Raw genomic sequence first — 144,179 nt, forward strand, 5'->3', positions numbered from 1 at the left:
TTTCAAGAAATAATTATTAGTTTTGGTACAAAGAGAGGAAATTCGTATATTTATAGAGACAGAGTTTACAAAATATTGAGTTTGATATAAAAAAAAATATTAAAGTAAAGATTAAAGGATCAAATATATAAGTAAATAGACAATAGGTTATAATGTAGGATAACATTAATATAATCTAGTATTGAAGATTAGGATAGATTAAAGCATATAAGTTAAGTATATAGAAAAGCAATATTAATATGCATTGATTAAATATTGTTTAGAATACATTATTATAGTTATAATACAAGTAGATACACTAAAAAATATTTTTATTCCTAAATATTGTATAAACATTGTTAGTAGCTAAATGAGTTCCAAATATGAATTATCGTTATAGCGTAAAAATAATTGACTATATAAATTGTTAAATACTAGGGTTATAAATAATTATCAGTTGTAAGAAGTGAAACAATAATAAACATAAGGCAATAGAAAAATAATCATATACATAAATTGTATATACACACATACACGCATATATATACATACACATAGATATACATATACATACATACACACATACTTACACACACATATATATATATATATGTGTGTGTTTGTATGTGTGTACATACGTATTTATGTATAAAGGTCTTATTGTTACAAGACGTAGATTTCAGGGGAAGGATAATTGTTGGACAGAAGAGGACTCTAAGTTATTTTTAGAGCTTTACCATTGACAGATTTTACTATTATTAATCATCAACCTCATATTCATCGTCGTCGTCATGATCATCATCATCATCTTTTTCATCATTATCATCATCTATTTCATTATTATTTTAGTTATCGTCAGACGCGAAGGGGCGAAAGCCGTTCTATGGGCCCAAGTAGCAGAGGCACGGCTTGGCAATAAATCCACGATCCGACCATTGCCGAATCACGACGGGCAAATGATAACTGATCCGAGAGAGATGTGTGAGGCTGTTCAGAGGCGCTTCGCTCAACTGTTCGGGAACTGCGGTGAGCCGGATCGCAGGATGGATTTAACGTCCTACCTCGAGGGACTGCTGTAGCTCTCGGCGACGGAGGCGGAGCGCTGTGAAGGGCCGATAACAGCTTTTGAAATACAGGATTGCAAAGGCTAGCTGCACGAGGGGTAAATCGTCTGTTTTGGATTATCTGTCCTGCGAGCTTTACACTTACATGCCAGACTTATTTGGCGACCTCTTAGCAAACGCTTACTGCAACTGCCGCTATGTTCTGAGTTCAAATTTCGCCGGGGTCGACTTTGCCTTTCATCCTTTCGAGGTCGATAAATTAAATACCAGTGAAACACTGAGGTCGATGTAATCGACTAGTCCCCTCCCCCAAAGCATTCGGGCCTTGTGTAGAAAGGATTATTATTATTAATAAGGCGGCGAACTGGCAGAATCGTTAGCACGCTGGACGGAATGCTTAGCGGTATTTCGCTCGTCACTACGTTCTGAGTTCAAATTCTGCCGGGGTCGACTTCGCTTTTCATCCTTTTGGGCTCGATAAATTAAGTAGCAGTGAAAAACTGGGGTCGATGTAAATGACTTAATCCCCTCCCCCAAGCTGCCCTTGTGACAAAAATTATTATTATTATTATTATTATTATTATTATTATTATTACCAGAGGGTGGTGGAATGCTTACATTCCTCTTCCAAAAATGTGTGACTATGCTTAGAATTCCTCATCAACTTCAAAGAACCGTGGGTGGGAAATATCTTTGGAGCGTCGAAAAATGCTTTGTGGTATTTTTTCCGGATCTTTACATTTTGGGTTCAAATAGCACCAAGGTCAACTTCGACTTTTATCTTTTTGAGATCAATAAAATACAGTACCAGACGAGTTTGGGGTTCAACGGAATCGACTGACCATTATCCTCTTCGAAAATTTATGGTCTTCTGCCAAAATTTAAAACAACTAGCCGAGTAAAACGCTCAGTGGCATTTCTTTCGGCTCTTTACGTTGAGTCCCAATACCGCCGAGGCCAACATCACCTTTCGTTCTTGGGGGATCGATAGATCAATAAGGTAAGTACCATTCAAGTGCTGGGTCGATATAATCGACTAACCCTTCCCTAAAATTGCTGGCTTTGTGCTAAAATTTGAAACAATTATTTCTGCTGTTGGCATAAGACCACAAATTGTTGAGAATAAAATGTCAATCTGGGAGCGAGGGGTAAAGGCGCTGATCGAATTTCATTAAACCAAAATTAATCGATGACTTAATCAGAATAATTTAGCGAACCAAAATTTCACGTCGCTTCAGTGAATGATGTTCTAATTCTCTGATCATTATCGATTTTTCTAAGGGACGTTGGCTAAATAATTATGCCATTATTATTGATGGTGTAGGTTCCAATTATGTCGGAATTTGACGTGAAAAATATTTTTTCAGGGCAGTGGGGAGAGGAGCTTCAGAAAATTTTCACGTAACCGCTTTGTTTCCTCATAACTTTCGGAAAAATGGGTATTTTTAAATGAGAATTTTAAAAAATACCTTCCATAGTGTGTGAATTACGATTATATCCAAATTTCATGTGAAAAGAAAAATAGCGAGCACACACAGATACATCACAAATTTTTTCGAACTTTCAAGTTTCATTTTGTAGACATATGTAATGTGTTAGACTGTATGTCTACTATCCCACCATTTTTTCCATATTAAGTTCCGATATAATATTAATAAGCACTGTGAAAGGTAATTGTGGAAAATTTCAGGAAAAAATAACCCATTTTCTAAAAGTTATGAGGAAACAAAAGTAACTCGTGTGAATTTTCCGAAATTCCTCTCACTAACCTTACAAAAATATTTATTTCTTTATTGCCCACAGGGGGCTAAACATAGAGAGGACAAACAAGGACAGACAAAGAGATTAAGTCGATTACATCGACCTCAATGCGTAACTGGTACTTATTTAATCGACCCCGAGAGGATGAAAGGCAAAGTTGACCTCGGTGGAAATTAAACTCAGAACGTAATGGCAGACGAAATACCGCTAGGCATTTCGCCCGTCGTACTAACGATTCTGCAAGTTCGCCGCCCTACCCTTACAAAAATATTTTCACAACAAATTCTTATATTATTAGAATATACACATTGCGCAACAGCTGTAATCCGGTTATGAACACTTCGCTCCAGCCGGTTATTGTATATCTTTGAGGATGCGTTAATGGAGGTCCATAATAAACATGTATTTTTTTATTATAATTGAAGCAAATGGTAATACATACACAAATGTTCCCCATATAATATTCATATTAAATACAGTGTATATTTAAACAAATTAAGAGGTTTCTATCATAGGAATCCCTTACGCTAGAAAGAACAGATAAAGTCCAAAACCATCAATTAGGGATAAATTCTCGAAGGAATGAAAAATAAAAACATTTACCACCTATTTCCTGGACCATGGTTTCTGACTTATTTTATCAAATAAAATAATTTGCTAGGCGAAGTCTTCTTCAACAGGTACGCCTAGATTAAACATATAAACACGAGGCCAATCCAGCATGTGCCTCTTGCTTATACATTTTTATTAATCTTATTTGAATTAAATTATGGCTTGCACAGTAAGGTCCGGTGAATCTATTTACGCATACACATACTTTATCTGTTAAAATTAAAATATAGTATTTGGTATCGAACCATGATAAATTTATTTAGAGGCCTGATGATTGGGGTTACATTTTAAATGTTCCTGTAAAACACTGCGTGCTTAAGGAACCGTAAAAGAACATCAAGAAACACGTGTTTTAGTAAAGAGTAGAAAGTATTAAATTAAAATTCTTTTATATGGTGTGATGATGGGATTGCTATCTCTAAATAACATATATATTTACTCATTGAGAATAATTTGAACCACTGTGATGCCGAAATATTTATTCCCTAATAAATAAAATGTAATATATATATATATATTATATATATATATATATAATATATATATATATATATACTAGCAGTATCGCCCGGCGTTGCTCAGGTTTGTAAGGGAAATAACTATAAAGCATTTTTAGAGAGTTATAGCCAAAAAATAGCAAAAAAATGGAAAAAAATTATGGTAAATTTTTTTTTGATAGTTAAAAAAGGTGGAGTTGCGTCCCCTACACAGTTTGTGGTTTGAGTTCCTGATTCTCGGCCCCATGTCGAATTTATCGATTTTTTTCAGAACTGGGGGAACTTTTCAAAATTTTTGCTGCGTTAGTTTTGAATTATGACATTGGGCTATGTGTGTGTCAAGTTTCATCAGAATCGGTTGAAAGCCGTGGTCAGGGTGAGGGTACAAGCAAACAGACACACAGAAACACGCACAGACAAACTGCCGTTTATATAGAGAGAGATATATTAGGGAGTATGGCTCCAAACTTACAGGAAAAAATTAGATTTAGGATTAAATCAAATTTCACAGTATAAATATATAAAATATGAATTATTAGAGATAAAACTACTATTAGGCAACTCAGTGATAGACTTATTTATGTATTGGCTTATGTCTATCATTGTTTGAGTTGCCTAATAGTGGTTTTATCTCTAATTCATATTTTATATATATATATTATATATATATGTATATACTACATAACTACGAATGTATCTATCTCTATTAATTTCTACACACTTTCTTTCCTTTTCTCTCTCTCTCCCTCTCTTTGTCTGTAAAACTTTGAGTTTGTGTGTGTGTGTATGTGTACGCGTGCGTTATCTCTCTCGCATTGCTGTTATTTGGTTTAAAACTTCTAATGTTTACTTCCGTTTTATCACAGCAATTACGCACAAATCCTGTTTTCTAACTGGGTAAAAATGATCAAACCTTAAAGTTTTGAAAATTTTTCTAAAATTTTTGTAGTATAGATGAATGACGAACTCGGACTTAGCGTCATGAAGTATATCATCAATAAACCAAATTTGAAAATTTTCTCTTAACTTTGAAATCTCAAAATTTGTGACAACAGCCGAAAAATCTGTCTGTTTGTCTATCTCTTCCGTTTTTTTTTCATGATACACGTTTCCTCTCTCTATATATATTTACCTATTTCTTTACTACCCACAAGGGGCTAAACATAGAGAGGAGACAAACAAGGACAGACAAACGGATTAAGTCGATTATATCGACTCCAGTGCGTAACTGGTACTTATTTAATCGACCCCGAAAGGATGAAAGGCAAAGTCGACCTCGGCGGAATTTGAACTCAGAACGCAGCGGCGGACGAAATACCCCTAAGCAGTTCGCCCGGCGTGCTAACATTTCTGCCAGCTCTCTGCCTTTATATTTACCGCGCTCTCTCACCCACTGTATAAAAGTATATAATAGCTCACGCCGAGTGTTTGTGTTTGTCAGTGTGTATGTATGTGAACTGGAGCGACGTGAAATGAAGTCTTTTTAACAAGAACACTGATTTGAAACCACGATCATGCAATGTTCTAACTACAAGGCACGCGCCTTAAGTCTTTTGAAAGATGAATATAATTAGATAATTATATTGTACATTCTACACTACAGCCTTTTAAATCTTTGAACAGAGTCCATTTTCTGCACCCCAGGAACTGCGGGTCTAGTTTTACGTGGGTTTTGTTTATTTGTTGTTTATTTTTACTTTGTTTGTTTATTATTTAGCTGTTCTATCTTTGACTGCAATACCAGGATGGGTAATATATTGATAATGAACAAAAATAGAACTTTGGGAACGTGTGTGTGTGTGTGTGTGTGTGTGTGTGTGTGTGTGTGTGTGTGTGTGTGTGTGTGTGTGTGTGTGTGTGTCTTTGTGTGAGTTTGTGTGTGTATGTGTGTGTATGTGTGTGTAAATAAATACAGATTGGTTCATAGCAGGGAGCAGAGTGGTGGGCAATGAAAGGGGTGCATTGTGGAAAGAGTGGTGCTGGAGGGCGTAGAGAGGAATCTTGGGATTGACGGGGAGTTGTGGGTTGGACGAAAGGGACAAATGAGTACAAAATACATGAAACACATACACACATACATGTATGCATATCAACACATAAACAACACATCTTTTATATACATACATACATACATATACACGGTGTGGTAAGTAGCTTGCTTACCAACCACATGGTTCCGGGTTCAGTCCACTACGTGGCGCCTTGGGCAAGTGTCTTCTACTATAGCCTCGAGCCAACCAAAGCCTTGTGAGTGGATTTCGTAGATGGAAACTGAAAGAAGCCCGTCGTATATATGTATATATATATATGTATGTATGTGTGTGTGTATATGTTTGTGTGTCTGTATTTGTCCCCCCAACATCATTTGACAATTGATGCTGGTGTGGTTACGTCCCCGTAACTTAGCGGTTCGGCAAAAGAGACCGATAGAATAAGTACTAGGCTTACAAAGAATAAGTCCTGAGGTCGATTTGCTCGACTAAAGGTGGTGCTCCAGCATGGCCGCAGTCAAATGACTGAAACAAGTAAAAGAGTAAAGAGTATACATACATACATACATACATACATACATACACATACAAACACGGACGCGCACAGACACACATGCATATGCATGTGTGATTGAATGTGTTTTTAAATAGAAGTGATAAACATATCCATGTTTATTATACAAACATGCGCTTGACAATAAACGTAAACATTCTATATGCATGCATACATATATACATAAATATATGTATATATGTATGAATGTATGCATGTGTGGCTGTATATGTGTGTATGTGTGTGTTTATGTATAGATATATGTATAAATGTGTATATCAGCATCATATCATCATTGGTTCTAGTACAAACAAGTGTTAAAAGTGCACATAAACCGTTGAGATTTTTTTGATCTTTTTAAGTGAAAAACGTCGACCTAACATATATACACACACACACACCACGCACACATCAGTATACACATCGGCACATGTAGACATACGCACATATGTATACATAGATTCATATTAATGTTCATTTACACATACATACATAGGCAAATCAAAAAACAAAAACAACAAAAGTCTGGATTGCGGCCATGCTGAGGCATCCCCTTAAAGTCGAGCGAATCGAGCCTAGAATTTTTTAAAGCTTTTTAAGTACTTATTCTACGCTCTTCAACAGAAAGGAGAAAAATAAGCAGAGAGAGAATGAAAAAACTTGTAGAATGCAGCGGTCCAACATGGCGAATATATATATATATATATATATATAATAGTGGAGCAGGCAGACAATTAATCAAGACACGACTATGGGATTCATTTAATTCAATCTAAAAATAGTAAAATAATACAAAACTGGTAAAGATAGTAGAGATAGTCACTGACAGCTGTTTCTGGGATATCCCTGTTCTTGGATCACGTATCGATTGAAGACTCTATAAACCGGGTTTGCAGAATCACTCAAAAGAGTAGTTAAGTAGTATATCAATGTGAGAATGGGGAAGAAACTGCTCACAGTTGAAAAGTCGTGTGAATGAGAAGATGAATAAGTATATATATATATATATATATATATATATTATATATATATATATATATATACATGGTCTGATCAGTAAGTCTCCGGACTGTTGCCATAGTAACGAAACTACAACACGCAAAGTGAAGCCGCTTGGTACAGATTGACCTTGAATTCGGCTATACGTGTGTACAAAGTTTTAGCGTTCTAATTCTCTTCTGCTGTTTACAGCAGTGCTTGGAAGGAAGGTGTGTAGCGTGTTTATTAGTTTATTATTTATTTATTTATTATTTTCCCAAAAGCTTGGCGTTACTTGCTCGGAGGTATCCGCAAAGTTTTCAAAAACTGTAACAAAAACATGAGTTATGATGCATCAAGTGGTTGTTACATCCGACTGCTTCAATCTGGAATTTAGAAAAAAAGTTGGCGCGTCAGCTTATTAAATGTGTGGTAATGATATACTAAAATTACAATTATCTAGGGCAGTTATGATTGCCTCTCCTAAAATAGCCTCAAACCTTCTAGAATGCGCCTTGTATATATATATATATGTGTGTGTGTGTGTGTTTGTGTTTATCCCCCACCACCGCTAGACAACCGGTGTTGGTTTCTTTGCCTCCCAGTAAATTAGCTGTTCGACAAAGAAGACTACAGACTTTAAAAATAACTAGCAGACTTTAAAAACAAAATAAGTTCTTGGATCGATTTGTTCAATTAAACCCTTCAAAGCGTTGCCCCAGCATGGCCGCAGTCCAGTTACTGAAACGAGTAAAAGATAAACGTTTGTTTACGTTGACAAGATGATAAAAGTTTTTTAAAGATTCATCCATTTTTTTTTACAACCTCATAGGTACGCCCCTTCACTGTGAGAGATATGGCGGTAAGATACTGAGGGTAAAAGAACAGTCTACAATCACCAGACTATACCCTCACCCCTTTATGGAGGGGTGAATGGCCCAGTGGTTCGAGCAGCGGACTCGCGGTCGTGGGATCGCGGTTTCGATTCCCAGACCGGGAATGTTTATTGAGCGATAATATAAATTTCATTCCGCCGGAGGTCGACTTTGCCTTTCATCCTTTCGGAGTCGATAAATAAAGTGCCAGTTTGTCCCCTTTATGTTTAGCTCCTTGTGGGCAGTAAAGAAATATATACCCTCACCCCTTTGTATAGTACCTCTGGAGCATCGTAAAAGGTTGCCAAACGGGTTGACATACAAAAGCCGTGAGAATAGGGCCAAGTTCTTTGTAATTTTGTAAAACAAAAAATACTGGAATAGTTTAGCGTTCATGTTTGTCTATTTCTCCTTCCACTCTTTCGTATACAAACACGCACACACCACATACATACGCACACATAGACACACACATACATACACACATACATACATACGTTCGTACATACATACATACGTTCGTACATATATACATATATGTATATACATATATATACACATATATATACATATCTATATATACATACATATATATTTGTATACATACATATATACTTGTATACATACATACATACATACTTGTATACATACATACATACATACATGTATATACATATATATATATACATATATATTTGTATAATTACATACATAGAAACAATAGCCAGGAGTTAACGTAAAAGGAACTTGTTTGAAACTAATCAAAACAAAAAAGCAAAGAAATTGAGGGCATAGAAAGATTTTTAAAAAACGTAAGAGAACCCTTCCCTCTCAACCCCAGCCCCCTAAAGAAAGGGGTGGGAAAAAAACCTAAATTATGTAAACAATGAACAATAGCGTGTTGAATACGAACCTGGAACTCTTGGTTTTGTATACTGAAAGAAGTCAACAATGGCAATAAAACCACAACTCAACTCTTTTGTATCATAATTAACATACTGACTTCAGTGTTGTTCACCAATTTGTATTGCACACATACATACACACATATAAGTATGTATGTGAGTATATGCTTTTTTTATGTTTAATTATTTTTATGTATGAGTTTCCACGGCGAGGCGAGGCGAGGCGGGGCGGAGCGGGGTGGTGAGGTGCAGTGGTGCGGGCTTAGTGGTTTCAATGTTGAGATCTTCAGAACATTGACAGCAAAGAAAAATAATGGAATCTCATACACCCGTGTGTGTGTGTGTGTGCGTGCGTGAATGTATACTTACGCCCACCCACTCATATACCGCACGCACATACATATATATACATACATATATATACATACATACATACATATATATACATACATATACATACATATATATACATACATATATATACATACATATATATACATATATATACATATATATATATATACATATACATATAATTAAGATTCAGTTGAATTAGCTACTTAAGTTGAGGCACCAAGTCAATCCGGAATAAAATCAAAATAACAGGACGTCAGGCATTAGTGCAATGTCGAATTGCACTAATACTACTAAGTAACAGTAATCCTGTTACTTATATTGATTATTTATTTATATATATATATATATATATATATACATACATACATACATACATACATACATACAGAGAGAAAGAGACACTATTATTAACTTTTGCTTACTTCGATTTACCATTAAAATAATTTAAATAGCGAAAGAGGCAGTATGGAAGACTAGGATAAAAGACTAGAACGCCAGCGGTGGGGGTTCCACACGGATTTTATATAGTGGGTTGCTAGAGTCTGAATGCGACGATGGTCTGGGGGCGACTCTAGGTCTCGGGTTTATTCAACTGGACAGCCTGTTTCACCGTACATTCGGGTTGAGAACATTGGACAACTTCCAAAAGTCCTTAACCTGGCAATGCTACAGAGGTGCCTTGCCCGTTTGGGATATGCTCGCAAGACATGGTAAGCGTCAGTCGCCGACCTGTCCAAGATCCGGAGATAATGTGGGCTTATGCTGAACACCTGGTGTCCGGCGAAGGAAGAGTAGATCTGTCGACTGAGTCAATTATAAAAATTGACCCACCAGGAGTTTTAACGAACGAAAGTAAGAATTGTTTTCTCACGGTTGTAGCAATAGCGAAAGAGACAGTATGTATATATATGTATGTATATATATGTATGCGAAAGAGACAGTATGGAAGACTGGGATAAAAGGAATTAAGACAGGCAACTTTATCTCTAGCCACAATTTACGATCATTCTTGCGACGCGTAAGAATCAAAAGAGACAGACGAAATACCTATTTCTTTACTACCCACAAGGGACTAAACACAGAGAGGACAAACAAGGATAGACAAACGGATTAAGTCGATTACATCGACCCCCCCAGTACGTAACTGGTACTTAATTTATCGACCCCGAAAGGATGAAAGGCAAAGTCGACCTCGGCGGAATTTGAACTCACAACGTAACGCAGACGAAATACCGCTATGCATTTCGCCCGGCGTGCTCACCACATTAACAACCACTTCTTTCTTTCAGCACCATCCAAGTGCGAACGATATTTCACACACCTCATGATTTCTTTTACATACAATTTGTACTTGTCGTGGGAAAAGTTTCGTGGAAGAACACAAAAGTGGTTTCCCATTGCATTTGTGCGGGGGTGTGGGGGTTTTGTGTTTACAAGGCGCCATTTTGTCGACTGCATACAGGTAAGTTTACCACACCTGTCTGGGCACTCAAAATGTTAGGAAGAAGATCAAATATCACAAGACACTCTATGACTCCAACTAATCAACTCATCTGTATTAGTTATATTTTATTGACCTCTCAGAACGATGAAATACAAAAATAACATCGGTGGAGTTTGAACTTAGAACATTAAAAACAGTTATCACAAGGCATTTTGTCCAAGACTGGTGACCTTGATGCCATTTATGGTCAATGCCTGCAGGAAAGACATAAACAGGAGGAAGATTCCAGAGGGGGGATATTCTGGGGAGGAAAGACTGGGCATGATGATTAGTGCAGGAGGCGAAGGGTTTGGATGCACCGTGAGTGACGAGAGATGAGTGGATTAAGATATCTAAGAGGTATCAATTCAACCATATCTGGGGAACAGAGGCCATTTCTCTAGTTATAGACAGATATACAGAGAGAAGAGTAAGTCTGTGTGTTAAAAGTTGGAATGCGTTCGTTAGTGAGTTAATGACAATCAGCTGATTGGCTCTTCTTTAAATGTGATTCTGAATATCTGACTTCATTTTTAGCAACATCATCCCAAATGTGGAAACAGTTCTCCATTGTGAACCTAACTGGGCCTTGTTGAATGCCAACAGCTGTTGGAGAATGAAATACCCTTTTGCTCTGAAGACAAGGGGCTAGTCTTCTGGACGTGGTCATAGTTTGCTAAGGATGAGCTTTCACCAGGAGAGATCCTCGGTGATAAAGAAGCATTTTATTCTTGGAAATGCACTCACTAGTACCAGACTGGATTTGAACTTGAAGTCTTTATTTCTGAATTAAGGGAAATTGTTTACCTAGAGTTATAGAAAAATAATCAACTAATACCAACATACACAGTTTCTCGTGCAATGTAACCTATACATCACACAAACACAGTCTCCCTCCTTTTCTCTCTCTCTCTCTTTGTAGTAAGAAGCTTGCTTCCAGGTTCAATATTTCATTTTTGTACTTGTTTTTGCGAAATTCTTGATGAAAACCCGTGTGTTGAAAAATATTTTGTTTTATTTCGAGAGGGCATTATACCGATAGTGGAGGCGCAATGGCCCAGTGGTTAGGGCAGCGGACTCACGGTCATAGGATCGCGGTTTCGATTGTGAGTGTTTATTGAGCGAAAACATCTAAAAGCTCCACGAGGCTCCGGCAGGGGGTGGTGGTGATCCCTGCTGTACTCTTTCACCACAACTTTCTCTCACTCTTACTTCCTGTTTCTGTTGTACCTGTATTTCAAGGGGCCGGCCTTGTCACTCTCTGTGTCACGCTGAATATCCCCGAGAACTACGTTAAGGGCGCACGTGTCTGTGGAGTGCTTAGCCACTTACACGTTAATTTCACGAGCAGGCTGTTCCGTTGATTCGGATCAACCGGAACCCTCATCGTCGTAACCGACGGAGTGCTTCCAGTATACCGATAATAAACACACGCGCTGGTTCTATTTCCCGTCTTTCCTATTTTTTGTAAAGTGGTAAACTATTTAACCAATTAACTAATCAATTATTTGCCTAAATTGTTCGAGCAATCAATCAAGCAGCTAGGTGTGACAAAAGCCTTCCGTAGTTCGCGACTTCATAAAGAAACAAACAGACTTAAAGCAGACGTGGAGTAGGGGGTGGTTTATGTCATTGATAAGGTCGGGATAATGACAAAAGGTTTGATAAACCTAGTTGATTGACTGATTGATTGAACGATTAACCAAACAATTGATTAGTTGGTTTGTTAAATGATTAACCAATTTATAAATGAAAAATGAAGAAGTGGAACAGAACCAGTGCGTATGCTTTTATTGTTGGCACAATGATCTTCACAAGATACAACCAATACGATTCATAGAAAAAATAATGTGTATTTCGTTTTCGATGAAAAGCTGCGATGCCAGGTTTTGTGGTCTTAGATGTTACGAAAAAATAAAGAATGGGTTTGAAAATGTAAAGCAGCAGCTCAGTGGAACTATTAATTTGGTGTATTCTAGAGGAGAAATACTGTCAATTAATGCAGTGGAGCAGTGGAAAGAATCAATATCGATATTGAAAATTTATTGAATTTATGGACAAAATATTGTTTTCTATTTTCCGAACAGCTGCGAAAATATTGTCAATATTTTGTTACTATAGAATATCAGGAAAATCTCTCTCTCTCTCTCTCTCTCTCTCTCTCTCTCTCTCTCCCCATCTCTCTCTTTCTTTCCTCCCCCTCTCTCTTTTTCTTTCTCTTTCTCTCACTCTCAGCCAAAAGACATAGCTGCCATTGCATATTTTGAAAAATTACAAAACAAGAACCGGCCAAAACCACCAATACTTCATTTACTACTACCACTACTACTACTACAGCAGCATTTCCTGCTGCTGCTGCTGCAGCTACGACTACAAGTACTACTACTGCTGCTACTACTACTACTACTACTACTACTACTACAACTGCTACTACTACTACTGCTGCTACTACAACTACAACTATTAATATTATTATTGTTATTATTATTATTATTATTATTAATATTATTCATATACGCTCAACAGAATAGACTGTTGGAAAAGAAAAGAATCCTAATATCGGGCTACAACAAGTTGCCTTAGATGCCAAGAACCCTTCTAAGTATCCTAGCTGTCCCTAATAACACTGTTTTCTGCAGGTGTACTAAACTGGGTTTTAACCCTATTTCGCTATCCATCTGTTCAGATCTTTAGAGATAGCTCCCAATGCACCTATAACTACTCGGATATATTTTACCTGCACTTTCCATAGTCTCTGTAAATCAATAGCTAAGTCCTTTGCTATTTTTTCTATATTTCTCATATTAATTTTTTTCATTTGGGACAGTAACGTCAATTAACTGGCGCTTTCTATTCTCTTTATCTACTTCTACTAACTCAGGCCTTCTAGCTTCTATTACTCTGTCAGTCTGAATGTTAAAGTCCCACAACATCTTGTACTTCTTACTTTCTAGTACGGATATTGGTTGTAAATACACCAACATCGGTAGTCAAACGATGAGGGGGCACGAACACAGACACACACATAAATAAATAAATATATATATATATATATAATATATATATATATATATGGGTGGGTGGGTATGTGTGCGTGTGTATGTATATATACGACGGACTTCTTTCAGTTTCCTTCCACTCACAAGACTTTGGTCAGACCGAGGCTGTAGAAGACGCTTGCCCAAGGTGCCACGCAGCGGGACTGAACCTGGAACCATGTGGTTGGGAAACAAGCTTCTTACCACACAGCTATACCTGTACCTATATATATATATATATATATATAATATATATATATATCTAATATATATATATATATATATATATATATATATATATATATATATATATAATGTACCCAATACTCCCCCGATTAGGTTCTGAAACCTGTCCCTTGTAATCCCCATCATTAGCATAACAATGTCTTCTTTAGTAATAAGTACTTGATTAACAAAACAATGGTTGGTGTAGGAACTAGCTTTATTAACAACACAATACTGACAGGAATAAAGGGTGCGTATTATTAGCAGGACAATGGTGAAACGGTGACAGTGGGTGACCGTATATAATCTGATTGATTATATGCTTGTGTGTGTGTGTGTGTGAACATTATGTATGTATATATATATATATATATATATATATATATAATATATATATATATGTATGAATTTATACATACTTACATACATACATACATACATAAGAAAATCGTCTGTCTGAGAAAGGCTACATTGTCTTATTTCTTTTCCTTGACAACAAAAGATTAGATTTTGAAAAAACTTGTTTGGAAACATTTTGTTTCTGTTTTTTTTTTTCTTTACGAAATCTTAAAGAAACTGATTCCCCTTTCAGTGCCAAGTATTTATCGACACCATTTGCTCAAAGATACATTTATACATATATCTGCATTGTATTAGTTTGGCTGTAATAAATTTGTTTTCTAATGATTTATGCTTTGCGTCAACAAAAGTTGCAATTGAATATCTGTCACACACTGTTTCAGATTACAATTGCAAATTGGTGAGGGCATGGCGGTCGTTCAGGTCAATGCATATATATATATATATATATTACATGTGTGTGTATATATGTGTGTATGAAAAAAATAATAACCGATGGCAGTCAATTTCTTTGTTGATCAAAAAACTTTTCTCCATTTTCTGCTTAATTTATATATATATATATAAAATCCTCCTTCTTCCTTTCCTTTCCTGGGAGTCCAATAACACTATACTTGTTCCACGTCCTCGTGTTTTTCATGTTTGGGTTAACTTTACATATATATATATATACTAGCAGTATCGCCCGGCGTTGCTCGGGTTGTTTCGACCATTAGAATTGGAATTTTTGAAAAGTAAAAAATTTGCATTATGTAGCTTGTTTTTATTTATTTATATATATATAATATATATATATATATATATATATATATTATATATATATATATATATATATATATATATATATAGATATATATATATATATATATATATATATATATATAGGCGCAGGAGTGGCCGTGTGGTAAGTAGCTTGCTAACCAACCACATGGTTCCGGGTTCAGTCCCACTGCGTGGCATCTTGGGCAAGTGTCTTCTGCTATAGCCCCGGGCCGACCAATGCCTTGTGAGTGGATTTGGTAGGCGGAAACTGAAAGAAGCCTGTCGTATATATGTATATATATGTGTGTGTTTGTGTTTGTCCCCCTAGCATTGCTTGACAACCAATGCTGGTGTGTTTACGTCCCCGTCACTTAACGGTTCGGCAAAAGAGACCGATAGAATAAGTACTGGGCTTACAAAGAATAAGCCCCGGGGTCGATTTACTCGACTAAAGGCGGTGCTCCAGCATGGCCGCAGTCAAATGACTGAAACAAGTAAAAGAGTAAAAAGAGTATATAATATATATGTATATATATATATATATATATATATATATATATATATATATAACCGAGTGTAATAAATGGGTGAGGCTAAAGAGATATTTTACCATTAATTTATAGAGCAATAATAAAATGGTGGGGATCAATAGGTGGTTCATCAACTTTTGAACATTATATTATGTCAATTTATTTATCTATTTACTAAAATAACAATTACAAGAATATACATACATGTATAACATATTATGCTTTACATATAAAATATATTAATATATATAAAGATACCAGTAATTATTAAAATATAACATACAGGAATATAAATTAGGAAAATATCTTACAGCTGTTTCAGTCAAGAGGCGAAAATACCTCATTCTACCACCTATTGATCCCCTCCATTTTCTTATTGCTACACACACATATATATATATATATAATAATAATAATAATATTAGGGAGTAAATCCAAACTTACAGGGAAAAATTAGATTTAGGATTAAATCTAATTTTATAGTATAAATATATATGTTTATATTAAATTAGAGATAAAACCACTATTAGGCAAATCAAACAGTGAAAAACATAAGCCAATAAATAGAAATATATTAATTAATATAATATATAAAATATACAAAATATAAAATTCAAAATTGAAATTATTTAAATTTAAAGTTAAAATTTAAAAAATATTTAAATAATTAATTTATACTTATAAATTTATATATATATATATATTATTTTTTTTAAAAATATAACTATCAAAAAGAATTAAAAGTTTAGTATAAGATAAAGAGTAAAATAAAAAATATTGCTTAAATATTTTTGATTATTAATTGAATTTAAATTATTGTTATTCGAATTAGATTATGGGCATGAAACGATCGTAGTGGTTTTACTCTTTATCTTATATTAAACTTTTTATTCTTTTTGATAGTTATATTTATTTTTAAAAAATAATAATAATATATTACGGAGATGTACTCGCATAGCAAGTAATTTGATCTGAGATCGTGTGCTGAAACGAAAACAATTGCAGCGTGGAAGGTGTTTATAAGCCATTTAAGAAACACACAAAAGCCGTTCGATTCACTTCAACATTTAAGTTTAATTTGTCAAAATATTTTCGTCGCTAAAATCCGCGACCTGTTCACTGACAAAGTCCGTGCAATATATATATGTATATATAAATTTATAAATATAAATTAATTATTTAAATATTTTTAAAATTTAAAATTTCAATTTAAATAATTTCAATTTTGAATTTTATATTTTGTATATTTTGTATATTATATTAATTAATTTAATTCTATTTATTGGTTTATGTTTTTCACTGTTTGATTTGCCTAATAGTGGTTTTATCTCTAATTTAATATAAATATATATATATATATATATATATATATATATATATATATATATATATACATATACGTACTAGATGGATGTACGTGTGTGCGAGCATATGTTTTCTGAGTATGCGTGTGAGTGCGCGCGAGAGCGTAGCGCCAACAGATTCCAGAGAATTTATTCATTTTCCTGTCTTCTAATTCCTCGCATGAAATTCCTCTCAAAACAAAGAACTTCCCTTTCCATCAGATGTTTCCATTCTACAGAATATAAAAACCTTTCTGTATTTTGGCATCTTTGATGATTGCAACATCGCCCTATTTTTTCAGAGGGTCCCTTCTATAAACAGCAACCACACCTCTGTCGCCACCTCCAACACCGCCGTCACCTTCACCGTCATCGTCGAGTACACTTCTATCTGCCCTGCAGTCTTCAACACCATCCCTACATCCTCCACCACCACCACCACTCCCTCTACGACGAGCACCGCTACCACCGCCGTCATCCTCAAACGCAACTTCACCCATACAGCTTCACCATCACTACAACCACACAACCCCATATCATCACACCCGCCCACGCCAAAGCACTACCACCATCGACATCATCAATATCATCAACATCGTTATCACCTTCATCACTATCATCATCCCATGATCATCATCACCACCACCACCATCAACATCATCATAATCTTCATCGTTAGTCTCACTTCCCCGTCCACTATTACTAACTTTAACAGCTTTGTCGTAACTTACTAAAAATAGCAACTAAATGTCTCTGCAATGACATCACTACCTTCTTTAAAACAAAAGAACCATTGAATGTTGTCTGAGGTGAACGTCAGTCAGGAATGCCACAGCTAGAATGACCTTGATCATAAGTTTGATCGATCACTTCTATCGCCACCATTACCGCCACATACATACATATGTATGTACTCTATGTGCATTTGCAGTTACTCTATCCGGATTACAAGTTGGGCAACTCAAAACCAGAAAGGAGAAAGCTACTTCGAAGACTACAGATCCAATCCATCACTGGAAATGTAAAAATCTGAAAAACTTTGCAGTTGTATGTCATTTAAATATATATAAGCGTGTCTAGATATGTAACTATATGCATGAGAATACATACATACATACATACATACATACATACATACATACATACATACATACATACATACATACATACATACAGGCTGCCCCTCGTTATCGAGTATGGCCATTGCACGAAGCTTAATCAATGTTGTTATCGTGCAATACCTGTGCAAGAAGATTTTTTTTAAAGTGAGGAAAGGCTGTGCAATGAGTCGATCCCACTCACAAAGCAACAGCAGCCATAATCCGAAAAGAAGAATAAGTCAAGATCATCGGTAACCACTGAGCCGCAGGTTTTATGTCGGAGTTATCCCAGTTACCTGAGTTACCTTCTCCTAGGAGGATGCCCTAACAAAGGCTAGGAGTCCTTCACTTCCAATGGTTTAACCGCGCGATCGGGTATTCAGTCCGATTATTTCTATGTCCCCGCGCATGATACAGCTTTAAGACATTTATTGGATGGCCGTTGACTCTCAAGAGTTCCTCCGCCCTTTGACGGGTTTTGTTTTTCATCCCGCAGGGTGTCCAATAAACATCCTCCTCACCAAGCAAGCTTGGTGGTGTTGCCGGTTTAGTCGCCGACGACCCGACCATACAACAGGTTGTACTGGGTTACATGTTACCAGTAGCACTCGAAAGTGACCTTACATAACATACATGCATGCATGCATACATACATACTACATACATACATACATACATGCATACATACATGCATGCATACATACATACAAACAATAATACCCTGTTGCTGATGTTGAAATTCCAATGAAGGAGCCTTGTATCTATGTTAGAAACCGGTTCTTTCTCTACTGGCAAGAAATCTTCAAATAAAACTGAATAATGGCATGCATGCATGCATGCATGCATGCATGCATGCATGCATGCATACATACATACATACATACATACATACATACATACATACATACATACATACATACATACATACATACATACATACATACATACATACATACATACATACATACATACATACATACATACATACATACATACATACATACATACATACATACATACATACATACATACATGGAGAGAGAGAGAGACATGTACATCGCAACCACCACCACAGTCATCAAGTACATTTCCATCACCACAAACATCAATATCAGCAGCAATATCATCATCATCATGACCACAACTATTATCGTCTTCGACGCCTTCGTCGTCGTATTCATCTTCAACTGCTACAATCGTCCATTACTCCTCTTCTTCCCCACCTTTCCACTTCCATTCCCACCATTCCTCTAAATTCTACAAACCAGTCCGGCCCAAAATTTTCTCACATTTCATTCTTCAACACCGCGTCCTTTCACAACTTTGTTGTTATAGTAGTAGTAGTAGTAGTAGTAGTAGTAGTAGCAGCAGCACCAGCAGCAGTAGTTGTTGTTGTTGTTGTTGTTGTGGTGGTGGTGGTTGTGGTGGTGATGGTGATTGAGGTAGTTCTTATTGTTGTTGTTGTTTTATACCTTGTCAGGTGGGATCGATCAGACCGCTTATCAAACGGATTTCAACTGCGACCATTACGACTTTTTTTCAGTTACAGTGTATCTGGGAGGACATCCAAAATCTTCTCCCATTTTTGAAGACATAACGTAATTTTATTGCTGTGTGTGTAGTTCGCGTCTGAATTAACGTACAACTCCACTTCACTGAATGCAAAGAAAATTAACATAAAACGTTACAAGTTAAATCTCAAAGGATATTACAGACCCTTAAAAAAACTGCATCGGTATATCTTATATCGGCGAGCTGGCAGAAACGTTAGCACGCTGGGCGAAATGCTTTGTGGTATTTCATCCGCCACTGCGTTCTGAGTTCAAATTCCGCCGAGGTCGACTTTGCCTTTCATCCTTTCGGGGTCGATAAATTAAGTACCAGTTATGCACTGGGATCGATGTAATCGACTTAATACTTATGTATGTCCTTGTTTGTCCCTTCTGTGTTTAGCCCCTTGTGGGTAATAAAGAAATAGGTATATCTTATATCCTGATGTTGGGTAAATAATTTAACGAAACAAGGGGAAAGAAAGTATTCACACAACGCCCTACTATTACTATTACACGAAGCTAAACGTTCTCTGCCAACGGATCACAGTGAACTGCTTACTCTGGCCTGCTGAGAGTTCTTTATTTTATAGTAATGTGTCAGTTCCTTTTAGTCACATGCGCGTGCTCGGAATCCTGTCACAATATCTCAAACTCTGCTCAGAGTTTTATTATCTTTTACGCTTAGGGTTCTATTCCAGTGTTTCCGTTCTTTTCCGTCAACTGGTGCTAGCATGTGTAGTTTCAAATTGTTTGGGTGTTGGCACCTCAAACGTGTCGTACAATACTTCCATGTGGATTTCATTTTTCGTGACTGTTTTTTTTTCCGTAAATCTTTTTTTAAGTTGATTAATATGTCTTTTACATTCGACATCTTTTCATTTTATCAGGAATAACATTGTTCCAGTTTGTTTAAATAACACTTGTCAACAAAATGAAACTTTTGGGGATTTAGGGAGGATTCCGTAAAAAAAAAATCAATATACAGGCGCAGGAGTGGCTGTGGGATAAGTAGCTTGTTTACCAACCACATGGTTCCGGGTTCAGTCCCACTCCGTGGCACCTTGGGCAAGTGTCTTCTACTATAGCCTTGGGCCGACCAAAGCCTTGTGAGTGGATTTGGTAGACAGAAACTGAAAGAAGCCCGTCGTATATATGTATATTTATGTATGTGTCTGTGTTTGTCCCCCTAGCATTTCTTGATAACCGATGTCGGTATGTATAAATCCCCGTCGCCTTAGCGGTCCGGCAAAAGAGACCGATAGAATAAGTACTAGGCTTACAAAGAATAAGTCCCGGAGTCGATTTGCTCAACTAGAGGCGGTGTTCCAGCATGGCCGCAGTCAAATGACTGAAACAAGTAAAAGAGTAAAAGTGATTATATATACATTTTACCTGAAGTTATGACGGGAAAATGGGATCTTGTGAATTTTCCGAAAATCCTCTCTCTACCCCACCTCCTACCCCTGGGTCGTCAGCGTGCATTTTTTTTCATATTCGTTTTCCATGCACTTGCTAACACCCCCCACCCACCAAAGGCTGTTTTTTTTTTTTTTGTCCCAGGTGAAGGTCTTTATATTGACCCAAACTGCTGAATAGTGGGTGCAGATAAACTATGATGATTGATGGTTCCAATACTTTTGATTCATATCCATGTTATAACTTATACTGATAGCTACTATATGTATGTATATATATATATATATAGATATATATTATATATATATATATATATATATATATATATATATATATATAGTAGGAATATAGAGAGGTAGAAGGTGAATATATACTAAATTGGAGTAAAAGAAATGTTCTAGAAAATAACACGTTAATAAAAGATAAAATAACGATGAATGAGTAGAGAAGGGAGGTAACTCTATCAGTGTAGATAAAGTTATCTCCCTGTATATCTTTAGAGATTGCTATAAAGTTTAATGCAATACAGTTTGGTGACTTTACAATATATGTTAAATTAACGACAAGATAAAAAGGATCTCGCAACAAATTATATTTTTAGAAACTCACTTTATAGCTTCAATAACTAAGCAAATTCACATTATAGCTTCAATGTGCATATATTAATCTATATATGTATATGTGTATGTATGCTTTTGGGTGTATATGTGAATGTATACATTAGTACATACATATATAAAGAGGTTAATGTGTGTGTGTGCGTGTGTGTGTGCATGTGTGTGTGAGTATGTGTGTGCGTGTGTGCGTGCGTGTGTGTGGTTGCACGGACGACAACCTTGTGCACGTCTCCATGTCTCGGACTGAGGTCGTATGGATGCACGGATGCACATGAATAATTGTACGTCTAATTTAAATATACACATTGATGTGTTTATGTATCTAGGTGAGTACACTTATGGGTGTGTATAGTGTATATATATGTGTGAGCGTGTGTGTGTGTGTGTGTGTGTGTGTGTGTGTGTGTGTGTGTGTGTGAGCGTATGTGTGTTTTTGTGCCTGTGTTTGTCCCCCAACACTTGGCAACTGGTGCTGGTGTTTACATCCCCGTAACTTAGCAGTTCGACAAAAGAGATTGATAGATAAACTTAATTCGACTTTAAAATTCTCAAAGTGGTGCCCCAGCATGGCCACAGTCTAATGACTGAAACAAGAAAGATTAAAAGAAAGAAAAGAATATCACCCTCAAGTGACAGTGGGATGGCAGAAGGTATCACCAAACAGGTGAGATGGTCTGAATATTTGCAACACCCATAAGCATACGTACACATATACATATATTGAATTAATATATGCACATCATCATCATCATCGTCGTCATTTAACGTCCGCTTTCCATGCTAGTATGGGTTGGATGATTTTGACTGAGGGCTGGCGAACCAGATGGCTGCACCAGGCTCTAATCTTGATCTGGCAGAGTTTCTACAGCTGGATGCCCTTCCTAACGCCAACCACTCCGAGAGTGTAGTGGGTGCCTTTTACGTGCCACCGGCACGGGGACCAGTCAGGCGGTATTTCGTCTGTCGTTACGTTGTGAGTTCAAATTCCGCCGAGGTCGACTTTGCCTTTCATCCTTTCGGGGTCGATAAAATAAGTACCAGTTACGCACTGGGGTCGATGTAATCGACTTAATACCTATGTCTGTCCTTGTTTGTCCCCTCTATGTTTAGCCCCTTGTGGGTAATAAAGAAATAGGTACTGGCAATGACCTCGCTCGAATCTTTTTACACGTGCCAATGAAGCGACGTTGATAACGATAACGCTCGAATGGTGCTCTTTTACGTGCCACGGGTACGGAAGCCAGTTGGCTGTTCTGGCAACGATCACGCTCGGATGGTACTCTTGGCACCCTACTAGCACAGGCATAAGTGCCAGTAAGGCGACGCTGGTAACGATCATACTCGAGTAGCCGCTCTGTCAACGATCACACTCATATGGTGCTTTTTGCACCCCGCTGGCACGGATGCCAGTCATCGAACTGATTTTGATATGTATTTTAATTACACAGCATGGCTGTTCGTACACATGTGTCGTACAGTTTACCTTTTACTCTGAGCGAGAGGCCCTTTGTCACCAGCAGAGGTAAGAGTTCTCTGAACTTAGCCCAAGCTATTCTTATTCTAGCAGCCACACTTTCAGTGCACCCTCCCTCGCTACTGACTTGGTCACCTAGGTAACGGAAACTATCAACTAATTCTAGTTTTTCTCCCTGGAATGTGGCGGAAGTTGTTCTCTGCACATTTTCAGTGTTATTTATAGCTCCCGAGCATCTACCACATACGAAAACTATCCTCCCAGTTAGCCTTCCTTTGATATTGCTGCACCTCTTATGTGTCCATAGCTTACACTGGGTATATCTTATAGAGTTTCTACCTACGCCTTTTCTACAGATCGAGCCATCTGCCTGAAGGGATTTGCGGTTTGCCTGCCTTCCTACTTATTAGGACTTTGGTTTTAGCTAGGTTGACTCTAAGACCCGTCGATTCTAATCCTTGTTTCCACACTTGAAACTTCTCTAGTTCTGTGAGTGACTCAGCAATTAGAGCAAGGTCGTCAGCATAGAGGAGCTCCCAGGGGCATCCTGTCTTGAATTCCTCCATTATTGCCTGGAGGACTATGATAAATAGGAGGGGGCTGAGGACTGAATCTTGGTGGACCCCTACTTCTACCCGGAATTCTTCACTGTACTCGTTGCCAACCCTCAACTTACTGACAGCGTCCCTGTATATGGTTTGCACAGCTCTCACTAACCATTCATCTATCCCTAGTTTCCTCATTGACCACCAGATAAGGGATCGGGGGACCCTGTCAAAGGCTTTCTCCATGTCAACGAAAGCCAGGTACAGGGGCTTATCTTTGGCTAGGTATTTCTCCTGCAGCTGTCTCACCAGAAATATAGCATCAGTGGTACTTTTCCCTGGCACGAAACCAAACTGCATCTCATCCAAACTGACTGTCTCCCTAATTAGTTGGGCTATGACCCTCTCCGTGATCATTACCTGATCAAAGAGCTTGATACCTCTAATTATTTGTATCTAAAGCGTCACCTTTTCCTTTGTAGCAGTTAACTACAGTGCTGCTACACCAGTCATTGGGTATGACTCCGTGTATCACCTGGTTAATTATACGGGTAACCAGGCTATAGCCGACACTGCCAGATATTTTGAGCATCTCTGCAGTAATTCCTGATGGGCCGGGGGCTTTCCCTGTCATCATACTTTTAATTGTTTTATCTACCAAGGTACTGTCAACTCGGATAGCTGGTCCCTCTGTTGGGTCGATATTCGGCAGACTCTCTTTCTCCCATTCATTTTCTTTGTTCAGCAACCTTTCATAGTGGCGTCTCCAAACCTCTTTCTTTGCAGCCTCATTTAGTGCAAGAGAACCATCATCCATGTGGACACATTTCTCTCCTACAACATCATGATTCTCTCTCACACACTGTCTCGCAATCAGTCAGTCATTCCCACAGACATACAAATATATGTAGATAAAAGCAAAAATTGCCTTTAAATTTGTAATTAAAAAAAAAATTAATAATCAAAAATTAAAAAAAGATTGTGGTAGTAAAAATTAGACTTAAATTTCGAAATAATTTTTTTAAAAATAAAGATTTTTTCGTTGTTAATAAAGAATCGTCTGCTAATTGCTTAGCATGTATCTACGCATGCGCAAGTGACGTTCTTAAAAGTTTTCAAGTTGAAAGAAGCGAGAAGACGAGGTGGGGGGGATGTTTCAGAATCGTAATGTCTGTATTTTAAAATAATATAATAATGAAATTATTGTATACAGTGCTCAGGTGCACCACAACTTGTCAGAAAGTGCATATAAAGTACATGCAGTAATGTAAAAATGTCTGGAAAGCGAACAATGTATGAGACAGATACATGCCCGTGTGTGTATGGAGGGGAGAAAATCAAGTGTAGTGTTAGCGAATCTCAGAAAGCATGGAAATTTCGTCGTTAATAAAGGATCGTCTGCTAATTGCTTAGCATGTATCTACGCATGCGCAAGTGACGTTTTTAAAAGTTTTCAAGTTGAAAGAAGCGAGAAGACGAGGGGGGGGGTTCAGAATCGTAATGTCTATATTTTAAAATATGGACCTTACGGAGTAGCTGTCCAACATAAGCCGGATTTTCGAAATAGGTGTCCCACAATTTTCTTCGTTTTAGTCGGGATTTTTTCAAGTTTTCTTTACCGCACATTTCAAAACAACAGGGAGAAGCTCTTGAAAACATTAAAATCCTTGTTTTAAAACGATTATCTCCCCCCCCCCCTCACCATTATTGTGACACTGGAACGGCAATCACCATTAAAACGATATTTTTCTCGGTATAGCATACACAAATGTACCTTCTCCCACTAGGCTTTGACTCCTCATAACTTCAAGGAAAAACTGATACACTTGAAATGAAACTCACTAGAAATACCTTACAGGTAATGTTGATTACGATCGTGTCGGAATTTAATGTTAATAAAGAATTAATTGGGAGGCGCGCACACAAAGAATGAGACATGAAATGTTGATAAAAGTTATGTAACGTGTATCTATGTATGTGTGTACAGCCAACAATTTCTTTTCACCACAGTGAATTCCGTTATAATCGTAATCTATACCTGAGAGGCATTTGCAGAAAATTTCAGTAAAAAAGATAACAATTTTTCTGAAAGTTTTGGGGAAACAAAGTTGGAGGCAGACTTGTATAATTATGACATTTTTTTTCTTCTTTTTGCAACAATTGCAATTCGTATTATTTAAAGAGAATGTTCTAAACCTTCCAATCCTTTTTCATCGTACTTTTCACAATCAAAATTTATCCATTGTTTTAGTTTGTTCTTTTTTCATTATTTTCTGCGATTTTTCATACTTTTGTCACTCTATAAAACCATTCTTCGATACAATATAAAAATTAAAAATAACAAGAATGCATTAGTACTTACCTGGTTTCAGTAGCAGGCATAATTTCAAACAAATTTAATCCTGTTTTTCATCATACAACACAACACAACACAAAGAGAAACATAAACTGTTTTACTCAGAACAAACTGTTGCTATCGTAGAGAGAGGCGAAAATGAGATATTTTTCGTCCCATTACACTTTTCTTCGATTAACAGAAATATTCTTTTCAACATTTGAAACGACTGACATTAATGTTTTACCAATACTTCTTTCAAAATTCTAAAGTTCTTTTTCACCTATCCATTCGTGGAGAATGTTTCATTTTAATCGTAAAAAGCTACGACAAAAGAGTTATTTATAATAAGTTGGTAAAGTTTTAACAAATCTTAATACGGTCATTTGAAAATATTGCGGCTTTTTTCAACAAAAACAATAACAACATGTCACAAAAACATCTTTAAATGATTATTCCGGAGCATATTCACCATGAACTTCAATTACTGCTTCCTATTTGCTTGTCAGACCGTCATTTAAAAATTGTTGAAAAAAGCCGCAATAATTATACACTAACCAAATTAAAAACCATGACAACAACTTACCTTAAACCTTCTCTTGTTTGCTAACATCGTGTTTTTGTAATCCATGTTTCATCAACAACTTTAAGCGTTGACTGAGCAGACGACAATGAATTCACTAAGGCGCATGCGTTAAGTGATGGGCAATATAAAGTAACAAAACAAACTACAAATAACGTTGTGCAACCACCACCACCACCACTTCTACCTTCTTTAATGAAAATCCCAACTGACACCATCACCACCTCCTTCAACCAATATCCCTACAACCGCCGCCACCACCACCTCCATTAACTCGTACCCATAGCACTACCACCATCATCATCATCATCAATATACCTATTTCTTTATTACCCACAAGGGGCTAAACATAGAGGGGACAGACATGGGTATTAAGTCGATTACATCGACCCCAGTGCGAAACTGGTACTTTATTTATCGACCCCGAAAGGATGAAAGGCAAAGTCGACCCCGGCGGAATTTGAACTCACAACGTAACGGCAGACGAAATACCGCTAAGCATTTCGCCCGGCGTGCTAACGTTTCTGCCAGCTCGCCTATTATACCTATCAGTAACATACTTCAATGGCGCGATATTTTTTCTCCTCACTTTGTTTTGTTTTCATTTTGTTTGTTTAACAACGAAAACCAGTGTATTTCGGGGGAATATGTGAGTGGATTTGTGTGTTTAATATCTCTTCCTCACAGCAGAGAAATGTCTCTCTCTCTCTATATATATATATATATATAGAAAATAGTAAAAAGTGAAAAAACTACAGAAGGCTTGTTTTAAATGGTTAAAAAATATATAATTGAGTCACTATGTCGGAAGAATGTTATAACATAATGACTCAAATATATATTTTTTAACCTTTTAAAACAAGCCTTCTGTAGTTTTTTCACTTTTTACTATTTTCTATATATTCAACCACGTGCTTTCACACACCAACTTTCTCACCTATATATATATATATATATATATATATATATATATATATATAAAGGCTTGTCAGACCGCCTCTTGGTTCCAGCAGACAAAATGGAAAATATGTTGCTGCAGAAGATGGCTTGGAAAATGCGCTGGGACAGTCACTCTGACACACGGGGCGTGCACTTGCTGGTAGCCTATCTGCCCCAGTGGCGGTGACCAGGGATTTGGTACAGGAGACGAGAACGCTGGAGTTCTCCATTGTCACAGGCTCAACCGTAAACCTATCAGAGAGCGAGCGGTACTTTGACAATTAGTCTTTCTCAGGCTGACGAGCAACCGGACCCTGGGCTGGTAGCTGAACACACCAAGTTGGCACGGAACGAGAAAATTGTCGTACCGTCAGGCCTCGGTCTAGCTTCATAGTGACTGTCTGCGCGTTTCGGTTTCCTTTAGGCTTGGACCCCAGATCTATGAGCCTCGCAAATGCCGCTGCGGATCCATTGTGGATTCTTTCGGCCTCCATCCATTGTCGTGCCATTATAGTGCTGGCCGCCTTCTACGCCATGCAGCCCTTAATGAGATCTTAAAGCATGACCTAGAAGTCTCAGGCTTCCCTTCCCAGCTCGAGCCTAGACTGAGGGGATAGTAAAAGGCCTAACTGTATAATAGTTTTCCTTTCCCATGGTGATAGGCCTCTCATCTGGGATGTCACATGCTATGAATCTATCCATTATCTTGTCTACTTTTCTTTCTGTCAATGTATCTTTCAAGTTTGACATGGACAGGCATTTAAGACCTAATCAAATATAAGATAGAACCTTGTAAAAGGCGGTGCCCTTGCATGATCACAACCTTTGGAATAGAGTAACATGCATAGCTATTTGCTAACTAAAGTTATTTCACCTGAATTTTACTATCTCTCTCTCTCTCAGGTAAAACAACATTTAAAAAAAAGCATAAGTACAATATTGATTTTCCAGAACCTTTGGTTCCAAAGCTATTCTGGGTTACTGATTTTTCCAAACCAGGAGTGGTCACTTTGGTCAACACATTCTAAATTAAACGAATATTGGTTTCAAATTTTGGCACAAGACCTGCAAGTTTGGTGGGGTGGGAAAAATCAATGACATTGATCCCAGTGCTTGACTGTTACTTATTTTATCAACCCTGAAATGCTGAAAGACAAAGTCGACCTTAGCAGAATTAGAACTTGGAATGTAAAGACAGACGAAATGCCACTAAGCATTTTGCCCAGCATACTCTTTACTCTCTTACTTGTTTTAGTCATTTGACTGCGGCCATGCTGGAGCACCACATTTAGTCAAGCAAATCGACCACGGGACTTATTCTTTGTAAGCCTAGTACTTATTCTATCAGTCTCTTTTGCCGAACCGCTAAGTGACGGCGACGTAAACACACCAGCATCGGTTGTCAAGCGATGTTGGGGGGACAAACACAGACACACAAACATACACACACACACACACATATATATATATACTCTCTCTTTTACTTGTTTCAGCCATTTGACTGCGGCCATGCTGGAGCACCGCATTTAGTCGAGCAAATCGACCACGGGACTTATTCTTTGTAAGCCTAGTACTTATTCTATCAGTTCTTTTGCCAAACCGCTAAGTGACGGCGACGTAAACACACCAGCATCGGTTGTCAAGCAATGCTGGGGGGACAAACATACACACACACACACATATATATATATATACATATATACGACGGGCTTCTTTCAGTTTCCGTCTACTAAATCCACTCACAAGGCATTGGTCAGCCCGAGGCTATAGTAGAAGACACTTGCCCAAGGTGCCATGCAGTGGGACTGAACCCAGAACCATGTGGTTGGTAAGCAAGCTACTTACCACACAGCCACTCCTGCGCATGTTAATAATTCTGCCAGCTCGCTACCTTAAATTAAACAAATACTAAATTTACATGAATAATTAAATGAAATACAGGTACAAATGATAGAAGTTTATTAATACTGGACTGTGTAATGTATAGTCTATGCAAGGTACAAGTAAACTAGTCCAGCAGATGCACAAATTTGAAGTTCCTGCTCACAAATTAGAATGAATTACAAAAGATTCTGAACAATCAGTGTCAGGAAAGGTCAGTGCTGTACTAATATCTATAGTAATTCCTCTTTTCTGCCTCAAATCAATTTGTATTAAAATTGTAACTGTAAATTTGTAAATTGATTTCTAAGACTATATCTTCCAGTTTCTGATATCAAACCAGTGTAGCACACCTGGTACAATAACTGACTAATTATCATGAGAACATAAAATAATATAGATGTAAACAGCCAAACAAATCATGGTAGTTAATTCAAAGGAATGGTATTTTGCAATGAAATCAAAGATCACTCATAGATATACAAGTTTTGTCTCATTAGATGGTCAGATGATTTTTTTATTGTCTCAAATTGGTGCAAATAATGTTTTATATCATTGACATTAAAAATTTTAACAGGTAATTACATGATTAAATAGATTTGATTCAAAACAGGTAAAATTAACCTGATCTGAGTAACCGGTTTCAATAAACAGTTTTTTTATATATATATATATATAATACACACACAAATATATACACGCATGTGTATGTATATATATATATATATTTACATACATATACACTTATACATACATATATGTGTGTATGCAGATATGTAGTATGTGATATGTACATATATATATGTATGTATGTGTATATATATATATATATATATATATATTAGATGAGAATGAACAGTGCCCATGGTGTGCAGGCTCTTCTGGACTTATAAACTAAAAATGGCTGACAACCAGCCATACCGTCTGCAGCTCAGCTTCTACAGATATAAAGAAAAAATGTGAGCAAGGAAGGAATTATGATTAGGTCGGGAGGGGGAGGAAATAAAAGGTTGCAAACTCCACCAAAGGCACCCAAGGACCATTATTCTACCATTAAAAATGACATGTCTCAATTGGATGTAAAATTTTCAACTGATTGAATAAATAGGCTGAAATGTTAAAATAGCGACAATGTTTTCGAAAATATAATTCACATGATATGGAAGGAATAAATGGCTGAATAATCTTTTCTTTTAGTTTTCTTCTCAAAAAAAAAAAAAACTGTAATTGGTCCCTATATCTGTGAAAATGATGTCCCTGGTAAGGAATCTGCTGACATAGAATGAGACTGTGATTGTAGAATGGAAGTTGAAGGATGAGTTAAAGAAAGAGAGTCTGAGGTTGTGTCAATATTTAAATTCTGGCCAGCTGTTGGTACCTCAGAGGACCCACTTTCGGCCCCAACATTACTAGTGACAGAGTCTTGAAGTAATGTCGTCGTACATTCGCTAGTGCTTTGATTCCAGTTCGTAAAAGTTCTCTGTTCCTCAGTAATGCGTGATAAAGCAGCTGCTGCACACCTCTGCTGCATATCAGACAATGCACTTTGACCAGTGTTGTCAACATCATCTGATTCTAACTGCGGCTCAGAAATTGAAGATGAATTGTCTTCCAAGACAGCTTCTGTCGAAACATCTCGAAACAGTTGATATAAATCTCCTATAGTTAACATTGTGTCATTGCGGTCTGAAGGAACAAGGTAATTTGTTGCGGATGCTAGCATCAATCTCATACGTTCTTCGATAGTGGCCTTAATCAGGAATCGGTGCACTTCTGTTGCCCTAAAAAAATATAAACAGACAAAAAATAAAAATACCAAACCACAGATTTCTGGTGCAGGTACAAAACCCCAAATTTAGTGGCTAGAGATATTGTCTGAGTATTTTACTTTATCTATTTTGGAAGGAGGTAAAGCATGGTTTCAATTCCCAGACTGGGCTATGCATTGTGTTCTTGAGGAAAACCCACTTCATTTCATATTGTTCCAATCCACTCAGCTGTAAATAAGTAACCTTGCAAGAGACTACCGTCCCGTTTAGGGGAAATGTTGTGATCTTGCTCACTTATATGCTATGGAAACTGGGGAACCAGCCCTATGAGTCTCATGGTGATGAAGGATGAAAGGTAAAATTGAACCCCAAGTAAAAGTCAGAAGTGTTAAGGACACTCCACCTGCTGAAGAGGATTGGTCTATGAGAATCCTGTGGCAGTGTCATGCAAAAAGCACTCATGCCAGTGCCATGTAAAAGCATACATGCTGGTGCCATATTAAAAGCACCCAGCATGCTCTGTAAAATGGTCGACATTAGGAAGGGCATCCAGTTGTAGAAACCAAGCCAAATCAAACTAGAACTTGGTGCAACTCTCCAGCTTGCCAGCTCCGGTCAAACTGTCCAACCCAAGCCAGCATGGAAAACAGGAGGAGGAGGGGAGGGGAGGAGGAGGCAAGGAGCAGGAGGGAAGAGGAAGGGGAGGATGTAGGCAGAGGAGATGGAGAGGAGGTGGAGGAGGATGTAGGAGGAGGAGGATGTAAGCAGAGGAGGAGGGGGCAGGAGGGAGGGGAGGAGGCAGAGGCAGAGGAGGTTTTAAAAGTAAAAAAATAAAGGTACATAATGAAATGTTACATATCACTTTGGCTGCTAATCTACCAATTCTACAAAACAATGCCTTCATCTTTAGAATGAAAGGATGTGATGAGGAGATTTGGCTACTATTTTTAGCATGGCAAGTAACTCCTACACTCAACACACACACACTATTGGTTTATGAAATTACTTTGTCAACTTACATTGTTTGTCCGATTCTGTGAACTCTTCCAATAGCCTGCAACTCCTGGGCTGGGTTAAGTATCGGCTCAGTTAATATAACATATTTGGCTTCAATTAAGTTTAACCCGTTACAGCCAGTGTGAACTGGCAGCAGAAGAACAGTAACTTCAGGATTATTTTTGAAAGTTGTCAGATTGTTCTGAAAGAAAGACAAAAACAGAACAAATTAACACATTTTTATTAATTGACATCTTTGAGATTTTTTCTTTTCTTTACCACAAACAAAAAAAAGATTTTTTTAAAAAAAACTAACACATGGTTGTGTGGTGAGAAGTTTGCTTTGCAACCACATGGTTTCAAGTTCGGTCCTTGGCCAAGTGTCTTCTCAGGCCAACCAAAGCCTTGTGAGTGGATTTCATAGATGGAAACTGAAAGAAGCCCATCATCGTTTAACATCTGCTTTCCATGCTGGCAAGGGTTGGACAGTTTGACATGGAGCTGGCTACCAGGGAACTGATCTGGAAGCATCCAAATTAATCTCATGGAACCGACTTCATTGTGACGTAAGAAGAGGAAAATGTTGTCACACTTACATCGACAACTTGATTGCAGACACTGACCTGGAATGTATCCAGGATTTTGAGGCATTGACGATGGACAGAGAAGTGTGGTAGGTGGACTTTGTTACTGTGGCCCAAGTTGGAATCCAGCCATAAAAAATTTTAAAAAGCAGCTATAATTCACAGCTACCATCTTCACAGCTGGACATCTAAGTAACAGAAGTTGTCAACTATTTCTAGCAAGTTTTCTGGAATGTTGAAATATTCCATTTCTGAAGTACACTTACTGCTAACTATTCTTGTACATCCTTTTTATGTGAAGTGAAGTCCAGCTTCTCTATCAGTCGGTTTAATTAGTACAGTGTTAATTACTAACTGAACAGTGAATATGAAAGAGAAGACTTATTTGAATTACTGATACAAACCTGGGACTGTTTCCCTGAAGATAAAGTGGAATATCTAATGCCATTCATGGCCAATGCTTGACCAATTATCTCTAAAACACTTGACCACTGAAATATAACAAAAAAATTAATAATTTAAAAGTTTTCAAAAACTGAAACAAAAAAACAAAAACAAAAAATGTTATAAACAAACATAAAAGGAAAAGATGCTAATAAAAGTTTCAGGAAAATGACTGAGTGAACACCTTAACCCTTTATTCGACTCATAAAGCAAAATATGTTGAATATGCTCCTTTATCACTACCATTATAGTTTTGAAACAATAACTGTTAAAATCGAACTGCACTCTTCAAAACTTGCACTAAGATAAGCACAAGGTAAAATTACTACCTGCTTTTATAGCAAGTTGATGCAGGTAGTTTATCCTGTCCCCCTCCAACTTTTAGTTCATGCAATTGAAAAAAAACTGCATTATTTAAGGTATGACCCAATACACACACACACACATACAAACACACAATATATTTTAAATATCTTACTGTAGAAAACACAAGGGATTTAGCAAATGGATCTTTCTGTCGAATCTTTAAAAGACAATGCACAATAGCAGTCACTTTGGTTGAGTAACTACCCTGAAAGAAATAGATATATAGATATAGATATATATTTACATACTTATATATACACATACATATATATATATATATGAGATAGAAAGAGAGAGATAGACAGACAATTGGATGAAAGGATCAATTATAGATTAAAAAAAGAAACTATATAATTTCATTTTTTACTATATATATATATATATATATATATATATACTACATACACATATGCATATCATATGTATATACACATACAAACACACTGACTGACTCTGTGTGTGTGTGTGTTCCCAAGTCTATGTATGTATTCCCAGTTATATTAGGTTGTCAAGAAAGTTCTTGCAGAATTTTAAATTTTGGTTTTAAATTATGCATTTTCAAATTAATTTTCGTTTTAAAGCTCATTTTTCACTTTATCTAATCATGTTACTATTTTCTTTTTGAATTGCTGAACAAGCTCACGATATCAATGATGCATTTGGCCCAGGAACCACCAATGAACGTACAGCACAATGGTGGTTCAAGAACTTTCGTAGCGGTGACAAGAATCTTGAAGATGATAAGCTTAGTGGTCAACCATCGGATGTTGACAACGATCAACTATGAGCCTTAGTGGAAGCCAATCCACACACAACTGTTTGAGAGCTTGCTTCTGAATTAGATGTAATGTATACAATTTCCAACCACTTGAAAGAGATTGGAAAAACAAAAATACTTGAGAAATGGGTGCCGCATGAATTGAATGACAACCAAAAAAAAAGGCTATTTTGAAGTGTCATCTTCCCTTCTTTTACGCAAAAAGAATGACACATTTCTCAACCAGATTGTGATTTGCGATGAAAAGTGGATTCTTTACGACAAACGGCGATACTCAGCTCAGTAGTTATTTCAGCCAAGATATGTGCATCTGAATTTAACGGATAAAAACCACAAGAACTTTCTTGACAACCTAATAGTACTGATTTCAAAATTACAAATGATCATTAAGTGATTTGCTTAAAATAAGAAATTTAAACATGTAGAATTAGAAGTACTACTGATTATTATTATTACTGCTGCTATTATTATTATTAAGGCAGCGAGCTGGCAGAATCATCCGCATACTGGGCGAAATGCTTAGTGGTATTTTGTCTGCCGCTATGGTGTGCTGGCTCACTGCAAAAGGAATCTTCACACACCATGGATTCTTAGAAATACAATTTATGGTTTAAGCAAAGAATTCAGTGTATTATTCATAACTGTGATTCAAACAAGAGTGGCTGGTTGGTTGATTGGTTGCTTGCAATCAAGTGATTTCAGATATAGTTGTACAGGATGGCATCTTGGACACATGTCTTTTACAATAGACCTGGGCTGACCAATACCTTGTGAATGATTACAGTAGATGGAAACTGTACTACTGATTATTATTATTACTGCTGCTATTATTATTATTAAGGCAGCGAGCTGGCAGAATCATTTGCATACTGGGTGAAATGATTAGTGGTATTTTGTCTGCCGCTATATTCTGAGTTCAAATTCCACTGAGATCAATTTTGTTTCATCCTTTCAGGGTTGATAAATTAAGTACCACTGCAACACTGGGTTAATGTAATCGACTAGTCCTCTACCCCCAAATTTCAGGCCTTGTGCCTTTAGTAGAAAGGATTATTTTTATTGTTATTATTATTTAGGTGGCGAGGTGGCATAACCATAAGCACACCAGGCAAAATGCTTAATGGTATTTTATCCAACTTCAATGTTTTGAGTTCAAATGCCACCTTGGTTGACTTTGCCTTTCCTCCTTTCAGGATCAATAAAAAATAAATACCAGTTGAGCACTGGGGATCAATGTAATCAACTTACTCCCTCCCACAAACTCTCTGGTAGAAAAGATTATTATTACTATAAAATGAATACCTTCATCGAGACACCATCATCATCATCCAACACTCCAGATTTCTCCATCGATACATAATTGATATCGTCAAAGTGTGTGCTTTGACGACATGTTGGACATTTCAAGTAGCCTTGAGACCGTTTAATGATGATATAGATACAGGAAATGCAGTAGAAATGGCCACAAATCAAAACAGCCCACTGGAAAAAAAAGAGAAAAAAAAATCATCACCATCATCATTTAATATCCTCTTTTCCATACCTGCATGGGTCAGACAGAATTCATTGAGGTACATTTTCTTCAGCCGCATGCTCTTTCTCTCCCCAAACCGTACCTGTTTTCAAGCAAGATGATCAATTCCCCAAGGCTGAGCATGTTTTCACAGAAGATTGGAAACAAAGGCCATTGCTTGCATGATGGCAATATTTGTTTACAACTTGTCAAGACAAAGAGAAAAACACATACAAATATATGGAGAGGGGGGGAGAGAGAGAGAATAGTCAGGTAGTTCCTCTACAGAAAGAAACCTGTTCAGACCCTGCTCTCATACTTTAATCTACCATCTCCTTTGTAAAGCTGCCCCTCTGGGTTTGATGTATTGCCAGCTACATAGCGACCTCACTGCTTTTGGTGGCATGCAAAAGGCCCCCAGTATAGACTGTGGACTGGTTGGCAAAGGGCATCAAGCTATAGGGACCATGCCAAAACAGACACTGCAGCAACATGCAGTCCTTGAATTTATCAGATCCTATCAAACTGTCCAACCCATTCTTGCATGGAACATGGACATTAAAAGATGATAATGATGGTAATAATGAATCTCATTAACAAAAATGGTTTCAAATTCGTTACAAGTTATCAAATATTGTAAAATAGTGTCAGATACAAAAATCATCATCATCATCTTTTGATGCCCATTCTCCATGCTGGCATGGGTTGGATAATTTTGACAGGAGTTGGCTGACTGGAGAACTGTCCAGGCTCCAATTGTCTGTTTTGGAATGGTTTCTATGGCTGGATGTCTTTCCTAATGCCAACCCCTATACAGAGTGTACTGAGTGTTTATAAAATTATGAATAATAGGGATCTTAAAAGACAGTATCAAATATGGGTTCAGATATCATGTTTACAACATATATCCTGATTTTAGAATAGGTAAATTATGTCCCTGCATACTGTAAGAGGTTATTGACTCATGTAGGAAGATAGGCGCCAGGAAGGAGATGTGACCATGAAAAACTGGCTCATAAAAATTATCAAACCCATATCAACATGCAAAAGCAGATATAAAATGCTGCTGTTGATGATGCCGATGATGAGATAATGAGAAATGGTAAACAGATTTACATAAATGGCAACACTCAGACAGTTTTGTTATTTGTCCTTACCTTATCTTTCAGGACCTCCAGACAAATCAAACATTGAGTTGGAGGAGAATCTTCAGATGGATTAGCATCCTGAAACAAAGAATCGTTAACAAAGAATTAATTAAACATTAATAATAAGATAAAATAATTGTTTTTATCAGAAGCACAAGACCAGAAATATGGGCAAAGAGGCTTCGTAATCATCTTCTTATTATTATTATTATTATTATTATTATTTATTATTATTATTATTTATTATTATTATATTTATTATTATTATTATTATTATTGCTATTATTATTATTATTTATTATTATTATTATTGCTATTATTATTATTTATTATTATTATTGCTATTATTATTATTATTATTATTATTATTATTATTATTATTATTATTATTATTATTATTATTATTATTTATTATTATTATTAGGGCCTAATATGGCTGGTTTTAAATGCTAAAGGGTTAACAGCATCAATTTTTCCAATCATAGAGAGTCTGAAAAGGCCAATGGCCTAGCCCTTTCTTCCAGGCCTAGTAAATAAAAGAAACAAAGAACAAAAAAAAATCTTCAAATCTCTTCACAGACCAGTTGTTCTGCTCTAGAAAACACAATACAAAAATAAACGTCCTGTCTACATGATGTAAAAATGAAGTGTAAAACACACACCTTGGCTAAATTTTGCAAGTAAAACAGTTGTCCAAGTCTCTTCTTTAAATCATTGTCGGCTGATATCTTTTCATACCTCAGCCTTGTTTCTCTTTCTTTCAACTGCGAAAAGAAGGAAAATAAATGAAATGAGTTGAAAGACATCAGACTATCTGATAGGTGGAGATTTTATATGGAGCATTTGGAATTGTTCAGTTAGCTCAGTATTAAGAAATAATGACAGAGAGAGGAAGAGAATGATACCTGAATCAATGCTGATGATGGTGGTTACAGTGGTGGTGAATGGGAAGGAGGAGGGAGAGGACAATGATGATGATTCATAAATTCATGAAACAATCATAAGAACTTTCAAAACTCAAGAAAATTTTTTATGATCACAACTGTACTTTATTTATTTACTAATACAATATTGTTTATATTTGTTTATATTATGTACTTATCTCTATTGTGCTTTTAAGATATAACTTTTCCTACCTTCACTCTCTAACATATAATCGCCCTCATTGAATCTCTAAATATCTTTTTAAGGTTTTAGACATTTCTCATGCCAAGAGCACTTATCTGAAATCCAGTATGCCTTGTTTTCAAAGGACATATGATTAACTATATATATATATATATATATATATAAGGAGAATTCACACAAAAAAACAAAAGACGAAGACAAGTAGTGTAGACAACAAACATATATAAACAAATATATATATATATACATATATACCAGAATAAGCACATAAATGTGAAACAAGGTTGGAAAAAATAGTGCTCAAATACTGGAAGTAGAGTAATATGTTGTTTTATTATTAAAGCTACAAAAATATCACAAAAAACTGCTACTCAGAGTTTCACGTTCCCATTCAGGCTTCTTTCAATTTCCATCTACCACCAAATCCACTCACAAGGTTTTGGTCAGCCTGGAGCTGCAGTAGAAGATACTTACCCAGCATGGCATGCAGTGGAACTGAACCTGAAACCATGTGGTTGGGAAGCAAGCTTCTTAATCACACAACTACATCTGCACCTAGTATTAAACAAACTAAATCTCAGAAAATGATGGTGAGTTCACAGATGGAAACCCCCTCGATGATAAGTCTACTGGATCAGGACCAACTAAGGCTTAAACAGTCGGATCAACAAAGTAATTGTATATTAAAGAAAATATTAAAACTTGTTCAATAAATTAATAACTGTTAATTATTAGTGCATATGAAACTAGGAGAGGCTCACTTCGTACTGATAAACCACATTAATGGAATAATTGGTTGCTTTCTCTCCCAGGTATGGTAGTCTCATCCTTGTGATACACATGTTTAATTCATCATATACCCGTACTTGATCTCGCAGCCAAAATACCAATTTACTCATCAACTGTAAAAAACACAAAACATTTCAGATATTAAAATAAGAAAAGAAAAGGGTTAAGGATGAAGTGACTACAACAACTGAAGTCTCTTTATTTTAGGATAGTGGAGCACCTAAGGACACTGGAGTTATCACTGAGAACCTTAGAAATTACCAGTTTTTATTATTATCATTATCTTTAATAATTATTAATTTCTAACACAGTGATCTCAAAGTTTTGACTCAGTAGCCTGCATCAGAATGTGAAGTTTATTTATGGTTTTTCTAAGCCTTGTATATATTTTTTGGTTCATCTTATGGTTGGAGTATAGTAGTTGCAATGTAGGTGCATTTTTGTAGCATATAAAGAAACATCTCTTTGGATTGTTTAATCAAGCAGAACAACTTGTAAAAATTGTAAAATTAAAATGTAATATTCCAATTAAATGTAGTGCATGATCCTTCAATTAGTTTGACTTTTAAAAACACACACACACACATTATATACTGGTATCAATAAACAACAATATGTTATGTGTATTAACTTCTGTTCCTATTGACAGATTTCTTTTTTTTTTTATACTAATTTTTTAAAATTTTAAACTTTCACCTTACAGAAAAATACTTACAGGAAATTCTTTGCGGTAAACTTCAAATAACTTCAAATGAAGACCAGCTTGTTGGTCTAGGTCTGGATTACTGTCTAATGACAAAGAAATTAAACAAAGTCAAGCTTAGAGTAAAGTAGGGATTTCTTTCAACTGGTATCAAAAATGAACCAAAGCCAAGTTAATAAACAACAATATATTATTAGTATTATTACACAAGTGAGATGGAAAAGTTGCTTGGTAAAAACAATGGAGAGAAATGGTTTGCAGAGTTTTAGTTAAGAGGTCTGACCAAAAAGTATCAAGACCGGTGTTATAAAAACAAAACTACAGCACATATCAATTCAGCACTCAATACCTTCAAAATAGTTTCCATTGATGGATGCATTCCTGGAACTCCTTTTAGGAGATAGCAAGCAGCTGCCTCATTGCATTTTCTTAGAATGCCTCAATGTCTTGAAATCTTGTTCCTTTCACATGGAATTCCTTTCAAACCTTGGTTTTGAGACCATAGCAGCCATAAACCCATGATTTTTCACCTTTAATGACTATTTTCAAAAAGTTTTCCTTTTTCTTGATACAATCAAGGAGATCCTGCACAGCTGAAACCTGATCTTTGTTTTGTTTTCTTTTTGGCTTTTTTTTTGTTTTTGTTTTTTTGTTTTTTTTTTTGGAGACAACTACACTCTACACACTTCACTTTTAAGCACTGCTACAAACAACAGAAGAGAGCAAGAACATTATAACTTAGGGTGCATGTGTAACAGACTTCAAGGTCAATTTATGTTAAGCAGCTTCACTCTACATACTTTAGCTCTGTTACCATAGCAAGAATCCTGATACTTTTTGATAAGAAATCACATGTCTCTGTAAGTCAGTGGTTTTTCAAACATGTGTGCTATGGTGTGCTGGCTCACTGCAAAAGGAATCTTCACACACCATGGATTCTTAAAAATACAATTTATGGCGTAATCAAAAATTTCAGTGTATTACTCATAACTGTGATTCAAGCAAGAGTGGTTGATTGGTTGATTGATTGGTTGCTTGCTTGCTTGCAATCAAGTGATTTCAGATACAGTTGTACAGGATGGCATCTTGGACACATGTCTTTTACAATAGACCTGGGCTGACCAATACCTTGTGAATGATTACAGTAGATGGAAACTATACTGTTCAAAGCCTGTTGTTGTTATCATCATCATCATCATCCTTTAACATCCATTTTCCAAGCTGGCATGGGTTTGATGGTTTGATGAGACCTGACAAGTTGGAGAGCTGCACCAAGTTCCATTCTGATTTGGTTTAGTTTCTATAGCTGGATGCCCTTCCTAACACCAACCACTTTATAGTGTGTGCAAGGTGCTTTTAATGTGGCACCACACAAGCGCTTTTATGAGGCACCAGCACAGGAGCTCTTTACATGGCATTAGCACACAACTCTTGCAGGCCAATCTTCTTCACCAGGAGGAGTGGCCTTAACCCTTTTGCTGTGGAGGACAGGCCTTCTTGAGTACCTTCTGCTGTAGAGGAAGGGTCAAACAAAATAATCATAGAAACATCTTTGATCATAGGTTTGCTCAGACAAGTATGACCTGGAGGCTAAACAACAACAAAACAGGAGCCAAAAAGGTGGGGGTGAGCTTCAATGCAGCTGTCCAACCTGTTAAAAATAGCAGCCAAATCCCCTGCAAATCTCACCCTACAAAAATAAAAAAACAAAAACAAAGATACATTGGATAATGTAGTTCTAGATACATTATGTCTGATAAAAAGACATGATAATCACATCTGGAACATCTTTAACCACAGGTCAGCTTGATTAGGCCTAACATGATGCTAAGCAACAAGATTAAAAGAATACAAATCTTCCACTTACGATATAAAAACGGAAGGTAGCTGTATATACATTTCAACATTATCTCCAGTTCTCCTTCCCGCCAATTACCAACACGGCGCCGCAACACAGATGCACCTTCCTCAGTGTTTAAAGAAAAGTCAAGAATGTCACTGGAAATGATTAAAAAAAAAAGATAAGAATAAAATAAAAAAACAAAGACAAAAATCATTTTTAAAAAAACTGCATCAACCATGTTTTACCGAAACAAATATCGTGCACACAACATACACAACATACTATTATAAACCCTTCCAAAACAAGGGTTTTATGCTTGGGCTTATGATAAAACCTTCCCAAGCATACAACTAGAACCCTTACTACAAATATTAAGTTCTTTTTTTTTCTTCTTTTTTTTTATAAATCTTTATTAAGGAACATTTTTCATGACCCCAACAGCAAAATGGAAAAGATGTTGTCCCAGAGCACGGCAAAGGAGATGCACTGGAACAGCACTCTGATTCACAGGGCTCACATTTGCAGACAGCCATCTCCACTCAGGTAGTGGATGTGCAGGGGTTCAAGAATGCTACAGGCTAAACCATAAACTTGTCGGAGAGTGACCAATACCATGACAATTTGCTTTTCTCAGCCTGACAAACAGCAGAGTCAGAGCTGGTAGCTAACCACACAAAGTTGCAAGGTGTCACAACATGTGGTATCCCAGATGAGGGACCTATCACCACAGAATGGGAAAATTACCATACCATCTGGCCTTATACTATCTCCTCAATCTAGCCCTGCTGGTTAAAGCTGGAAAGGGAAGGTTGCAGAGTGTAGGCCATGCTTTATGATCTTGTTCAGGGTGGTATGGCACAGAAGGTGACCAACAGGATGATGGCAGGATAGTGGATGGAGGCCAAAAGAATCCACAATGGATCCACAGTGGCATTCATGAGGTTCAAAGATCTGGAGGCCAAGCCTCAGGGAAATGCTGATGCACAGACAGCTACCAAGGTGAATGCCAGTTGCAAGAGATGGCACCACATTGAGCCAAGTTCTGCTGTGAGGCTTGGAGGCTGAACAGAAACATGCCAGACAGTGCTGGTCAAGTCAGTGCAATACATCAACACTGGTTGTCAAGTGGGGGAGGGGGAGACAAACAGACACAAAGACACAAACACATAGATATAAATATATGTACACACACACACACACACGCAAATATATATGACAGGCTTCTTTTCAGTTTCTGTCTACCAAATCCACCCACAAGGCTTTGGCCACCCAAGGCTATAGTAGAGGACACTTGCCCAAGGTGCCACACAGTGGGACTGAACCTCATTGATTCAGCAAATACAATAAAGGTTATTGAACAGAAATCTGATACAATGGTCCCAAACAACTCCAAATCTCACCTTTGGTTAATTCTGTACAAACAGGATTCATATTCCTCCAAGTCTTTTTTCAAAAGGCACATTTGGCACCTGAAAAAAAAAATTATGAAAATATCTTTTATCTTTTACTTTTTTCAGTCATTAGACTGTGGCACTGCCTTGAAGAATTCTAGTCGAACTTAGCGACCCCAGTACTTATAATTTTTTTTTTGTGAATCCCAGTACTTATTCTATGGTCTCTTTTGCCGAACTGCTAAGTGACTGCAGCATAAACACATGAACACCAGTTGTCAAGCAGTGATGTGGGGCAAAGACATGCACAAAGACAAACACACACACACAATGGGCTTCCTTCAGTTTTACTCACAAGGCTTTGGTAAGTCTGAGGCTAGAGTAGAAGACACTTGTCCAAGGTGCCACGCAGTGGGACTGAACCAGGAACCATGTGGTTGAGAAGCAAACTTCTTACCACACAGCTTGGCATTCATACCAGAAGCTCCAATACGAACATTTCAGAGTGTTTGGGTGTCAATTTGAGGACATGTACTGAGAGTGATAAAAATCAAACATCCAGTCAACATCATGGTGTTTGGAGTGGTCACTAGTGGTGGTGACATTATGTCTCCATTCATCTTCCCACAAGGCCTCAGACTCAACACGGAGGCCTACATCAAGTGCCTGGGGAAGGTAGTGCTGCCCGTGGTCAAGAAGATGGCTGCTGGAAGACCCTATGTCTGGTGACAGGACTCTGCACCATGCCATACAACAGGTGAACCCAGTCATGGCTGTCAGATAATTTCTGCAACCACATCACCCTTAACATCTGACCACCTAACTCCCCAGACTGCAACCCCTTTTATTATGTGTGGAGTGCAGTTGAGCATGAGACCAACAAAACTCCTTGTAACACCAAAGATGAACTGAAGGCAAAGGTTTTGGCAGCATTCACCATCCAGAAGAATTGCAGGGATTCTAAAGTTGTCTGGAGGCCGTGGTTGAAGCCAATGGCGATTTTATTGAATAAATTTACTCTTTAGTATTTCAAGATATTTTTATGTAATTTTGGTTAAATACATCAGTTAAAATGCGTAATTTAGACAACAGTTTATTCACCACACCCTGTATATGTGTGTATTTATATATATGGAACATTTGTACCCCAGTATCAGTAGTAGTAACTGCTGAAAAATTCTGTTCAGAACACTCACTTAAACTGTTGATGTTTCCTTTCAGCTCTGATACAACACGAAACAGTCTCATCAATTTCTCCCTGACTAGGTATTTTTCCTTGTAACTTCTTCAATTTTTTCAAGATTTTGCTTCTCTCAGATATAAATGCTGTCAGGCGTCTTGACACAATAAACTTGAGTCCCTCTATAGAATGGATCCTGAAATGCGAAAATATTTGCTTACCTAAGTTTATATATATATATATGAACACACACAAACATATTTATATACACATATACATATAAAAGTATGTGTATGTATATATATAAATATATATATATAAATATATACATACAGAGAAAATTATATCTTTATTATTGGTCTCACTTTATAAAGCTGACAATTGTCTCTATTGTATTAACATATATATATATATATATATATATATATATGAAGGCTTGAAAGAAATGAAGCCAGGATGCTTCACTGGATGTGCAATGTCAGTGTGCATGTTCAACAGAGTGTAAGCATCTTGAGAGAAAATTTAGGCTTAAGAGGCATCAGATGTAGTGTGTGTGTGTGTGTGTGTGCGCGCGTTTAAATATTTGTATATAGATTATACATGTATGTAAATGTGTGCAGTGTAACTGCATGTATATGTATTTACACAAACACACACACATATCAAAAATACATTTATTAAATTAACATAGAAATTCCATACTGATCACTTATTGAAAATCCTTTCTGATCAATCGAGGTGAGGTCATGTTGGATCTTGTTCAATAACTGAGAACTTTTGTCTTGGTCAACAACAAAATCTAGAATCTCCATCCACCATTCTTCATTAATGAACTGAAAAATTAACGAAACAAGTGCACAAGCAGTAAAGATAAAGTATAATTAAAGTCATTGGAAACTGCACAGAACATAGAAATATATACAGGGAAGGAAAACAATTACATTTGTCAAAAATGTTTAAGCTATATTAGAAATGCTAACTCCCTCTCTCTCTCTCTCTCTCTCTCTCTCTCTATCTATCTATCTATCTATCTCACTCTCTGTGCACACACATATATGTGTGTGTACATGTATAAAGGTAACTATCTGTGTAAGCACTCAGCTACTCACCACACAAATGCATCCAACCTGACCCTTGTTTTATCATCTCCGGTGACATCACTACTGTTAGTTTCACCAATGTTCATCTGATTCATTTCTTCCACAACCTGGCTGATTCTTGGCTGAGTTAAGCAGACTCCACATTGTGCCTACATTCTGACCTTGTGTACAGCTTCCTATTTCAGTTGTGGTTTCCTCTAGCTGTCTCGGAAGCCCTCCTCTTGCTGTTTTTGCTGTCCTCACTGTGTGCTGCCCTTGCTACCCTTGTTATGTGCAGCCCGTCCTCCCCTGACTAAGTCATAAATTTACAAAGTTAAATTAAATTTTTTTTAAATCCAACCAAATCAAATATCCAAAGTGTATTTACCTGTTTCTCAAGATTGTCCGCTTTTTGTTTTGAAGAAAGCCAATTGTCAAAGGCTTCTTTCACAAAATTCTGGTGTTTCTCTGTGAGACGATTTCGAATTTCAGCAGCCTGCAAGTTAGAATTAAGAAATGTACAGGCAAGGAGAGAGTGAGAGAGAGAGAGAAATAAGGATAAAGAGAGAGGGAAAGAGAAAGAGGATAAAGAGGGAGTGCAAAAGAGGGAAAGAGAAAGAGGATGGAGTGGGAGTGTGAAAGAGAGAGGGAAAGAGAAAGAGGATATAAAGAGGGAGTGCAAAAGAGGGAAAGAGAAAGAGGATGGAGAGGGAGTGTGAAAGAGAAAGAGAATAGAGAGAGAAGGAAAGACTAAGTTGTCTCTTCACAGACAGAAAATCTATCAGTTTTGTTAAGTGAACAAAGTTTAAGTATAGCCCCAGCCACCCATCCACACAAAAGAGCACTGAACCATAAAAATCCTACCTCATATAACTCTCCATATAGCACATGCTAGCATGAAAAATCAGATGTTAAACAAAAGAGTCAACAAACATCCTTCATCCTCAGACAATCTAAAAAAAACTAAGTCCAACACCTGTCTGTTAGAATCCTAATGAGCAAATTACATTAAGAGACACTCACCTTTTCTTGGAGTTTGTCATCATCGAGAGCACTGGCCACACCTTCTGGTTTTTTGGACAAAACCTCATTTAAATTGTGGTAACAATGAAGCAGCTGCAGGTCATCAGTTCGTATAGTATTCTTGTGTTCTCGTACAGACCAAAGTACTTGACGGTAATTATCTATGGCATCTTTCAACTGGAAACCAATGAAATAATGGCACAGGTTTAGGTAGATTACTTAAGAAATTGAACCTTTCAGCATTTAATCCGACTATATCTAACCCAAATAATCTACCTGTTTTGTTAAAACTAGCTACATCTAGCCTCTCCCACCTACCCTACAATGTCATTCTAAAAATGTGCACTGGCAAGTTTAGACCCAGGCCACTGGACTCATCGAGGATGGCATCAACAGAGATGTACTCAACTTCATCCACATCCCCAGCCTCGGGATCCATGTCCAGGTCCACACCCTCGACGCCCTCCACATCCACATTAGCAGCAGCCTCAGGAATGTCTGGTAAGAGATCGACTCTATACTGAATACAGAGTGATCTTTACAGAGATCACTCTGTATTCAGTATTATTTAAACACACACCTGTTCTTTGATGATATAGATTCCAGCAAGCCCATGACGTGCTGCAATGGCTTGTCTGTGAGCCTCTTCACATTCTGTAACTCCTTTTTTTATCAAAGACTGCAATAGTTCTTCCATAGTCATCATTCTACAAATAAATAAAAAGAAAAGACAAAATTCACAACTGGTATATTTTTTATGATGGCATGTTGCAAATAATCAAAGACAAGGTGGACAAAGAAGGAAGTACCACCGTTTCTTTAAGCCCAAATCTAAATTATTCTGGAGAAGTCTTGTCTATTTGTGTTGGAGGAATGCCTCACAACATACTAAAGCAACTCACTGCAGTTTGAAGGAAAGCATTTTTTTGACCATTGGTGTTGATAGAATAAGTGAGACAGTGAAAAATAAAGCTTGCCATTGAAGTTTACAACATCAAAGACTTATGCTCTAGATCAGTCACAGGAAAACCGCAGCCCACAATACTTCCTGTACAGCATGCAAACAAAAAATTACCTTGATGTCTTAGTAGTGCAGCCCACATGATGTTGAGCCATGTTTCATGCGGCCTGCTTCTCAAAAAAAGGTCGTCAATGCCTGATCTAGTACAATCATCTACAAAATGTACACAAGTCTATCACAGTCTATCACAAATTAAAACAATGTCACTGACTCAGTATGAAAGATACAGCTTTACAAGAGCTGGTATATTCATACCTGTGAATGGCCTCTTAAGAACTGAAACCAAAACCTATACTTTAACAGGAGCTTTTTGTACTTGTCATTCGTGTGAACAGTGAACCATTTATTGTCTTGTTAGAAATCTATTTTCAATGGCAATGTCTTTTATCTTTTACTTGTTTCAGTCATTAGACCGTGGCCATGATGGGGCACCGCCTTCAAGAATTTTTAGTCAAATGAAACGACTCCAGCACTTACATTTTTGCAAGCCTGGTACTTATTCTATCAGTCTCTTTTGCTAAACTGGTAAGTTATAGAGATGTAATCAAACCAATACTGGTTGTCAAACCATTCACAAATAAATCTGCCCACCTTGTTTTGTATGTAGATGACATCCCAGAGTTTCATAATCTACGTAATGAATACAAAATAGCTTCCGTCTGTTTCAACAAAAATATTTTCCAGTGATGTTCATACATTCACAGAAGTTTGTATGCCACAGGAGGCAAAGAATCTTGACACCTGAACAAATATCTTTGTTTCAAAAACAGGAAAAAAATAAATAAATACCTTCCAAACAAAATCCTTCATTGAAGAAAGGAAATGTTTATTTGTCAACAAAAGTCTTTTCAAGAAACATTTACCAATGTTGGTGCCACATAAAAAGCACCCATGTTGATCCTACATAAAAAGCACCCAGTTTTTTATGTAAAGTAATTGGCATTAGGAAGGACATCCAACCAGAGAAACCAAGCCAAATCAGACTGGAACTTAGTGCAGCTCCAAATCCTGTCAAACCACCCAACCAATACCAGCATGGAAAACAGACGTTAAATGATATTGATTAGTAATCTTGTCTCCCCAGTATATTTATCAAGATTTGCACACTTCACTAGATATAGAATCAACTGACTTACTTCTTGTTTATGGAATGGAACTCTCCCCGAACTGCCTGTGGATGGCAACATGCCTGGCGCAATTTCATTAATGGATGCAAAAGCTGGCAACATAAAGAAGAGATTAGAAATTAGGATAACACTTAAGTTCAGCTGAACAACTGCTCCAGCCTGAGGGTGGAGGTAGAGAAAGTGATTGCAGCCTAATTGTAAAAAAGCTATTGTAGACAGACAAGCAGGATCCAACGGGAATGAAAATAAAATTATCAAAAAATTATGAAAATTATAATATTATAAACAAAACTAAAAATTTATACACTTTTAACACATATTAAACATGATAAACATAATTAAAGTGAGTTTTTTAAAAAAATTGTTCAATGTCACTGATAGTTAATTCTGAGACACCCTGTATATACACACACATACATACACACACTCTTATATAAACTGTACTTGATGACATATAAGATGCACTTTTCTTGAAAAAAATATCTCAAAAAAGTCACCCCAGGTCCTATATGGCCTGAAGTTGGGTCCCCCATAAGTGTTAATGCATTATTACCTGAATATGCACTGGTGAAATTAGGGTGTGTCTGATACCCCTGTGCATGTTTTATGCCATCAAATAAGGTATGATTGTGTGTGTATACATATATACATACCTGTCTTCTACAGCAGAATTGATACTGGTGCTTGTGTCACGTAAAAAGCATCCAGTACATTCTGTGGAATGGTTAGTGTTAGGAAGGGCATCCAGCCATAGAAACTATGCCAAAACAGACAATGGAGCTTGGTAAACCCACTCACCCACCTTATTAGCTCCAAGCAAACCATCCAACCCATGCGAATATAGAAAACAGACACTAAATGATGATACATACTCACACACACACACACACACACACACACATGCACACACACACACTAGGTGCAGCATATATATCAACCCGTTATTTTATTATAAACTAAGAAGTTTTAAGTTTTGACTAATGAAAGTTTACAGGTTGATTATTATGTTTATTTCAAAATATTTTAAATATATTTACAATTCAAAATGTCCACCCTTTGCTTTCACCATAGCCCTTAATCTTTTCTCAACTGCTTTATCACATCGCAGTTCTTTATACCAGCCATTTTCAATACTACAATTTGTTTGAGCCACCATATTTAATTGAGGTTAAAAACAAAAAAAGGAAAGACTGTCAGGAAGTGTTATACAACCTTAGCAACTATTTCTACAAATAATAATGTTTTAATTTATGTTTGAATAATGGGTAAAAGTATATGCAACACCTGGTATCATCATCATTGGTACATACATACATACGTACGTACATATGTATGTATGTATCTATCTATCTATCTATCAATCTATGTACGTATGTACGCTTATACAACCTTGTTTGCACTCTCCTTTTTCAGAAAGAAACAACATTTGAAGGTCTAAGGTGAATTATACCATAGAGGAATGTTCAATTACTCATTTATACTCACACGGCTAAGTATTTTTCTATCAATACTGTTCAACTTCACAGAATAATTCTTCCATTTGGACAATTGCTGGTGAAAAGAGAAAAAAGGTAATGAGAGAAAGAGAAAAAAGGAGGAAGAGAGAGAGAGATGGAGAGAGAGAAATGAATATTACTCTTCAAACATGTTGTTAAATCAATAGAAAGCAAGCAATAAAAATAAAGTCAATCCAAGTAAATCCTATTTAATTCTAGTGACCTAGTGTTTAAGATATAAAGAAACCCAGTTCAAATCCAACCAACGGACACACCCAAGAATGAGATACCTGATAACAGTTGGAAATCAGTGACATAACTAATTATAAAGCTTTTCTAATCTTGATTTCCGATATGTGATTTTAATGAAACAGGAGTAAAACAATATATTCAGACGTAACTTCCAACAACCAGCATGTGAGACTCCAACACCTTCCTCTTGTCTCAGTATTCTTCCTCCTCCCCATCCTCCTCCACCTTTCTTACTCCTCCCCATCTCCCCTCCTTATCCTCCTTTCCTCCCCCACCTCAACTTTGCTTTTCGTTCTTTCAGTATCCATATATAAAATACCAATCCAGGGTCAGTAGATTGGAGGAATTATTAGAATGATGGATAAGAGACCTTGCAGAATCTGTTCTGACACTTTATATCGTGGGTTCAAATTCCATTTCCTAATCACCTACTTCCTTGTAGAGTGAAATCAGTTCTTTGGGATCCCCACCAAATGAAGAAAGGACTCCATTTTCTGCCGGAGGAAGATATTTGGAGCAACGCCTCAGTCGCTTCAATAACAGCAAGCACCAAAATGACCAAGTTATACACTAAAGACAAAAGGTCTTCACATTTCTAAAATGTTCAACAGAAGAAGTATTAGAAAAAGTATTGGCATGGACAACAGAGATGAAAAGAAAATAAATTTGATGGTGATGCTCTAGCATGGTCACACTTCAATAAATGAAACTAGTAAAAGAATATATACATAGGTGCAGGCATGCATGTGCAGTAAGAAGATTGCTTCCCAACCATATGGTTCCAATTTCACTCCTACTGCATGGCACCTTGGGCAAATGTCTTCTACTATAGCTTTGGGCTAACCAAAGCCTTATTAGTGGATTTGGTAGATGGAAACTGAAAGAAACCCATCTTGTATATATGTATGTGTGTGTGTATTTTTGTGTCTACAGTTGTCCTCCACCATTGCTTGACGACCAGTGTTAGTGTATTTACATCCCCATAACTTAGCAGTTTGACACAAAGAGACTGATGGAATAAGTACCAAGAATAACAAAAGAAAATTAGTCCTGGGGTCGATTAGTTCAACTAAAATTCTTCAAGGCAATGCCCAGCAGGACCACAGTCTAATGGCTGGAACAAGATAAAAGACATGCACACACACACACACACAGATAGATAAAATATAGGTGTGGAAACTGAGATTTTACCTGCATAGCATCCCTTACACACTCTCCATACTGTCGGCGATAAAAATGTTCTTCCACGGGGGAAAATGACAACCAATGCATTATTTCAGTCTGAGTAGGAATATTTATCTACAGAATAAAGAAAACAAACAAAATCTGTGAGACATTCTGAAGTAGATAGGTAACAAAGTTCTCATCACAATTAAAAAGACATCACAACCTCACATATCTGCTCACTCATCCATGAATGATCATGATGTGTGGTATATTTGATAGTGGTGGGGAAAGGCGGCAAGCTGGCAGAAACGTTAGCACGCCAGGCGAAATGCTTAGCGGTATTTCGTCTGTCGTTACGTTCTGAGTTCAAATTCCGCCGAGGTCGACTTTGCCTTTCATCCTTTCAGCACAATAAATAAAGTACCAGTTACATACTGGGGTCGATGCAATCGACTTAATCCCTTTGTCTGTCCTTGTTTGTCCCCTCTGTGTTTAGCCCCTTGTGGGCAGTAAAGAAATATATTTGATAGTGGTGGGAGTAGTCCGTATTCTGAGAGAGAGTGTGTGTGTGTGTGTGTGTAACAAGAACACCTCATCCACTGCTCTTCATCATGTTAAAACTTTCCACAATCTCATCAAATCCTAAAATTGGGATTTGATGAGAAGCAATGTCATGAAAAAAAATATAATGATAATAATAACAACAATAATAATAATAAATGAATAATAACTAATAATAGTAAAAATACTTCCACAACACTTAATATCTAGGTGCCAAGTTTTATAATTCATGGAAAGAGATCATGAGAAACCCTGTGAGACCTTTGACAACAGGTTGCTGTCTGCTCTCACATAATTAACCAGAACAAGTAAGACAGAGAGCTCTGAGAAATAAAATAAAATAACATAAACAACAACAAAATAAATGAATAAATAAACCAAAGAGCAATCCCTTACTTCATTAATAACACTTTTCTTTGCCGTCCGCCACAAAACACTTGCCACAGTTTCATACAACGGTTGCTTATTCTCATGTAAATATGGAATATAAAGCAGCTTGCACCACCACTGTTGGACCCAGTAAGGATCAAGACCAAGAAACAGCAAAAGTCCATGTAAATCTAGAAACGAGAGAAATTATACATCACACTAATCATCGCATCATTTTGAAATTCAAGAAAAGACAACGGTTTGGAATTTTGATTTTTTTTTTTTTTTTTTTTTTTTTTTGACAAAGATTGCTGTTGTTGTTGAGCAAACGGTCTTCGTCCCAGAGCTCGCAAGATGGGAGAAGTCTGAAATGTGGTCCTTTGCTATTTGTAAGACCTGCAGAAGAGAAAGCAGGTCAATGCCAATGCCCCCGACACCGAGTGCATCGACGGATGGATGAATGCGCATCCAGGCTCAGCGGTTGCGTAGGAAGTCGGGGACAAGAAACAGGAAGAAAGAGTGAGAGAAAGTCAGGGCGAAAGAGTACAACAGGGGTCGCCACCACCCCTTGCCAGAGCTTCGTGGAGCTTTAGATGTTTTCGCTCAATAAACACACACAACGCCCGGTCTGGGAATCGAAACCGCGATCCTCCAACCGCGAGTCCGCTGCCCTAACCACTGGGCCATTACGCCTCCACTGCCGTTACTGCTTAATCTTGAGTCATTCAAGACTGAGTCAACTTATTTTTTTAATTTTTTGCTGCTTTCACTGATTCTCATCACTCTCTGTTGCCAACAAAATCCATTATTATGAATTTGAATTGAATTTTTCATTAGCTGATTACATAACCATGGCCACCACCCCTATGGATGCTTTGCAGTTTCTTTCTTGACAAAGCTTAGTGATCCTGATCATTGATCTTCTGGGATTCTTCCTACTCAGCATCAATATAAGAAGCACAGTTGGCTCAGATGAGCTCTTCTGCTACCCCTTCACAATCCACCATGCTGCAGTCCCATGACTTCGTTGTATCCCTGGGAGGGTGGCTGCATGGGTGCTGTGCTTTGCCAAAGGATAGCTCATATCTATGCAAGGCACAGTTGTCATTCCCTCCATGAGGCATTTTTGAAATACCCACATACCCAAGAGTCAACTTATGATTAATGTTTTTCCTGCTGTGACTATCCTTATCACTATCGTCATCATTATCATTTAACGTCTGTTTTCCTTGCTGGCATGGGTTGGACTGTTTGACTGAAAACTGGGAAGCTGGGGAGCTGCACCAGATTTCAGTCTGATTTGGCATGGTTTCTGCAGCTGAATGCCCTTTCTAATGCCATCCACTCCAAAAGTGTAGTGGGTGCATTTTAGGTGCCACTGGCATGGGTGCCATTTATGTAAAGCTGGCATCAGCCACAACTATGATCTCACTTGACTTGATAGGTCTTCTCAAGCACTGTATATTACCGAAAGTCTCAGTCACTTGTCACCCCCACCCTGCTTCACAACTGGTGTGGGTGTGTTTACATCCCTGTGACTTAGCAGTTCAGCAAAAGAGACCGATACAATAATTACCAGATTTTAAAAAAACTAAGTATTGGGGTCAATTCATTCAATTAAAAGACCTTAGAGGCAGTACCCCAGCATGGCCACAGTCTAATGACTGAAACAAATAAAAGATAAAAGACATACATTTTTAAAGAAACGTTTCCAACTTACCATCAATATTTTTCTGTACTGGTGTTCCAGTCACACACCATTTATTGATAGCAGTGAGCCGAGAAGCCATTTCAGCTGTCTTAGAAGAAAACAAACAAAAGATAATGTGTGAAAATTAAAATGACACAAAAAGACATATTTTAGGCCTTTAGCATTTAAACTGGCCACATCATCATCATCATCGTTTAGCGTCCGTTTTCCATGCTAGCATGGGTTGGACGGTTCTACTGGGGTCTGTGAAGCCAGAAGGCTTCATCAGGCCCAATCAAATCTGGCAGTGTTTCTACGTCTGGATGCCCTTCCTAACACCAACCACTCCGTGAGTGTAGTGGGTGCTTTTTATGTGCCACCCGCACAGGTGCCAGACAGAGCTGGCAAACGGCCACGAACGGATGGTGCTTTTTATGTGCCACCGGCACGAGGGCCAGGCGAGGCTGGCAACGGACACGAACGGATGGTGCTTTTTACGTGCCACTGGCACGATTTTACGTGTCACCGGCACTAAAATATTCTGCCTGCTTTGTGTTCAAATCGGCCAAATCTGGCCCCTTGCACCTATCCTACAATGTCATCAGAAGTTTGAAGCTACAAGATTATGCTTGATTAATTCAAAACAATGTGAATAAATAAGTATTACATTTAACAGAATAATCCGAAAACAAAAGGGTTAAAATAATACTAGCATTAACGAAGATGAATAGTTGGGGAAGTTATTTACAAATGGTTAAATGGCTAAAAAGTTCACTTTGTAATCATGTGGTTTCAGATTCAATCCAACAGCACAGCACTTCTAGTAGAAGTGGTGCCTTCTACTAGAGTTCCAGGTCAACCAATGCTTTGTGAATGGACTTGACAGAGGGAAATGAACTGTACTGGGTCCCTATTCCAATCACACAAGAATCGATACATCTCTATATATATAAACAGCAAAATGTCTGTCTGTGTGTGCATGTATCCTTTATACAAATCCACAATTTTTCAGTTAGAGGGCCCGCACTTTCTTTGGTCATTCAAACCCGTCCAAGGGTAGCCATGCACATCTTTACATTTCCCCAGTCACCCCGCAAAGCCATTAAAAAAATCAATAGAAGTGACTTTTTTGTGAATTTTCTATCCAAATCCCAATAAAAATACCCGAAACTTGATACGCCAATGGAATGCCAGCTAGCTGTATGTGATTGGTCACTGATTTGGACAGTACTCACGTGTATGTGCGTACGCATGCAGCTGTATATGCATGCACTAGCACTATGACCCAGCAACACCGGGTCATAGTGCTAGTAAATCATAAAACAATAAAAGAGAAATTCAAGGTAAGTTAAGTGGAAGAAACTTACTTTAGTTGTGGTACATTCAACCATCTGAGCTTCATCTAAACAAACCTGCAATGAAGAAAGATTTGCACTGTAAACTTATCCTGTCTCTTTATTTTGTGTTTTACTTTGTGTTTTGTTTTTTGCCATGTGTGTGTGTGTGTGTGTGAGCGTGCACATAAGTATGTTTTTGCGTGTATGTATGCAAGTATATGTATGTATGCATGTATATTTACAATACTTGCTTGGTAGTTTGGGGTTAAACAGAAAGTGGAAAGTAATCCTCTTCAGATCTCCATGTTTAAATCCAGCTGGGAGATTAAGAATACAAATAAAATATAGGTGTAGGTGTGGCTGTGTGGTAAAAAGCTTACTTCCCAACCACATGGTTCCAGCTTCAGTCCCACTGCATGGCACCTTAGGCAAGTGTCTTTAACTATAGCTTTGGCCAACCAAAGCCTTGAAAGTGGATTTGGTTGATGGAAACTGAAAGTAGCCTGTTATATATATATGTATATATCTATGTGTGTGTCTTTGTGTTAGTCTCCCACCACTACTTGATAACCAGTGTTGGTGTGTTTACATCCCCATACCTTAGCAGTTCAGTATTAGCAAACAATAGAATAAGTACTAGACTTGAAAAAAATAAGTCCTGGGGTCAATTTGTTCAACTAAAACCCTTCAAGGCAGTGTCCCAGCATAGCTGCAGCCAAATGCCTGAAACAAGTAAAAGATAGAAGATAAAAGATACAAGATCACTATTTATCTCTGATGAATACATCATCATCATCATTGTTTAACGTTCGCTTTCCATGCTAGCATGGGTTGGACGGTTCAACTGGGGTCTGGGAAGCCAGAAGGCTGCACCAGGCCCAGTCTGATCGGGCAGTGTTTCTATACTGGATGCCCTTCCTAACGCCAATCACTCCGTGAGTGTAGTGGGTGCTTTTTACGTGCCAGACAAGGCTGGCAAACGGCCATGATCGGATGGTGCTTTTTATGTGCCACTGGCACGGAGGCCAGACGAGGCTGGCAATGGCCACAATCGGATGGTGCTTTTTACGTGCCACCGGCACGGTGGCCAGTCAGGGCGGCACTGGCTACGGCCACATTCAGATAGTTCTCTTACGTGCCACCAGCACTGGTATCACAGCTACAAATTCCATTGATGTTGATCGATTATGAAAAACAGAGCCCCCCCCACACACACACACACACAAATATATAGACATTCTAACAACTACTTCTCACCCTGTGTCAAAGGACAACTCAAAAACAGCTTAGCTAATCCTGTCTACTCAGTAGCAAAAAAAACATACACAACTTACCCGCCACCATCTGACAGCAACCATCGGACTGGGAATAGTCATATACCGCTTAGGTTTACGAAATTTCTTTCCTGTTGAAGCTGCAAAGAACCATCAAACACAAAAATAAAATGACAAATCTCATAATAGTAGTATTTTAACGAAACATGTTAATGCAGCATTCAGATTATTCTGTCAAATTTATTCAAAATGTTTTGAATTAATCATGCCAAAACAGTTACAAAAGTCTGGTGCAGGTTTGTGCCTGTCCAGCTCTTTTCAAACCATCCCACCCATGCCAGCATGGAAGGCATTAAACAATGATGATGAACGATGATGAGTACTTGAAGAGGTGACATAAATAAAAACAAAAGGAAGCTTACATATCATGTGAGGTAGATCTACATAGTTTAGTTCTTTACATAAAGTTTCATATGTGGTGACTACAATATCATAGGAGGCCAGTTTATAAGGGGATATATAACGTTGTCGCCCAACTCCTTCGTATACCTGCAAAGGAAGACAGAATAAAATATAAACCTAGGATAGGTACATAAAAACAAAGAAGGATACCTCACAAATACTTTTTGGTGTGGAAAGGAGAGACGGTTACAGGTGTTTCTTTCAACATTCTCACAATTCTGCTAATCTGTTGCCCTTGAAATATAATAATAATATTTTCTACTGAAGGCACTAGGCCTAGAAATTTTAGGGGGGGAGGACTAGTCAATTACATCGACCCCAGTGTTTCACTGGTACTTAATTTATCAATCCTGAAAGGATGATAGGCAAAGTTGACCTTGGCAGAATTTGAATTCAAAACATCAGGTTGGATGAAATACTGCTAAGCATTTCACCCAGTACACTAATGATTCTGTCAGCTCATCGTCTTGGTTTCAAACATTGGCACAAGGCCAGCAACCTCAGGGGAGAGGGTAAATTGATTACATTGAAACCTAATATTCAACTGGTACTCACCTTATCAACCCTTAAAGGATGAAAAGCGAAGTCAATCTCAGCAGAATTTGAACTCAGAACATCAAGACAGACAAAATGTTCCTAACCACTTTGCTAGGTGTGCCAGCTTGCTGCCATAATAATAATAATAATAACAATCCTTTCTGCTATAGGCACAAGGCCTGAAATTTGGGGGTAGAGGGGTAGCTGATCATGTATGGAAAAATGGAGACCACCTCCCCTTGTGGGATGATGTTAAAATAATAGACAAAGAACACCATGGGAAAATATGAAAACTAAAAGAAGCAGCATATATGCTAGGACACAACAACCTCCTAAGTAGACTGAGTGCATATATGAACAGCATATGGGAACCGGTATTAAGGAAGGATAGGAGAATATTAGATTTATAAGCCCTAAAATTCACTCCATAACTGCCCACGGGCATATGGCGTAGTGGTTAAGAGTGCAGGCTACTAACCCCAAGCTTCCAAGTTTGATTCCAGGTAGTGACCTAAATAATAATAATATTAATAATAACAACATCGAAAAATACCTTAGGAATGAGAACCCAGGTTCGAGATTTCCCCAAGACACCTGATGAAGGCTGGAGGGTATAACAACAAACAAGATGAGGACAAATATCCATCAATTGTAAATAATGTAAATAATGTACATAATTCCTTATCTCTTAAATATAGAACTAAACAACAACAATAATAATGATAATAATAATAATAATAATAATATAGAAACATACAAAAACTTTGAAAGTGTTCTCTTTGACATGTTTCTTGATTTCTTCCAGCCACTGATACCTGATAGACAGTGGGGCAACAATAAGAGTAGCACCAGAAGGAACTGGCTCCTGAAAGAAACAGAAAGACAATAAAATTAGTGATAGTGTTCAGAAAAACAGAAGTGGAAGGGTGTGGGGGTGACATCACTGTAACAACAGACAAACGAGAACATGAATCAGTGATTGGAGATGGTTAGTGGGGGGGTGCTTTATTTATCAATGGAATAACTTTTTTAAGAGACATAACCCAGGATGTGTATATAAGTATTACAACAGCAGCACTGTCTTATATGTGCAGGTATGAGTTTTACACTAGTACTGTCTTCTGCGTGTGTGTGTGTGTTTGTCCCCCACTACCGCCTGACAACTGGTGTTGGTGAGTTTACATCCCTGTAACTTAGCAGTTTAATAAGAGACTGATAGAATAAGTACCAGGCTTAACAAACAAAAAAATTAAATACTGGGGTTGATTCATTCAACTAGAAATTCTTCAAGGCAGTGCCCAAGCTTGGCCTCAACCCAATGAAAAAAATATATAAATATGTCATTCAATAAAATATGAAAATCTCACTTACTGAAGCTACTTGACAATGTGGACAGAGAAAAGGTCGGTCATTGATGTATTCTTCATAATCAATACATTCTCCGTGTAACCATATTTTGCACATAACACACTGGATCTCATATTCAAAATCGGTTGAATAAGACTTTCCACAAATGCACTGGAATGTTCGATTCAGTTCTCTTCCATCAGTATCTGATTCCTTTAACATTAAACAATAGAGATTAATTTCACAGAATCATAATTAGTGAAAATCATCATTTAAAATTTTGTTCTCCATGCTGGCATAAGTTGGATAGTTCAACAGGAATTGGTGAGGCAGACGACTGTAGCAAATTCCAATGTCTGCTTTGGCAGGGTTTCTACAACTGAAAGCCTTTTCTAATGTCAATCACTTTACAGAGTGTACTGAGTGGGTTTTTTACATGGCACCAGCACCACTGAGGTCACCAACCGTGAGGTGGCTTTTAAAAATTCATATCAGAACTATTTAAAAATCTGCTACATAATTTATAAAATATTAAAATATTAATCAATAAGGAAACATTGCTATGAATTCAATGAACTCGCATTATATTACTGGTACCTATGTTTTTTAAAACCCTAGGATGAAGACTAAATTGGCTTTGACAGGATTTGAACACAGAATGTAAAGTGTGCATATATACAAATCCATGTCTCTGCACATGTATGTATGGAAGTGCATATGCATACATGTATAGATGTATGCTTGCATGTCCACTCAGGACACCCTTAACAGAACAGACCTATAATGAGAGATGGCTATATTGCCAATACTACACCAACCAAGGTATCCCACTCTTTTATAAGACAGTAAAATATGATTGAAAGAGTGTGGAATTGGTTGCTATTTCTAGTAAATCCAAACAATGAAATAAAGGCTATTTTCAATAGTATGTGAAATATTGTACTTTTAAACAAACAGCGTACAAAGGGCAGTAGTCAAAATAAGTATTACCTGAACATTATTCTGTTTAACTTCATAGTAATCAGGAAAAGGTGTGAGTAGTTCATTTGGACATGGATGAAGAAGTAAACACGAGAGAACCTCCACTGTTTTACCTAAACCCATTTCATCAGCCAGAATTCCACCAGAAGGAGCGATACTGGTAACTGGTCTCTTCTCAACCAATCTAAAATAAGACATCATCATCATCATCATTTTAATGTTGACTTTTCCATGCCAGCATTGGTCAAACAACTAGATGAGACTTCGTTAAGGCAGAAACATTTATGGTCAGATACCCTTCCTGATGCCAGCCCTTACCTATTTTCAAACAAGGTGATAACCCTTCACTCTATCAGACAGCAAACAGCTTAAACATGCTTTTGTAGCAGACTGTAAACAAATGACATTGCTTCTATGATGATGATTTGGTCTACAATCAGTAAACACATGTGAAGATAAGGAGACCATATACTCAGTTATGCACACACAAACATACATTCCCACATATATACACATGTGTGTGTGTGTATGCATGTACAAGTGTGTACACACATACTAGGATTCCACAGTTTCCTTTCACAAATCACCAATCGACCAAACAGATACTTGCCCTACATGTCACTCAGTAGAATTGAACCCTCAATCACATGCTTGTGTAGTAAACTCCATATGGCTATGTCCATGAGTGCATTAGTTCCAAAATAAAGGCAACCCTAAAATACTTACAAACCACCATACTTGTTGTAATAAAGGGTTCTTCCATCTAACGTCTGGAAGTCAGTGAAGAGAGGATGCAACTTATTGGCTGAAAGAGAAAAAAATAGTTCTTTTTTTCAAAAATAATACTTATGGCAGACAGAGTGTGTGTGTGAGAGAGAGAAAGAGAGAGATAATCATCATCATCATTTAGCATCTGTTCTCTGTGCTGGCGTGGGTTGAATAGTTTGACAAAAGCAGGCAAGTTCTTTCATCTGTTTTGGTATAGTTTTTCTATGGCTGGATGCCCTTCCTAATTTCCAACCACTTTACAGTGTGTACTGGGTGCTTTTTTTCATGGCACCACCACTGGTGGGGGTCACTAAGTAACTTGCAAGACAAGACAAAAGAGTCCCTTTGAACATATACATATATGAAGCGATGAAACACAAAGTTAACCATAATGGGGTTTGAACTTGGAGTGTTGCAGAGAACCTGCACAAACACCACAAAGCATTTCTTCTATCTGACACTCTAACAACTCTGTTAATCTGATGCATCAATTCATAGTTGGAAAGGATATTATTCAGGAAGAGCTTCATCCAGAAAACACTAAGATTCAGTAAGAGAGGGTACCTGTTTCTTTACTACCCACAAGGGGTTAAACACAGAGGGGACAAACAAGGACAGACAAACGGATTAAGTCGATTACATCGACCCCAGTGTGTAACTGGTACTTTAGTTATCGACCCCAAAAGGATGAAACGAATTAAGTCGATTACATCGACCCCAGTGTGTAACTGGTACTTTATTTATCGACCCCAAAAAGGATGAAAGGCAAAGTCAACCTCGGCGGAATTTGAACTCAGAACGTAGCGGCAGAAGAAATACGGCTATACATTTTGTCCGGCATGCTAATGCTTCTGCCAGCTCGTCACCTTTACTAAGAGAAGGTACCATCCAGTTGTCAAAACAACTTTTCCAAGAATGAAATAATCTGGCCTGTGATATCATGAAATATATTGATATATTGGGTCGAGTTGTAAATAATTTCTGCTTTTTGGAAGTAAATTGTAAGAACGCATTTCGAACTTCAGCTATTTAAAATTGAAATGGAAACTACCATTTTTAAAAGAGCCTCATCTGTCATTCATATTCAAGCAGTGAAAGCATGCACATCATATTTTAATATTAAATTTCACTCCCCTAAAATGGATGAACTCTCTCTCTCTTTCGGAGAGGCACTGAGCAGCTATACGCACACATACACACACGGCAGTAACTTCCACCAACCGAATTCAATCACAAAGCTTCGGTCGGCTCAGGGCTATAGTGGAAGATACCTACCCAAAGTGCCATGCAGTGGGACTGAACCCGAAACCATGTAGCTAGGAAGCAAGCTCCCTAACCACACAGCCATGCCCGAAAGTGCATATTTGATATGTGATGATGCGGGAGTTTAAGAATGGAAAAAACACTATGGAATATCTAAGAAAATATACAGTGATCATGGCTAAGGTGTCATTACTGACCAGCAAGTGCAGAATTGGTTTCAAAGCTTTGTTCTGGAGATTTGTCATTGAGAAATCGACTCAAACCAGGACGCTCAACAGACTTCAATCAAGATGCTTTCAGAGAATTCGTGGAATTCAATCCTCATAAAAGTACTCAGGAGTACTGACTTCAACATATCCTAATCCATCATCTGCTGCCACTCAGAAAAGATAGGAAAAACCAGCAAACTGGGTGTTTGGGTTCTCCATATGCCTATTGAGAAGAATAGGGAGGATTGCATGTCCATAGTGACAAGTTTTCTTTTAGGGCAGAGAAATATCCTGTTTCTCAATAATATCATTACAGCTGATGAAAAATGGGTCTTTTATGACAATGTTCAATGCAAAAGGCAGTGGATTGTCAAGGATAAATCTTCACAACCTACTTCAAAGGCTAAGCTCTATGGAAGGAAGGTTACGTTGTATGGTCGGATCACCGCAGTATTATTCATTTTGAGTTTTTAAACTGCAATCGAACGCTAAATTCTGACTTATACTCTCAAAAGTTGCAATGTGTGCATGAAAATCTCTTAAGAAAACGTCCTGCACTCGTCAATAGGAGAAATGTTGTGCTTCTCCATGATAATGCAAGACCACCATTCAGCAAGAGTTACGCAGGATAAAATATTGGATTTGGACTGGTCTGTTGTACCCCATCCCCATCAATCATATTTACCAAGATCTTGCACCAACTGATTTCCATCTTTCTCACTCTCTGATGAGGAAAACATTTTCTCATGAAGATCAAGTGAAGACACATGTGGAAAGCTTCTTTACCAACTGAATTTTACTTGAGAGGAATCAAAAAGCTACCTGATAAATGGCAAGAGGTCATTCGAGCGTGATCGTTACCAACATCGCCTTACTGGCACCCTTGCCGGTGGCATGTGTAAAAAGATTCGAGTGAGGTCATTGCCAGTACCGCCTGACTGGTCCCCGTGCTGGTGGCATGTAAAAAGCACCCACTACACTCTCGGAGTGGTTGGCATTAGGAAGAGCATCCAGCTGTAGAAACTCTGCCAGATCTAGACTGGAGCCTGGTGCAGCCATCTGGTTCGCCAGCCCTCAGTCAAAATCGTCCAACCCATGCTAGCATGGAAAGTGGACGTTAAACGATGATGATGATGATACTGAAGATTGAAAATAATTCTTTGTAAAGTTTTTTCATGAGAAAAGGTGTTTAACAAAATCGGAAATTATTTATGACTCAACACAATAAAACAATAAAAAAATTTTAAATTACAGAAGGATATAAGAAAGATTTCTTTTGAGATTCTCACCATTTTCTTGATAATTTGTAGTTTCTTGTTTCAACATCCAAGTCACAGATTTTTTCTGGTAATTCCGAAGAAATGGTTTTAATGCTGCAGGTTGGAGATCTTCACTGACATCTAGTGGGTTCCTCTGATGGATCTTATGTATCTCATTGAAAAGTTCCTCAATATCTGGTTTAATGGTTGCAATGCTGCTGTCAAAAGCTGTAAATTTACAAAATCATAAATTAACCCTTTTAATGCAAAAATCACATATACATCTACTCAAAATTTCATTACCCTTAACTTCAGAAAGCAGTTTTATCTACCAGTCTATTTTTTGTTGAAGAATGTCATGTTTGAAACTATGTTGCTATAAACTCTAACTAATGCAACCAATGGCGGTGCCCCAGCATGGCCACAATTCGTGAGCTGAAACTAGATAAAATGAAAATGAAAATACAAAAGTAGACATTAAAATAACAAGGATAAGCTTCTTTTAGTCTCCTCTGACCAAATTCATGCACAAGACTTTGGTCAGCCTGGGGTTATAGTAGAAGATACATGCTGAAGGTGCCATGCCACACAGTGGGATTGAACCTGAAACCATGTGGTTGGGAAGCAAACTTTGCAACCCTAGAGCTTCAATGGGGCAAATAATGAAGAGATACTCAAATTTGGGCTGGGATTGCCTATAACTAACAGTATCAACACACAACTCTGCAATTCAGTTTTAAGTGTGAGTTTTGTTTGGGGAAAAAGCAAAAGAAACCAAGAATATTTCAACTTGTGTAGACAAGGAGAGAACGCCATATCAGACATGACGAAATGAACAGAGAACAGAGTAAACTGAGAAGTCACTATAATCTCATGCATTGTGTGTGTATGAGTGTGAGTGCAACCAAACTTAACTTAGCTTTTTTTATCTTCTAGGTCATCATCAACTTAGAAAAATTTAGGCAGAAATCTAAAACATATCTGTAATTCAAGTGTATATGATATACTGACACCAATCTTTTAATGGCGTAGGGACACATGGCTTAGTGGTTAGGTATTAAACTCATGCGCGTAAGATTGTGGTTTTGATTTCTGGACTGGTCAACGTGTTGTGCACTTGAGCAGAACACTTCGTTTCATGTTGTTCCAGGCCACTCAGCTGGCAAAAATGAGTAATCCTGAGATGGACCAACATCCCATCTAGTGAATATATACACCATGGAAATCAGACAATCAGTGCTATGATTATTTTAATGACTATACCTTTTAAAGGAAGTTGACCAGGGCAAAATTTGAACTCAGAACATAAAAGTATGTAACAAATACCATAAGGTATCTCTTCCAACAGGCTACCAATCCTGTCATGCCCCACTCTCAAGAGGTGAGGGTGGTATTTAAAGCTCAGATTTCAAATATTTTTTCTACTCACTTTCTTCATGGATGTCATAGAAGTACTTCATTATTTGTTTAATAAACACAGAATTTCTTTTAATTTGAGAAGTTTCCGATGGATAGTTCAATTTAGTCAATCCAGTTTCCTTTATCAATGCATACACATCAGCAATTCCTGCATCAAAATCTATAGTAATGCACTGCATTAATAGAAGGTTGCATTTCAATGCAGTAAATACAACATCTGGTACATCAGAGCTGACTTGAATGAAATTAGCTTTAATAGGAAAACCATTCTTCCTATCCCTTTGGTCAACAGTCTCTTCGAAATAGAACATACTGCAGCCAATCTCATTGCTAACATACCAATAGACGATTTCAGAAGAGGGCAACCCAATTTCCTGTGCATATAAATTTTGTTCAGAGTTTAACAGCTGCACTTTTAAATGGCCAATTGGAATTAGTCTCATTCCTTTCAGATTTGTTTGTAATTCAGAGAAAATATGAAGCTTTAAGAATAAATGGCAAGAATTTAAACAAAAGTTGAAGAAGTTCTCTGTTTTTTCATTTGGGAATGCATAGTTCTCACAAGAAGTTTTCTTATTTTTTTTAGCTTTTGATATTACTCTCTGATCTTCAACTGCCTTAAATTCAGATGCTTGTAATAAGTTAATAGTTGATAAGTCTGAACGGCGCTGCGGAACAACCTGCTTTCTCTTCCCCATCTCTGAAAAAAAAAAATATTAAATAATATTAAATAATATAATGATTGCTAATACAAGCCTCAAATTCGGGAAAGAGGCATAGTCAATATCAATTACAGTACTTGATTAGATCCCAGTACTCAACTTGTACTTTATTTTATCATCGACAGGAGGATGAAAAGCAAAGCTGACCTCATTAGGATTTGAACTTAGAACATAAAGGATTGTAAATACTACATATTATTTTGTCTAGCACTCTAATGATTCCACCAATCCACCATTCTGAAAGACATTGATTTCAAATTTTGGCACAAAGCCAGCAAATTCAGGGCAGGGGGGTAAGTCGATTACATTGACCCCCACCAGTGTTCAACTGGTACTTATTTCATCAACCCTGAAAGGATGAAAGGCAAAGTCAACCTCAATAGAATTTGAACTCAGAACATAAAGACAGACGAAATGCCCAACTTACTAACGATTCTGTCAGCCCACCACCTCACCATTCTGAAACATATTAATGATGGTTTTTGTTGTAGTGATTGCTTTATATGCTAGACATGACAGCTAAATCTTCCTCAAATCACATCCTATCATCACAGAAAGACCAAGCTGGTCAAAAGCAAGTCTTTTGATCATAGAGTATCTCAGACAATGCTGAGTGCTAAAGATAACAATGAAGACTTTGATAGACTATAACTACAGTAAAGTTTTTTCAAAAGTTGTTTCATACAACCAAATCCCCAACCATGTTATAAATGATGGCAGGTGTTGGGTGGAAGACCTTTGATCATAGGCCACCTCAAAGATGGCTTGGTGCTAAAAACAAAAGCGACTATTTTGATGGAGTATAAAAACATTAAAGTTTCCTCAAAATCTCCTTTCATATGTAACATCTCCCTCAAAATAACACAATACTATCTTAAATTGTCATAGATACACGAAGCAGGCATGACTGTCACGATTGGACCGTCTTTGATTATATGTCTGTTCAATCATATAATTGTTGATGAAGAACAACAATCATATGAAATTCACTAAATCTTCTCATGAAGAAATATCAATGAGGAATACAATGTTAAAGTGATAATTATTCACAATGGTAAAACTTTAAATTTGGGCAAACCAAGGATTCTTTGTAAAGGTAAATATTGGTGTTTACAGAAGAATTTGCTAAGTTCAATAAACATCATCGTTTGACAGGGCAGGTACGAAAAATTGTGTAAGGGCCCAAAAGCGTTAGGATTCTACAACTCTCTCCTATTGACAGACAACGTCAGGAACATTACCAATGAGTTAACTTCCCTAGTAACCAGTTACTAATAAACTATTAACCGGAGTCAAAAGGTTTGAAACTGATTAATAATCCTATGTTTGAATAAAAGATGGGACGGGGCTTTAATGGTTGGAACACCTTTGATCTGCAAGTGTAGCTATTTTGTTTCGATTGGGAGTTATTTATTAATCAACTTACCAAAGCTTGCCTAGGATTAAACAACAAAGATTTTGATGAAATAATATTGACGGCCAAAAGTTTTTTTTACAGTTTTAGCCGAACGAACTTTTATGCAAATTACGTAAGTTTAATAACAAATCAACTAGTTAGCTTAATGGTTATTCCCTAGTAACCAGTTGTAAAGGATTTTGAAAGAGACCGATGAAACTTTGACTAAAAGATTGATAACACTGTTATGTTTCTCCAGTTTTTTTTTTGTTTTTTTTAGAAGATTGTCCTAAAGTCAGTAACATTCGGTTCCTGAAAGAAAGTTGATAACTTCATTTAAAAAACTAAAGATGGATCCTGGTTTCTGTTTTTTTTGTTGTCAACAAACCACGAGACGAACGAATCCGGAATTGTCTCCCTTAAACTCTGTCAAATCTTGACATTTTAACAATTTTTGTTGGCTAAAAATATAGAAATATACCAAAATATAAATATCCCTGGAATGCTATATTTCAATATTATTATTTATTTTAACTTTGCTCCAAATAAAATTTAAAGAAAGTTAAAATGAACTTTAACATAACTTTATGTCTGACTAAAATATAACACAATTTCCAAATTTTTAACAGAACTTATTTGTTTGGTATACAGAAATATATCAAAATATAAAAACATCTACACAGAAATATATCAACACAAAACATCAACAATCTTTAAAGTTGAAGGTTGATATTTACTTTAACACACCTGGCCACCAAAACAAAAAAAAAACAAGTGTAAAAAATGTTTATTAAACGAATATGAGAACAAAAATTTGCGCCAACGAACTCATTATAAACATTCAATACACCTCTTCTTACCCCCAGCGCTGGCCCCCGTTTTTTTTTAATACTGTGAAACATTCCATACAGCTCTTCCTGACCGAAAGAACTCGAAGTAATTAACCGAAAATATTAAACAAACACGGTATCAGATGGCCATAAGATGTGCTAAAAACAATAGCTAAAACGCCCTTCACTTTTTTTTTTCCATAATGAAACCATATTCAACACCGCATTTATGAATTTATTTCCCTCGCCATGGTACATGTGATCTATTTTAAAACCTTTTTCTTTAACTCAAACGAAAAATAAATGAATTTAAAAATTTCATTTTCAAACTTTTTTCCATTACTCTCAAAAAATAATAAGTCCTCTCTCCAACCCTCGGAAAAAATTTTACCCACAAATTTCTTTATAATCGGTTCTTTGGCGCAAATTTTTGTTATATTCGTTCAATACACATTTTTTTTACACCTATTACACTTTTTTTTTGTTTTGGTGGCCGAGTATTAAAGTAATGCTTACTTTAACACTCGGCCACCAATTTAAATATTAATTATTTTACATTCTTTAATGAAGAAGTAAATAAAATTGTTAATGCAGACATTAACGTAACTACATTTCTGTCTTTCTGACTTAAACATAATTTTCCAACGGTCAAACTATTTCGTTTGTCAAAAAAGCATACAAAAATACACCAAAGTATAAATATATCTGGAATATTGGAAAGACTTGGGACGGGCGGAAGTCTTGCCGGTATATTTTTATTTTAATATTATTTATTTACATTTTTTCCTGGTACGTCGCACTTTAAAATAATTATTATACTGACGTTATACGGACTTTAATATAAATTTTCCAAGACTATCTCGGAATAATTTACTTTCATTTACCACTATATAATTTATTTATTTTAAAGTAGAACGTATCTAAAGTTGTGTTAAAACCGATGTATTCGATCAATAGTCTTAGGGGTGACTAAATGTCTCCTAACTATCGTAATTATGAGAATTACGAAAGAGCAATATTAAAGAATAAAAACGGTTAGACATTAATTCTTCATTAAATTCGATTTCCAACATTAATAACAAACACAGAACCAAAATAACGAAGTCGGCTTAAGAACAGAATATTTCTTATTTAAATCTACTCTTACTACAAATAATAACAAATTAGTTTTTACTCGAATGATTTCCATCTATTATTTCAATGCATATGTGTGTATAAATAAATATATATGTTTCTATACATGTGAAATGTAAGTTACCTGCAGTATTAGGGAGATTAGTTTTATAAAATCGAACGATTACAACGACTAAATAACTGAAAATAATCCAAAATAAATCATTGAAGCTGAAGAGTTTCTATAAAAACCTGCCATCTTTGTTATCAATTCCATTGTTTATACAGAGTTGAAAGTAATCACATCTATGAACTGCCTACAACTTTCGTATTTTATTTTGCATTTAATAAATATATTTAAATTAAAATTTTATCAATTAATGAATTATTCGAGGATCTTTTCAGTTTGAACGGCAGTTTTTTTCTAGCGGTGTCATATGAAATTGTCACCCATAATTATGACCCTAGTATCGATCTATTGCATTTCAATCAGTTTTAGGGTTAGGGTTAGAGGTGGGGGGAAAGGGTATCTTTTTTTCTTCACAAATGTAAATAAACTCAATCTCTTTCTTGGATCTTTTCGGTTTGAACGGCAGTTTTTAACATAATTTCTAGGTAACTAAAAAATTTTAAACTTCGTATACTGGTAGAATGTGTTTATAAAACATCTTTTTCTCTTGGCTTTATTGAGAAAATTTTATAGTTTGTAAGATATTTGTTGTTTTTTCTTCAATTTCTGCAATTTCAACCAATCAATGACGTCCATTGAGGTAAAAAAAACATTCTGTGCCTTATGAATATGTCCCTCGTTTAAGAAACAGATTGGGGTTATTTACATTTGTGAAGAAAAAAAGATACCCTTCCCCCACCTCTAACCCTAAAACAGATTGAAATGCAATAGATCGATACTAGGGTCATAGTTATGGGTGACAATTTCATATGACACCGCTAGAAAAAACTGCCGTTCAAACCGAAAATATCCAAAAATACAATATGGACTGGATATAATGGAACACAGAGGTAAAGTAAGTGATATTACTTGGTGAGGCAAGTAACACCATATTCATCTTTCATTATATCATACGTTTTATTTGTTTTCCTTTGTTTTATGTCCCCAAATGTGATGTATTGTTCCTCTTTGTTAGCCCGTTGAGGGTAATAAAGAAATAAGTTTTAATTGTTTGTTGTATTCTCACTTGATAGAGGGAACATAAGATCACTATACACCGGCAGCAGACTGACTTGCAAGATAATGAAAAATATCTTTGTTTATTAGTTTGGTATTCGTCAAATAAATAAATATATAAATCACAATTGTGAATGAAATTATATTTATTTTAAAATCTATCTAGCGAAATTTTCTATTTTTTTCTTCTCGTGACATTTTGTTATCACATTAACAGAAACTTTCTCACTTTTGAAAGTTTCGTATGATCCACTTCAGTCTAGTGACGACTTGGTTGAATTCTGGCGCCAAACCAAACAAAATAGATTTTCCAGTTTCTCTCTGGTAAGTCTGGTTATTATATAGTCCTCATTCTCTCTCCCTTTTTTGACGACTGTATCTTGGGGATATATTCAGTAGCTGTTAATTTATTAACCAAAAACTGAACAAAATGCTTTAATTATATCAATTATTATTGTCATATCTGTATCTATGTCTATGTAGCAAGCTTAGCGAGTCTCTCTCTGGCTTGTCTTTTAGTTGGCGACTGTCTCTGAAATATATATATATACATATATATTATGTCGATATTAATTAACCAGGAAACTAAATAGAACACTCTTTTAACAGTATTATCAGTTATTGCCATGTATCTGTCTGTGTTGTTTGGTTTTTACAAGCGGGAGGGGAAAATGTAAGTGTATTTGTAAAACTAAACATATTTATATAATTAGAATTAGTCTTTAATTAATTTCTCTCGTAATTTCCGCTATTAAAACATACACCAACACACACATCAAACCAGAATAGGGAGACACTAAGAGAATGAAATTTATCTTTGTTACATTTTATGCTCCGTAGAGTAGAGCACTTAAAAATTGTTTCCCGCACTTGGGTGTTTATCATATATCTATGTCTACATTTACGTTTGGTTTCACTGACGGGAGCAAAATATTTCAGAATGTAAAGTTCCAAATATATTACATAATTAATATTTTGTTTCTCTAATACTAACCTAAAAAAAGACACGAAATAAATACCTTTGTTGCTTTTTATATGTCGTAAAGTAGGACATTTCAAAAGTTTCCCACATTTGACGTATTTATCGCACTGTTCATTATTAACGAACTTCCCCCATTGTTTTTAATTTAATTTATAACTTGACCTCCCGAATAATAATATTAATCCTTTCTGCTATTGGCACAAGGCCTGAAATTTGGGGTAAGCGGGGCCAGTCGATTGGATCGACCCAGTAAGCAACTGGTACTTAATTTATCGAGCCCGAAAGGATGAAAGGCAAAGTCGACCTCGGCGGAATTTGAACTCAGAACGTAACTGCAGACGAAATACGGCTACGCATTTCGCCCGGAGTGCTAACGATTTTGCCAGCTGGTTTCAAATTTTGATGCAAGGCCAGCAATTTCGGAGGAGGGGATAAATCGATTACATCGACCTCAGCGGAATTTAAATTCTGAACATGAAGATAGACGAAATGCCGATAAACATTTTACTCGGTGTGCTAACGATTCTGCCACTGTCATATTGACAGCTGGTGAGAGAATACAATCATTTGTACTGTTTATGTTAAGCTTCCCTCTTCCCATCACCAGGTCAGAACTATTTGAGATTTATAAGACAATAGGCTGTTATTTCTAGCATGTCGAGCGATCACACTGTGGCTCTCTCGTTGACTCGTTGTGTATCCCAGTGTTGTGATGAAGTTGTTTAGCTTCTAGGTCAGCTCTAATCGAGCAGGCTTGTTTATTTACTATCAGAGGCACTCTATACGTGGCCAACCAGTCATGCAGAACTAATTCAATATATCTTTTATAAATAAAGGATGATAGCGGGAGATTAGGTTGTGGTTTCTTGCATATTCGGAATTTCCGTCATCTAAAACAGGAAAAAAAATTTTGTAAAAAGTTCAAAATTTTAAATTGGGGGTGGAGGGGTGAAATAAAAAAAAAAATTTTTTGCATATTCGTAATCTTCGACATCTAAAACTTAGGGATCCGAAGAAATTTTTCAAAAAAATGCATTTTTTCAGGAGAGGTGCGATTCTGCATTAGCCCCACTTGCTATTTCTTGAAACTCCAACGCGCACGTAGTGGCTTCTTTGTCTTTTGGAGTTTATCTTAGTGGGAAATCCACGTACATGGTGATCATGTTGTTGATCCAATCATAACGACTAGTGTATCAAAGTCTTTTACAGTCCGTCATGAAAAATGTCGATCAGATGTTAGATTGAATGGTAGATATTCTTTCCATTTAGAATGGGGAAAAAAAAATCCTAAGTAGGTGGCGTTAGAAAATGGAAATTTAGTAGAATATTAGGGAAAAAATCGAAAAAGAAGTTAAAATGATTTATTGAAGTTTGTATTTCGTTTGAAAACAGTTTTATTTAGTAATTATTTGTAATCTTTGTTGGTGAAAACAAGAATCTGAAGAAAAACAGAAGGGGTGTGTTTATTCTTCTAGACATTACCGAATAGTATTAATATTTCCACTTCCATTTTGTGGTCAAAAACCGAAAGAATATCTGTGAGACAGATGGAATACTTGCAGTTATACAATAATACTTGGATTTCTTATGTTGTTTTTAGCTTCGTGTCAACTATGGTTGGGAGAACATGTTTAAAATATTTTTGTTCAGTTTTATCTGTTTTTTTCTTTTGTGGTGTATCTAGGACTATGTTGAAGAATGTTTAATTGTGGCATTGTTTTACCACCTCACTGCCCTTCCTTTGTTTTTCAAGTAACAGATTTTCTTATTCCGCACATATTTGAAGATCTAAAGCAAGAGGAAGACTAGTTCTTGATCAGAGATTAAGAAACTTGTTTGCCAATTACATGCTTGGGTTTTGTCCCGCTGCTTGGTACCTTGGGCAAGTGTCTTCTCCTATAGCCTCAGGCTGACCAAATCCTTGTTAGTAGATTCGGTAGAGAGGGAAGCTTAAAAGAAGCCTATCATAAATATGTGTCTGTGTTTGTACCCCACCACTATTTGTCAACTGGTTTGACAAAAGGGACCAATAGAATAGGTACTATTAAGGTGGTGAGCTGACAGAAACGTTAGCACGCTGGGCGAAATGCTTACCGGTATTTCGTCTGCCGTTACATTCTGAGTTCAAATTCCGCCAAGGTCGACTTTGCCTTTCATCCTTTCAGGGTCGATAAATTAAGTACCAGTTACGCACTGGGGTCGATGTAATCGACTTAACCCTTTTGTTACTAACCCGGCCAAAACTGGCTCTGGTTCTGTGGTGAAATGTCTTGTTTACATAAGTTTTGAATTAAAATCTTCCACCAAATCTTAGTCACAATTTACATTTCTAACACTAGCTTGATGATAACTAAGTTATTTTACTAAATTCTTTGTTATATTTGAAATAATTGAAAGAAACACAGAGCATCTCAACAGAAATACAGTAACGAAAGGGTTAATCCGTTTGTCTATCCTTGTTAGTCCCCTCTATGTTTAGCCCCTTGTGGGCAATAAAGAAATAAGAATAGGTACCAGGCTTAAAAAATTAAGAATTGGGGTCGATTCATTTGACTAAAATTTCTTCCAGGCAGTGTCCCAGCATGGCCACGGTCTAATGACAAACAAGTAAAAGATGAAAGATTTAATCTTTGGGTGCAATACAAATCCTAATATGGTCGTTTCTGTTTTAGAATCCTGTCTTTCCAAATATATTAACCATTCAGTTTGTTTCTTATATTCCTGTTGATACCCTAAGATTAACCCTTTAGTATTTAAACCGGCCATATCCGGCCAAAATAGTTAATCTGTTTCATGTTCAAACTGACCAGATCCAGGCTCTCACACCTACCCTACAATGTTATTCTACATAAGTAATTACACCATCAAGATCTTGAAGATATGAGATAATGCATGATTAATTTAAATCAATGGGAATCAATAGGCATCATGTTTGATAGAATAATCTGAACACTAAAGGGTTAAACATACAATATAGTTCAAAGGGGTAGAACCTTATTTTTTTTTTTTTATCCATAATGATTTTAGATATTAGCTTCTACAAACTTTTATAAAGTTATTACTTCTTCCCAGCTATGTGGGCTTGGGTTCAGTCTCACTGCATGGCACCTTGGGCACATATCTTACCGAAGCCGTGTGCCAGAAACTGAAAGCAGTCAATCGTATATGTATATATTACCATAATATATAGGTGTGTGTGTGTTTTGTGTGTACCCTTGTCTTGGACATCACTTGATTATTGTAAATGAGCATCATCATCTTCCTGCAAATGAGGTTGTTTGTTTTTGGTCTTCTGTGAAAACCATGTCTGGCTATGAGAAAATACTACTCAATTTGGAAACAGGTGAGGGTTGGTGACAGGAAGGGCATCCAGTTATGGAAAATCTGCCTCAAATTCTTTTTTACCCATACAGGCGTAGAGGAGTGGGCATTGGATTCAATAATACTTATTACTCTAGACCCGTGGAAGAGGGAGACCCAGGTAGATATGGGACGAAGGGGTAAGGATCGATCTCAGGATGTTGGGTATCATGGAGGAAAGGACAATGGACTGAGATGAAAATTGGCAACCCTGTCGCAGACCCTCTAAAATTACTTTGCAGACCTCTTTTTGGGAGCCAAGGTTGTATAGGCTGAGGTATGTGAGTGTGGTTAAGAAGCTCTCTTTGCAATCATGTGCTTTTGGGTTCAATCCCACTGAAATGCACTTTGGGCATTTTCTACTGAAAGGATTAAAGAGATATAAAGTCATTTAAAATTTTTGAATTTGATCACCCCTTTCCAAACCTCACGAACCCCATGTTTTCAGCAACATTGATTTAATATGCCACAGTAGTTGATAGTAGAAAGGCCATCAAATTATTCAAACTGCTTTCTTTTCTTTTTTTTTTTTAATTAGCTCCTTATATAATTGATAATAATTAATTCTGTTTTATCTTTATTCCCAGATGCCTGAATTCATGATACCATAAAATGCTGGGATCTTGTGTAGTTGATACCCCTAATGGCAGTTTAGACTGTCATAAGGTAAGCTGTTTAAGATGTTTACATGTGAATATATTGTTATTTTGTATTAATATTGGTTTCAAATTTTGTCACAAGGCCAGCAGTTTTTTGGGGGAGGGGCCAAATCAATTGAACTGACCTCAGTGTTCAACTAGTGCTTATTTTATCAACCATGAAAAGATGAAAAGCAAAGTCAACCTTGATGAAATTTAAATTTAGAACAGAGATGAACGAAATATTGTTGTTTACCTGTTGTTTCTAGCATGTCAGGTTTTCTGGTGGTGCTTTAATATTTTTTATGTCTGCTATTTCAGTACAATTCTACACATGCGAGAAACATCAGACGAGAGTGAATCATAGGGTATTTTTAGCTTTTTGAAAGCGGGTAGGTGATGGGTGGGCAAGGTGGGGGAAGGGGCATTGAGTGTTTCTTTACCCCTTTAGTGTTCAGATTATTCTATCAAACATAATACCTATTGATTCCCATTGATTTGAATTAATCATGCATTATCTCATATCTTCAAGATCTTGATAGTGTAATTACTTAATGTAGAATAACATTGTAGGGTAGGTGTGAGAGGCTGGATCTGGTCAGTTTGAACATAAAACAGATTTACTATTTTGGTCGGATATGGCCGGTTTAGATACTAAAGGGTTAAAAAATATATATATATTTCCCAAATTTGTAATCTCTTTATTTTTCTACATGGATAGAAAAAAAAAAATTCGGAAAAAAGTTACAAATTAAGAAATTGCAGTGGGGATGGGGGAGGGTGGAACTAAAATTTTGAAAACGTGATTTCTGGGCAAAATCGTATTAACCCCCTTTTATACAATGGAATAATACACAGTTTGCAGAAATCACTTTCATGCAAGCCCATGCAAATTGTTCCCTCCCCTCCTTTACTTTTAAACAAACAATAACTTCCATTATGCCAGTAATCCAGTTCACTATATATCAGCTGTGCTGATTCTGCCCATAAGAAAGGAACAAATAATACAATATGCTGTAAGTCATAACACCCAGGCAACATCGGGATGCATTGCTAGTCCTCAAATAAAACTCAGTTTCATAAGAACTTTTTGGCACTGTTCTCAGTGCTGAACCATTATTTGGACTGTTACATAATGTCAGATAGGTATTAAATATGTAGGTTAATCTTAAAATACATTTAATATATCTTCTTTGTTTCTTTTTGTTTTCTTTTTCTTTCTTAGGAGGTGAATAGTTCAAAGAAGACTATTGCAGATTTCTTTGGTAAATCCTCTCAGAATAGTTCCAGTGCAATTAAGAAACCCACAAATTTACTGAGTTATTTTACTAAAGACCCTCATTCACGTGTGTCTAATGGAAAAACAGAGACATCAGTGGGATCATCAGTCTTGGAAAAACTTACACAAGTACCTGTTAAGAACGATACAGTGAAAAAGAAACTTTTGGAAAAGAATTTAACTGTTAGTCCAACGGATAAAAGTAGTTCTATGGATAAGAATAGTCCTGAGGCCAGTTCTATGGATAAGAATAGTCCTGAGGCCAGTTCTTTGGATAAAAGTAGTTCTAATGCCAGTTCTTTAGATAAAAAACGGAAACGTGCTAGTAAAGTACTGAGTGGAGATGATTTTGTTGAGATCACTCAACCAAAACGTTTTAAATCTACAGACAGTATTTCATATGAAGAATCAAAGACAGCCATATCTCTACCTTCAAAAGAGCCTTTTTTAGAGAAAATGCCTGAAAATATTTCTAATACAGAATCAAAAACATCTGACCAAAATATTGATCTTTCCAATGATGATGATGATTTTATTTCAAAAACAGATGCTACTAGCACTTCTAAAAAAGTTGTTTTGTGTGAAAATGACCAGGAATTACCTAAAAGGAAATACACAAAGAAAAATTCCAAAAATTGTATAAATTCTAATATGTTGAACAAACAGTCAAAATTGAAATCATCAAAGACCCAACAAGTTAATGTTGGTAAAAGTAATTCATTAAATATGTATTATTGTGAAAAAGATAAAAAGAAACTTTCTGATAAAAGTGAAAGAGAAAAAACAGATTCTTTTAATTCTAGTGATCCTCCTCAAAATTCGAAAGAAATTTCTGCGAGTAATTCCTGCAACAGCAGCATTGTCAACAGTGAATTAGGTCCATCTAGTCCGACATATTTAAATACAAAGTCAGATTTAGATGAAAGTTGTCAGTCACTGAAAGTTCAAACTTGTGAAAACGATGACCAAGACGCTATGGAACTCTCATATGAAGAATTTTTACTTTCTCAGACTGTTGGTGATGAACAATCTGTAAATATGGAATTTGCCAAAATGAGTCCAGAAAAAGCACTTCCTTCTAAATGTGATCCTATTCCTATGTTTGTTGACTCAGGAAAGACGGATTTATGTAATTCTCAGCAAGTTACTGTTGTGGCTGACATACACCCGGAACCATCTTTAAGCTTACCAGCTACATCTAATACTGCAGATAATTCCAGTAAATCTGCAGAAGCCATTTTGAAAAGTGTCTCTTCAGAAGTCATTAAATCTAAAAACCAAGATGTTAATGACATAGTTGTCTTGGATACAGAAGTGTTAAATAAAGCCGATGAGATTCCTGTTGTTGATGATGATGGTGATGATGTTTCACATAAAGAGCAAGAGAAACAAACTAAATCAACACTTGATGTAACCACGAAAAAGGTCATTCCTAGCCATAAGTTCAAGCCTGTCTCAAAAGCTAAGAACCAAAAGTCTGCAGTAATATCCAATTCCATTGGTGTAAAATGTTCGCAGTCAACACTGAATTTTGAACAAGGTAACTTAGATCTTAACTCCAATTCTGTTTCAACTGTTTCTGTTGGGAATACTAAAGGAACTCTGAAAACACTTTCAAAGCAATCAAAGATTGGTGCCAAGATTATTGTGCGACAGCAAAACAGGGGTATTCACAGAAAGACCCAATCAAGAAACATAGTGAAGTGCAAGGATAAAAAGTCTGTAAATAGTGCCAAACAGAATAGAAACCATAAGATGTCAGCTGTGTCAGACCAGTCGAAGAAAATGAAACCCAAAATCAGCAACAAGAAAATGAATAGGAAGAAACCTGTGAAAATTTCAACAAAGCAGTGAGTATATTACATTTCTGGTTTTTTTTTTTCACCTGATCAATATATTTTCCATTTAAGGTGTGGTTGGTGGAGCGATTAATGTGCTGACAGCCTTTCAGTTCAGCTGTCAAATACTTTGCGGGCAGATTTTGTTTTGCGCAAAGCAAGTGCTTCTATTTAATTCAATTCAATACAATCATTAAGGAATGGGGGTGGATTATACTAAATCCATCATCATGGTTTAATGTACACAGTATAAAGATTTGAACTACTAAAGTTTCTAGCATTGGAGACATGGGTCTAGGCAAGTTTATTTAACATGCTTTATGTCTCTAAGCAATCTTTGGGCTCTGAGCTCATAGTTTATTCAATTCATGTCCTTTTTGGAAGTTGAATAGCAAAACTGCATGAATATCGTGCTTTGACAGTTACATTTCAGATGATTGTAGCAATGGTGAAAAAAAATCCAGTGTTAATTTGGGCAAGTCTATGTGTAAAAATCCCATACAAATTCTTCATGGTTCAAAATGTTGCTTACTTTTTACTCAACCTACATATATATATATATAGTTGGAATTTACAAAAAAAGAAACAAAAGACAAAGACAGATGTGTAAACGACAAACAGGTGTATTAGTTTAATGTTCTGGAAGATGAGAAAGTTTTTTTCCGTTTCGAGCATACACTCTTCAATAGAAAGGGACACGAGAAAATAGACAGAGAGAGGATAAAAAAAGCTTTAGTGGCTAGAGCTGTTGGACCCAGCAATTTGTTTTCCATGTTGAAGTGAAGCCCACCTCTGACCTTGTATTGAATAAGCATTTCCTTAGAGACTATTCTATCGATTTTGTTGAAATTTTACACGTGAAAAAATGCAAAAGCTGCAGGAAAAATAACATCATTATGGGAATTTCCATTCAAACACCTGATTGAGCTCACAAAAATCGATGCCAACTGAGCATATATATATATATAAATATATTCATTTAGAGATAGTAGGCCCCTTCATCCCATCATATAAAAGAATTTTAATTTAAATACTTACTACTTTATAACTTGGCTACATGTGTTCCTTGAGGTACATTTCCCGGTTCCTTAACCACGCCGTGTTTTGCTGGAACCATTCTTAAAATATAACCCTAATCATCAGGCCTCTATATCACTTTCTCATATCTTCAAAGTACAACGAGGTGGAGTGAGTGAGAGAACAGAAGATCAGGAAGGATGGTATATATTTGTTACGTTGGTTAACACCAATAAAATAATAATGATATGTAATGAGGTTTTGACCAAGTTTTCATTTAAATATGAAGATGCATGGTTTAGTGGTTAGGCTGTTGCACTCACGATTGCTAGATCATGGATTTGACTCCCAGACAGAGTGGTGCTTTACATTCTTGAGCAAAACACTTTATTTCTTGTTGCTCCAGACCTCTTTTCAAGCAGGGAGGAATGTTGGCCTGTTAGTCATTTGAAGGCTAAAACAATGCACCCCCACTCCCTACGGAAGGCGGACATTAAACAATAATGATGATGATTTATAATTTTTTAGGCACATGCATAGCTGTGTAATAAGAAGCTTACTTCCCAACCACATGGTTCCAGGTTCAGTTCCACTGCAAGACACCTTGGGCAGCTGTCTTTTACTATAGCCTTGTGAATGGATTTGGCAGATGGAAACTGAAGAAAGTCTGTTGTGTGTGTTGGTTTGTTTACATCCCCATAACTTAGCAGTTTGGCAAAAAGTCTGATAAAATACATATCAGGTTTAAAAAAAGAAAAAATACTGGGGTTGATTTATTCGACTAAACAGTTCTTCAGGGTGGTGCCACGGCATAACTGCAATCTAATGACTGAAACAGATAAAACATGTTCATCCAGGTGGTCTGAAGTGGTGGATGGGTATTAAAAGAGTTTAAGCAAAAATATAATGGAAATGTTAATGAAATTACCAAAAAATGTATTGTTATATTTTTGTCTTTGCAGTTCTGTGCGAAAGGGTGTGAAGAAATCAAAAGCATCTCCATCTGAAGATAGGACAGTGGAAGCTGAAGTAAGTAAATCTTTAGTATTCAGATTAATCTGTTAACTGTAATGCTTTATTCACTTTATTCTGAATTAATTATGCATTACCTCATAGCTTTGAGATTTCAATGATATGTTGCAATTTCAAGCTGGTTGGAAGACCTCACAGAAGCTCCTTCATTTGTTTCAGTGTCTTATTTTTAAAATCACACTTCGTCATCTGAGATAAAAAAGGTTATCTTCAGTGTAGTCCCTGGTATACAATGAAATGGGATTGTTATTGGTATTTCTTTGATCACAAATCTGCGGGATTCGTTTTAAGTCCATGTAAAAAGATAACAAAGTTACAAACATTGTCAAGATGCCGCTGTTGAGTAGGATCAAGTCAAAACAAATTCAATAAATAAGCATTACATTTGATAGAGTAATCTGAATGCTAAAGGGTTAAATTTAAAATTTGAATTGAACATTTTATTTAAGATTTAAATTAAGCAAATATTATGATTTATAACTTCTTCATTATTATTTTGTCAGGTGTCTGAAGTGAAGAGTGGTTCTACAGCATCAGCAGATGGCAACAGAAAAGAGAGCCTGAATCTGTCGAAGAAATCTGTGAAGTCAAAGCCTGATAGCATTAGTAAAGTAGGGTTAGAAGAAATATCTTCACCATCAACTCGTAAGAGTTTAAGATTACAAGAAAAGAAAGCACTGCCAACATCATGTGATGATCTTGCGATACAGGATGAAGTTGTAGCCCCTAAAGAGAAGGAGAGTAAAGTGAAACCCAAGACAACTTTGGGTACAAAAGACAAGAGTTTAAATAATGAAAAAACTTGTCAAGAAGGTAATGGTGAAATATATCTTTTAACAAATGTTTCCAAGCTGGGTTGGGTTGGTCAGTTTGGCGGGATTTGGTGAGCTGCTAGGTTGCATTCATCATCATCGTTTAACATCCGCTTTCCATGCTAGCATCGGTTGGACGATTTGACAAAAGAGACCGATAAAATAAGTACTGGGGTCGATTTGCTCGACTAAAGGCGGTGCTCCAGTATGGCCGTAGTCAAAATGACAAACAAGTAAAAGAGTATATATACATATATATATATATATATATATATATATATATATATATATATATATATATATATATATATACAAATATATATATATATATTGTGCCAGCACCTCATAAATAGCACCCGGTGCACTCTGTAAAGTGGTTAGCATTACGAAGGGCTTCTAGCCGTTCGAAACCATAATAAAACAGATGACTGGAGGCTGGTGCAGCCCTCCAGCTTGCCAGCTCCTATCAAACCGTCCAACCCATGCCAGCATGGAAAAACGGACAGTAAATGTTAATGATATATATGTGCGTGTGTGTGTGTCTGGACATACTAATTTTGTTGCGTTCCTTATTGTTGGAAGGTAACTGAGCCATTCTATATGGGTTGATAAAAGAAGTCCAAAACTGAAATAAGCATTGAAGTAGATGAATGACTTGAAGGTGGTACCCCAGCATGGCCACAGTCTTGAGTTCAGTTCCATTGCATGGCACCTTGAGTTAGTTTCTTTTGCTGTAGCTCTGGGCCAACCATAGCTTTGTGGGCGGATTTGGGAGATAGAAAGTGAAAGAATACTATCATGTTGATATGTATGTGTCTATATAGGGTATTCCAAAAGTCACTGATGGGTTTCAATTTTTAATAATTTCCTTAACTTTACAAATAAATGCATGAAATTTTGATGCAATATAAAGGACATAATGGAAATTAATATGCACAAGTCAGATTTTGCAACACCACTACATCACATATGAAAAATGACATTGCTTAAATAGCAGCCATTTTTGGCTTTACACACCCATGATCTTTCCAAAACTTGTTCCATGACACCCTCAGAAGTTTCAGACCCCACTTCTCTGATTTCTCTATTGATGTTCTCCTTCAGTTACACCAGGGTCTCTGGTTTATTGACATAAACCCTCTCTTTCAGGTATCCCTCAAAATAAAAAGATTAAAAAAATCCAGGCTAGTCAAATCTAGGGAACGTGAAGGCCATTCGAAGTAGACCTTACACATGGTTCCAGCAAGATGGGGCAACTGATCATACCGCTAGAGAAACAATGCAGTGCTTTGGAGAGAGAATAATCTCCCACTATGGCAAGATCTTTACTAGCCTGGATTTTTTCTTGTGGGGATAGCTGAAAGAGGGTTTATGTCAACAAACCAGAGACCCTGGTGTAACTGAAGAACATCAATAGAGAAATCAGAGGTGGGGTCTGAAACTCTTGAGGCTGTTATGTTGCAAGCTTTGGAAAGAGCACTGGCATATGAAGCTGAAAATATTTGCCATTTAAGTGATGTCGTTTTTTATATGTGATGTAGTGGTGTTACAAAATTTGACTTGTGAATATTAATTTCCATTATATATTGTATCAAAATTTCATACATTTATTTGTAAAGTTAAAGAAGTTATTAAAAATTGAAACTCATCAGTGACTTTTGGAACATCCTCTGTGTGTATGAGTGTGTGTGTCACCAGCTTGGGTATCATATGAATGTTCTAATCTTATAAAAGTAACAATAGTTTTATAAACTTATCACAAAAAGTATAATCCCCTTAGGTATTTATATATTTAATGTGTTTTTCTATCGTGTATATACATATATATATGTACATGTAGGTGGAAAACTTGCTCCGATCTTCATGAAAAAAACAACCAGCAACAAGAAAAACGGTAAAAAATCTAAAGAATTGGAAACAGAAGAGGACAGGATGCGGCGTGCCTTTCTGATGAGTGGCCTGCCAGAGGAAGCTAAACGGCAACAACAAACCATCAACAACATTGTGAATGTAGATAGTTGTGACCATGCTCCGTTCCCCAGTGAAAATCATGTCCAGCAAATTGAACCAACAGCTGAAATTAACCATTGGGATTTACCAGAAGTAAATTTACCATTAATTAAATTAGCACCAGCAGGGAAGCAGTCCATTAAGCCACCACCATGGAATGGATCTTTTAGTGTCAACACTGAAGCACATACACCGAATCCAAGAGTGGATCATCTGAAGGTTTGTGTTATTTTTAGCCCAGTGCAGCTTTCTCTCTGTTCCTTTCGCTCTCGCCCTTACCTTTCCTTCTTCATTTCTAAACTACCACTTCTCTCTTTCTCCCCCTTTACTCTTCTCTTTTACCCTGTTCTTCCCCTTAAATTCCTTCCTCCATCGTTGTTTAATATCCACTTTTCTGTGCCCACATGAGTTGGATGGAATTTGTTAAGGTGGATTTTATAGAATCAAATGCCCTTCCTATAACCTACCCGCAACTGTTTCCAAGTAAGGTAATATTTCCCCAATGACCAGACTTGGTTTAATGGAAGATTGAAAATGAAGGACGCTCTATGACACTGATTTACTATCATGTGATGTCAACTCAAAGAAACACTATTACACACACTCACACACACAGCAGGCTTCTTTCAGTTTTCATCTACCAAATCCAATCACAAGGTAGAAGACACCTACCAAAGGTGCCATCCACTGGGACTGAACTCGAAACTGTGAGGTTAGGAAGTAAACTTCTCAATCACACAGGCATGTCTGCACCTTTGATGATGATGATGATAATCATTATGATCAGCCTTTGACATTTGTCTTCCCTGTTGGCACTGGCATGGGTCGGATGGTTTGAGCAGAGCTAGCAAACTGGGGAGCTGCACCAAGTTCCAGTCTGATTTAGTATGGTTTCCAAGGCTGGATGCCTTTCCTAATGCCAACCATTTTACAGTGTGTGCTGGGCGCTTTTACTAGTCCTCCAGCATGAGCACTTACATGTGGCACCGGCACGAGTGCTTTGTACGTGGCACCAGCACAACAATAATGATGAGGATGTATAGGTGCAGGCATATGTGTGTGGTTTACAAACGTACTCCACAGCCACATGTTTAATTCTACTGGCAGATGTTTTCCTCTCTATCTTTAGATTGATCAATGCTTTTTTTTAGTGGAAATAGGTAGAACACAAGACTGTTTCCATGATATATATCTCAGTCTCAGTTCTGGTCAGGAGCTAAAAGACAACCACCGTACCAAGCAAAAAGGTTTTCATTATTTTAGAATGTTCTAATTTAAGGTCTGTTTTCCATGCTGGCATGGGTTGGATGGTTTGACCAGAACTGGCAAGCTAGAGAGCTGTATCAGGCTCCAGTCTGATTTGGCTTGGTTTCTACAGCTGGTTCCTGATGCCAACCACTTTACAGTGGTACAAGACTCTTGTAGGCTAATCTCTTCACCAGAGCATGCAGCCTTTTGTGTAATTATTATTTTATCATTTTTTTTTTTTCTTGTTTTGTTTTCAGAAATTCTCTGGTCACAGTCTCCTCTCAGCATCTAAAATTAAGATGATTCTTCAAGAAATTTATGCTGCTAATCCCTCTTATCCTGCACAACATTTCTATGATATGGCATTAAAAAGAAACAGAGTTGCTGAGAAGAATGAGAAAATCTCAGCAAAGTCAGGTAAGTTATTCCTTTCATATGCCTGTCCTCTTCAGACCACCTCTCGATTCTCTGATACAAATTTTGGATCTTTTCGGTTTGACCGGCAGTTTTTAAAAATAATTTCCATGTAACTAAACACTTTTAAACTTCGTATACTGGTAGAATGTGTTTATAAAACATTTTTTTCTCTTGGCTTTATTAAGAAAATTCTATAGTTTGTAAGATATTTGTTGTTTTTTTTCTTCAATTTCTGCAATTTCAACCAATCAATGACGTCTATTGAGGTGAAAACATTGTGCCGTATGAATATGTCCCTCGTTTAAGAAACAGATTGGGTTTATTTACACTTGTGAAGAAAAAAAGATACCCTTCCCCCCACCCTTAACCCTAACCAACCCTAAAACAGATTGAAATGCAATAGATCGATAATAGGGTCATAATTATGGGTGACAATTTCATATGACACCACTAGAAAAAACTGCCGTTCAAACCGAAAAGATCCCAAATTTTCTATTTTAAAGTGATTTAAATTAAAAAATTTTGCATCAAAATTTCATGTTCCAAACACCCAATTAATAATGACAAAGTTAATATACTGAATTCTATGTTATTTTCAAAATTAATTGACTCAAAAGTAGTGTGTTTTGACAGAAATATGGTAACTGCATAGCCCTCTTCATATACTGGTTCAGGCATTGTGATCTGTTGTAATCATCATCTGCTTGTTCCACCATTGAGGTCTTTGGGGATTAGTCATGCTTAGTCAGGGTCCTTGTCCTCAACCTTACTGCCAAGGGTGGCCCTACCCAGAGTTTAGAACTCTCAGCAGCATCACTACAGAAGGCACCATTCAAAACTGTAAGTAGGTTAGTTGCAGTTTGATAACTGGATCCTGCATGTTTCATGTGCCACAGAGGAATGTCATGAAATCAAGTGTATGGGTTATTTCTTGGAAAGCTGAGGTCTGCCTTAAACAAATCCATGTAATTGGCACTTATGTCTTTCTTCAATGATGGGCCTGTGGCAGTAACTAAAGAGACGATGACGAATGCACGGTGCCAAGTGGGCCACTTTTGGTAAGCAGAACTGGTGATGTGGGATTTGGTTAGAAAACAGAAAAATTATGTGTAAAAAAGAAATATATGAGCAATAAAACTATAAACCAATATCTCTATAAATATGTAAAAAAAAAATATAAAATATGTAAGAAATATAAGTAAAAAGTATAGAGATTAAAGGTTTGTATGTGGACACAATATAGAAAGCAAGTCCTATCTGTAATCTCGGGTGGGGACCAAAGACGTAACAAATATTTAGCTACATATGGACATGACCCGAAAAGTTCAGTTCTTGAATTTAGACATGTGGCGGGGTCTAAGCTGCTTTTCCAGATGAGCCATCTTTCTATATCACAAAGACCACACTTTCCACTGCCGTTGGTGTTGGGCTTACACTTGGCTAAGATCTTCCAATGGGTGTTGTAACTGACACCTTTATCCTTTAAGGACCATATATGACTGGATAATTTGGTTGTTTTCCTTTTATCCCAGTACCTGAAGATCAAGGTGTGATTATTGAACCTGGCCTTGAAATTACCCTCTGTAAAGCCCACGTATTTCTTTGTCAAAACCATATCCTTAGTGGATTTAGAATCCACGGTGGCTTCATAAATGATGGTCTCAGACATGCAAGCTCCATTTAGCGAGCACAAATTTTTATCCCTGCATGAACAGCTGGTTTTTGTGTGTTGTGTGCGATAATATTTTTATCTGTAGTTATGCTAAGCCAGAAAGTTTTCATCAAATGGATAATGTCCTTCCTGTGCCGGTCCATTGGTATTTGCGGTTAAAGCTAGAGCATTATCTTTATAAAAGGCAAAATATACGCCAGGAAAAGTTTTGCCCAACATATCAAGTAGGAATAGTCCAATAAGATCGCATATGCCTGCTCCATCATATGACCCCATGCTCACATCGAAAGCACCCTCTGTATCAGTAGTCTTGACCCACTCTGCATTCATTCTCGCTGAAGAATAAAGTCTTTCTAGCATGAAAGATTATGTCCTTATCCTGTGTACTTATATATATATGTGTGTGTGTGTGTATATATATATATATATATATATATGATAAGCATCTTTCAGCTTTTGTCTACCAAATCTACTCACAAGGCTTTGATTGGCCTGAGGCTATAGTAGAAGATGCTTGCTGAAGGTGTCATGCAGTGGGACTGAACCTGGAATTGTTTGGCTAGGAAGCAAGCTTTTTACCACACAGCCATGCCTGTATTGCATTTTTATATTTCTTAAATGACAATTTTTGTGGTGTCTTATGCTAGAAACTGGCAAAGAAACTGTGAATACTGAAGAAGCTGATGGTGTCACCGAAAATCAAAAGGGTAAGAGGAAAAGCAAGCGCAGCTTAAGTCGTCGGAAGTCAAACAAGAAAGATGTGGATGCTGATCTGAAAGCTGATTGTCAGAAACCAGAGATAAACGATGCCAATTCTGAAGAGAAAGGTGAGTAAAATTTGTTTTAAAATCCAGGTTTCATTTCAATTCTGGGCCTAATACTATGAGGAACTCTGCTAAAAGTACTCAAGGACCAGATTGTGGTGTTAAACTAGGCTATAAAATAAGTTTGCAGCTTCCTATTCTTATAGGAATGAACCCTTTGTTGGGCTTCTGTACAGATCCTGCTTACCAAATTTTACTGTCTTTCATCAGCCCAGGGCTTTAGCAAAAGACATTTGCTCACCATACCATGCATTGTTATTGAACCTAAAATTACATAGTTATTAAGTGAATACAAGCACAGATCCATGCTTGAGATGTGAATGATTACGACAGAAGTGTACTTGAACTGGACCTTTGTTACCTTTAATGGAATTCGTCTTGAAGCAAACAAGCAGGCCAAGTCTCTTATTTAAGGATATCTCCCTCCCTCCTTCCTCTACACAGTTTCTATCTACCAAATCCACTCTCAAGGCTTTGGTTGGTCCAGGGCTATAGTAGAAGACACTTGCCTAAGGTGCTGTACAGTGGGACTGAACCCATAACTATGTGGTTGTGCAATGAACATTTTAATCACATAGCTATACTTGTGCATAATTGAGCAGATTTTAAAGCATACCATGAAAAATTATTAATTTAAAAGGTGCAGGCATGGCTGTGTGGTAAGAAGCTTGCTTTCTAATCACATGGTTCTAGGTTCAGTCCCACTGCATGGCACTACAGCCTTGGGCCAACAAAAGCCTTGTGAGTGGATTTGGTAGACGGAAACTGAAAGATGCCTGTCATGTGTGTCCCACCACCACTTGACAACTGATGTTGATGTGTTTACATCCCTGTAACTTAGTGGTTCAGCAACAGAGATTGACAGAATAAGTATCAGGCTTAGAAGTAAAATAAGTACGGGGGTTGATTCATTCGGTTAAAAATTCTTGAAGGTGGTGCCTCAGCATGGCCACAGTCTAATGACTGAAACGAGTAAATGATAAAAGATAAAAAAAAATATATATATATATAATTTGAAAGTTTTAATATAAACACGTGAAAACTTGAGTTTCCAAATAATGAAACCAAAAGCAGTTTCCTACAGATTTGGTATCAAGAGGGTAAAATAAGGCCGAAAGAAAAAAAAATGTGAATGGTTATTTATTCATTTCTGATGTTTGTTATTTTATTTTATTTCCAAGTCTGTGATATTCTGTGGACTGAAAAATACCAACCACTTCATTCCTCTGAAATAATCTGCAACAGCAGCAATGTGAAGAAACTGAAATCTTGGCTCTTGGACTGGAAACAACGGACTGATCGAGAGGCGAGGAAATTAAAGAAGTTGTTGATGAAACAGAAGAAATCTAAGAAGAACAAAGGCAAGAACCATTGTCTTCATTTCATTTTAATAAATCTGTCACTGTAACTTATTTTAGTAAAGTTCTTGTGAGGTCAAGGTTACTTGCATTTGAAATATCATCATCATTTAATTCTGTTCTCCATGCTGGAATGGGTTGGATAGTTTGGCAGGATAGTAAGGCGTCGAGCTGGCAGAAACGTTAGCACGCCGGGCGAAATGCGTAGCCATATTTCGTCTGCCGTTACGTTGTGAGTTCAAATTCTGCCGAGGTCGACTTTGCCTTTCATCCTTTCGGGGTCGATAAATTAAGTACCAGTTATGCACTGGGGTCGATATAATTGACTTATACCTATGTCTGTCCTTGTTTGTCTCCTCTGTGTTTAGCCCTTTGTGGGTAGTAAAGAAATAGGAGCTAGCCAGCTGAAGAGCTGTCTATGCTCCATATCTGTTTTGGCATGGTTTTTATAGCTAGATGCCCTTCCTAACACCAACCATTTTACAGAGTGTACTGGGTGCTTTTATGTAACTCTGGTACCCACAACCCTGCAAGATTAGAAACGCTTAACTGAAGAGAGAGATAGGGGACATACCTGACATATCTTCTCAAGCACAACTAGCTGCCTGTAATTTCAGTCCCATATCATCCCCTCTGTGAGGCCCAATATCTGTGTTTGATTTAGACATTGTGTATGATGGATTTTGCTTGATAAAGAGCAATAATATTAGATCTAGACCAGTGATATATAATGTAGCGATGTCTGATGCAAATTAATGGTGTTTGATATACCAATGATGTTTTAACAGAAGCCAGTGATGTTTTATATAAGACATTGGTCTATTATTGTAACATGTCTGAAGAGAAGATAAAAAAAAAAAGGTTTGTGAGTGTAAAGAGGAAACCTTTGTATCACATCTAAACTGAAGAGGGAAGAAAATTATTTCACTATCGGTTTTATCGTCCAACCCATGCTAGCATGGAAAGCGGACGTTAAACAATGATGATGATGATGAACTTCTTATTGTTACTTATGAAATTTAGTAAAATTACTTAAAATAATTTATTTTTATCTCTTTTCAGAGGAGGACAGTAACTCTATGTTGTCATGGAATGATGATGACAGTGATTTTGCTTTATCGCCAAGCGAAAGCGAAGATGATTCTCTGTGTAACACAAAACTTCTGACTGGTCCTCAAGGAATTGGGAAAACAGCTTCAGTTTATGCTTTAGCCATGGAACTTGGTTATCAGGTTGGTTTCACTTAGCACACAAATTAGTTGTAATACATGCATCTGTGTATGTGAGTGCGTGTGTGTTGACATGGCTGTATGGCAAGAAGCTTGCTTCCCAACCACATGGTTCTGGGTTCAGTCCTACTGCCTGGCACCTTGGGCAAGTGTCTTCTCTATGGCCTCAAGCAAACCAAAGCCTCGTGAGTGGATTTGGTAGATGAAAACTGAAAGAAGCCCAGCATGGAGAAATAGACATTAAACCAACGATGATCATAGCAGTGATGGGATATGTATTGTAAATAATTTACTTTCTTTGCAGGTCTTTGAAGTGAATGCTTCGTCAGTTCGCAGTGGGAAGAAAATCTTAACCCGATTACAAGAGGCCACGCAATCTCATCAAGTCAGTAAAGACAAATCCGACTCGACTATCCTTTCTCAACCTTCAACAGGTAAAGTTTTTAAAATATTTCACAAATTCACCCCTCTTCTTATTAATTCTCAAAGTTTTCTTTAAAATAAAAGAAAGTCAAGAACAGATTAAATGAAAAGAACTTCTGTTTAATGTCACAATACCTTTAGTTCTTTTAACCCAATGGATTAATATCATGGCTATGTGGGTAAGAAGTTTGTTCTGTTGCCACATGGTTCTGAGTTCAATGTCACTGCACAGCACCTTGGGCAAATATCTACTAACATGGCCTTGAGTTAACCAGTACCTCGTGAAACAATTGTAGGTGTGGTGTCATGATATACTGCTTGCCCTCAACTTCCGATGGAGTTACAAACTGCCACCAGGACATACTAGTCTCCTCCTCTGCTGCAATTAATTTCAAATCTCTGGTGTCTATTAATGATTTGCCTGTCCATTCCTTGAGCTTGTTGCTCCTTTCCTCTTCCACAATTCCTTTTAAAAACAAGGCCTCTAGATATTGACATTACCATCTCATCTTTCTTTTCTTCACTGTTGTGAGGTCTTCATGGGAGAGGGGATTATATGATGCTGGACGGTCATTTGTGATGTAGTCCAAATATGAGATCCTTAATATAACATCTCATTTCCATCTCTCTTTCTCTCTCACTCAATCTTTCTCGTATATTATTCTTTGTTGTCTATCTATTACCTATCTTTTTTTGAAGCATCTCTTCCTTCTATGTGTCCCTCTTTAATAAGGTCTCCTGATTTCTGTCTCTGTTTCTCTGCTAGGAGACTCTATGTGTTAGATGTCTTCAGGTAGTTGGACAGCAACCAGTACATGCAAGAGTCTTGTTCTTCTTGGTGTTGTCTAGCTCCAAGTTAACTCTGATTGTGTAGAATTATGTGGGACCAAAGTGGTCTTGCCTTGACAATTGTATCGTTTATTTTTTTGGACAGTCTATCTAGGATTACATTACCCAGTGTATTCTTTCACATCGGTGTAGTTATTCTTTGGCCCTTACATTTGCTTTCTTCCTCCAGGTCTTATAGTCAGAGATACCCTCCCTCCATGACTAGCCAGTCTTTTATTCAGATACACTGTATCTTGGTCTACCTTCTACAGTGTGTCCATTCACTTTTTAAAATAATAGTCAAGGTTGTTGTTGAACAAGTCAAACCTGTTCCTATAGAACTAAGGTCAAAGACATCCTCCACCCTTGTGACTTTCCCATCTTTAATCCAGACATAATGCACCTAGGAATCCATTATTCAGTGTGTTCTTTTTATTATTGGCCTGGTGATATTGTTTGTTTCTTTTTATGGCTAGTTTTCCATGCTAGCAGAGCTTAGAGGAATGAATATGTTATTGGGGTATTGTTTAACAGCAGGATACTCTCCCTGTTGCTAACCCTTACCTGATTTTCAAGTCAGGGCTGTTTTCTTTCACATATTTTCAGGGGCTCAAAGTTAGACAATTTATTGACAGGAGAAGAAGTAACAACACCTTATAAGGTGTTAGCCATTCCTACACACACACACTTACACTGTACAGTTACTTATCAAAACTGTTTTCTCTTTCAGATGTCCCAAATGCACCTCTGAAGAATCTTGATGCTCCATCATTTTCTACCTTCTTCAAGATGAATGTAGGTAATACAGCATCTGATAAGAGTTCTAAAAGTGAGAAGAAATTAGTTGGCGCCAGTTTGGCTGGGAAGTTACCAAATAATAAAAGAAAGAAGAACGAGAAAGCTGTTTGTGAGTTGTTTTAGTTTACTCAGAATGTGTGTGTGTGTTTGTATATGTACATGAGTGTGTCTATATGTACATGATGTATATATGTTCGTGTGTATACGTATGTGCATGTACATGTGTATACTTGGTGTATGTATATAAAATTCATGTTCACTTAGTGGTGTTGGTCAACTCCTGTCCAGAACAGATCTATGATTGAAAGTGTTTCAGCTGTGACTTGGGAATCTTTTGACACATCCTGAATCCTCTTCAGCTATATAGGATGGAAAGTCACTGGAGAGGTCACAGGATGTGTGACGAAAGATTTCAGACAAAGGACACTAAAATAAGAATAATGAAGCTGAAGTGAAGAACAGTATGTGTGGTCATTTGGCAAAAAAAAAGGAAGGAAAAGACCATCCCCAAGTATAACAAAATCTGTTTCAGCACGCAATTTCACATCAGGTATCTTGCAAGACAAATATATAAATGGAACCATAATTGTAATTTTTTTTTTCTTTTCTTAAATTAGTGCCTGTCAAAAATACAATACCTCGTTGTGTTATCCGAAAATCCTCTGAGACTGGTTCTTGGAAGAAAATCGACGTTGTTGACACCAACGTAAGCAACTCCCTCAGTTCTTCTGATAAGGTTTCCAATCGACTCAACATTGCCAGTACATCTCTCATTCTGTTTGATGAAGTAAGTATGTTTCAATATTATTTGTTATATTCTGCTGAAGTTGACTTTCCCTTTCATCTTTTCAGGGTTGATAAGTACCAGTTGAGTACTGGGGTTAATGTAATCAACTTGCCCCCTCCCCCGAAGAGTCTACTAACATGATACCAGCATGTATCAGTTCTGTTGTGGCAGACGGGTCTTCTTGAGTACAGCTATGTGCCAGATCTCTTCAGTCATGCTATTTGAGATCAGCCTTCATTACTTTGTCCCATGTCTTCCTTGGTCTCCCTCTTCCACAAGTTCCATCCACTTTGTGATTGGCACTTCTGCATACAACTGTCTACATCCATACATAACATATGACCAAACTAGTGCAGTCTTCTCTCTTATGCACTGCATCTAATTTCTCTTATGCCAAACTTTTCCCTCAAAACACTAACACTCTGCCACACGTGTAAATATAGCACAAGCCCTCAGAAATTCCAGGTCGGTGCCTGGTGTACTGGAGGACCACTGGTAGTGAGGTACTCCTTAGCTTTTGTTAAAGCATGTCTCTAGAACCCACTTCAAAACCAGGCTATGTCTGCTTCAATAACCAACAGTGACTTCGTCAGTAGATCCTCTGCCTGCAACAGTCATTGATCAATGGCAAGATGAGCTGCTATGGATCACACCATCTCAAAGTGTGTATGTGACCTGAGACCACATGTGAACTTGTATTCCCACTGAAACTCCTAAACATGAACTCTTACACTTCAACAAGATGACCTTGTTGGTTGGAGCTAGTTTAACCCACCCTGGGTGTGAATGCCACTGCTTGTACCAGTGAGTACAAATATTTAAATGTGATTCTGGAGTTTGCCTTTTGGCAGAATCGTTAGCACGCCGGGCGAAATGCGTAGCTGTATTTCGTCTGCCGTTACGTTCTGAGTTCAAATTCCGCCAAGGTCGACTTTGCCTTTCATCCTTTCAGGGTCGATAAAGTACCAGCAGTTATGCACTGGGGTCGATGTAATCGACTTAATTCCTTTGTCTGTCTTTGTTTGTCCCCTCTATGTTTAGCCCCTTGTGGGCAATAAAGAAATATATATTTGTTAATTTCAGGTTGATATTGTATTTGAGGAAGACAAAGGGTTTTGGACAGCCATTCTTCAGTTTATGTCTTCTACCAAAAGACCCATTATTTTGACTTCTACGTCGGCAGACTTCAGCGAACAATTTACCGGGTCCTGTGAGCCACTACACTTTCACACGCCATCTAGAGTAAGTATGTTCCAAAGATAGTTTTTGGCAAAGAATTATATACTCCAGTGTCTATAAAATAGGTTGACTTGAAAGTATACTCTCTCAGTATTCTTAACTCTTTAGTATGTAAACCAGCCAAAATATTCCAGCTGTTTTATGCTCAAACTGTCCAGATCTGGCCTCTCACACCAACCCTACAATACCATTCTAAAAATTATCTCATCAAAATCTCATAGCTACAAGATAATGCATGATTAATTCAAAGCGAATTATATATATATATAATTATATAAATGTATGTGTATTTTTCATTGTGTACAAATAACACGGAAAATAATAAATAAATAGTTACCAGGGTAGCAAAAATTCATGTAAGTGCCAAGGATGTGACAGCCTACATATAAAGGTAGTAGCTCCAGGGTTTAATGAAATGTTTTTCTATAACATAGGTAAATTAAGAAATGGAGTTAAATGCATGTGTTATTCAAATCTTTATACTTTCGACATATGTTTCGAAGAAAACATTGGTATTATTCCTGAGGGAATAAAATGATATAAAACAATGTAATCATCTTGTCGGGGGGAAAATGAGATGTTTTGTTTCTCTTTTTATCCTTCGAAACATATGTCGGAAGTATAAAGAGTTGAATAGCACCTGTGTTTAACTCTCTTTCTCTCTCTCGCTATATATATATATATATGTGTGTGTGTGTGTGTATGTATGTATATTTATATTTTCTTTAACATTAATTGTGTTGACAAGCATTTATATGTATTTCTGTATGTAGATATATATAGATTTATGTATTGTGAATATAATTTTTTTTATACAGAAAACCTTAACAAGTCATTTGCAGACGTTGTGTTTGGCTGAAAATGTTGTGACCAAAGCTTCTGAAATATCCGACCTAGTGACATATTACAACGGAGATGTCAGATCCTGCCTGTTAGCTCTCCAGTTCTGGGTAAACTCGGGTGCTTCTGGCTTTCCAGTCAATATACCTCTATCACATGTCAGTTGCAGCAACCCTTCTTCACTTACTGACAACAGCAGCGAGCCCAAGTCTGATGCCGTTCACACTGAAAATTCCAAGGAAGTTGCGGATAAACAGCTGGAATTAAAGGACAATGATGATGTTTCCAAAGAAGAATTTGCTGCCCATTTACATTTCTTGGAGAGTTATTTGGCTCTAGATCCAGTTCAGTTGCAGTTGTTGCACCTTGAAAATAAAACATCAAAGGTATTTAGAACCTTCAAATTGATAATTATAAAAAGACATTAGCCTAGTTATTGTTGTTTAATTACAGGTCAAATGTGATTGAACAGACCTGAGTAGATCAAAAGTATTCCATTTCAACAATGACCATCTGGTTACATTTTGCAGTTGTTGCTTGTGTAGTTGAAAAGTTCACTTCCCAACAACATGGTTTTGGGTTCAGTCCCACTGTGTAGCACTTTGAACAAGTGTTTTCTGTAGCCCTAGGCCAATAAAAGACTTGTGAATGGATTTGGTAGACAAAAACTTAAGGAAACTCATGTGTGTGTCTTAGTATCTCTTTGCCTTCACAGAATATGATGGTTGTAAATGAGTTTCACCTTCATACAAGTGGTATCTTTCATTTCCAATCTTCCATGGAAAAAATGTCTAGTCTTGGAAATAATAACTTGCTTGGAAACAATTGAGAGTTGTTGACAGTAATGAATCCAGCCATAAAATATTGTCTTCAGCGAATTCTATCCGACCTGTGCATGGAAAAGGGGACATTAAAATGATGATGACAATTATGTCTGGGACTTCGTTATCCAAGGTAGCCTTTCTTTTAATACATAGGGTTTTATTGAAACAAAATTTTTGGCTGCTTGTAATCAAATAGTGATTTCCTTGTTAGCTCCTATAAACAGTACCAGTAAACTAGTGGAGTTGATTTAAACAGCTATTCCCAACACCCCATAAAAATATTTAACTGTGTACCTATTAGTACATAATTATTATTATTAAGCAAAATAATTTCCTTCCATTTTTTTGTGTGTCACATGGTCATGCTGGGGCACTACTGTCATCATCATTGTCATTTGTATTGGCAGAACCATTAGAGCATTTGTCATAATTCTTTGTTGTATCTATTCAATGATAGCTCTTTACACATTCTGAGTTTGAATCCCTCCAAGGCCAACTTTGTTTCATCCTCTTTGGGGTGGGGGTCACTAAATTAGGAGAAAAGTACAGGAATTCATTTAATCACTTGTCCTCAAAATCCTCTCCCACTATATTTCTGGCGTTTTTGTCTGTATCAGAAATTAGTGTTATTGTTCATTGAATTTGTGTAATTGTTAGTGATGGGACCATATATCTTGTATTTAGTTTGTTCCTTTACCTTCTGTGTTCAAATTGCACCAAAGCCAACATTGCTTTTCATCCTTCTGGGGCTTGGTAAAATATAGTAACAATCAAATATTGAGACTGATTTGATTGATTGTGTACTTTCCCTAAGTTTGTGTTGTACTAATGTTTGAAATTTTATTTTTTTGCAGACTCCCATTGATGTAAACCAGCTGGATAACTTAACTCAGGCGTGCCAACATTGTTATTCACAGAATTTTTATTTATGCCGTCAACTATTTCTTTCTCTACTTTCCTTATCTCAAACAAAATTACCTCCATTCAACCTCAGCTTACATGCCTTAAAAAAGGTTACAAAATCCGATGTGCCAGAGGCCACACAAAGGTTAAAAAGTGATTTATATGACAGCGAAACATCCTGTGATGATGTCATCTGTCCAACTGTTAAAGAACAGAGTTGTAGAACAGACAGAAATGACATTAAACCACTTGGAAACTCTTCTGAAGAACGTATCATTGTTAATAATTCCATGGAAGATAATGATTTAGAACTTCATCAGCAAACTTCTCCCCTTGATGAGAACACAACACTTCCATCACAGGAAAGTTCTGATTGGAAAACTCTTGGAGGTATTACCAAATTCTATGACCGTTGCTCCGACATAGATATATTTTTAACTTCTTGTTCACCAGATCCTTCTGTCAATTCTAATACTCTGAGATCTGTTAATTGCCACAGTTCACTTTCTCCAGGATTATGGGATGAATTTCCAATCCTAAGCAATGAGCTTCGCCACTCTCAGACATTTACAGAACACACAGCTGATATCGCTGCCCATATGGAAGTGAGGTCATACTTGAAATGTCGGCAAGATGTGGCTTCCTCCACCTGCACTGCTGATTTGAAACAGCTGCAGCAAAATACATCAATGTCTACTTCTCAACACCACTCAGAGTTTGTCGAACCACCACAGCAACAAGACCGGAGGTTAGTTTTGCCAATTTTATTAATTTTTGCCATTATTATTGTCAGGTGAGTAACAGCAACTCATCATCATCATCATTTAACGTCCGTTCTCCATGCTAGCATGGGTTGGACGGTTCAACTAGGGTCTGGGAAGCCAGAAGGCTGCACCAGGCCCAGTCTGATCTGGCAATGTTTCTACGGCTGGATGCCCTTCCTAATGCCAACCACTCCGTAAGTGTAGTGGGTGCTTTTTACGTGCCACCAGCACAGGTGCCAGACGAGGCTGGCAAACGGCCAAGATCGGATGGTGTTTTTTACGTGCCACCGGCTCGAGGGCCAGGTGAAACTGGCAACGGCCACGATCGGATAGTGCTTTTTACGTGCCACTGGCATGGAGGCCAGTCGGGGTGGTGCTGGCAACGGCCACGTTCGGATAAGACTGTGTCTGACACAAGTGAGAAAGAAAAATTGCTGATCCTTCAAGTGTAAAATTCTTCAGGTTTCAAAGCAAAGAAGCACTCAATATCATTTTTAATCTCCTCAAAATTAATATTCTGTTTCCCCTTTAAACCAGTGGTTCTCAACGATTTTTCTTTTATTGACCTCTTTGATTCTTATTTTACTTGGATAGACCCCCATTAACCATTCATCATTATCAAACGTCTGTTGCCCATGCTGGCAGGGGTTGGACGGTTTGGCCAGGGCTGGCAAACTGGAAGGCTGCACTTGACTCCAGTCTGATTTGGCATGGTTTCTACAGCTGGATGCCCTTCTTTATGCCAACCACTCCAGGAGTGTAATGGGTTTTAAATGTTTTAAAAAAATCCTGTCATATTTTTATAATTAAATATTATAAGGAATTTTATTAAAAAAAAATTGTGAAAATATTTTGTGTATTATCGAAGTATAATCAGTTTATTGCACATGAATTTTAATAACAAAACCTTATATGGACCCTGGTTGAGAAACATTGCTCTGAAAATGTGATAGTTAGATGGAGCAAGGTCAGGTGGACATGTTGAAACTTGCATATTTAGTGTCATAGTCTTTTTCTGAATATGTGATTTTTGTATTACTATGTAAGAACAACACCCTGCTGGGTGCTTTTTCGACAGGCAACCCTTTGATTTAGCTGAGAAGCAAAGTCAGATGATGAGGACCCACTGATCATGCTTTACCCTTTAGCATTCAAACTGGAAAAAAAAAAAAAAACCTAATGATTTTGTCTCCTGGAGAAGACTGTGACTAGGTCCAATCTCTTGAGAAAAGTCAATTAGAAAAACAGTTTTTAAACTTTGTTCCATTCACATACAAATCCATTTTCTTTGTCACTGTCTGCGTTATCATTGGAATCACTTTCACTTTCGGCAATAGAAATACCTGATTCCTACTCACACATTTGCTGTACCTTTTGCTTGATTTCCCCATATTTTTGGTCAAAAATCCTTCAAATTCTGATTCACTACTTGACAATATGAAACTGGTATCCACATTTTATCAGTATTAAAAAATTTTCAAAAAAAATCAATATAAAAAAAATGTGTGAAAAAAAATCTCGAAAAATTCACAGCTGTTAGATACTGTAACTCAATAGTTTACATAGTGAAATTGTGTTTCCATGAATGTACTAATTTGTTGATATTCTCATTTAAATTTGACTAGGTTAATGCAGCCAGTTTCACGTGCTTTGGTATAGAAAAGGTTAAAGCTTCATCTTCAAAGATAGAATGAATGTTTCTTGTTTTATTATTGAAGAACCCCTTTTGAATTAACACAGCATGCAGTGTCTGATATAAGTCTAATCTAAATTCATTTCAAAAGGGTAAAATCAAGGAGTAAAAACATGAATTAAACCACTGTGGTATAAAATAGTCTGTGAAGGAAAAAAGACATTAGAATGTAAAAATTAATACTTATTTTACCAGAAGTATTAAAAAGGTACCTCTAAAGTGATCATGTCAAAAATTCAACAGAGATTTCTTTACAACCTAATACATGGTAGTGTATTCTTAATTCATGAACTTTTATGGTAATTAAGTTTCCAATTTGTAATCATTTTTTTTTATTTTTTATTCACAGTGTTTCTTTAGCTCGGCAGAAAGCTGTAGAAAATGTCATCCACAGTCTTCCAATGAACCAATCTCTAAATTCCAACCTGATCTTTTTGGATTATTTTCCTGTACTTCGAAACATCTGTCGTACAGAGAAGCATCGACAATTGGCTAAAGTGAAACGAAGGTATTCTGTGTCTCTTTTCGTTCTATATATTGTTTTCATTCATTGGACTGTTGTTAAGCTGGTGTCACTACCTTTTAACCCTTTAGCATTTAAACCTGCCATACCAGGCCCAAATACGTTCAGACTAACCAGATCTGACTTTGCACACCTATCCTACAATGTCATTCTAAAAATAATCAATCACATCATCAAAATTTCAAAGCTCCAACGTAATTACACAATTAATTCAAAACAATTTGATTATACAGGCATTGCATTTGACAGAATAATCTGAATGCTAAAGGGTTTTAGTCAATGACCTAAATATATATATTTCATTCTGGTATTTTATTGACCTCTAATTTATTAATTAAATTATAGCTGCTGATGTTATGGGATGCTACTCAGTGCTTTGATTTTACTGTCATTCCTAAACATTGGCATATGTACACATCAACATCATCATTTCAGCATCCACCTTTCTATGCTTGTATGAATCAGATGGAATTCATTGAGGCAGATTTTGTACAGCCAGCTGCCCCTTCCTGTTGCCAACCCTCACTCATTTCTAACACGTCCAATACATCTTGTACTGGACATGTCTCCATCGAAGGACATCTTTTATGATGGTGATCCTTGTTTACAGTTATTACACAATGTTAAGAAAAACACACACATACACACTCCTTCATGTACATCTATACATATATAACAGGTATAAGGCTTTGGTTGGCCCAAGACTATAGATGGAGGCATTTGCCCAAGATACCATGCAGTGGAACTGAACCCAAAGCAATGTGGGGGATTAGGAACAAAATTGATGAGAGGAGGAGATATGAAGACGGGGAGCAGGAAGCCAACCGGCTCTGAGGAGCAGAGGCCATTATTGGTTATGAATTTTGGCACAAGACCAGCAACTTCAGGAGAGAGAGAGAGAGAGAGAGAGAGAGAAAGTAAGTCAACCACATCAACTGCTACTAATTTTAATGACCCCAAAAGGATGAAAGGCAAAGTCAACCTCAAAGGAATTTGAGCTCAGAACATAAAGATGGATGAAATAGCACTGAGCAGTTTTTGCCCAGTTTCCTATTTACGGTACTGCTGGGTTCCTGCCATTTTCTAGTAATTCAGAGCAAACATGTAGTGGCTTGTTTTATGTTTCTTATTTCAGCAAAACATATTTACAACACTCATTCATTAACGTTAAAAACAAACTTATGTTATATTGATGCCAGTTATTTTTATAAATATCAAATCACCAATTTTCTTTTTTAACAATTTCTTTCTTCTCTCTCTCTTTTCTATTGGCAGATTCTTTCATTATTTTGACAATATCAATTTACAATTGAAGGAATCAACACTGAATATTTTATCATCTGACTTTACGTGATAGGAACCATATATTGTTGTTTTCAAATTCTTGCTCTTCTATCTCTGGAATGGATCACAGAGCAGAAGCTGCTGGAATCACTCCATATAATTACTGTATCATATTTTAATGATAAATTACTCTTCATGTTTGATCATTGTTCAGTCTTTCCTTTCTTTATTTCATCTTTTTTTTTATTATTTAAACCCAGTTCCTTTCACTTCTCATATGGATACATAAAAACAGACAGGGTTGTACACATTTAATTTTAATTTTATTTGTCAGTAATCAGATCTGGTTCAGAAATGGCTGTCTTTTCTTAAAATAAAAAATACCATTGTCAATTATTGTTCATTTAAAATGATTTGGATCTTTTCTATTCGACTTCACTTTTTTAAATTTTAAAATTAAGTGAAAATTTTCAGATTTGGTATATTGATGTAATTTTGCATGCTGAATCTAATGGTTGTTATTCACTTGTTCCAGGCTTAAAGTTTGATAATTTTTACCCAATCAGAAATAGGATTTGGAAGCTGTCATTTTGTGCATGATGACAACATTACAACAAGTATTCATTGATGAAAGTTTTAATAAGTTTTAATGAAGAAAGTCATGTGAAATGTTGGAATAAGCATGTAATAAGAAAATTTATCAAAAGAAATTAAACTGAATGTTAAATTACAAAAATATACTGTAGTTAGTTCATGTAAACAATATATATTTTGTAGCAGGAACAAAATTATGAAAAAACAAGCTGTTCATGTAATAATTGAACCATTGGAAAAGGCAGCCAGATCTCCCAAAGAACTCCCTAACATCGTAAAATAAGGAAGGACATACTAGATTGTGGTAGAACTAGATAACTTTAAAATTGTGGGACATGCGGCATTAGAATGCTTCTTCTGATCAACTGCAACCTCCTTGGTTTTCAATTTCTCAACCGTATATGAAAGGTTACACAAATTGGTAACAGACAGCTAAGCAAACTATGCAACAACTTGGCTTGTTACCAAGGAAACAAGGCACTAGTATATCTGCAGCTTTTGACCGGCTAAAATTACTCAAACTTTGCAAACTATCAAAGCTATTAACTTTCTATTTATTAATTTAAGGCAAAAATGAATTTCATTTCCATAATCAGCCCCAAATATACATCAATGCACTAAATTTAAAATTAATAGTAACAAAATGGAAGGAATTGAAAAGTGAAAGTCAAACAGAAAAGACATGAAAAACAGGCATATGGTGTAGTGGTTAAGACCATGTGGGCTACTAACCCCAAGATTCCGAGTTCGATTCCAGGAAGTGACCTGAATAATAATAATAATATTGAAAAATACCTTAGGAATGACACCCCAGATTCGAAGATTCCCCAAGACACCTGATGAAGGCTGGAGGATATATCAGCCGAAATGTTGTGTTAACAACAAACAAGATGACAAATATCCATAAAATGTAAATAATGTAGATAATTGAGAAAGATTTGACTATTATTTCTGGCTATTTGAATGACGACATAGAAGTTCCCTCATTTACTCATAATTAGCCCATGTGCCCAAAAAGAGTAGAATGACAGCTTCCTTGGAATTAATAGGAAAATGAACATGTTAACACTCGAAGATTAAACATGACAGCTTGACATACTCTTTTAGCCCTTGACCAGCCTTGATGAAGCAGAACATAGATGAAAGATATTTCTCTTTATTTCATATATAATTTATATATATACATACATACATATATATATACATACATATATATATATATCACCATGACCGACCAGGCTATCAGATGTTGCTACACATCGCTGGTCACATTGCACTTCGCATTGTTTTAGCCTTCAAATGACGCCATCCCGCTGGCTAAGCGAGCAGGCCAAAAGAAAGAGTGAGAGAAAGTTGTGTCAAAAGAGTACAGCAGGAATTGCCACCACCCCCTGCCGGAGCCTCATGGAGCTTTAGGTGTTTTCGCTCAATAAACACTCACAACGCCTGGTCTAGGAAACAAAACCGCTATCCTACAACCACGAGTCCTCTGCCCTAACCTATATATATATATATCATCATCATCATCATTTAATGTCTGTAATCCATTCTGGTATAGGTTGGACTATTTGACAGGAGCTAGCCAGCTGAACTGCCTGGGCTCTATTTCTGTTTTGGCATGGTTTCTATAGTTGGATGCCCTTCCTAACACCAAGCACTTCACAGAGAGTACTGAGTAATTTTTCACTGCACCAGCACCCACAAGCCTGCAAGATGGGGGTCATTCAGCTGAAAAGGGATGCAGTGACAACTATGATTTTACTTAGCTTGATGTGCCTTTTCAAGCACAGCAAACCTCCAGGAGTCACAGTCCCTTGTCATCCCTTTGTGAAGCCCAGTATCTGAAGAACCTTTCTCATCTTCCACATCTTACCAGGTCTACACTTTCCAGACATTCCCTTCACAGTTAGAGATTGGCGTTTGATGATGCATCTGTCTTCATTCATATGCAATACACGATTGCACCAGCAGTCTTCTCTCTTACAAACTACGTCTGATGCCTTGTATACCCAGTTTTTCTCTCAAACCACTGACATTACCCATCCAGCAGAGCATACTGGTTTCATTTCTTTCAAGCCTTCGTATATCCTCAGTAGTCGCAGCCCATGCCTCACCGCCATGTGGCATAGCTGTTCGTACAGAGGCATCATACAATCTGCCTTTCAGCCTATTCTTATTCTATCAGCTTTGGTTTCGGACAACCTCCACCACTGCTAACTTGGTCGCCTAAGTAACAGAAACTGTCTACAATTTTAAGGATCCCTCCTGACATTTGGGTAAGTCTATTTTTTGTACATTCCATGTGTTTAATATACCTACATACCTACCACATGTAAAGATTACTTTTTCTGTTAATCTTCTAGTGATATCACTCATCTTTTATGTGTCTATAGCTGGCACTGGGTACACTGTATGTAATTTCTATTGACACCTTTTCTACATATCAAGTAAAGCCATCTCCCTGGAGGGATATGTGATTTGTCTGTTTTCCTACTTATTAGGACTTGGGTCTTTGCTAAATTAACTCTGATTCCAGACCTTGCTTCCATATCTGAAATTTCTTCTCTAATTCTGGTAGTGATTCAGCAATAAGAACAAGGTCATCAGCATAGAGGAGCTCCTCTACACCAATGACCTTGTCCTTACGCATGCACACACACACACACACACACACACACACACACACACACAGGGTTCAGCAGCTACATAGAGATTATGTTAATGGTTTTTTATAGCCTGTTTGGTTACTGTTTGTGTAACACTATTTTTATGCTTGTTCGGGCAAACGACCATTACATCATATTATCACCTTTTACGACTTGCTACAGGTTCACTAAGCCCAAAGAAGCAGATTTATATATATATCCAGATATAATAATAATAATATTAGGGAATAAATTATTATTCCAACCTTACAGGTAAAATTCAGTATAATAGTATTATACCGAATTTCATAATATATAATATAATTCTATTTTGTATGTTATATGTCTCATAGCATGGTTTTGGACAGGTTCTTCATTGACTGAGTTGTGAAATGGTGGTTCGTCTCTAAATTAGTTATATATCCAGATATATATATATATATATTAAATACAAAAATGGGACAAAAATACATAGATGTGTATGTGTGTATATATATATATATATAATTATATACATTGGTGTGTGTATATATATATATATATATATATATATATAGCAGTTGTATACTGTCAACTTAGCGTGACAGTCCCATAAAGGGAATCACACCACTGCTATTTAGCCCTAGGAAGCATCAATGCTTCCTGTCGGCCTTGACACATTTCCTGTGTCCTTATGTTTACAAGGGGGAGACAAGCACCCCCACCCAGCTAAGCCTGCACCCAGAGACTAGTTTCTGAGTCTTGCTTGTCATCAGTCTGGAGTAGCATGGCTTGCTTTTCCCTTTATTATAGGCACAAGGCCTGCACACAGAGGGGGACATACAAAAACATGCAGGGACATAAAAACGAATGGAATGAATATAATTATGAAAATGAAATGAATGATAAAGCAATTGCTAAGATATGCATACTTTCTCTTTAAGAGTCATGTTGGTCCTCTCATGACTCAGGTTTGAGTCCCTTTTTTGTTTCAGCTGTCTGGATGTTTGGCATTCTTGTCCCATTTTGTATTTTATATATATATATATATATGTATATGTATATATATATATGTATATGCATATATATATGTATATATATATATGTGTGTATGTATATATATATGTATATGTGTGTATATATATAGTGGCGTATGTACACTTTGGTCTCTTATATGTAAGTAAATATTTATCTAAATCTTGTACGACTATTCTTTCTATTCTTTCCTTCTTTCCATCAGCCCTTTCATGCTTACTTCATTCAATCCACTCTTCGTTCTTTTGTTCCCCCTCTATCACATTTCCTTGCCTTCTCTTCATGCTCACTTTCCCTCTTTTCACTTCCCTGTGTCCCTGTCATTTTTTCCCACCCTTCCGTATTTCTTCTGTCCCTCTGCCCCTACCTCTCTCTCTTCTCTCCCCATGTGACTGGTGTTCAGCCAAGCCTGACCTTTCTTTCTTGGTTCAGTTACTGTCTGTGCAACATCTATCTTCCTTCCTGTGCCTGTAAAATCTTGTATCCCTGCCGTAACACTTTACTTCCATATACGCCAGCTTAATTTAATTCGTCCTTAGTCGAAAGACACCTGTTGTCATGTCCTATTATTTGTAGTTGTGTAACATTCAGTTTTTTTTTTTCTGTCCTTGTTTTTGTATACATTCGCTTTCTTCCAAGGAATCTAATGCTCTTAGCTTAGTTTTTCCTTGGGATTGGCCAGATAATTCTTATCTCTACCTTGCAGCACTTGACAGTGAACCCATTTGCTAGAGATTACCTGATGAGTAGCACCTTGTCATCAGCAATTATCAGCCAACCAATCACCAATCGTGATGCCACTTCCACAAAAACTGCTCATCAATCCTGTTCATAAAATTTATGAGAAGAGGTACAAATACACACTCTTGTTGAAGTCCAACGCCCACATTGAAAGGTTTTAACTTTGCACCATTTACCCAAAAAGTAACCTTTGGGCATTCATATAGACACTTCAATTAGAGCACTCTCTCTCTCTCATCTCCCTTTTTAAAAATTAGGATTATCACCCTGGCTTACCATCTTTCCAGAGGTTCAAGCCACCTGACATACACAAGTCAGAGACTACCTCTGTTTAAGGCTTTTAACATCTCTGGCCTAATTTCGTCCTTTCCAGCATTCTTGTCACATTTGTTAATTTTAATCTCCCTTGTTACTTCATCTTCTGCAAGGTTAGTCTTCACCCCTAGATGCATCTCATGTCCACCAGAAGATTTTATTGTAACTGGACTTAGGAGAGCAGCAAAGTATTCTTTCCACTTCCCAAGCATACTCTTCTCTGTAAAGAGAATAGCAGCTGAGTCCTTAATGATGGGCATGGAAGAGGGTTTTTCATCACAAAATCAGCAGATGGTTTTCCAGAATACTTTTAGATTGCTAAAGTTAGAGTCCAGCTTCACCTCAGAGTCCTCCCATGACTTAGCTGTAGATATTTTACTGTCTCTGCTGCAACTTTTTGTGCCTCTGTGTACTGCATGTGCTAAAGGGGAGACTTGGTTCCAAACCAAGCTCTGTGGCCACCTTTGTTCAGGTGGTATCTTTAACTTCCTGATTAAATCATTTTGATTTGCCACATGGTACTGAACAAAACAATCTCAACTCCATTTCAACATCCTCAGTTTGTGCAACAGTGTCTGCACATTCGTTTCTGATTCTATCATCTACCAGGGCCTTCCACTTTATCTTGTAAGTCATACCAAACTTATCGGTCTTGTTAGTTCCCCATGCTGTAAATAGTCTCATGTTCCAGACAACTAGGTGGAGGTCATTTAATAGCTCAGCTCCTCTTTTTATGTGGACATTCAGCACAGAATCAACAAGGTCAAAGGCAATAACAAAATCTACCAATAATTTCTGTCCAGAAGTATCCCTATACCAGGTATACTTATGGATAGCCCTGTGCTCGGAGAATGTGTTCATAATGGAGAGCCCATTTCTAGCACAAAGTTTAGTAAGGACCCCTCCATTCACTCTGAGTTCAGGCTTACCATTCCCCTCAATCACTCTTTTCCAAATCTGGTGACCAGTGCCAGTATATGCATTAACTCTTTAGTGTTCACATTATTCTGCCAAAATTAATGCCTCTTTATCCACATTGTTTTGAACTAATCATGCATTATCTTGTAGCTATGAGATTTTGATGAGGTAGCTGTTAACTTTTAAGATGATGTTGTAGGGTTGGTGTAAGAGACCAGATCTAGCCAGTTTGAACGTAAAACAGGCAGAATACTTTTGGCCGGATATGGCCGGTTTAAATGCTAAAGGGTTAAGATTCCCTTGCAGGATAAATGACTTGGTCTTAACTATATTTGAAGCTGCAACTTTTTCAAGGAGGAATTTATATTTGGTGTATATACTTGCAACAGCCACACCTGTCCTTCCTAAACTTCAACAAGCAATTAAACCTAGTCAAAAGATTTTTTGTGTTTCTTTACATATGAAAATATATCCCAACATATTCTATTGTTTGTTGCCATTGCTTTGCCAGAAGCTCAAGTCCATGCTTATATCATTTGGCTCTAAACCTCACCCACATTGTTGAACCTCCATCTGTGCAGGAAATGAGCCATGGCTCAGAAAAGATGGTAATCTGATGGTGCAAGATCTGGACTGTAGCATGGTCAGACAACATTTCCAGTACCCCCCCACCACCACCATTTTGGTTAGTCACATTGACCAGTGCATTGTCATGTTGTAGGAATATGAGTCACAAGGCTTTGGTCAGCCCAAGGCTTGCTTACCAACTACATGGTTCTGGGTTCAGTCCCACTGCATGGCACCTTGGGCAAGTGTTTTCTACTATAGCCTCGGGCCAGCCAAAGCCTTGAGTGGATTTTGAAAAAAGCCCATCGTATGTATATGTGTGTGTGTTTGTCTTCCCAACATCGCTTGACAACCGATGATGGTGTGTTTACGTCCCCGTAACTTAGCAGTTCAGCAAAAGAGGCCGATAGAATAAGTCAGCCCAAGGCTTGCTTACCAATCACATGGTTCCAGGTTCAGTCCCACTGCGTGGCACCTTGGGCAAGTGTCTACTATAGCTTCGGGCCGGCCAAAGCCTTGTGAGTGGATTTGGTAGACGGAAACTGAAAAAAGACCATCGTATATATATATGTATATGTGTGTCTGTGTTTGTCCTCCCAACATCGCTTGACAACCAATGCTGGTGTGTTTACGTCCCCGTAACTTAGCGGTTCAGCAAAAGAGACCAATAGAATAAGTACTAGGCTTACAAAGACACTTGTGCAAGGTTCCATGCAGTGGGAGTGGATCCAGAACTGTGCAGTTAGGAAGCAAATTTACTATTCAAATTTCAATATTTTCAAGGTTACTGCAATTCTTGTTATACCATGCGGTTTCAGGTGATTCTATCTCATATAGGATGTTTAGAGTTAAAATGACATTTCAAGAATTTCCTTTTGAAAATCTTGAAGAAACAAGGTAATTCACAATAAACTGAAATACAATGTACTTTTTAAATTTTTTTTATTTACTTTTTAAAGTTCCCATTGTTTTTGTTTTATCTTGAGAGAGAAATACAAACAAAAAAAAAAAAAATTAAGCAAAAATAGAAAAAAAAAATTCTCTGAAATCTTCACTAGGAAACAGTAAAGAAATCTAGCGAGAGAATGGTTTAATGTAATAACCCAGTTCTACATGATGAAAAAAATTATTTTCAAAAATTAAAAAATAGTCAACAACAAAAAAGAACAAAAAATTTCTCATTAATGATTTAGCAAATAGTACCACTGAGTTTGGAAATTAAGAAATTTAAGGAAATTTTGTGGGAATTTTTTTTTTTTTTCTCTTTCAGTTCTTTAAAATTTTTTTTCCTTGTAAGTTCAATAAGTTTGGTTTACTGATTTGTTTTTTTTTTTTTTTTTCAATATTATAATTCGTATATATTATGATAGTTATTATTTATTAAAACGTTTTTCCATTTCTTTTTTTTTTTTTATATTTTTGCTCTATTTAATCATTCCACATCTCTGCTGCAAGAACTTGGAAGATATACGTTGAAAATTATCTTGCAAATATCTATCACCACCGTGTTTCTGCCACTCATTTTCAAATGTGTTCTCGAGAATCTCGGCACCTTTCTTCAGCTGTAAGCCGGTCTCTTCCAGACTCAGCTCACACATCTGCATGTCGTCAACACCTGATAAGCAAACAAAAAACACATTTCACTAGCTTTAAATTGAAATTAAAAGGCAGAAAAGAGATGAGACACAGAAACTACTTGATAACTTTGAATAAAAACTGATAGAGTAGAAGTCCTGATAAAATGTATTTAGTCAGTGCAGTAAAACAGTTGGCATCCAGCAGTTAAAAGTTTGCAAGGAAAGAGAAACGAAAAGTAGTTCATACATACACAAATCTTTTATCTTTTGTTTCAGTCATTGGATTGCGACCATGCTGGGTCACTGCCTTGAAGAATTTAGTCAAATAAACGGACCCCAGCGCTTTTTTTTTAAAGCCTGGTACTTATTTTATTGGTTGTTTTTGCTGAACTGTTAAGTTACAACTTTGCTCTAACCAAAAACTACCTTCGAAAAGTGTCATGTCATTTTGCTTTTTTAAGCTAGTTTTATATAATTAATATACTCTCTCTCTCTTTTACTTGTTTCAGTCATTTGACTGCGGTCATGCTGGAGCACCGCCTTTAATCGAGCAACTAGACCCCGGGACTTATTCTTTTGTAAGCCCAGTACTTATTCTATCGGTCTCTTTTGCCAAACCACTAAGTAACGGGGACATAAACACACCAGTATCGGTTGTCAAGCAATGCTAGGGGACAAACACAAACACACATATATATATATATACATATATACGATGGGCTTCTTTCAGTTTCCATCTACCAAATCCACTCACAAGGCTTTGGTCGGCCCGAGGCTATAGTAGAAGACACTTGCCCAAGGTGCCACGCAGTGGGAACGAACCTGGAACCATGTGGTTGGTAAGCAAGCTTCTTACTACACAGCCACTCCTGCGCCTATGTTTTATTTAAAAAAAAAAATCTTTCTTCAAATATTTGTGACTGTATCAAGTATTTTTGTAAAACCTTATGCATCATATCATCATTTAACATCTTTTTTCCATGCTGACATTAGGGAAAAAATGTTGGATGGCTTGAGAGGCACTGGCAAGGCCCAGGGGTCACACCAGGTTCTATACTCCGTTTTGGTCTGGTTTCTATGGCTGGATGCCTTTCCTAATGCCAACCACTTTACAGAATGTTCTGTGTGCTTTTTATGTGGTACCAGCACAAGTGCTTTTTTTACATGGCACCAGCACTCAGACAAATGCTCTTTACATGGCACCTTGGTCTTAGGATCTGTATGTGTGTGTATATATATATATATATATATATATATAGCAAAATTTAGATTCAGATGAATATGGTACTTAAGTTAAAGGCACCAACATTTTTTATGGTATTATCCATATAAATCAAACGGGATGATTATAATCAAAATAAGCAACAAGTATATCCGAGGTGGAGTGGTACAATTGTTTCATGCTACTTCATTTAATAAAATGTTTAATAAAATGAAGTAGCATGACACAATTGTACTACTCTACCTTGGATATACTTGTTGCTTATTTTGAATATATACATACACATATACATACCCATACATACATACACATATGTACATACATATACATATATATACATACACATATGTACATACATATATATACATACATACACATATATACATACATATACATACATACATATATATATACACATATATACGTACATATACACATATATCCATACACATACACACATCCACACACACATACATGTACATATATATGTACATACATACATATATATACACATACACATATATATATATATATTGAAAACTACAAGGAATCTTGTGTAGTTCTGCATCAGCAAGACTTGAAAAAATATAGAATTATATATATGTATAAAGCTGCAATGAAGGCAACCCAACTAGGAGAGCAAAAACCAAGTAAATGATAAAAAAAATTAAAGGTCATGAACTTGATTCCCAGCTGTATGTTGTGTCCTTGAGCAAGACACTTTATTTCACATTGCTACTGTTCACCCAGCTGGCAATAATGAGTTGTACACGTAATTCACAATGAATCTCCCTGAGAACTATACAAAGGGTATGCATGTCTACGGAGTACTCAGTTACTTGCATGATAATTTCACTAGCAGGCTGTTCTGTTGATTGGATCAACTGGAACTCTTGTCTGTGGAACGGTGCCAGTTAACACGTGAAAATCAGCAGAGCTTGCAATTAGAAAGAATTTTAAACAACTCTAGATTATAATTCTCTTTCCTTGGAACCTCAACTGCTGATGGAATTGTAAGAGTTCCATGATTATCATGGAACTCTTACTTCATATATATATAAATTAATGGTGGGTGTTTAGATATCAGATTATGGTTTAAATTTGTTAAAGTATTTGGTGTGTGTGTTGTTTTGTCTGTGTACTCTTTTACTTGTTTCAGTCATTTGACTGCGGCCATGCTGGAGCACCGCTTTTAGTCGAGCAAATCGACCCCAGGACTTATTCTTAGCAAGCCCAGTACTAATTCTATCGGTCTCTTTTGCCGAACCGTTAAGTTATAGGGACGTAAACACACCAGCATTAGTTGTCAAGCAATGCTCGGGGGACAAACACACACACACACACATACATATATATACATATATACGCCAGGCTTCTTTCAGTTTCCGTCTACCAAATCCACTCACAAGGCATTGGTCGGGCCGGGGCTATAGCAGAAGACACTTGCCCAAGATGCCACGCAGTGGGACTGAACCCAGAACCATGTGGTTGGTTAGCAAGCTACTTACCACACAGCCACTCCTGCGCCTATGTGTGTGTGTAAATTTTTAGTGGTGTACTAGCACTGTGACCCGGCGTTATCGGGTCTAGTGCTAGTCAAGCATATTTGGTCATTCATGAAAATCCCTCTCTCTTGTCATTCACTTGGTCTAACTCAATTATTCCCTGCATTTCTCAAATCAAAAAAACTTGCATGTTTGATGTGATACATAACAAAGGAAGGGAAATGCAGAGTTTTAAAGAGTTATTTCCCTTGCTATGGTTTCATATCTTTAGATTAAACTGCTGGAATGAGTTACATGCCTTGTATTAAAGATTTGTTACCTGAAACATAAGGGGTCGGTTTATTGATTTTTTTAAAAATGGCTTTGCAGGGTGACTGGGGAAATGTAAAGATGTGCACGACCACCCTTGGACGGTTTTGAATGACCATAGAAAGTGCGAGCCCTCTAACTGAAAAATTGTGGATTTGTATAAAAGACATGCACACACACAGACAGACATTTTGCCGTCTGTATATTTAGAGATGTGTTCTCTTTTCATGTGTGGTGTGGTATTGTGGTTTGTGTTTGGTTTTATGGGAATGTTTTGTGTGTATGTGTGTACATGACAGGTCCTTATTCATTGATTAATAATGGGTATTTCAATATTTAGTTGAGGTTTATATTTGTTGATGAATTGTTTATCTTTGTTTATTCTCTTTTGTTAGGTGTATATATGTAAAGAGAGAGAGATGAAGAAATATATATATATATGTCAGTCATTTGCTGATCCAATGAAATAAAGTCTGCCTCATGCTCATGAGACCAGAGCTTGTTTGGATTCTCATGGTATTTACACTCAAAGTACAAAACTATTACTTGAAAAGGGTAGCAGTCCATCACAGGGTGACCTTCCTAGTACTACTAATACTCATTTTCAACTGTGTGTACTGAAGCAATGTGAAATGAAATATCTTGCTCAAGGACACACTACCTGATGAGACTGGAGCCCATGGCTTAATGAGGTGTCCAGCATTAACCACTAGACCACACACACATTCACTGTAGTCACCTTAAGAAATTGTACTCACCTGCCAACAGTATAATGGGGGTGACTTCCTTACAGATTTCCATCTGCCGGGCAATCCACCGACCATCAAAGTGGGCATACCACCAGCCTTGTTTCTTTTCTGTCTTGAATTCTCCAGATGGCCGTGTGAAAGGAATCCTAAAATAGCGCTGAGGCGAAGTTTCACTTTTCTCCATTTCCATCTCACCAGGAATATGTGAAGAATATTTTTCAGCTGGAACAGATGCAAAATTTTACAAATAAATAGATAAATATGTGTGTGTGTATAAATATTTACACATGTATAATAGTTACATACTATTATTTATAGCCTTATCTGCTTCAAGTTTTACAATTCCCCCAAAAAATTATTTTAAATATATAGGTTGGGTGATGTAAACAGGAAAAATAGAACTCATAAATAAATAAATAAAATATATATATATAAATAAATAAAAATTTGGAGATTTACATATCCAGATAGAAGGAACCTCAAGACTGTCCTACCATTGGGCTATTCTGACGTACAAGAAAGTCTGAAATGATTTCACTATCAAACTCGGAAATCACTTCAATACATTACAAGATGCAAATGAAGATCACACACCAAACACAACATACCTCAACTTCGTCCAAGCTCATTAGGAGGATGCTGAAAAACGTATCCCTTTGAGACCAAAAGTGAAATGAAGAGCCCCCTGGGAAAGCAACACAGTGCTTACAAAAAGAATTAACATAAAGGAAATAACCAAACAACACAACAGGAATTCTATGAGAAGAAACGTGAATAGAAAAACGAAGGTGCTGAAAGAACTTAATGTATTAGGTTATCAAGAAAGTTCTTACGGAATTTTTAATTTTGGTTTTAAATAATGTATTTTCAAATTAATTGTCGTTAAATTACTTTGATTTTGTATATCATTTTAAAGCCCATTTTTCGCTCTATCTAATCGTGTTACTCTTTTTCTTTTTGAATACTTAGGCCATTTTTCCCGGAATGTTGAATACAACATGGACAAAAAGCAAATTCGCACAATTTTTTTTATTCCAGTTTAAGCTGGGCTGAAAAGCTGCTGAAACAGCTCACGATATCAATGATGCATTTGGCCCAGGAACCACTAATGAACGTACAGCACAATGGTGGTTCAAGAAATTTTGTAGCGGTGACAAGTCTTGATGATAAGCATAGTGGTTGGCCATCGGATGTTGACAACTATCAACTAAGAGCCTTAGTCGAAGCTAATCCATGCACAACTGCTCAAGGGCTTGCTTCTGAATTAGACGTAACATAGATGACAATTTCCAACCACTTGAATTAGATTGGAAAAACAAAAATATTTGAGAAATGGGTGCCGCATGAATTGAACGACAACCAAAAAACCTGCCATTTTGAAGTGTCATCTTCCCTTCTTTTACACAACAAGAATGACCTATTTCTAGACCAGATTGTGACTTGCGATGAAAAATGGGTTCTTTACAACAATCGGTGATTCTCAGCTCAGTGGTTGGATGCTGACGAAGCTCCATGGCACTTCTCGAAGGCAAAGTTGCACCAAAAGAGGGTCATGCTGACTGTTTGGTAGTCTGTGGCTGGTCTCATCCATCACAGCTTTTTGGATCCAGGCAAAACCATTACGGCGGAGAAGTACCGTCAGCAAATGGATGAAATGCATAAAAACTCTGACAACAGCCAGCATTGATCAATAGAAAAGGACCAATTCTTCTCCACATCAATGCTCGGCCGCACGTTGCACAACTGACCCTGCAGAAGTTGAACGAATTGGGCTATGAAACTCTGCCTCATCCGCCATACTCACCAGACTTCTCACCTTTTCAATAACTTCATCACCACCAGAACACAGGATTTTTACTGGCTTAAATAAACTTGTTTCGTGTTGGCAAAAGTGTGTAGATTCTGTTGGTGTTTATTTTGATTAATAAAGTTTTGTTTGAGCCGAGATATGTGCATCTGAATTTAAAGGTTAAAAACTGCAAAAATTTCTTGACAACCTAATATTATATCAGACGGAACAACAAAAAGAACCTTGAGAGAAAAGTTGGACCTAAGAAGCATCAGATGTGGTGTGCAAGAGAGATGACTGTGCTGGTATGGACATGTAGCAAGAATGGATGAGGATAGCTGTGTGTAAAAGTGCCACACCCTAGAGGTTGAGGGAACCTGTGGAAGTGGTAGACCCAGGAAGACCTGGGATGAAGTGGTGAAGCACGACCTTCGAACTTTAAGCCTTCACCAAGGAAATGACTAGTGACCGAGACCTTTGGAAATATGATGTGCTTGAGAAGACCCGGCAAACCAAATGAGACCATAACCTCGTGGCCTATGCCAGGGGCATAACCAGCCCACTTGTGCGTACCTTTTCCTTCTTTGGACACTAAACTCTGCTCGTGAAGACCTGTTGAGGCAAGTGAAATTGAAATCAAAATCAAAGTGAAATTCGATGACGGGCACGAGCACCATACGAGTGTGATCGTTGACAGAGCGGCTAACCGGCTTCCGTGCCAGTGGCACATAAAAGGCACCATTCGAGTGTGATCGTTACCAGCTTCGCCTTACTGGCACTTGTGCCCCATGCTAGTAGGGTGCTAAGAGCACCATCCGAGCGGGATTGTTGCCAGAGCAGCTAACTGGCTTCTGTGCCGGTGGCATGTAAGAGGCACCATTTGAGTGGGATCATTACCAGCATCGCCTTACTGGCACCTGTGCCATTGGCATGTGTAAAAAGATTCGAGTGAGGTCGTTGCCAGTACCGCCTGACTGGTTGATGTGGTGCTGATGAAGGAGCAAGAACTCCTAACATATGGTCTGTACACCCATTAACCATTTTTCCATCTTTGATCACATTGTTGTTTACATTAGATATGTCTGGATATAAAACATCATAACAAATAAATGCTGGCTATAATTTCTATAGAAATAACCTTAAAAGTTATTTAATAGCACTGCTAACACAGTAGGATATAGTGTTGATTTATAAAGCATTTAATATACTTTGCAGTATATTATGGTTGTATAATGAAATAGTGTCCCTACAGGTTTTGCATGGTAAGAGTCAAAGGTAGTCTCAGGTGTACCAGAAAGTTTAAGAGAAATAAAGGCTTACCCTCCATTATTGAATCCGGAGTTCTCTGGGTATTCCCATCACGCTTCTTGTTCTTTGATTTCCAGGAATGATAAACCTTAAGTCGTCTGTGAAATTCCTCACGACAAGCCTCCAACAATTCCAGATCTCGAAAAGTTAAGCACAAAAATATCAAATGTAATTAATCAAAAAGCAGAAAAGAGATGAGAAAGAATAATGCAAGAAAGTATTTAAAACATGGTTCAATGAGCAAAAACGAATGTAGTTAAATTAAATCTATGTACCACATGATGTGTTGATGGCGTCTCGGAGTTCCGCATACTTCCATTTAGATAAATCATACTTCTTTTGCGCGGCAGCCTGCCGTTGTGCTAACACAGCCGCTGACCGAGCAAGTGGAGGTATGACCACATCATCGACCTGGTTTTGGTCTTCCATAGCAAGACGTAGTGCAAGCTCTCGATCACGGTGCTCTTGTTCCAGGATATGCTGCCTTTTGGTAATCTCCGCAGAGTCCTTCTGGCGATCAGCTTCCAAAGCTGCCTGAAAGAATGAGAAATGAAGATGAGAATGGTATAAAAGAGAAGCCGGAGAAGAGTAAAAAGGTAAATGGAAGGAGGGGAGAGAAATGATATCCCTTTTACAAGCAGGGTCTAGAGAAAGAGGTGGTGCCCATAGCCTTTGTAGCCTCTCCTGGAAGTGGAATAAAGACACTGGAAAAGTAAAAACTAAAAGGTGAAAGATAAAAAAATAATCAAGAGGCGTCATCATCTGTTGGGTAAATTTGCGAAATGTATACTATTTAAAACTGTTTATTTTATTATGACATGTAGAGACTGTCCTTGATTGCTTGTTTATGAATGGTTCCTTGATGAATAAATTTTATAGGCCTCAGCTGTGCACAAATTACATGGTCTCTGATTGTTGGTTGCAGGAAGTTGCACATGAGATGATTTTCCATTCCGAGGTGACATTGTATCAGTAGATATACTAAAAGTTTTTAATATTGACACAAGAATTAAGATTTGGAGAAGGAGATAAGCCTATACAAGTTTCACATCAGCACCTGGTCCTTGCAGGGGTCTCTAGCAGAATCTAAGTATCAACCACTTGTGTCATGTCTCCATTTTTAAGATAACTTCCTCGTTCTATTTCTCCTGACAGTGTTGGAGGTCTTGTAAAGGGTTATAGGCACAGTTTTGTCCTCCTGACTGAAGAAAAGTTAAGGGTCTCTAAGACTGGTGGGAAGAAGATATCTTGAGACAGTAAACCTGATCCAAAAGTTTGTGGCATAGCAGCCTCTGTTAAAGGTAAGTAGTGATGTGAGAAGTAGACAATAGTAAGAATTGTCTGTCTGATGGACTTTCACAGTTTCAGTCTGTTAATGGCATCAAATTGTTAAGTAATAGGTTTACCTATCATCCAGTACACTGTATGCTACTGCACTACACTTTGGGAAATAAAAGAGACAACAGAAAAACTTACTGCAGCAACTTTGTTAGCTTCCTCTTGCGCTTTGCGTTCCTCCTCTTCTTTTTTCCTTTTGGCTTCCATTTCCATTTTCCTAAAAATTATATTGCATATAGAGATGTATTTACATAGCAAGTGATTTGATCTGAGATCGTGTACTGAAACGAAAACAATTGCAGCGTGGAAGGTGTTTGTAAGCCATTTAAGAAACACACAAAAGCCGTTCGATTCACTTCAACATTTAAGTTTAATTTGTCAAAATATTTTCGTCGCTTTAAGACTGCAACCTGTTCACTTACAAAAATCCGTGCTATATATATATATATATATATGTATGTATGTGTGTGTACACATACGTATAGAGAGATAGACATATGCAAACACACACACACAAACACATATTTATAAAGAATAACAATTGGTTTGAGGTTCATTACAGCTGTTTCAGATCTGTTCTTTCTTGATGTGTAAGAAAACCGTTTTCTTCCAGCGAATTAAACATAAAATTTAACATTTAGGGTTTTTTGCATAATTACAAAATAATGCATATTGTCTCCCCCATTTAGGTTACAGCTGAGAGCATTTCAATCTAGCTGTGTTATTATTTATACCTCACCAGAACCTTCCCTGTGTTGGATCTTGAGCATGTAGTCACTGTAAAACACATGCTATGAGTGTACTCCTGTATGACTTTGCTTACATGTTGTGTATTCTGTCAGTACTTGTGAATGTGTGTGTCCATACACATTGTTTGGGCACAGGTGTGCTATCCCTGACTCAATCTGGATGCCTTTGTTATTTAAATACCTTGATTCTATCAGACCCTGAAAATTTTATTTTATATATATATATACATATACACACAGGGGTTGGACAAAATAATGGAAACACCTAGCATCATAATTTTGAAATATCTATATAACCATCAAAAGTTTGTTTATTTTTATGTTTTTTGATTTATTATTAATGTTGCTTAATTTGTTTTGCTAAAATTGCTGTTTCTTTTCAGATATCATCAGAAAAAGGTAATTAAAATTCATTAAAATGACAGATCTAATGGACTTTCAAAGATGTCAAGTGCTGAAAAGAGTGGGTAGGGAAAGGAGAAACATCGACACCCCAGGCTAAAGGTCTTCACCCATGTAAAGTGTTATCTGTTTCGTGGGATATGAAAGGTTTAGTCCACTTTGAACTTTTAAACCCAAAACAAATGATAACAAAGGAGATCTACTGCAAGTAGCCTGAGTGGCTTAAGTAAGCACTAGAAGAAAAACGACCATCTTTGATTTTAAGACGAAAAGTGTTCTTCCATCAGGATAATGCTTGGCCACATACAGCGAGGATGACACTCCAAAGGCTGGAGCAGTTCCAATGGGAAATGATGACCCACCCATCATGCTCGGAGGACATTGCCCCATCTGATTAGCATTTATTCTGCAGTCTTCAAAATCATTTGGATGGAAAAAAATATGAATTCTGTAGACAAGGTCAGAACAGTACTAGAGGAGTATTTTTCATCACAGACAAGTGAATTTTGGAAGAGGGCCCTTGGAAATCTACCAGATAGTTGGAAAAGCATTGTAGAAAATGAGGGAGAGTATATTTTAGATTAAAAAAGAACTTTATGTTAATTTTGAAAAAAAAAAGAGGTATAAAAAAACTGCATTATTTATGGGATGACCCAATATATATATATCCCTAACAGTTTTGACATAGGGGGCTACTGTCCTATATTTACATATATACTTACAGGCGTTTTTGTTCCTCCTCTTCTTTTCGCTGTCTTTCCTCTTCCATTCTTTTCTTCTTCTCCCGTTCCAATTCTTCCTATAAAACAAATCATATGTAGTCTTTTAATAGCTCCAAGCCGTTTAGGATTAATGATTATATTCCCTACCTCGAGATTAATCAGTTTCGTAGATGTCCACACACACACTCAACACACATAAATATCAATTTATAACAGTGGTTTTCACCTGGGATCCATATGACTCTTGGGAGTATATTTAAGATTTTGTTGTTAAAATTTATATGCAACTAGCAGTATCGCTCGGGTTTGTAAGGGAAATAACTATATAAGCATTTTTAGAGAGTTATAACCAAAAAATAGCAAAAAAATGCATTAAAAATGGAAAACAAATTATGGTAAATTTTTTTTTTAAATCGTTGACTCATCAAAGACATTTTTAGAGAGTTACTTCCCTTATATAATAGCGAAAAAATGCATTAAAATGGAAAAAAATTATGGTAAATTTTTTTTTTAAATCGTTGACTCATCGTAGACGCGTGCTTACCCAGAAGGGCTCGATATGAATCACGACTATAAGATACCCGGTTTTGGTTAAACTGCACTGCTAAATGTGGGAGTAGTTAGGAATCTAAATCGTAGGAGACAGACACACAACTTCACTTTTATATATAAAGATATATCAGTCATACTTCTACAAAGCTTGCTTCCTAACCACATGGTTCCAAGTTCAGTTCCACTGCATGGCACCTAGTGCAAGTGTCTTCTATAGCCTTGAGCTGACCAAAGCTTTGCGAGTTGGTAGACAGAAACCAAAAGAAACCTATATATATATATATATATATATATATATATATATATATACTAGCAGTATCGCCCGGCGTCGCTCGGGTTTGTAAGGGAAATAACTATATAAGCATTTTTAGAGAGTTACTTCCCTTATAGATGCCAATTCGGGCTTTCTTAGCTATTTTGTTTTGGTGTCTTCAAGCATGAAGTCGTTCTAAAAGAACGCTGGTCTCCTTGACAACGCATTACGACGTTGATTTCTTTACACTCCCTTCCCCACAGCTTCACGAGGGAGGGAAGGGGAAGAAGCAAACAGGTGCAGCTGTGAGCGTGGACGCCAACTCCGCCGCCATCGACACACGAAAAATTATGCATTAAAATGGAATAAAAAATGATGTTAAATTATTTTTAAAATCGTAGACTCATCGTAGACGCGCGCTAATAGCCAGACGGGCTTGATATTAATCACGACTATAAGATACCCGAATTTGGTTAAACTGCACCGCAAAATGTGGGAGGAGTTAGGAATCTAAATCGAAGGGGACAGACACTCACACAACTAGAGTTTTATATATATAGATATATATATATATATATATATATATATATGGGATATCAGTTATCCAATATACTGCCAGGTAAAGTACCCAAATACTACAAGTATAATTTTTAATGCCTAGAACTATATTACACTGACATCTATAGGCAATATAAGTAGAGCTGGCAGAAACGTTAGCACGCCGGGCGAAATGCGTAGCCGTATTTCGTCTGTCGTTACATTCCGAGGTCGACTTTGCCTTTCATCCTTTCGGGGTTGAAAAATTAAGTACCAGTTACGCACTGGGGTCGATATCATCATCATCATCATCGTTTAATGTCCGCTTTCCATGCTAGCATGGGTTGGACGGTTCAACTGGGGTCTGGCAAGCCCGAAGGCTACACCAGGCCAGTCAGATCTGGCAGTGTTTCTACAGCTGGATGCCCTTCCTAACGCCAACCACTCCGAGAGTGTAGTGGGTGATTTTATGTGCCACCGACACAGGTGCCAGACGAGGCTGGCAGACGGCCACGCTCGGATGGTGTTTTTTATGTGCCACCGACACAGGTGCCAGACGAGGAATCGACTTAATCCGTTTGTCTATCCTTGTATGTCCCCTCTGTGTTTAGCCCCTTGTGGGTAGTAAAGAAATATATATAAATTATGCTAATGTTCCCTTTACTACAACACAACACAACACTGACCTGGATTTTCCGAAGTCTCTCTTGTTCTTCCTTGATCTTCTGTTCTTCCATCTTTTTCTGAAGTATCTTCATTTGTTTGTCCATGCTGGACATTAATTGTTCATAAATTTGTTTACATTGCTCTTTAGTAACATCAGTTGTCTAGAAAAGAGAGAACAGTCAATGGTTAAAACAGTCGTTGGTAATTATTTTTTAAACTCATGGTGCACTTTAGTGCAAAATATTTTGCGGCATTCTGGGCATAAAGTTAAAAAGTCACAAAAAAAAAAGAAAAAAGGTTCCCGCTATGTTTATCTTCATTTCCAGCTTCATCTCATTTATTTCCACCCATCATCATATAATGTAGAGTAGTCATAGAACTCCTCTACAACAATAAACCTGTTCCAGTCTATCATACCTGTTCTATTATACTTTCAAAACTCAACACCGCTCAAAAAGCCACCACCCTCTTTACAATATTCTCACTCAGTTAAGAGAGTTCTTCAGTCTTGCAAGTGACATGGCAACCTCACTAGTGCTGGTGCTATGAGAAAAAAGCTCTCAGTACAATTGATTAGTGCATTGGACAAAATGCTCAGAGGTATTTCTTCCAGCTTTATTTTCTGTGTTCAAATACATTTTTAAGCCAAAACTAAGACACTAAAGCAAAATGTATTCCTCCAACTATCTATTCCATGTCAATATGAAAAACAAACAACACTGAATATCTATCTCATGACTTGATTTTCATGTCATTGCAATCTTCAGGTGGGAACTGATATGTACACACACACACTTACTGTTGACAAAAGCCAGAATGCGTGGTCTTCAGTTATTCCATAAATGAAAAATGCATTAAATGCTACAAAACGTACATGTAGGACAGATATACATGCACATAGAAATGTGTGCAGACCTAAGAAAAGAACATTCAACATGTGATGGAAGGTAAAAATATTTGTATTATCAGTTTGACTTTTAATAATGTAAACCTACTGTTTCACATTGTTAATACACACACACACTAATATCCCAAAAGTAAATAGACTCACATCATTAGTACAATGCTCATAGGATTAAATCATGGAAAACTACACTACATATCTACTAAATACTAGATTAAGTATTTAAACGCATAAAATGGCATTTTGTTTCTAGAAATAAATCTTTCAAAAAGTGATGGTGTCTGTTTACTATTGAAATGTGTGAGTGTGTGTGTGTGAGTATTCCCAACAAACAAGCATATGAAACTCTGAGTAACAGTTTGTGAAGATTTTTTTGGCTCTAATAAATGCATATTACTCTACTTTTGGTATTCAAGTACTATCTTTTCTACTTTGTTTTGCATTTATGTGGTTATTTGTGTGTGTATGTATATATATATATATATATATATATATAGAGAGAGAGAGAGAGAGAGAGAGAGATGTTGTTACCTTGATTTTATGAATGGCCTGTTTAATGCTGGCCTCAATTTGTTCAATTTGTTTCATTTCAGTGTCTTTGTTGCCTTTCAGCTGGGAGGTAGATTTATGCAAACTTGCTATTTGACCTTGTAACGATTTGATCTTTGTAATTGTCAAATACCTGCAGATTAAACAACATTATACATATATAGGGAGAGGTTACGAAAAAAAAAACAAAAGACGAAGACAGGTGGTGTACAAAACAAACAGATGTATTAATATAACGCTCAGGAATAGAAAGTCTTTTACGTTTCGAGCCTACGCTCTTCTACAGAAAGGGACACAGAAAAAAACAAGGAGAGAAAAAAATGTGTGTAGTGGCTAACAATCTATCATGGCGTCTGATATATTATACATATCATCATCATCATCGTTTAACGTCCGCTTTCCATGCTAGCATGGGTTGGACGGTTCAACTGGGGTCTGGCAAGCCCGAAGGCTGCACCAGGCCAGTCAGATCTGGCAGTGTTTCTACAGCTGGATGCCCTTCCTAACGCCAACCACTCCGAGAGTGTAGTGGGTGATTTTATGTGCCACCGACACAGGTGCCAGACAAGGCTGGCAGACGGCCACGCTCGGATGGTGTTTTCTTATACACACATATTTACATAAAAGTTAATTTCATATTAAAGGCAATAACCAGATGACCACCAAGGTCACCTCAGCCATTTATTCTTCGGTGGCTAATAAAGTAACAATCCAACACTGTAGGTTCTTATGTTATTAAACTGTCTTGCCTTTACCAGCTTGATAAATAGTGAAATAAATTGATAATTTGGCCAGGAAACCCTGGGTAGCTATATTTCACAAGGCTTTTCATGGTTTTTATTATAATAATATCTTTACTTTCTTAACTTGTTGAAAATCATACCATGCACATACACACAAACATGTGTGATTTTTTTTTGCATATTATACATAAAAACAGTTAACTGAAGGATCATTCGTTATATTTAATGAATAACAAATACACTTTTATGAGGTAAAGGTTGATAGTAACTTCAAAGTTCTTTAGTCTTGCAAGTGACATGGCAACCTCACTAGTGCTGGTGCCATGAGAAAAACGCTCTCAGTACAGTTGATTAGTGCATTGGACAAAATGCTCAGAGGTATTTCTTCCAGCTTTATTTTCTGTGTTCAAATACATTTTTATGCCAAAACTAAGACACTAAAGCAAAATGTTGGTGTCATCATGCTGTCTGTTGAAACCAATAAGTGGCAAAACTGAAATTATTCAACCTTTCCTCTTGGAAGGGAGCAAAACATGGTAGATAGGTTTTATGGATGGACAGATGGCTCAATGAATGGAGAAGAGAGAGAGAAAAGAGAGAGAGAGAGAGAGAACTAGAAAAAATAAACCAAAATGTTGGAGGAAGCAATTTCTCTTAAGTGAACTTTCATCTAATTTATGATTGTACAGAAATATGATAAAGTGTATTTCAATGTCCAAAGGTTCACCACACATACCTGTGCCTGTATTTCTTCTTGGACAAGTACATACGTACATTCTTTTGAATTGTAATCAGATTACCTTGGCGATACAGTATTTTATATTTTACTGAAAAATAAAAACACTTTTTACAAAATGTGTACTTGATATATTACATATCTGAAAAAGTTGTAATAAATGGCTGGAGTTTAGTAAATAGTTTTAATTACAATGATCCAAGTTGTGTTCCTAAGATTTCATATGCCTATCTATTATATTTGTATATAAATATATAACAGCTAATGGTTAAAGTGACAATCATATCTATCCAACATTATATGGTAATAATAGACAGTGACAACAAGTGTGCAACACAGCATTTTGCAAATAAATATATATCCAAAAGGGATATATGTATATATAAAGTTAATCCAAACATGAAAACACAACAACGCGAGGACGTGGAACAAGTATAGAGTTATTGGATGCTCAGGAAAGGAAGAAGGAGGATTTAACATTTTGAGCGGAGCTCTTCGTCAGAAACATAGGAAGTGGAAAGATCCAAGGGAAGACGGAGGAAAAAAAAATTGCCAATGGAACACACGCGGTCACATTTTGAATATATAAAGGGAACGCAGTGTAAATAACGGACAGAGTCAAGACTATTGAAAAGGTTGCAAGACGCAACGAAAATTTTAGGAAAATAAAAAGACAAAATAAGTGGAAATTTTACCAGTGAGTGTGTTAAATAATAAGGTACTAAAAGAGAATGACTCTCCCCAGACACAACAGAATATGCTTCAACACACAAACTCATATAAAGGATCTTGCAAACCAAATCCAAAAACGAAATATATATATATATATATATTTATTTATATAATTATAAGTATACATGTATATATAAGTATCCCTTTTAGTTATATATTTATTAAAAAAATGCTGTGTTGCACACTCGTTAACACTGCCAGTTATTATATAACATGTATATATATATATATATATATATGTTAATTGTAGAACTTGAGGCAATCCAACAAAGCTACATGAAGAAGATAGCCTCTATGCAGCATATAAGCTACTGGGAAAGACTCAAGAGACTGAGGCTCTATTACCTAAAGTGTAGACAGGAAAGATATGCCATAATACACATCTGGAAGATTCCAGAGGGACTTGTCCCAAACTTTCGCATCGAGAATTACACGAATGCTAGAACAGGGTGCCACTGTATAGTGCCAAAGACTCCAACTTTGCCATCAAGATATAGGAAAAGATATTGCAACAGACTGAGCTTTAAAGGGCCACAGCTCTTCAATATCCTTCCAAAGACCCTGAGAGATCTGCATAGGGTGGATGCGTCTTCAAAATGAAACTAGATCTCTCAGTGTCAAGTGTCCCAGATGAATTAATTACACAGCAGAAAGTACAGATGAGGGCAGTACACAATTACACCACTGTACATAAATCCCCTCACTAAACAAGGTTTTCGAAACTTGTCTTTGTACATATATATTCCCCTCCCATTACCGAAAGCTGAACAGTTATCTCCCTTACCCACAACAATAACAATAATAACGATAACCAATTACCTCCCTTTTTTTATGTACTTGTGAAGTCATTCACTCTTGAATTTCATCACATCACACACAACATGGACAAAATTTCTTCTTAAGAAAAAATACATATTCAAATAAGTAAAACATAATATCATGAATAGCGATAGCGAAACCGGTAGATAAATTAAAAATTATATTAAAACTATGTAAGTGTGCGTATTTTCCTTTTTTAATTTCTTATATATATATATATACACATATATATTATATAGATATAATTTGAAATGTCACAAACATATTATACCTAGTCCAAAGTTTACTTATGTCTATGCACTTCTTCATGCTGTGACTGATGTAATGTGCGTGTGTGTGTGTGCATGTATGTATGTGTGTATATATTAGTTTTTTTTAATTGAAACTGAATAGAAATTATTACAAAATCTGTAATACACACATTTAATAACAGAGAGTGCACACCATTGCACCTTCTTCCAGCGTGAGCTAATGAGCCATTTCATGACCTTCTTCACCAACATGGCCAAGTTTTCAGGATCACTTTTAAGAATTTCATCAAACTCAGCAAATTTTCCTGGCCGGAAGAATACTTTTGTCATACCAAACTTGAAGTCTTTATCATTAAGTCCAAGAGCTTTAAAGAGTGACTGGAAAAATAAAACGAGTTAGAAATGTTACATAATTAATATCAGACATGATGATTATATTAGGTATTTAATTGGTAGAATTAGTGGAACAGACAAAATGGTATTTTGTAGACAGAAACTGAAAGGCGACGAGCTGGCAGAAACGTTGGCACGCCGGGTGAAATGTGTAGCTGTATTTCGTCTGCCGTTGCGTTCTGAGTTCAAATTCCGCTGAGGTCCACTTTGTCTTTCGTCCTTTCGGGGTCGATTAAATAAGTACCAGTTGCGCACTGGGGTCGATATAATCGACTTAATCCGTTTGTCCCCTCTGTGTTTAGCCCCTTGTGGGTAGTAAAGAAATAGGTATTTTGTAGTAATTAGTTAAAGCTCTTTACATTCCATTTTCAGATCTGACTACGGTCATCCTTCTGTGATCAATAAGTAAAGCACTTGTTCGGTACTGAGGTTGATTTTTTTGTCCTCTTCTCTTTTGTTCTCACTTTCTCTCTGGAAGAATTTGGTTGTGTTCAGACCTGGAACAAAGTTGGCTTTGCCTGGTTGAAACTGCTCAAACTACACTCTGTCACAAAGGTGACCCTATAACTCCATCAGGAGTTGAGGAACTCAAGAAGGAGGTGACCAGGAAAGTATTGGAATAAATTTAATCCACCAAATGTAGTTTTATAGCCTATGTGTCACTATATTGACCAGACTATCAGATGTTGTTGCACATTGTGGATCACAATGTGCTTCCTTGTGCTGTTGTATCTTTCGATCGGTGCCATCCTGCTGGCCAGGCATAGACAGGCAGGCCAACATCCCCCCTGATCAGAAGGCAAGTCCATCACAGGGTTACCCATTTACAGCTGAGTGGACTGGAGCAATGTGAAATAAAGTGTTTTGCTCAAGAACACAATGCACTACCAGTCTTGGAATTGAAACCACAATCTTACAACTATAAGTGCAACACCCCAACTAGAAGGCCATGCACCTTCACATGGTCTATATAAGAAATAAATTTTATTCATCATAATCAATAATTGGACCCAATCAGGGATCTTGTGCATGAAAACTCAATGAACTAGAAACAGCAGCTAAATATCCCTCAAATTACACCCTGAACTTCCTGTTTTACTAAAGAACCTATTGGATAGCTAGGATATGCAAGTTACACTATGCAGGAAATAAATTGGAATGGCCATGGCTAGAATGGCTTTGATTATTGATAAGTTTAGCTCCAAGTTAACCCTAATGATGGACTAGCCTGGACTATAAACAACCACAACAAACAACCTTAAGCAGAAACTTCTTGTCAGATCCCTGCTCAACAATAGCCCTTGCTGACATCTCTCTCCTAAGACTGTCACCCTCAATCCCACTTTTTTAGTAATGGTGTAGTCTGGCACATGGAATCATGCCCTTAGCCTTGACAGGAACTCTGTAATCAGTGATTTCAACTTATTTAAGCTGTAGAGAAAATGTATAGATATTTAAGCCAGTAGTGTGTGATTTCAGAGAGATTTCTAACTAAATAGACAGTAGATGAAAAGGTATGATTTTAGGGGTGTTGGCTACTATTTTTAAGCTGTAGAGAAAATGTTTAGATATTTAAGCCAGTAGTGTGTGATTTCGGAGAGATTTCTAACTAAATAGACAGTAGATGTAAAGGTATGATTTTAGTGGGGGTTGGCTACTATTTTTAATGAACTGGCTGACCAAATAGGCATTTGAGTACAGATGTATTCAAGGAAGATTTGGCTGTTGTTACTAGCAGGCTGATCAACCAAACTCACAAGTCGACTATTTCTGTTCACCAATTTAGCAGAAGTAAAAGTTACAGGCTCTCTTTCATCGTAAGAAAAAAATAAATCATATTAAGTGATTAAGAAAATGTTTAACCCTTTAGTGTTCACATTATTCTACCAAAATTAATGCTTTTTCATCCACATTGCCTTGAACTAATCAGGCATTATCTTGTAGCTTTGAGATTTTGATGAGGTAGCTGTTAATTTTTAAAACGATATTGTAGGGTTGGTGTGAGAGACCAGATCTGGCCATTTTGAACATAAAACAGGCAAAATACTTTTGGCCGGATATGGCCGGTTTAAATGCTTAATGGGTTAAATTATATTTTAAACCAGGATTTCTCAACCATTTTTTATGCATGGATTCCACTGATTACTATTTTATTCTGGTGGACCCCAACAGCCATTCGGTGTTCAAAAATTAGTTTTATAGAAACTTCTTTTAAAATTCCTATTTTGTTTTTCACGCATTAACTTGTGTAGGTTGAGCTATGTAAAATTAGAGAAAGAAACTTAGCTGTTTTTTGCAATACATACAAATACATACATCTAAAGCAAAATTTTTTCAAGGGCCATTAAGATACAATTGTGGATCACCAATGTACTATCTTGTTGCATGGACTCCCCACCAAATCTTATATGAACCCACAGGGGCCATAACGACCCCAGTTGAGAATCACTGCTTTAAATGAATCATGTTCACCCTACATATTCTCAAGTCTGGTCCCCTCATAAAAGCAAAAGTCTATGGAATAGCCCTCCTTTGTTAGATTCAAAAGCAATAATGCTGAAATTAGTGTACCTTGCAGAAGAGTCGAGGATCAAGTCGTGAGAGTTCTGGTGGTAAGTAATCCTTGTACATGTTATAAAGTTCAGAAAACATGGTTCTGGAAGGATAACCTTGTTGCATGAGTTCTAGAACTGAAGTCATCCCTGAAAGAAAAACAAAAAAAAAAAACAATATATAAAATAGTCTTTTTTATTGGTAACAAAATAAAATCAAAATGAGACAGGTGCAATGAAATAAACATCAGAGATGCTCTACCCTACACAGCATTTTCAAAAATACTGGCATCTGTGGGTAGTTAGGAGAACCTACAAGTAAATTGATATACTAATAAGGAAAATGTAATTCATACATCATCATCATCGTTTAACATCCGCTTTCCATGCTTAGCATGGGTTGCCTGATTTTGACTGAGGGCTGGCGAACCAGATGGCTGCACCAGGCTCCAATCTTGATCTGGCAGAGTTTCTACAGCTGGATGCTCTTCCTAATGCCAACCACTCCGAGAGTGTAGTGGGTGCTTTTTACGTGCCACTGGCACGGGGGCCAGTCAGGAGGTACTGGCAATGACCTCGCTTGAATCTTTTACACATGCCACCGGCACAGGTGCCAGTAAAGTGACGTTGGTAACGAGCACGCTCGAATGGTGCCCGTTTACGTGCCACGGGCACCATTCGAGCGTGATCGTTACCAACATCGCCTTACTGGCACCTGTGCCGGTGGCATGTGTAAAAAACATCTTTTGTGATATTTGTTCTGCAATGAGTTACAGATACCCCCTTGTCACCTTTACTAGCAGAAATGCAGTGAATCAGTCAGTGGTTGGCCCACTGTGACCAAACTTGTGACCAATTGTACTATTGTCCAACAATTCTGATATAAAGCAAAAACAAACTGAAATATATTTTTATTTTAAATCTTACCTGAACATTGCAATTGGCTAAGAATTTGGGCACCTTCAAAGAGATGATCAACCATTTTCAGATTAGGTTTGATGCACCGGATAAAGTTGGTCCCCTAATAATAAAGAATGACAAGATTATAAGCAGAGTGCAGGAGTGGGTGTTAAGAAATTGAGTTTAATATCATTTAAGAGCTGTGTGTAGAGAGGATTAAAATACCAGAATGGTAAGAGATTGTATATTACACACACACATACACACCTCTGAACACTATAAACCACACATACAAACACCTGAACACTGTACATTACACATACACCTAAATACTATACATCGCACTCATGAAAACTCTACAGAGCACACACCAAATGTTTTACAACAGACTGTATCCTCTGATGCCTGGTCAGTTTTAAGCATTTGGTCCACAATTCTCTATGCTTTAAATCTCTTCCATGACATGTGACCAGCAATAATCACCATTAACAAGGACAACAACAACAACAAAACCAAGTGTTTATTGATAATCACAAACAATAAAAATTGACATTATCATAGTTTCATACTTTCATAAATAAAAAATGGTAGAATACTAACTGTGCTCCTTAATTTGGCCATAAGGACCTGTAGTTGAGACCGAAATTTGCTGCCAATGCTGATGAAGTTTAGTTTTCCACCAGAGACTGGGGTACTTTCAGCAAAAATAGATTTCAACAATGGATCCGTACTTTCTTGAATAAGGAAAGCAAGGGATGTGTGTAAGGCATCATTATTTTTGGCAATGAACAGGCTCTGCAAAGAGATTGACAATATATTTCAAGATATCAGGGAATGTATGGTGAATATCTAATATTTCAGAAACTTCAGAGCAGTTCCTTGAACATATCCAAGACAAGGTAAGAAAAAAAAAAAAAAAGTCAAACTTGAGCGAAAAGTTAAAATAAAAATATTAAAAAAAAACTAAATGAATAAATATTCCAAAAATCAATCACTAAAAATTTAAATAATGTGCAGGAGATTTTAAATGGAGATTAAGAAAATTGGATTGCAAAAGAAGAAAAATTAAAATTCTATAAAACAAGGGCATCCATTAGCATTAGGAAGAACATCCAGCTGTAGAACACATGCCAAAGCAGACACTGGAGCTGAAGGCAGTCCTTCTATGCTGGCATCCAACCCGTGCCAGTATAGAAGACAGACACAAAAATATGACGAGGAAGCATTTTCGAATTATGAAACTCTCCATTGAAAATTCCTACTTGAAATATTGATTTCTAATATAGGCACAATTGGATCTCACATTTAAGAACAGGACAGTGTTTGTACGGCCTCTGTTGGATGATGTGGACCAGGCATCCAATGATGTATGTAAGGAGGACTAACAGTTGACTATTCATGAAAGTCTCCTCTTCTCCATACCATAGGTATTTATCCAAGGGTAAGGATGCTGACTCGGGCTCATACATTGTACCAGTTTCCCCACTGATGTAACTGACAGAATGCAAAGAACCAGATTGGATACCACAAAACATCCCACCCAACTCTCTAACTGTTCTACAAATCCATCACCCAGAATTGGTACTTATGTTAACCCTCAAAGATGGTATCGAGAAGTTCCCAGACTAGTTATGTTTTATAAAAAATAACTTATTTACCCAAGTTTTAACATCATCTCCTTCAAAATAGTTGCACAGTAATAAACTGGTCCCAGTGTTCCTGTCACTTTTGGAATCCAGCTTGGAAGTCATTTTCCATAAACGAGTCAAGGACCGTCTGATTTGCTCTGGATCTCAACAACTATGTTAAAACAGCAACTTTTGAGGTGCATTTTCATCTTGGGGAAAAGATGGAAGTTTGCAGGTACTAAATCTGGTGAATCAGGCAGGTATGGAAGTGATACCATGCTTCCAGTTTCCATCTATCAAATCCACTCACAAAGCTTTGTAGCCTGAGTCCACAATAGAAGACACTTTCCCAAGGTGTTACACAGTGGGACTGAACCTGGAACCATGTGGTTAGGAAACAAGCCTCTTACCACACAGCCACATCTGTGCCTACAAGTATAGTTGAATATATCAACTCTGGTACTCAACTACTTGACTGATAATTATATATCCTAGAATGATGAAAGATAAAGTTGATCTTGGTGGGATTCAGGATCAGAACACAAAAGAAGTACTAAATACCACAAGGTATTTAACAAACAATGAGTCATCTGTAATATCTAGTGACAATACTGCTATACCATCATCATCATCATCATCCTCGTTTAACATCTGCTTTCCATGCTGGCATGGGTTGGGCGGTTTGACTGAGGACTGGTGAGCTGCACCAGGCTCAATCTGGTCTGGCAAAGTTTCTACGGCTGGATGCCCTTCCTAATGCCAACGACTCCAAGAGTGTAGTGGGTGCTTTTCATGTGCCACCAGCATGAGGGCCTGCTAGGCGATTCTATGATATATTTATCAATATGCATTTCAAAGCTAACCATATGTAACAGCTAGTGACAATATATCTATAATATGATGTATTTAACAGTTAGTACTAATATACCTATAATGTGATATATTTAACAGTATTATTACATGAAATATAAGAGAAAAATAAGACAAAAGCTGCATTGTTGATACATACAGTGTTATAACAGACAGCACCAGCAAAATGTCTGATCAAGAAACCTTCGTCATCTCTGACATCTCGGTGCATTTTCAGTTTGGATTTACGAGGTATCTAAATGGTCAGAAACAGGAGAACATATTAATTCATATCACTGATACAATTTTTGTTGAGGGAAAGGATGAAATCTTTAGTATTGATTCCTACATTCAGTTTACGAACAGAATTCATCTGAAAGGAGTTGTTCTCCAATGATGGAATATAATAGTGCTTAGTATATTCATGTTTGAAACTCCTAGAATGTATTAAGAATGAACAGATATGACTAAGTTCACCATGGACATGACAATTTATTATCAATAAGCAGACATCAGTGAAATATTTGTAGGCTGAATTCACACACAAAAGCTGAAAACTTGTTAGATTTAGTGGTCAACAGTAGCTTTAACTGAGGAGACACAACAATATCGAAACACTGGGTGTCAATAAATCCTATTACGCTTATGAATAGAGAGTGTTCTGAACATACATTCATATGAAAGAATAGTTGTTCTCCAGTGATGAGATCTAACAACATTTATCATACTCTTGTTAGAATCTGCTGGAACATATTAAGAAGGAATATGTAAGTCATGGTAATTGTGTTTGCATTGAAGACTTATAAATATCAGTTTAATGAAAAAGAAATAAAAGAAATACAGGTCACTATGTCTCACTGAGATGACCTGAGAATTGTATTTAAATGTACAAATGTCTGTGGAATATTCAGCCATTTACTCCAATAACTGAATTAAAATATAAGAAATAGACAATACAGGTCACTATGTCTCACTGAGATGACCTGAGAATTGTATTTAAGTGTACAAATGTCTGTGGAATATTCAGCCATTTACTCCAATAACTGAATTAAAATACAGTTCTGTTAACTGAATTAATTAGGACTTGGATTTTCAAACTAATCCCAGATCAAGCATATAAGTGTGTTATAAAAAAGAAAGAGAGACAACAATAGAAACCAAACTTACACTGAGTCTGAAATGGGTTTTGTTACGAGAGTGAACTTCAGTAGTGAAATGAGTGTATTTAGGAATAGGCAGTTTACTTTCTTCATCAAGTAAGTCAAATATACCATGGCTTTTACCTTCAATTAATTCTGAAAAAGAATTATATTAAAAATTAGAACATTTTATTAAGTATACATACAAATGAAGGGCCATTAGAGCAAAAAAAAAACTGGCTTGGAAGGACTGGAAGGGTGGTGGTAGCAAGAATTATATCAGGATGAGATGGGCCTGGCAATCAAATGTCTGTCCAACCACTTAAGGACAGCAAAGGAATTGCAAGGGAAGGCAGAAACATGGGATTCCTATATTGTTTGCTCTCTCAAATTTAAAAGTGCCATCGATGCTGCCATGCTGACATATAAAACTCATCTCACCACCATGAAGAATCGACAGCAACTTCCTATGACAATGTTCCTCAAGCCCACCAAGAAAGCTTTGCATGAAGATATGACATCCCCTAAAACACCTGAAGAAGAGGCATCACCTGAAGAGTTTTAAATCTTCTTTGCTGTGCAGTCATTACCTTCATTATTTTCATCATCATCGCCCATTCGAAAAATATATTGCAGTCTCCACCCCCTCCCAGTACAACCAGCAATAAATCTGAAACATGTTCTGGGAGGTATGGGGAGAGAGAGCACAAATGATGCATGTTCTGGAACCCTGAAGTGGATCCAGAAGGGAACTATTAGTGATCAGAGAATGTGTAATGAAGATTGCTTCTGACAGGACCCTCTACTGCAACAAACGTCCCAGGAATAGTGAGCAGAGAAGATGGCTGGATGAAAAATATTAACCCTTTAGCATTTAAACCAGCCATATCCAGTCAAAATATTCTTCCTGTTTGATGTTTAAACTGGCTGGATTTGGCCTCTCACACCTGCACAGCAATGTCATTGTAAAAATAAACAACTACATCAAAATCTCAAAGCTATGAGATAAAAAATTAGAATAAATAAGCATTACATTTTACAGAGTAAACTGAATGTTAAAGAGTAGAGATGAAAAACACCAAGGTGGAATGGAAAAGAGGAACCGGGCCACTGGCTAATGAACTTCAAAACATTAGCACTATTTGTTAGGCATCTCTGTTACTCTTTATCTCAGACAATTGGAATGAGACCAAAAAGAGAAGAAAATAAAAATAGACAACTTACCAATACAGTCTTGGTTGTCTGTGTAGTCAATCTTCTTGACATTCAGACCTTCCTTCTCGTATAAGGCTTGTTCCTAAAATGGGTGGAATTGAAAAACCAAAATAGATATTAGACATTTGTATTTCATAGGGGCAATGTAAAACATACACTTACATATGTTTGTGCATGCGTATGTTGTATGTGTGTGTGTGTGTATAAATTTCTATGGATAGTCTCTAAGTTGCTTACAATTGAATGAGATAGAGAAAGAAAGAGAGACAGAAAAAGAGAGAGAGACAGAAAAAGAGAGAGAGAGAGATTCCCTGTTAGTATGGGACATTTTCATTATGTTGTCTGCGACTCTGTAACAATTTTGTTTTTCTTGATTCAAATTGGTGTTTGCAATAATATTTTCCTTGACTTGACTGTCTTCTGTGCTGGTGGCATGTAAAAAGCACCCACTACACTCACAGAGTGGTTGGTGTTAGGAAGGGCATCCAGCTGTAGAAACACTGCCAGATCAGACTGGAGCCTGGTGCAGCCTCCTGGCTTCCCAGACCCTGGTCGAACCATCCAACCCATGCTAGCATGGAAAATGGACGTCAAACGATGATGATGATGATGATGATGTTTCAGTCATTCATTGGACTATGGTGACTATGCTGGGCTAGTCTTGAAAGGGTTTTTTTTTTGTGCTGGTGATTTTAACCATGGTGCATTACTGCAACCTACATTTTATTTTATTGATCTCTATTTATCAAAAGGCTTTGTTAGCATTTTTGCTATAAAGGAACACAACTCAATCCACTACTTTACACTGGTAAGCTTAAGGTATGGCCCACACTCACATGTCTGTGTGTCCATATCCCAACAAATCCCCCATCTGGGATGAAACTACCACTAGTCACTGTGAGGTACTGAATTTTAATTGACCAAATCCAGTTGCAAGGCTTGCTCAAGGCTATCATCATCATCATCATCACCAACACCATCACCATCATCAACAACAACATCCATTTTCCATGCAGGCATGGGTTGGATGGTTTGACAGGAGCTGTTTTGGTACAGTTCCTATGACTGGATGCCCTTCCTAATGCCAACAACTTTGCAGAGTGTACTGGGTGCATTTTATGTGATGCCAGCTATATGAATTTAATTTGAACTCAGATCCATGCTTGACCACATGGCTATGTCTATTAAGACAAAGTGTTTTCAGACTGCTGGTCAGAAGATGTTACTCTACCCCCAAACACAGCTCTCATCAAATTATAAATTCTAATCAATATTTTTTTTTTATTTCTAACTTTTATAGAGAAGTGAAATCCATATTTTTTGTTTGTTTTTTGTTCTGATCATTTTAAATTCATTTAATTATTGAAGAATTGGCAAGAGTAAATGATGAAACTTGAAACATTACCTCCTTTAGGATGCGTTCATTAAAGAACTGTTGGAGCTTTTCATTACAGTAATTGATACAGAATTGTTCAAAACTGTTCACTTGGAAATATTCTGAGGAAGTTTGGAAAGAAAAAATAAATAAAATAAATAAAATAAAATGATAATAGATTTCAAAATATGAAATATTATTGTTTGCACTTCACTAAAACTGAATGTTTTATTGATGTGTGTATGTGTGTGTGTGTGTGTGTAACCCTAACTACGTAACAGGAATGAAATAGAAATAAAATAGAAAAAATATTTTTAAAAAATTAAAGAATATATTTAAAGAAATGGTCCAATAAATTATATGAAGAAAATTAGGACACCAGAAATAAGGAATTGTAGGTCAAGAGGAATGTAGTTGATTATAATGATTTCAGTATTTTAGTGGGGTGAAAGCACATGGCCTAGTAGTTAGAGTGTTGAGCTGAGGAGTGTTAGGTCACAAGATCAATTCTCAGAAGGATAGGGGGAGGGCATGAACAATATACTTCACTTCACATAGCTTCACTACACACAGCTTTGAGAATCTGAATAAACTTTAGTTTCACGAGTTAGTAGGTTCCAGACAGACTTGACTGGTACTCTGCTGGTACTTTATTTTATTTTCTCAAACCCAAAGGGATGAAAGGCAAATTCAGTAAGATTTGATCAATTTATACATACACTAAATATGAGCTTCAAATTTTGTCACAATGCCAGCAATTTCAAGGGGGGGGGTTGTAACTGTTGAGGAGCTTGGATTTAGCCATTCAACCATTCACCAACACCTGTGTGCCATCAGAAAAGTCAGCAAACCGGGTCAATGGGTTCCTCACAAACATTCCAAGTCTAATCGTGTGTGTTCTTTGCTGTCACATCTCACAAATGAACCTTTTTTGGACTGAAAAGTGACTGATGACGAGAAATGGGTTATCTATAAAAATGTCAAGCACTGAAGACAGGACAGAGGGAAAGGAGAAACACCAGCACTCCAGGCTAAAGAAGGTCTTCACCCATGTAAGGTGTTGTTATCTGTTTGAAGGGATAGCCCACTTTGAACTTATAAACCCAAACCAAAAGATAACAAAAGAGATCTACTGCAAGCAGCTTGAGCGATTTAAGTCAGTGCTAGAAGGAAAATGACCATCTTTGGTTTCAAGACAAAAGGTGGTCTTCCATCAGGATAATGCTCGGCCACATACAGCAAGGATGACATTCCAAAGGCTGGAGCAGTTTGAATGGAAAATGATGTCCCACCCACCACATTCACCAGACATTGCCCCTCTAATTATTATTTATTCTGCAGTCATCAAAATTATTTGGCCGTAAAAAATATGAATTCTGTAGACGAGGTCAGAACAGTACTGGAGAAGTATTTTCCATCACAGACAAGTGAATTTTGGAAGAGGGGCCTTGCAAGTCTATCAAATAGATGGAAGAGCATTGTAGAAAATGAAGGAGAGTATATTTTAGATTAAAAAGGAAATTGGTTTATGTTAATTTTGAAAACTAAAAGAAGTATATAAAAAAAAACCACATTATTTATGGGATGACCCAATATATTTGCCTAGAAACGCTGGTTTATCAATTTTCTTAAACATACACACACAAACACACACAGATGATCTCAGTAGGAACTAAACTCAGAACACAGAGATGAGACAAATACTGCAAGGAATTCTGATACCACAATAATGTTACCAAATTTCTCCCCTTCCAATTGAAGTCAGTTGACTGGCCAGTAAAAGCTGGGCAAGATATTTTGCACTGTCATGGCTCTCTGTATAACTGATATCTCTTCAACAACAGCCTACTCCACTTCCTTGTCTAGGCTTGCACCCTGGGGGCATGGGTCAACCCTGACAGAGACCTAAGATGTGATGTGGTGGAGTAAGGGGTACGTGGTGTGATGGTACTCATATTCCATAACAGTCCTCTCCATATACAGGACACATCTTCCTGCAGATGTCCACTGATTTCTTACCTATTTTAAAATAAAAAATCATAAGGTGTTGATAATATTTCTTTTGTTCTCTCTTTTCAGGGTGATCCCAAACACACAAAATATAACCCGTTTCGTCACAAGTTCGTATGGACTACACTGAAGTGTCAAGTGTCTGATGAGTGTGCATGTGCAAAGAACAGATTGAAGTTAGCTACTTATTAAAGTGCTTGAAGTGATGGAATCAAACTACATAACAAATTCCTCTGAAATATATTTCAAGGCTGAGACTTACCAAATCCAGCAATATCGAGGACACCAATGTAACTGCATGAAGAACTAAATGGGATTGCCTGGTTTACTCTGTTGACAATGTAATCAAAAAGCCGTGAATAGAGAGCTTTAGCAAGAGCATCACGGGCATTGCAGGCTTCATTTACCTTTAGAGGAACTCTGTAAACATAAGAAAAAAAGAGTCAGCTCAGTTTTTACTTGAAAATTTACTGACACAAAGACACACAGAGATATATGTATATCAAAATCGAAATCGTTCAACATCAATGGAAATTGTAGCTGTGATACCAGTGCCGGTGGCACATAAGAGAACCATCTGAACGTGGCTGTTGCCAGCGCCGCCCCGACTGGCCTCCGTGCTGGTGGAAAGTAAAAAGCGCCATCCGATTGTGGCCATTGCCAGCCTCGTCTGGCACCTGTGCTGGTGGCACATAAAAAGCACCCACTACACTCTCGGAGTGGTTAGCATTAGGAAGGGCATCCAGCTGTAGAAACATTGCCAGATCAGACTGGGCCTGGCGCAGCCTTCTGGCTTCCCAGACTCCAGTTGAACCGTCCAACCCATGCTAGCATGGAAAACGGATGTTAAACGATGATGATGATATATATATATATATATATATATATATATACTGTCAACATCCTACCCATGCATGCATGGAAGATGGATGTTAAATGATGACGATGACCTACATACATAAATATATATACGTTTGATTTGGCACCAACGGATTTCCACCTCTTTCAATCTCTTTCAAATGCTATGCGCAGAGTTTCGTTCAATACTGATGCAGAATTGAGAGCTTGGATCAAATTTTCGAGTCGAAATCGGGTGATTTCTACCAACGAGGTATTGAAAATCTTGTTGAAAGTTGGAAAGAAGTTGTGAACAACAAGGGTGAATACATTATTGATTAATTAGTTGTTATTTTTTATTATACTGTTTAAAAAATTTAAATTAAAAAAAAACGGGGGACTTAGTTGCCAACCCAATAGAATCACTCAATTGTGAAAAGAACTCGTTAACTGCAAGACTTTACCTACATCTATACTCATTTAACCCTTTAGCATTTAAACTGACCATATCTGGCCAAATATTCTACTTGCTTTTTGTTAAAACTATCAAGGTCTGGTCTCTCATACCTACCCTACAATGTCATTCTAAAAATATACAATTACATCATTGAAATCTTGATGATTAATTCAAAACAATGTGTACCGGTGGCACGTAAAAAGCACCATCCGATCGTGGCCGTTTGACAGCTTCGTCTGGCACTTGTGCAGGTGGCACGTAAAAAGCACCCACTACACTCACGGAGTGGTTGGTGTTAGGAAGGGCATCCAGCCGTAGAAACACTGCCAGATCAGACTGGGCCTAGTGCAGCCTTCTGGCTTCCCAGACCCCAGTTGAACCGTCCAACCCATGCTAGCATGGAAAACGGACATTAAACGATGATGATGATGATGATTTGACAAAGAAATCTGAATGCTAAAGGGTTAAAAAAGAAAAGGACCCCAAGTTTCCTTACTTGATAGCAGTTCCTTTCATTCCTCCTTTAGTTGGGACCATTACTCGACTGACCAAGGCTTCTCTCAACTCTCCTTTGTCCAAAGAAAGAAGGACAGCTGACATGTTTAAAGGGCCTTCTGAAGAAGCAGAGAGCTTGCATCCACCTAATTGAAATAACAGAATGGTAAAAATATTAACTGTTGTCATAACTAAATAACAAAAGAGATTTTATAAACATTATTGTTTGACCTGAAATTAAATGAACATATATAATTAATTACGATTTTTTCGTAAAATTCACATAACAAAACTAACTTTGTGAGTTTATGAACTCTTTGAGTTTCTATCAACTCCATATGAATCGGTTTATCCTCGTCAAGTTTATCAATTCCTTGTCGCCACTGTTATAGTTCTTAATATGTTGGATTGTAATAATATTCACTTTGGTATACAGTATACTTAGTAAAACCAGTAAAGACATGACTATCTTTGACTGCCTACTACGTACTCTGATACTTCACATACTTCTTTTTACTTATAGTGACAAGGTCATTCCATTCATCACACGGGAGGTGTGTACGATTATTACTAATTCCCTACAACACTATGTGATAACATTAACTGATTATAATAAGCAACATTTACTGACTGTATTTTAAAAACATAAAAACCATTAAATCCCATCAAATGTTTTTACTTTTCTTTAAATTTACAGATCTTTTGCTTTATCATTTTCAAAATGGATGGTAATGGTTTGCTTTTGAGATTTTGTTATGTTAATGGACCCATAAAATAGGGGCAGAAATATAAATAGTACATCAACAGGTGAAAAAGGTTTACACTGAAAATGAAGACAAACAGACAGATAAGGATTGTTACAAAGTTACGAATAAACGTTTAAAACATTGGAAGGTGGAGCCGTAATGAATTCATTGATCAACATTTACAGAGGAGAGGGAAAAGGAAAGGGACAAAAGATACATATAAAAGGTAGGAAAGGGAGAGAAATTGACAAGAGTAATACAGTGAGAGAGGGGGAGAGGGAGAGAAAGGAAGAAAGCATAGAGAAAACTAGAGCAACTGTAAGAGAGAGAGAGAGAGGGAGAGAGAGAGAGAGAGCAATGATGTGTGTTAGTGTGAGAGAGTGAAGAGCTGAAATAGGGAAATATATATACACACACACGAATACATACATACATACATACATACATATATATATATATATATATATATATATATATATACCTCTTTAAAGGTTAAAAACTCTAAGTGCCAACCATATATTTTGTTCTGACCTGGTGACCAATGCACTTCTGATTTCTTATAAGGAAGCAAAGCAATCCTTATAATTTTCTTTGAACAGGGTACTGAAGACAGCTGAAATGTTACGAAAGCATCTAAGTAACCATATCAAAGCAGACACTGAAGCTTGGGACAAACCTCTGGTTCACCAACTTCTGTTGAGCGGTCAAGACACATGTCAGCATGGAAAAATGGACATTAAATGATGACGATGATGATTTGACTGGCACTCCATTGCTTACGACGATGACCGTTCCAACTAATCCGATCAATGGAACAGCCTGCTTGTGAAATTAATGTGCATGTAGCTGAACACTCCACAGACACATGTACCCTTAGCATAATTCTCAGGGAGATTCAGCCTGACACAGAGCGTGACAAAGCTGGCCTTTTTGAATTACAGGTATTCCTCATTTTTACCAGCTGAGTGAACTGGAGCAACATGAAAATAAAGTGTCTTGATCAAGGACACAATGCACCGCTGGGAATTGAACTCATGACCTTAAGATCATGAGCTGAAGGCCTCTAACCACTAAGCCATGTGCCTTGATGACGATGATGATGATATAATAGGAAAATGAAATGATGAGCTTACAGCTGTTTCTGCTATAAGATGCAGTGAACTCATAACCAAGAACCAGAGTAACACTGCATAGCTTCATCAGAGCCTCAAATGTGAAGTGCTACAAGATGTTATTTAGGCACACAATTATGAGTCCACTGCATCTTATAACAGAAACAGCTGTTAGATAATGAAGTTCATAAAATGATAGTTGATTCTCCTTTGTCATTTGATTTTCCTATTACAGCTCTGTACTCAACTAATGCCTTGTTTTGAAGCATATGTATATTGAGTAGTATACCTGGTTATTAGTCTTGCAATGCCTAAGCTATATATACGCATGCACACACACACACTCGCACACACAGGGAAAGATGGGAAGCAGGAGTGGGTGGAGAGAGAGAGAGAGAGAGAGAGAATGATTTGAGGAAATTGTTGAGCTAGCTTTAAGCAACGCTGAGCAAACAATAAGAAATAAGAAAAAGTTTATCGAAATTAAAGAACAAAGGAAAGTGGTTTAAGAAATAGTTGAAAGAAAATAAAATAAAAAATTTTTAAAAAAACAGAAAAAATTAAAATAAATTATTAAAAATTAAAAACAAATACTAAGTAAATATTAAAAAAAATCAAAAAGGAAAAACAAAAATAAAAAGAACTTTTTTCCCCTGACCCCCAAAAATTAAAAAAAAAAGATTAAATCCATAACAAGCAGCAGCTCTATGGAAGGATATGGAATCAGGTAGGAGTAGCAGTTTGAAGAATTAGAGTAACAGCAGCAGTAGTAGTAGTAGGAGGAGCAACAGCAACACAGCAGTTGTAGTGGCAGTAGTAGTAGTAGTAGTAGTAGCAGCAGCGAGAAACAACATTCAGGAAGGCAGGTTGTTCTACATGGAAGACAACGATGACAGCAGGAGGATGACGGAGCACATGAAAGACATAGGGAAGAAGACGACACAGAGACACACACAATTAAATGTCAGGATTATTACCACCTTTGCTGTCGTCGTGATTCTCTTCAAAATCTATGTTGCCAAGATGCAAAACTGCTGCTATCAAAGCAAAAATAGACATCTTTTCACCATCTCCGATTCCCATCTTGGCCATCGCATCCGCAGTAAGTTTGAAGTCCTTGACGTCGTCAAGAAGTGGATCATAAACACTGACCTAAAAAAAACAAACAAAAAAAAACAATAAACAATAAACAAAAACTGAGTGAAGTGCAGGTGTGGCTGTGTGGTAGGAAGTTTGCTTCCCAACCATATGGTCCTGGGTTCAGTCCCACTGCAAGGCACCTTGGGCAGGTGTCTTCTACTATAGCCTTGGGCCAACCAAAACCTTGTGAGTGGATTTGGTTGACATGAAAATTGAAAGAACCCCGTCATATATATATATATATATATATATATATATATATCCAAATAAGCAACAAGTATATCCAAGGTAGAGTGGTACAATTGTTTCATGCTGTGCCCCAGCATGGCCACAGTCTAATGACTGAAACAAGTAAAAGAAATAAAAGAATATATCTCAAGTAGAATCACCATGACAGTGTGTTTGCATGTGTGTGTGAGAGAAAGAAGTGTACCTTTTGAATTACATAAACAACCCATCTACATACTTTCTATACCTTCACTGGAAAGGTTTGGATCACCCTAATATTTGCCCAAGATGCCACACAGTGAGAGTGAACCCAGGACTTTGTGTTTGTGAAGTAAATTTCTTAACTATTCAACCATACTGTACCCACAGTGAAACAGTAACTACTGCCACATGGTTCAATGTAGGTGTGAAGGAACTATGGATGGTCTGTATTGGAAAATAATCAATACAAAAAAATCTGGGAAGTGTAGTTATTTTGAAGACTAATATTTTGGACAGATAAGGCACTTTGTCAACGACAAGATAAAACACATTGATAATGCTAAATAGATTGGAAGTAATGCAAAAGAAAATAAAAAATAATAAAAAATAAAGGATGGGGAGAGGGAAAAGGAGAGTAAGGTGATGGGGAAATAGATGGTATGCTACTTACCTTGTCTGGTTTTCGATTTTTATCTTTAGCATCTCCAGAAGCAAAAAATTGTGTACATCCACCATTCAAGTACTATTTGTTGTAAAAAGAGAAAAGAAAGGATGAGTGAAAAAAAGAAAGAACAATTTATAAATTTGTTTTATAACAAAATAACCCTCTTAATGCCAGCCTGCCTAAGACCACCCACAAGTTAAATCTGTCTTGAGGTCACAAAATTATGCTAGAGCTAATTCCAGTTTCCATGGCATGTAAAAAAACTCAGAGTGCAAAACTCTTTCTGGATGGGATGTCAGTCTCCTGCAAGCTTACTGTTAATATTCATTTCAGTTGAGTCAACTGGAACAATG

At 36.9% G+C, this 144,179-nt stretch overlaps 3 protein-coding genes across 10 annotated transcripts in view; 1 reads left to right on the top strand and 2 right to left on the bottom strand.

Moving 5' to 3' along the window:
• Nucleotides 1–30,967: 30,967 nt before the first annotated feature.
• On the bottom strand, nt 30,968–69,367 carry LOC115222937 (E3 ubiquitin-protein ligase SHPRH). Of its 2 annotated transcripts, none has more exons than XM_029793338.2 (31): nt 69,236–69,367; nt 65,040–65,729; nt 63,641–63,838; nt 60,838–60,916; nt 60,121–60,295; nt 59,155–59,343; nt 58,541–58,648; nt 57,207–57,333; nt 56,845–56,924; nt 55,541–55,585; nt 54,204–54,282; nt 52,511–52,674; nt 51,578–51,685; nt 50,124–50,189; nt 48,648–48,730; nt 47,071–47,197; nt 46,491–46,667; nt 45,856–45,963; nt 45,091–45,221; nt 44,405–44,584; nt 43,218–43,286; nt 41,842–41,972; nt 39,987–40,060; nt 39,244–39,384; nt 38,017–38,118; nt 37,364–37,432; nt 35,996–36,175; nt 34,028–34,120; nt 33,510–33,596; nt 32,545–32,723; nt 30,968–31,537 (listed from the first exon to the last, which is right to left on the bottom strand). In XM_029793338.2, the coding sequence occupies exons 2-31, from the start codon at nt 65,725–65,727 to the stop codon at nt 30,991–30,993; spliced, it is 4,584 nt and encodes a 1,527-aa protein (XP_029649198.1). In that variant the 5' UTR covers nt 65,728–65,729; nt 69,236–69,367; the 3' UTR covers nt 30,968–30,990. The 2 variants fall into 2 exon arrangements, with proteins under 2 accessions (XP_029649198.1, XP_036367890.1); XM_036511997.1 differs by lacking the exon at nt 69,236–69,367 and adding an exon at nt 67,188–67,522.
• A 1,126-nt stretch (nt 69,368–70,493) lies between these two features.
• LOC115222968 (ATPase family AAA domain-containing protein 5) lies at nt 70,494–101,106 on the top strand. 3 transcript variants are annotated; one of them, XM_036511995.1, is made up of 19 exons: nt 70,494–70,600; nt 75,206–75,284; nt 76,482–76,746; nt 76,795–78,385; nt 80,353–80,419; nt 80,926–81,235; nt 83,075–83,463; nt 84,750–84,909; nt 87,229–87,408; nt 88,587–88,766; nt 89,826–89,995; nt 90,297–90,426; nt 91,974–92,150; nt 92,659–92,828; nt 93,912–94,070; nt 94,886–95,293; nt 96,586–97,382; nt 99,441–99,599; nt 100,890–101,106. In XM_036511995.1, exons 2-19 carry the CDS (start codon nt 75,231–75,233, stop codon nt 100,966–100,968), a joined length of 5,445 nt encoding a protein of 1,814 aa, XP_036367888.1. In that variant the 5' UTR covers nt 70,494–70,600; nt 75,206–75,230; the 3' UTR covers nt 100,969–101,106. The 3 variants fall into 3 exon arrangements, with proteins under 3 accessions (XP_036367888.1, XP_036367889.1, XP_029649247.1); XM_036511996.1 differs by having other exon boundaries at nt 76,482–76,725; nt 76,804–78,385; XM_029793387.2 differs by having other exon boundaries at nt 76,482–78,385.
• Nucleotides 101,107–108,671: 7,565 nt separating this feature from the next.
• LOC115222880 (unconventional myosin-VI) overlaps nt 108,672–144,179 on the bottom strand; it is a 132,679-nt gene continuing 97,171 nt past the window's right edge. For all 5 annotated transcript variants that reach the window (XM_029793256.2, XM_029793259.2, XM_029793260.2 and 2 more), the window contains exons 9-29: nt 143,833–143,904; nt 142,793–142,964; nt 139,956–140,100; nt 138,428–138,585; nt 136,186–136,277; nt 134,790–134,862; nt 133,594–133,721; nt 132,587–132,682; nt 130,550–130,744; nt 129,977–130,070; nt 129,069–129,199; nt 126,275–126,482; nt 124,303–124,393; nt 122,806–122,956; nt 121,391–121,531; nt 119,363–119,439; nt 117,628–117,706; nt 116,427–116,685; nt 116,164–116,289; nt 113,064–113,276; nt 108,672–109,307 (exon numbers count right to left, since the gene is read on the bottom strand). In XM_029793256.2, the coding sequence (XP_029649116.2) occupies nt 109,117–109,307; nt 113,064–113,276; nt 116,164–116,289; nt 116,427–116,685; nt 117,628–117,706; nt 119,363–119,439; nt 121,391–121,531; nt 122,806–122,956; nt 124,303–124,393; nt 126,275–126,482; nt 129,069–129,199; nt 129,977–130,070; nt 130,550–130,744; nt 132,587–132,682; nt 133,594–133,721; nt 134,790–134,862; nt 136,186–136,277; nt 138,428–138,585; nt 139,956–140,100; nt 142,793–142,964; nt 143,833–143,904 (2,892 nt within the window). In that variant the 3' untranslated portion in view covers nt 108,672–109,116. The remainder of the gene's footprint in view (nt 109,308–113,063; nt 113,277–116,163; nt 116,290–116,426; nt 116,686–117,627; nt 117,707–119,362; nt 119,440–121,390; nt 121,532–122,805; nt 122,957–124,302; nt 124,394–126,274; nt 126,483–129,068; nt 129,200–129,976; nt 130,071–130,549; nt 130,745–132,586; nt 132,683–133,593; nt 133,722–134,789; nt 134,863–136,185; nt 136,278–138,427; nt 138,586–139,955; nt 140,101–142,792; nt 142,965–143,832; nt 143,905–144,179) is intronic.

The sequence above is a fragment of the Octopus sinensis genome, linkage group LG21 (assembly GCF_006345805.1).
Source record: "Octopus sinensis linkage group LG21, ASM634580v1, whole genome shotgun sequence".
NCBI classification, from domain to species: Eukaryota; Metazoa; Mollusca; class Cephalopoda; order Octopoda; family Octopodidae; genus Octopus; species Octopus sinensis.

Bases quoted from the DNA above. Each gene is read 5' to 3' on its own strand.
- LOC115222937 (XM_029793338.2), bottom strand. From the start codon at position 65,727: ATGGGGAAGAGAAAGCAGGTTGTTCCGCAGCGCCGTTCAGACTTATCA. The intron at 46,668-47,070 runs GTGTGTGTTTAA...ATTGGTTTCCAG, and splicing joins TCTATATCATCAAAGAACAG to TTGAAAGATGCCATAGATAA. The intron at 39,385-39,986 runs GTAAGTATTTTT...TGTTTTTTACAG, and splicing joins TTTACCGCAAAGAATTTCCT to TTGATGAGTAAATTGGTATT.
- LOC115222968 (XM_029793387.2), top strand. From the start codon at position 75,231: ATGCTGGGATCTTGTGTAGTTGATACCCCTAATGGCAGTTTAGACTGT. The intron at 81,236-83,074 runs GTAATGGTGAAA...ATGTACATGTAG, and splicing joins TGAAAAAACTTGTCAAGAAG to GTGGAAAACTTGCTCCGATC. The intron at 90,427-91,973 runs GTAAAGTTTTTA...TTTCTCTTTCAG, and splicing joins CCTTTCTCAACCTTCAACAG to ATGTCCCAAATGCACCTCTG.